This window comes from Perca flavescens, chromosome 3, assembly GCF_004354835.1.
Source record: "Perca flavescens isolate YP-PL-M2 chromosome 3, PFLA_1.0, whole genome shotgun sequence".
NCBI lineage: Eukaryota > Metazoa > Chordata > Actinopteri > Perciformes > Percidae > Perca > Perca flavescens.
This window is the reverse complement of record NC_041333.1, coordinates 13073097-13183548: the sequence shown is the minus strand read 5'-3', so window position 1 is coordinate 13183548 and position 110452 is coordinate 13073097. Positions and strand designations below refer to the sequence as shown.

The following is a 110452-nucleotide window of genomic DNA, read 5'->3' as shown; positions in this document are numbered from 1 at the left end:
GTACGTCAGTTTACTGTACATCAGAGAGAGGATGGCTTTATCCAGTCCAGTCCTACCGTTTCATCTATTTGGCTTTGATTTAGCTTATATTAGAATTAAGCCTAACAAATGCGAACCTTCAATTCCATTTTAAAAAATGCAGATACAGAAATAATTTTTAAAAGAAAATTATTTTATAATAAATGAAAGTTTATCTTTTGAATTTAGACTTAATTTATTCACTTCATTTTTAATATTTTCAGCGCATGATGAAAGAATATTTATAAAATACAAAATCAACATTAAAAGGACATTCACAATATGAAAATTAAGAAAATATTCAATGCAAAAATCTATTTTAGACAACAAGGTGAAGACTTTCTTGGATGCAAATATACACAGTATTAGTCCGAAACTGGAGGCCAGAATGGCAAATATCTCCATAGCCACAGTAAATTTCCCAGGAGAGCTGACATATGCGGGAATAAAGGTGATCCAGACTGCCCAGAATATCAACATGCTGAAGGTGGTGAGCTTGGCCTCCTCAAAATTATCAGGTAATTTCCGAGCTAGGACAGTTTTAGGACCAAGCAGAGGGTTAATCACTAATTTTAACCAAAAATGGCTCAGATTGAGCTGACTGCAGAGACAAGGGACACAGGGAAGGCAAGACAAAGGATCTTGGCCTACATATGAATCCCATAGCTGGTTTCACCAAACTCCTACAGGCCGCCACTTCGCAAAATGGAGTATCTACGTTCAACACGAGGAGAACAAGGCAGACTGGTGGTGAGACAAAGAACTGCTTCACACCTGTGACAAAGTTGCATGTTTCCCATTGGCCGTCTCTAAAAAAAAATTATTTTTGAAAATTAATTTTTCTGCAACCTGCCAAGCATACATTCAGTTGTGGTCTGTGAATTTTTCAGTGTGTACATTGGTTAGTAGACAACAACATGTTCACGCTCTACTTGAACCCTTGACAGTAACGGCTATTACTCACCTGAGGTGTCCGGGCCTCTACGGCCACCTGACAGGATCGGGTTGGTGGTAAATGGTAGTAATTAGCTTAGTTAGCAGTCAAGAATTTCATGCTCTACTCGATCTTAAAGTTATTAATACTAACACTCAGATTTTTGACAGTAACAGCTATCACCTGAGGTGGTGCGACCACCTGATGGAATTGGGTTGGTGGTAAATGGTAGTAATAAGCTTAATTAGCAGTCAACACTTAAAACTAAAGGAACTACAGGTTAAGCCTTTCACCTGCTCCTTGAATGAACTTGTTCACAGTTAATTTTCCTTTGTCACCACAAAGGAATTGAGCCCTGGTAGCAATCTGTTTACTAGAGGTAAAATGAGTTGCTTCGAGTACAAGAGGCTGGAGGCGAAAGCTTCCAACGAGCCGACCGACACAGTCCTGCAGAATGTGGTCGCTTGTCTCATCCTAGACTCTGAAGAGAATAACCGTGATGGTTATGAAACTACATGCGATGAAATACTCCAGGAACTATTGGCTTACAGGGCACAGCTGTCTTGGATGCTAAAAGCTAGCATACAAGGTTTGCTTGGCCAATTGGTGCTCATCTATCAGAGCCGAACCCATCGGCAACGCGCTGTCCTCCAAGCATAGCTCGCACAGCTGCAAGACAGCTATGAAGCTGAGCAGCGCAAAACAGCCTGGCTTAGACAGAGAGTCCAAGCCAGGCGTGATGAGGTCTCCCGGTTAGAGGAGAGCCGTGAGGACCTCTCGGCACAGCCCCGGCGTGCCAAGCAAAGAACAGCGTTCTATTCTCCTCCTCCTTGGTCTCCTCACAGTCAGAGACACCATTTTTCTTCGCCACCTCGGCGAAAAACCCACTTGTCTTCTTCCCAGAGAAGAGACCGTTCTTGTTCATCTTCTTCTCGTCCTCCTACTCGGAAAGACCGATCTTGTTCATCTCCGCTACCTTGGCGGAGAAAACCCTCTTCCTCACCTTCCCGGAGGAGGGACCCTTCTTCTTCTTCATCTCCTCCCCCTCGGAGGAGAGATTACCACTCCCCTGCCAAAAGGGGGAGGAATGTCTTGCAACATCAGAGGAACACAGGTAGAATCAGAGCTTCCGTCCACTGACAAACGGTGCGAGCCACAAAGCTCGCCATCCCGCTTTGATCAGACTCTATCCCCACTGCCAAAGGGGAGGAGCCGTCCTCAACTGAGTGACAATGATTCTCATGATGTTCTGAACGACCCCCGCCGGCTCCAGAGACGTGATCTGATCGAGCCTTGGCTGCATGATACTCTCCCATTACGACAGAGTGACCGGTGTGACCCAACGGAACGGGTAAGTATGCTGACCCCTTCGCACATCCAAGAATCACGTGATTCTGCCTTTGACCCTGAGCCTGACCCTCCTACCACATTCAACGGTCCAGCTGACCTGGATGAACCTACTTGGCTCCCCTCGGAGCCTCCAGTCACTTCGGTCTACTCAGAGACCACGGCTAGCAGCCTGGTGAACTCCAGTAGGGAGGTGTCAGAGTTAGTCATAGGTGAGAGTTATCAAGAGCCTCTATCGGGCCGTTTGCTGGAAACTGGTGCTCCACTCCTCAAGGAGACACCCCAGCTAATTTCTGATTGCAACATCCTGCTTCCTGAAGAAACCATAACTTCTCCACTCGTTAAAGAGGAAGAAAACCTCCAAACCTTGTGCGGTAAAAGTGGATCAAAACTTTCACCCACTGCAATGGATACTTTGTGTAGCTCAAAGCCACACTCTGCCTGGACTCCACCCCCACGAAAGGGGGAGGGAACACCCAATGACTCGGACAACACGCGTCCATCCCCAAAACAAGGTCTGTATCCAGCAGAACTGTCAAACTCCTCAAAGGGGCCTGACACCGATTCGTCATCAGCCGAACTAGACCAGGGATGTAACCTAAAGGAGCCCAGAGTGCTCCCTGAAACCACGACGCCTAGTGCTTCACAAACCCCTCCCCTGATGTCCTGGGGAGACCCTGCCCACGGTACAGATACCGCAGCAGGGGAAAAAGGGGGTGTGAGCATCCTAGCCCTGCTGGATTGCGTCTCCAGAATAAGTCAGACACAGTCTAACACTTCTGCAGAAATCATTAAAACAATGCTTCCCCTCAGTACACCAGTATTAGGCGTAGCATTCAGTGGTAGCATTCCCAGCTACCTGCCTGATAAACCACCCATCACAAAACCTGTTTTGGTCAATATCACACCCCAGAGGATGACTCTGGTGCATCCTAGTCTCATCTGTGTGAGTGACACAGAAGACTTGGGCAGCGGTCACAACCAACTGAGGCCGGGCCCGCTCGCTGACAGCCACCGGGGACACAGTCAGGCCCAGGTCAACACCCTGAGGTCACCTGATCCTGCAGGCAGTCTGCCAGCCCCAGACAGACAAGTCACCGTCATTCATGAGCAAATGGCCATGATTCTTCTAGAGCCTGATCCTGGCTCTGACTTGTCCTTGTCGCCGGCGAGAATACAGCCGCCACAGTCTGGCAGCCTCGACTTTTCCAACCCTCACAGGTATTTCCTTTGCTCGCTGAACAACAGCGATGCACTGTGCCACACCTGTATGGTTAAAGGTTCACCCCTTTATGGCGCCACGCCAACAGACGTGCCCATATCACTTTGGCCAAAGAATCTTGCCATCAGGCCAGACTGGCACCATTACTTGCGCCTACCTGACCCGCATCCAGCTTTTGCACAGAAAAAACAATGCCTTTCTTCAGAGTCCCTGCAGACTCTCTTCAAGGTGGCTGGAGCAGGCGCCTTCTCTGAACTCCAGGGAAAGGGGGTCATACACTTATGGCTCCACCTCCAGGTAAACTTGATCGGCCCAGTTACCAGAACTGGGCGAGGTATCCAGTACCTCCTCATTGTCACGGGCAGCCTCAACATGTGGGTTGAATGCCTTTCAGCACCCAACTGCATAGCCGTGACAACCACGGTCCTGCTCCTGAACCACACGTTCAGTCAGAACAACTCCACATGCGGTCCTCACTCCCAGGAGAAGAGCAGCTTCTGCACCTGGAAAGGGGGAGGGAGGCTTTCCCCCCCAAGAGGATAAGACTCAATCCAGTTGAGTCATAGGGATAGCTGCATGCCTCACGTCACTCTGTTGACATGCACTTCCATCCTAAACTTTTCAAACAGTAATCAAACTACCTCAGAGCTTCGGTAGTAAAATTCTTTTCAGGATACCATTTACTGTTAGTTCCATTCTGTTCCTCAAGAACCCAGTGCATGCTTTAGACTGTCAGGTGTCACAGAAAACACAACCAGGTGCTAGTAGCGAGAGATTTAATGCGAAGCATCGGTAGAGAAGGAATCTCTTCGGTCAACAAACTCAAGCCTTGTTATAGACCCATAAATCTGCTACTAACCGTATTGTGCTATCTTCACAGGTACATCTGACATATAGTCTTGGCAGTGCAATTCCAAATTTATGTAGCTCATAAGAATAAGAGATAGGACTCGTTTTTGTTTGGCCATTTCCACATGTCGTACTTTAACGAACTCCTTCTAGAGATTTCATCCGATCAACTTCAAACTCGGTCTGTACCATCTTAAAAAATTAAAGATAAAAAGTTGTTAAAAGAAAAACCTTTTGTCATAGGGCGTGGCCGTGGCGGGGCGGCCATTTTGTGCGTTTCGCCGCCGAAACAGGAAGTGGGTGTAACTCGAGTGTACGATTACCTCGAAACTTTTCAGGATTCATAAGAGTCCAACCCTGAGGACAAATAAAAGCCGATATTTACTTAAAGTCATAGCGCCCCGTAGTGACAACAGGAAGTAGGCCTAAAAGTCAAGGTGCTATACTTTAACGAACTCCTCCTAGAGATTTCATCCGATGGACTTCAAACTTGGTCTGTACCATCCCAACAACTTAACGATGAAAAGGTATTAAAAAAAAAACTTTTCGTGAGACGGTGTGGGCGTGGCGGCCATTTTGAGTGTTTAGCGATGAACAAAGAAGTTGTTGTAACTTGAGTGTACTTAGTGAGTGTCGTATCCCACCGAAATTTCTCACGATTGACAAGGGTCGTGGCCTGAGGACAACTACAGGCTAAAATTCAATTTTGGTCATAGCGCCCCCTGCTGGCAACATGAAATGCGCCTTGTTTGACAAACATCATCCGATTTACATAAAACTCAGAATGTGTGGTCTACATGTGATACTGAGCCGCCCCCTATAATATGACCACGCCCACTTACTCAAGCCACGCCCCCTTTCATAACATTTGAACCGTTTAAGGTATACCCTTGTGTGAGGTGTCATTGAACTCAGCACAGACTTCCTTTTTAATTTTTGATGGTTTGACCCGCCCCCTGTGCTTAAGCCACGCCCCCTTTTATAACTAGTGACCCGATTGATGTAAACCCTTGTGTGAGATATCATTGAACTTAGCAGAGACTTCCTTCTTCATTGGTGATGGTTTGGCCCGCCCCCCTGTGCTTTGGCCACGCCCCCTTTCACAGCTAATGAACCGCATGATGTAGAATCTTGTGTGAGGTATCGTTGTACTCGGTGGGAAGTTCCCTTTTCATTGTTGACGATTTGCGGCGTCTGAGTGCGCAGTCGCAAGGAGCGGCGTCCGCCGGTAACCCCGACGCGCGCAGAGGCGCGAGGGCCCGTCCATCGCTGCTCGCAGCTTTAATTTGTTTTTGTTTTTGTTTCAATATATGTTGGGTTAATGTCATATGTAAACAGCTACAATGGTTGTACAAGTGATAATTCATTGCTTACCTATTATGTTAAGGATTGTGTTTTGTTTAAACATTTGGTGTTTAGCTAAAGTTAGAATTTTGTCTGCCCAGACACTGCCTCATTTGTCTGCCCAGACACTGTAGCCTCAGTCAACATATGAACATTATGAACTTGTGAACTGCCTCTCATTCCCAGGAAGGCATGGACTATGTTGATATCAGTTTAACCTTCTCTCCCATGAACTGTATGGACCAACCGCCCTTCAGAGCAAAAATGGAGTATCTACGTTCAACACGAGGAGAACAAGGCAGACTGGTGGTGAGACAAAGAACTGCTTCACAACCACTGAAAACTGTCAAAAAATCGAACCCAAAGTCCTATTATTATGGACGTTATCTGACGTTAAGCGTTTCTGTTTCACATTTTCAGCAGGGCAGAGCGGCTGTGGGTTGACTCCCAACGGTTCTCATGGGCTGTATAAGTCCTATAACGTGAAAAAGCTTAACATGGTTTAATGTAACTAAACAACGATCAATGATCGCCAAATTTCTGTCCCCTATTGCTCCTCATAACCTATTAAAGCTGACCCAAAGTCATATTATTGTGGACGTTATCTGACATTAAGCGTTTCTGCTTCATTGAGGCTATTGTAGGAAAAAGCTTAACGTGGTTTAATGTACCTAAACAACAATCAACGACCCCCAAATTTATCTCTTATATTGCTCATCATAACCACCGAAAACTGTCAAAAAATCTAACCCAAAGTCGTATTATTGTGGACGTTATCTGACATTAAGCATTTCTGCTTCATTGAGGCTATATTGTAGGAAAAAGCTTAACGTGGTTTAATGTACCTAAACAACGATCAACGACCCCCAAATTTCTCTCTTATATTGCTCCTCATAACCACCGAAGACTGTCAAAAAATCTAAGCCAAAGACATATTATTGTGGACGTTATCTGACGTTAAAGGAACACGCCGACTTATTGGGAATTTAGCTTATTCACCGTAACCCCCAGAGTTAAACAAGTTGATACATATCCTTCTCATCTCCGTGCGTGCTGTAATGCTGTCTGACGGCTCCAGCGGCATCAGGCCAGCACAGAACATGCAGGTAATGGTTCCAGTAATCCTACTGCTCCGAATAAGTGACAAAATAACGCCAACATGTTCCTATTTACATGTTGTGATTTATAGAGTCAGAGCGTGTACAAAAAACAACGTAACATCAGACACAGCCGTCTTCTAACTGTAAACAAACCGGGAACTATATTCTCAGGCGGAAGAATATAGTACTTGGGCGGAGTGATATGCTCGCAGCTAGCCTGTCTGAGAATATAGTTCCCGGTTTGTTTACTGTTAGAAGATGGCTGTGTCTCATGTTACGTTGTTTTTTGTACACGCTGTGACTATACAAATCACAACATGTAAATAGGAACCTGTTGGCGTTATTTTGTCATTTTTGTCACAATTTGGAGCAGTAGGCTAGTTGGAACCAGTTACCTGCAGGATCTGTGCTGGGCTAAGCTAATGCTGGAACCGTCAGACAGCGTTACAGCACGCACGGAGATGAGAAGGATATGTAGGGGTATGCTTAATGTGGTTTAATGTACCGGTACCTATAAACAACGATCAGTGATCACCAAATTTCTGGTTAGATTTTTTTTACAGTTTTCACTGGTTACAATAGGAGCAATATGAGAGAGAAATTTGGTAATCATTGATCGTTGTTTAGGTAGAATTAAACCAAGTTAAGCTTTTATCATTTTTGTCCCTTGTTGGAGACCAAGAAGCTGGTTAAACAGTGATTTGGCTCAGATTGAGTTGACTGGTGAGACACAGGGGAGGCAGGACAAAGGATCTTGGCCTACATGTGAATCCCAAAGCCAGTTTCACCAAACTCCTACAAGCCGCCACTTCGCAAGATGGAGAAAGTGCATTCAACACGAGGACGGCAAGGCAGACTGGTGGTGAGACAAAGAACTGCTTCACACCTGTGACCAGGTTGCAGTTCTCCGATTGGTCGTCGGGTCCTTGAATGCACCACCCCGCCACTAGGAGGCGGAGGAAGGATAAAAGCTGTCGGCACTGCGTGCTTCTTCGCTTTCACGGTAACCCCCGGTTGCTGAAAGGAGGCACTAGTCCGGACTAGCTAGCTAGCATCACCTCGCTGGTCGAGTTTTGAGCTGCGACAACTTTATATCGGTCTGATATACAAAGGGGATCCGAGGAAATACTGGCCGAAGTATTCCCTCATCTGCAGCGGGTTTAATCAGCCTGGATTCAAGAAAAGGACGGCGTTCTGTTTCTTGTTTGGTCGACCTGGATTACGTCTTGTCCCCTCTGCTTCGGGACGAAACGGATCGTTAAGCTCTGGCAAGAAGTTTTAACTGACAAATAACGCACCGTAAGGAGGCTTTACACAGTTCTGGGCAGATATTAGAACTAGTGCGTTTTGTTTTGTTATTAATGAGCAAAGGGTTCGCTACCATTGTTGCCATTAATGTGATCTGATTTAATCATGTACTGGTCCATATGTGATTATTAATCTTGTCTGTGAATGTATAATAGATCAATTATACCGTTGATTTATGTGGTGTTAAGTAGCTTGGTATAACTGTAATCGCTACCTGCTTAAATCACTCCTTTCAGGAGTTTAGTTACTGTCTGCGATAGAATCGCGAAAATCAGCTGTTAGTCACTGAACTGGTTATAGTGACGTTTTCCTCAGCAAAACCAAAAGTCTCAGTCTGTCCTAAACTGCACGTTAGCCCAGACCTGAGTGGCTGAGGGGAACTGGGTCATTATCGATAACTAAAGATCAGAGTGCCTTTTTTCTTTACTCTTCTTCTCTTTCTTCTCTCTCTCTAACACACACACACACACACGACACAGGCTAGCCGCGTAGCTACCGAGCTAACGCTGTAGAATAGCTTCACACCTGGAATCGGCTTACGTTCGTACAGAGCTAACACAGGAACTAGCTACCATACCGGCTAAGCGTGCGCGTTGCCTAGCAACCCCCGGCTTCTTCAGCCCTGCCCGTGCACCCAGCACCACTACCACCCTCTTGAGGCTAAATAGTTTGTGCAGCTCACAGGAGTAGCCATTTTTGGAGTTGTTTTATGTGTTAGAACCACACTTCGACACCGCCCCCTCCTTTTTCACTCACTCTCTCTCTCACACACACTCATACACACAGAGACACAGACGTGTCCATGCTGCTTTGTTTTTTGCTTTGTTTTTGGTTGTGATATTGTAAAAGGGTATATAAGTTTATTATTGAAGGATTATTGATTAGCTACTGATAATTGTGACGTTAATAAATCTTATTATACTTAATTAGCAGTTGCTTGTGATTATTTGTGTACTTGTTGTAATAATTGCTGGTCGATCAGGTCCGTGCTTGGATTCACCCCTTCTTTTATTTCCTTTTTAGAGGATTACCACAGAAATGAGACTGTTCCACAGTTTGATTATTGGTCCCTGACTTGCAGGGTGGTGCCCCGTTTTGATTGTTTGTCGATTTGATACAGTTATTAATAACCATATTCATAACTTTATTAATATTGATAAAACATCTTTGATAATTTGCCAATGATCAAATCTGTACCTTAAGGGAATCCAACAATCGTGAGGACAGGATATTATCATATAGGTCTGATATCTCGAAGCTGGCCCCGAGTGCCGTAATGCCTGCCGTTTTGGACATATTATTAATATAGGTAGTCTATAGATCAGGTTTCCCTACACTGTGCGAGAACAGGCCAAAATTATAATTCAATTTGCAGCAATTTCCGAGCGTCTGAGAAGTTTTTTTGCTTTTTCCCAGTCGTCATGTAACGAAAGAACAACTGCCAGGGTCATTAACATACTGATTAGCTTTCATGGTTTGTGCTTTGCATTAACTTTTTATGGTTAAAAATGGGGATGTACAGGGCGGGATAAGAGGCTGATTCACGTATGCACACTTGTGGGTTAGTTGTGATTTATAAAGGGAACATTGCTTACAGATGTGAGTATGCACGGTTTTATAGCCTGCTTTTCCATTCTTTCAGTTATATTGCACATATTTGTTATAGTTATATCTGTTTACATATTTTTATCTTAATAAATCTGTGTTTATATTCTTAACTGCAGCAGTCCTTTGCCTTAATGTTTTTTTTTTCTTTTTAATGGCAGAAGGGCAGGGGGTAAGTATAGTTCCAACAGTAACCAGCTCCTTAATTTGATCTGGAAATCAAACCGGGAGGATGGGGAAAGGGGGCAAAGGGGGAATAGGGAGGTGGTTAAGGAGGTCCATCCGCAATGGAATTGGCTTTGGTAAGGAGGTAGCGAGGGGTTGAAGAGGGGTTGAGAGTCCTTGTCTCTGCTCCAAGGTATCCTATGGTCATGGCTGTCCTCAGGTGGAGGCTGAGATGGATTTCAGCTGTGCTGTTAGGTCCTCTTCTTGTTTAGATTTATCTCAACTCCTCTTCTGACTTGCAGTAGATGACCACTTATAAATCCAATCCAATCCAACTTTATTTATAAAGCACATTTAAAACAACCAGGTTGACCAAAGAGCTGGACATTGACATGATTTCGGACAGAGTATAAACACACGAGTAACAAAATGAACATTTAAAACAAGTAACAAACTGGAAAATGCAGAATAGAAATCTCAAGCAGGTTTAAAGGCCAATGAATAAAAGTGAGTTTTAAGTTGTGATTTAAAAATGTGAAGGCTGGGGGCCAATCTGACATGCAGAGGCAGTTCATTCCACAGCTTTAGGGCCACGACTGAAAATGCTCGATCTCCCCTATTTTTTAGCTGTGTTCTAGGGACAACAAAGACTAGCTGGTCAGCAGACCTTAATGACCTCAGAGGAGCGTGTGGCTTCAGTAGTTCAGTGATATAAACTGGGGCTTGACCATAAAGAGCTGTAAAAATGAACAACAGAATCTTAACATGTATTCTAAAGCAAAGCGGTAGCCAATGAAGGGAGGCAAGAACAGGTGTAATGTGAGCTTGTTTACGAGTTCCGGTAAGGAGTCGAGCAGCCGTCTGTGTAGACCGGCGGAGCACACCGGAGTGGTTATAATGAACGTCCCCTTAGTCAGACAAATTCTCAGAGTCTGCCCTAATTTCACGTTAGTGACTGAGAGGGCTGGTCATTATCGATCACTAAGATCTAAGTGTGTCTCTTTCTTTCCCCTTTCTTCTTTCACTAACCACACACACACACACACACACACACACACACACAAAACACTAGTGTGTTCTTTGGTCTGTAAGATGTTAGCCTGAAAGCTAACCGGCTTGCTCTAGCCACACAGCGCTGCACCAACCACCACTACCGTCCTCTTGAGGCTAAATAGTTTTGTGCAGCTCACAGGAGTAGCCATTTTTGTAGTCTTTGGGCTAGACTACATTTCGACACCCCCTCCTCGCACTCTCTCACACACACTCACACAGACACAGACATGTCTCCCCACATGCTGGTTTGTTTTTTGGTTTGTTGTAGTTTAAAAAAGGATATATTGGGTTTTAATTGATCGAAGGATTATTGATCGGCCATTGATAATTTTGAAGTTAATAAATTCTACTATATTTTAAATAGCGGTTGCCTGTGATTATTTGTGTATTTATTGTAATAAGTTGGTCAAACAGGTCGTTGCTCGAATTCACCCTTCCTTTTGTTTAAAGGTCCCATGACATGGTGCTCTTTGGATGCTTTTATATAGACCTTAGTGGTCCCCTAAAACTGTATCTGAAGTCTCTTTCCCGAAATTCAGCCTTGGTGCAGAATTACAGCCACTAGAGCCAATCCCACAATGAGCTTTCCTTATATGCCATTTCTGTCTGTAGCTATTGAGGAGGAGAGAGGGGGGCAAGGTGGAGGGTGGGGGTGTGGCCTTGACCAACTGCCACTTTGCTCGTTTGAAAGAAATGATGTCTCTCTCTCATGGATGGGCCAAATTCTCTGGGCGGGCAAAGCAGAGAAAGGGGAGGTAACCTTGCTCCTTATGACCTCATAAGGAGCAGATTCCAGATCAGCCCATCTGAGCTTTCATTTTCTCAAAGGCAGAGCAGGACACCCAGGGCTCGGTTTACACCTATCACCACTTCTAGCCACTGGGGGACCATAGGCAGGCTGGGGGAATGCATATTAATGTTAAAAAACCTCTTTACCACCTTTACATGCCATGGGATCTTTAAAGAATACCAGATAAATTACCCAATTTAAGATCTGTATTTTAAAGCGAACACCACCTAATGAGACTGTTTCACAGTTTGATTATTGGTCCCTGATGTTTCAGGGTGGTGCCCCATTTTGATTGTTTGTTGATTTGATAAAGTTATTAATAACCATATTCATAACTTTATTAATATTGATAAACATCTTTGATAATTTGCCAATAATTAAATCTGTACTGTACTGCCTCGATGACAATGAAGGCAAGCTGGTCATATCACAACTGTCAGGGTGCTGTGCTCTGCTTGTTACTCGTCCTCCCATTTCCCAGGGTTTACTCTTAGGCTTTGCTGTTAGGCCTTACACCAAGAGAGTTCCAGGGAGGACTACCACTTTTTAACCACTACCACACATGTATTACCCAGTACACAGACTCTTTGCAGTGTTGTTGGTGCTACCTAGCCATGTGTTATTCTTTAAAATTAATTTTATATTGTATGATGCTATAACTGAGCTTACTCATTCTAAATCAAACTTAGATTTGAGTGAACTTGTTTAATCCTACAAAAATATTAAAATAGTAATGATTTAATCAAAATGTTGAGACAAAACTCAGTACCACACGTTTGTCATGCATTTTGACTTTATTTATTTACATTGTTTGATATTTTCAGTTAAATGATGAAAGACTATTTCTAAAATTAGACATATTTAAAGGACATTCACAAAATGACATTACAGTTAGGAAAATATTTAATGTAAAAAAAAACTTGTGAATATAAATATGTAAATCCACAAGGTAAAGACTATGCACAGCATAAGTTGTATAATGTATGTTGCGATCTTAACTATTTCCAAACTTCCAGAATTTTAGGATACATTTTTGTTCATTAAATGTTTCTTGGTGTTCTTCTCGGGCTTAAACAATATAATGAAACACTTTGGCGCAAATATACACAGTATTAGTCCAAAACTGGAGGCCAGAATGGCAAATATCTCCACAGCCACAGTAAATTTCCCAGGAGAGCTGAGATATGCAGGAATAAAGGTGATCCAGACTGCACAGAATATCAGCATGCTGAAGGTGATGAGCTTGGCCTCATTAAAATTATCAGGTAATTTCCGAGCTAGGACAGCTAACACAAAGCAGAAGACAGCCAGTAGACCTATGTACCCGAGCACAGCCCAGAACCCAATAGCTGAGCCTAATGCACACTCCAGGATGATTCTCTCTTTGTATATGGTTAGGTTTTTCATTGGAAAAGGGGGACTAAGAACTAACCAAATAGTACATATTAGGACTTGAAAAAACGTGAAAGACACTACAGTCATTCTTTGCTGTGGAGGACCAAACCATTTCATCACATTACTACCTGGGAGTGTAGCTTTGAAGGCCATTAACACTACTATTGTTTTTCCAAGAACACAAGACATACAGAGGACGAAGGTGATTCCAAACGCTGTGTGGCGCAGCATGCAGGACCACTCAGAGGGTGCTCCAATGAAAGTTAATGAACATAAGAAACATAGAGTCAGGGAGAAGAGCAGCAGGAAGCTCAGCTCAGAGTTGTTGGCCCTGACAATCGGTGATGTCCTGTTACGATAGAACACAGCCGCTGTTATAATGGCCAGACAGGCACCACCAACTGAGAATGTAGCCAGGATGATTCCTAGGACCTCGTTGTAGGAAAGAAACTCTACAGGTTTGGGGAGACAAGTGTCTCTCTCTGCATTAGGCCAGAACTCCTTGGGGCAAGGGAAACAATCAGGGGAATCTGAAAAAAATAAAACAAAAAGGCCTTCTAACAGTTGTACTGTATTTTGATCTTGTACAGTACATGGGCTACGGATTAGGAGAAAAACAAATACCTGTAGCATTACTAATCTCTCCCTCAGGACACAGTATACAATCATAACAGCAGATGGGTTTTCCTTTCTGCAGCAATTTACGAGTTCCAGGAGGACAGCTGTCAGTGCACACTGACACAGGAACCTGGTACATAGAGAGAAACAAACTCATACATATTCATGTATGCCTTGAAGCTCTGAGGATTAAAGAAAGGTATTTATTTATTGAACTATATTGACACATTTATATATTTATTTTACATTTATTTATACATTTATCGCCTCATTTATTGATTTTAGGATGTATTCTGTAGCCATATTTATTTATTTATGTATTTATTAATTTATTTAATATTGAATAAACTGCCATTCTAAAGTAGATTACATTTTCAGTAGCCTACTGGTTACAAGCAGGCTCGGTAGTGATTGGAGGAACAATTACAGTGAACAAAAATTATTTCAATGTACACATATCAGACCCTACAAGATCACCATATTTATGTAAAAGTATTGCTTTTCATTTCTTACTTGTGTGCCACCATCCACCCAGGTGAGGTTTCTGTTTATTTTGAACTTCTGGCCCACCGGCAGTGATTCATCGTATTGCCCTACTGTCACCAACTTAATGCTGCCACTCTCACTTTTTTGCCAGTTAACCAGTTCATATCGGGCCACAGGATCACCGTTGGCATCAAACGACACATCATAACCATTTTGGGAAAAATTTACTTTCTTCAGCTGAGTAAGAACCTGCAAAGATGAAATAAAGGTAAACAGTGAGGGGGAGCAAGGAAATAACATCAAATAAAACAAATATTTTATGTCAGAAAAGGTACATTATGGAAAAAGAGAGAATTGGCGTTTTCACTTATTTTAAACTGACCTCTTTGGATTCTATCCTGGTGAATTTGTCACACTGAGTTGTAGAATTTGTTTCCTGACACACTGCTTTATGAATGGCATGAGCTATTGCATAAACAGCCTTGTATACCATGTTAGTGATCCGGAGCTGAGATGTGTCAGTGTACGGGCTCTGGAGTGTCTTTATGTCTTCAGTTCCGTCACATAATCTCTCATCTGTGGCTGCACCTAAAACACATGACAAAGGCCTTGACAATAATATGTGATATTACATTATTATTCTTCCCTATGTGTTTATTATTTGTCTACCTCCGGCAGGAGGGTTACGTTTTGGGTTTGGTTTGTTTGTCTGTTTGTCCACAGGAGTACGGAAAATAACAGGCCTGCTTTTCATGAAACTTAGTAGAAGGTTGTATCATGGGCCGGGGAAAACCCCATTAAATTGTTGATCAGATCCGAATCACAGGGCAGATACGCTAATTAGTTTTCACTTTCGTTAATATTGTCAGTGACCTTCTAATTGTCTTTGATTTATTTTTGTTTTTTTAAACTGCAAAATGTGCCTTGCAGAAATCCATATATCTACATTGTTCTAATTTATTAGTAAAAAATATTTTACAATACACACAATACATTACAAAGCACTGTTTTGCAGATATGCCTTTTTTAATTTTTGCTGTTTCAGTTTGTATCTGGACACATTTTAGTTTTTTTTTAAATCTTTATTTATGCTAGCTCACATCAACACAAATCAGTCATCAAACAATTAAAAAAGGCAACAAATTAATTAAATACTGACATGATCAGCCTAAAGTGGACACAATTGTGGGTGCCTCTCTTATGTTAAACATAAATACAAATATCTCACTTTTTCCCAGCCTGCAGTTGAATGCATCCTCCCAGAACTCAGTAAGCATTGGAGAGGCAGCCACTTTAGAAGGAGAGAGATCCAGCAAGAAGTCTCTCAGACCTGGGATGACAGATTTCTGAATGCCAAATCCGATGGTTCCAGCACAGAAGCTGAACTTCAGCAGGTCTGGGGCGGTTACCCATTCACTGCCTATCCACTGGCGAGGTGGAGAAGGCTCAAGTGACAGCTCTTCCAGCAGGAACCTCAGGTCTACAGGGGATGTAAATGCCACAACAACCATAGCTGTCGACCTGGAGAGACATTTAAAATAAATACAGTATACGTTTTAAAATATAATAATATCAAGAAAGTAAACACAAACAAAAATGAGATAGCCTACATGACGCTTTAGCAGGCTGTTTGGCTGACTGACCATTTTTATAACAATATCAGTGATGCATAAACCTGACGAAAAAAAAGAAACATTTCCAATTTGCTACTGAACATGAAAAAACTCATGTATCTTACATTTACAGAACATTTTTGTTGTGCTTTTGTGTGTAGGTCAGTGTCAACACAGGGAACATCAAACCTGCGGATAACGTCAGCTACTTTCTGGATCCTGCTACGTGGGTAGGTCCGATAGAAAGATTCAGAGTATTCCACACAGATCCCCTCTTTGCGTGCTGCGTCCAGAAAAGACGCCATTCCATTATTGCCATAGTCTGAATCAGACCGGACAGCACCTATCCAAGTCCAGCCAAAGTGTTTTACCAACTTGGCCAGCGCTTCAGCCCGGAACTGATCACTAGGGATTGTTCTGAAGAAATTTGGGTACTGCTGCTTATCGGACAGACATGCACAAACGGCAAAGTAGCTCACCTGAAGGAAAATAACAGGGTAAATGTTAACGGGAGACACGAAAAAATAAGCACTGTATGGTCTCTATTCCAGTTATTTTCCCAGAAGTTCCGAATATTTACTTGAGGAATGTTAAAGGGCCCGATGATGCGCGAGATGCTGATGGACGACGTGGACTCAGACTCACCAACGACAGCCATCACCATACCAGATTTTGAGCAATTGTCGCCGGTGTAAAACACCGGGTCCAGGGCATTTGAAAGCTGGAATGCCACATGCACCGCCACGGGCACCGAGCCGCACGCATCATAGATGTGATAACCGAGTTTGATTCCCGGCAGCAGCTCCGTGCTGTTGTTTATCTCCTCGATGGCGAAGATCATTGCGCGTGAGAAGCGCAGTTCACGGGTGTTAATGCTGCACACAGACACTCAAGTCTCTTAATCAAGGACGTTCACAAATTAAAGAGGAATAGTTGTAATAATGAAAGGAAATTGCAATTCATAGTTATTGACAATGACTGATAGCTGCCCATATGTGAACAAAATATTGTACAGGCATCAAAGAGTGCCTTAACACCAAAATTCAAAAGATTAAATATGAGTCCAAAATGTACAAGAATCCTATTGCATGGTTAAAACATAGTTATAGTCAATAGTCTTAATTTGTTTGTATCTTCTTAAATATATATGTCAGTTGTTATACAAATACATTTTCAGTTAATATTCAAAAATGGTTTTTTTCATATCAAACTCAAATTTGTAAATGTGTGAATATAATACCTGCAATATACAGTACAGGCCAAAAGTTTGGACACACCTTCTCATTCAATGCATTTCCTTTTATTTTCATGACTATTTACATTGTAGATTCTCACTGAAGGCATCAAAACTATGAATGAACACACAAATGATGTACTTAACAAAAAAGTGTGAAATAACTGAAAACATGTCTTATATTTTAGATTCTTCAAAGTAGCCACCCTTTGCTTTTTTATTAATAAGGGAAAAAATTCCACTAATTAACCCTGACAAAGCACACCTGTGACGTGAAAACCATTTCAGGTGACTACCTCATGAAGCTCATTAAGAGAACACCAAGGGTTTGCAGAGTTATCAAAAAAAGCAAAGGGTGACTACTTTGAAGAATATAAAATATAAGACATGTTTTCAGTTATTTCACACTTTTTTGTTAAGTACATACTTCCATATGTGTTCATTCATAGTTTGATGCCTTCAGTGAGAATCTACGATGCAAATAGTCATGAAAATAAAGGAAACGCATTGAATGAGAAGGTGTGTAAAAACTTTTGGCCTGTACTGTATATGACTAAATACTGAATTGGCACTTTATGTGAAATATATTTCTTTTTTTTATCAGTCCAACACAAAACCTGCAACCCAATTGTAAGCACATGATACAAATCACAATAATTATATCGCCACACAGTCTAACATCCTCTTATCCCCCACTTCACCCTCTTACTAACCTTCCTGTACATCTTAGTGGCTCAGGCATGGTGGCGTAGTCATGCTTCACTGTGGGCATGTAGTAGTGTATGGACAAAACACCCCCAATAACGTAGTCACCATCCATTGAGAACACAGGGAGACGAGTGGTACCCTGGAGCTTACATCTCACAGATGAAGTCTGAGTGCTGACCCCAGCACCAGTCCTATCCTCTGTAAGCCCAGCCCTTTGTTTAACATCATCCTCAGAACCAGTCAAGGCAAGAGCTGAGTTCAGATCACACAAGCCCAGAGACAGGATCAGGCCAATATAGAGAGCAGAGAGCTCCATCCCTCAACTATCTGGATGTGGGCCTACTGCATGTGTTTTATAGATGTTCAGACAAAGCTTCCCTCCTTCCACTGTACGTCAGTTTACTTTACATCAGAGAGAGGATGGCCTTATCCAGTCCAGTCCTACCGTTTCATTTATTTCGCTTTGATTTAGCTTATATTAGAATTAAGCCTAACAAATGCACACCTCCAATCCCATTTAAAAAAATGCAGATACAGACATATTTTTTAAAAGAAAATTATTTTATAATAAATGAAAGTTTATGTTGTGAATTTAGACTTAATTTATTCACTTAATTTTTAAGAATATTTATAAAATACAACATCAACATTAAAAGGACATTCACAATATGACAATTAAGAAAATATTAAATGCAAAAATAATCTACAACAAGGTGAAGACTTTCTTGGATGTGCACAGCTCACATGCTGCATGTTGCCATCTTAACTATTTCCAAACCTCAGTTGTCTTAGGATTGATTTTTGTTCATTAAATGTTTCTTGGTGTTCTTCTCTGGCTTAACCAATATGATAAAACACTTTGGAGCAAATATACACAGTATGAGTCCAAAACTGGAGGCCAGAATGGCAAATATCTCCACAGCCACAGTAAATTTCCCGGGAGAGCTGACATATGCAGGGATAAAGGTGATCCAGACTGCACAGAATATCAGCATGCTGAAGGTGATGAGCTTGGCTTCATTAAAATTATCAGGTAATTTCCGAGCTAGGACAGCTAACACAAAGCAAAAGACAGCCAGTAAGCCTATGTACCCAAGCACAGCCCAGAACCCAATAGCTGAGCCTAATGCACACTCCAGGATGATTCTCTCTTTGTATATGGTTAGGTTTTTCATTGGAAAAGGGGGACTAAGAACCAACCAAATAGTACATATTAAAACTTGAATAAGCGTAAAAGAAACTACAGTCATTCTTTGCTGTGGAGGACCAAACCATTTCATCACATTACTACCTGGGAGTGTAGCTTTGAAGGCCATTAACACTACTATTGTTTTTCCAAGAACACAAGACATACAGAGGACGAAGGTGATTCCAAACGCTGTGTGGCGCAGCATGCAGGACCACTCAGAGGGTGCTCCAATGAAAGTTAATGAACATAAGAAACATAGAGTCAGGGAGAAGAGCAGCAGGAAGCTCAGCTCAGAGTTGTTGGCCCTGACAATCGGGGATGTCCTGTGACGATAGAAAACAGCCGCTGTTATAATGGCAAGACAGGCACCACCAACTGAGAATGTAGCCAGGATGATTCCTAGGACCTCGTTGTAGGAAAGAAACTCTACAGGCTTGGGGAGACAAGTGTCTCTCTCTGCATTAGGCCAAAACTCCTTGGGGCAAGGGAAACAATCAGAGGAATCTGAAAAAATAAAACATAAAGGGCTTTTAGTAGTTTAATAATAATAATAATAATAATAATAATAACTGTTTTTGTATAGGACCTTTAAAGACAATAGTTTACAAACTGCTTTGACAGGAGAAATAAAAGCACATACAAAATCAATTAACGATAGTTACGTATTGTAACTCCATATTCTATGTGTATAGGCATAGCCCTCTAAGAGCTGTTGCTATTGGGTTTATCCTTTCGAGCATGCGCAGTTGTGAAGATTTCTTTCGCGTCCTTGTGCCCTGCACGGGCCTCTCTTACGTCTGCAGTTACTGTATATAATGTACAGTTGCGCGACCATATAAATGCTCCCAACATCAGCATTTTTCTTCAGCCAATGTTGGTGAAGCAGGTGGCCTGAATATTAGAGGGCTATGCCTATAGTCATAGAATCTGGAGTTACAATACGTAACTATCGTTCTATTTCGTATAGGCTGAAGCTGATGTAGTGAATGCCACCTGCAACACAAGGTCCACAAGCAGAACATAGACTAATACTTATTCCTATTTGGACTGAATAAGTTTTAATGTATCAAACAATACATTATTTTGATAAAAACACAATACATTATTTTGTTAAAAACCTATTACCAATTGTATGGCCCATGTCATGATTGTGAAAGTGCTTTATAATGGTAAAAATTAATAACTTGATTAATAACTGCAAGCACCCCCATTCCTCACAGCCACTCAAGGGCAGTAGGGATGGAGACAGTAGCAAAAACACATCCAGCAGCACATCATTTTGAGTGTTGATAGGACCGAGTGCGTCATCGAGGATTCGGACACATCACACAGATAAAGACGGATGAAAGGGCACGGAGATGCCCAGGAAGTAGCTGCGCAGATGTCAGCAACCATCATGTCTCTGAGGGCCGCGGATGCTGATGGCACTCACGTAGAATGTGCCCGTATGCCCTGAGGGGCTTCCACTCCCTCCATGCTATAGGCTTGGGTGATAGCTTCACACAGCCAGTGAGACAGCCGCTGCTTTGAAAGGGCCACACCTTGGAAGCGCTTTCTGTAACAGCTGCTGTGTTCGTCTGATGTGTACTGCGCGTAAAACATACTGAGATAACGCGCGCACCGGGCAAAATCAGTCAGACACCTCCTCTGCGACGTTGTTGTGAGGCGGAGGGAAAAAAACCCAGAGGGAGAACATCCTCGACCGTAAAGAGTTGGTTAAAACCTTTGGCGTAAATTAAGGATTTGGCTGTAAAGCAGCCATGCTCCCGTCCCCTCTAATGGAGAGGCAGGACGAAGAAACCGACAGCGTGCATAAATCACTCACCCTCTTAGCCGACGTCAAGGCGAGGAGGACCACTGTTTTTCAGTGACAGCATCCTGAGAGAAACTTGTGCTAGAGGCTCAAAAGGAGGATTCCCTAGAGCTCGGATCACCAGGGTTAAATCCCATTGAGGTGTGAGAGTGCGCACAACAGGGTCGTCTAACCCCCGACAGAGCCAAATCATTATCCACCAATGTTTGGAGGTAAGTCAACACGAGGGGCAGAGGACACTGTGGGTTCTGCGCCTTTCTCTACACACCAGCGCCGGAAAGCGGACCATCATCCAGTGTAACATGCCATAGTAGAGGGGGCTCTCACACCCCGGATAATGCACAAAATGGCAGGGGGCAAACCTAGCCTCTCCAAGCGTTGCCACTTAGCGGCCAGGCCCATAGCCGCATGCTTATTACTGGGGGGGTGGGATATCGCACCGTTCAGCTGCGACAGTGCGTCCCCATGCCACAGCAGTTGCCACGGGGACCCTGCCAGTAGTTGAACCAGGGTCGGGAACCATGATGCGCTCGTGTGAATAAGAGGGACCGGGAGAAAAGCATATAGGAGGGCTCTGGGCCATGGTCGGTGAGAAAAAGCATCGACCCCGAGAGGTGGATTGTCCCGTGTGTTTATAGAAAACTACAGTGCGCACTGTGCTTTTTCTCATGAGGCGAACAGATCCACTTTCGCTCTCCCGAACCTGCTCCATAGCATCTGCACGAGAGTGGGGTTCAATTTCTCGTTCTCGTTGTGAGAGAGAATGTACATCGCTCTGAGTGACAGCAGGTGTCTGTGTGCCCACAGCAGCAGGCTCCTGGCTATTTCTAACAGCCAAGCCAAGCGCGCGCCACCCTGACGGTTTATGTATGCCGCTGCTGTCATGTTGTCTGTCCTTACGACTACATATCTCCCTGTCACCACTCAGGCGAAATGCTTCAACACTTTCAGCACCGTGGACAGCTCCAGGCAATTTATTTGAGGAAGTGGAGAATCTGGCCATCTCCCTCCCACCACCGGTGAGAGACACGTCTGTGTACACCATTATGTGTGACGTCACTCTCCCCAGGGGAAAACCGGATGACAGGGTCTAGGGGTTTCCCCAATATGTCAGGTCCAACTGTAAAGAGAGAGGGATGGTCAGCACGCACCTCCTGTGCCGTGCCAGGTCGAGGTGTAGGTGACCGAACCATCTCTGAATTTCTCTCATGTGGAGGAGACCCAGAGGAACCACCACGTGACTCGCAGATCTCATTCCCAGGAGACGCATCACAGACAGCGCCGACACTGGTATGTGAGGCGTGATGCGTGACAGCAGAGAGCTTAGTGCGTCTAGCCATGGCGCTGAGAGTTTGTCTCCTTGAGCCGACATCTCGTTGCCATTATTGTGGCCCAATTGCTGCTCTCCAGGAGGTGTGTTTCCGCATCTCCTCAACACTACCTACAGCTTGTGGCTGCCCCAGCCTTAGCGGGGTACAGCCAAAGCTTAACTATCAGCAGAGCAGCAGAGCGATGTTGTTCTGTGCCGCAGTCACCCAGGCAGTACACAGGTACGCGCGGTCAGTGGAACAAGCATGGACCTGGTTCGGGGAAACAGCAGTGTGGGCTCCCGTTGGCCAAAAAAAGGGGCCGTTGGAGACAGGATGGAGGCCAAGCTCTACCACAGTGACGGGACCGCTAGGAGCTTCATTTTCATGTTGCCTTGAGCCGTGGTGAACGGTGCTTAGCGAGACAACGAAGCCACCCATCTCCTGGAATCGGGGAATGCTACTCAGCATTTACACAGGTTGAGAACAAGAGAAAAGCCACTAGTGCTGTGCTCCCCTACTGGAAAAGAAAAAGGAGAACGCTGAGTGGCGGGCTCCGTAATCCTCTGCTCTTTCGAGCTCAAGTTCTCCCAACAGGGGAAGAGGGAGAGCTGGCAAGATAATCATCTCCAGGGGTATTGAGTCAGTGGATTCGTGCCCACCAAAGAGGTCTCTTCCGGGATGTCCGGGTGTCGCCGCTGGTGGTAACCTTACATTACCCAACTGTCCGACTGGCTGCCATCGTCTGCCGCTTCGGTTCCTGTTGGCGGCCAGCCCGGGGAACGGGGCCAAGGTCCGCCTTGCAGCTCGGGTGGAGAGCTGGCGGCCGGATGTAGCCGGTCCATGAGTTGGGTACGCCGGCGGACAGCACTGGTCTTCAAGTCTTCAAGTTGCTTGTCGCTGAAGAAAAATAGGGAGCAGTTCGATGGTCGCGCAACTGTAATATACAGTAACTGCGGACATAATAGAGGCCCATGCTGGGCGTAAAAAGAAATCTTTACGACTGCGCATGCGCGAAGGGATAAACCCAATAGCAACAGCAGGGCGAAGCCTATACGAACTTACGCATCATTGTAATGTGAGAATAGAAGATGGGGCAGCTTTAAAGGACAGAAAGACAACAATTAAATAAATAAAATGGAAGGTGATGATAAAAAAGACGAACATGTTTTGTGATTTTGGAGATGGTTCTGATATGGAGAAAACAGGACTAAACAGCTTTATTGATGTGTGGGATGAAGGTGAAGTCTGAGTCAAAAATGACACCTAAATTGCTGGCGGTTGGCTTGACGTTACTAGATAGTGGACCCAAGGCTGTTGGGACTGGTGATGGTGTTGGGCGAATAGTATTATTTCAGATTTAGACAGTTCAGTTGGGCCATCCAGTGGTTTACAGCTTTAAGGCAGCTTGAGACAGCATCCAGGCTTCAAATTCAAAAGGCAAATTGTTGTAATGTATATTTGATGTTGTACTGTAGATATTTGGAGAAAAACAAATACCTGTAGCATTGCTAATCTCTCCTTCAGGACACGGTATACAATCATAACAGCAGATGGGTTTTCCTTTCTGCAGTACTTTACGAGTTCCTGAATGACAGCTGTCAGTGCACACTGACATAGGAACCTGGCACACAAAGACAAACAAACACACATATTAACGTGTGCTACAAAACTCTATTAATCGATAGGTTCACATTTTTTTTCAAGTCTGTCTGAAAACAATAAGATGTGTCCTGAAAATGTTAATCATCACTGTAACCAAACTGTAACTGAAAAAGACCACCACTTTGAGCAGACTGGATCGGCTATAGTGATACAGTGTCTCTAATCTCTCTCCCTGTCAGCATTAGCTTGCTCTACCTGGACTAATAACGTATAAGCATGCAGTAAGGTCTCTGCTCCTAGGCTTGGCTTGGACACAGCGGCATTGAGCGAGAAAGGCGATAACCTGAACCCTCTCAGACTTTCTGTTGGGTTTTTTTGCGATGTTGCCTGCTCCCCAAATTCTGCTAGGTAGCTTGGATTAAGATCACCATTTTAATGTTAAATTATTGCTTTGGGCTACTTACTTGTGTCCCACCGTCCACCCAGGTGAGGTTCCTGTTGATACAGAACTTCTGGCCCACCGGCAGTGATGCATCGTAGTGCCCTACTGTCACCAACTTAATACTGCCACTCTCACTATTTTGCCAGTTAACCAGTTCGTATCTGGCCACAGGATCCCCATTGTCATCAAATGACACATCATAACCATTTTGGGAAAAATGTACTTCCTTCAGCTGAGTAAGAACCTGTGAGGATGAAGTAAAGGCAGACAGTGAAGGAGGGAATTGAAATAATATAAGATAAAATTAATATTTAATTTCATAAAAAGGTACATTATATCAAAAAAGGGCATTGGGGTTTTCACTTATTTGTTTCGACTGACCTCTTTGGACTCTATCCTGGTGAATTTGTCACACTGTGTTGTAAAATGTGTTTTCTGACACACTGTTTTATGAATGGCATGAGCTATTGCATAAACAGCCTTGTATACCATGTTAGTGATCCGGAGCTGAGATGTGTCAGTGTACGGGCTCTGGAGCGTCTTTATGTCTTCAGTTCCATCACATAATCTCTTGTCTGCGGCTGTACCTAAATACACATGAAAGAGGCTGTGACAATGATATTACATTATTTATCCGTATGTGTTGGTTATTAACTCCACCACAGCAGTTATGATTTTGGTTTGTCTGTTTGCCAGCAGGAGTACAGAAAACAACAGGCCTATTTTCATTAACCTTGGTGGAAGGTTGTTCCAGGTAAAAACATATTCAATTTGGAAGCCGATCAGAATTACAGGGCGGATACACAAATTATCTGTCACTTTTGTTAACATTGCGAGATAGGTTGGAGGTTTGTGTTCTCCAAGTGCCTTTCTAGTTCTTTTTTGTTTTGTTAATTAATTAAATTAATTTATTAGTAAAATATTATTTTACATTACATTTCAAAGCACTGTTTTGCAGATATGTCTTTAGTTGACTTTAGTTTTTTTTAACCTTTATATATTCCAGCTCACAGTGACACAAATCAGTCTTCAGACAATAAGTAACATTTTTATAAGTCAAAAAAATATGTTGCTTTAATGAAATACTCACATGATCTGTTATAATGTTTTTTTTAGATAAATTACTAATCTGAAATCAGTATAATAGCCTAATTAGAACTACATACATACTTCCATAGCCTATATAGTTTAAATTAAGACTGCCTAATTTGGGAAGTTTGGTAATGAATAGAAAACATACATTTTGTGCAGCTAAAAATTATTTAATCTTAGTTTTTCGACAATATAAAGCACAGCGGTGGTAAACTTTGCTATTAAATTACATACGCAGTTAAGTTTTTATCTACGAAGAATTACAAGAATTACGGTTCTTCAACATCAACGTTTACTCTTGGCCCGTGGCCTTCCATCCAGATACATTTTGGCCCTTCATCTGAAAGATTTTTGTCTCCTCTGCTGTAAATGATCCATGCTGGCAAGTACAATTTGTTTTATCTTTATTTAGCTTGGTGGCCTGTCTAAACTGTGTTCTTGTCTTCAGCATAAACATGTTGACATTGTGAAACAATTATCAGCCAAGTTCATACAAACAACAGAAAGCATCATATTAAGTGAAATTATTCACAGAGATGCACCATATACCAATGAAATGTCTTTTGTTCAATATCAATACATCTCCCTGTTAACCTGGGGTTTGGCCTAAAAGCAGCGGTGGACATTTTAACACAGGAAGCTCCACTCAGACAGACAATCAAAAAAAAAACGTGAGTGTCTATCCTCTGGTAAACATAAGAAAAACTTTCTCACTTTTTTCCAGCCTGCAGTTGAATGCATCCTCCCAGAACTCAGTAAGCACTGGAGAGGCAGCCACTTTAGAAGGAGAGAGATCCAGCAAGAAGTCTCTCAGACCTGGGATACCAGATTTCTGAATGCCAAATCCGATGGCTCCAGCACAGAAACTAAACCTCAGCATGTCTGGGTCTGTTACCCAGGCTTCGCTGCCTATCCACTGGCGAGGTGGAAAAGGCTTTAGCGACAGCTCCTCCAGCAGAATCCTCAGGTCTCCAGGGGATGTAAATGCCACAACAACCATAGCTGTCGACCTGTAGATAAATTATAATGTATTGTATTATATTAGTAGACCTATTAATAAAATATTTATGGTTTTAAATATTTCAAAACTATACTTTACTTTTTGTGGTGTTTTAACATGAATGTGAATGTACAGTATTGGTCTCACTAATTCAAATTTAAATAAACAATATCAATAAAAATAAATGCGATGGAAAAAAAGGTACATTTCCAAATTGTCACTGAGAGAATAAAACAACCATCCATCTTATATTCAACTACACATTTATGTGGTTTTGTGTGCAGAAGGTCAGTGTAAGCACAAGGAATATCAGACCTGCGGATAACGTCAGCTACTCTCTGGATCCTGCTGCGTGGGTGGTTCCGAAAGAAAGATTCAGAGTATTCCACACAGATCCCCTCTCTGTGTGCTGCGTCCAGAAAAGATGCCATACCATTATTGCCATAGTCCGAATCTGACCGGACAGCACCTATCCAAGTCCAGCCGAAGTGTTTTACCAACTTGGCCAGCGCGTCAGCCTGGAACTGATCACTAGGGACAGTTCTGAAGAAATTTGGGTACTGCTGCTTATCGGACAGACATGCACAAGTGGCAAAGTGGCTCACCTAAAGGAAAACAAAAGTGTAGTTATTCAACAGGACTTTCAAGAAAAATAGCACTGGTTTATTTTAAACCCAGTTTCAAAGAAAATTAAACATATTTAGCTTAGCCTACTTGAGGGATGTTAAAGGGCCCAGTGATGCGTGAGATGCTGATGGATGGCGAGGACCCAGACTCACCAACGACAGCCATCACCATACCAGATTGTGAGCAGTTGTCACCAGTGTAAAACACCGGGTCCAGGCCATTTGAAAGCTGGAATGCCACATGCACCGCTACGGGCACCGAGCCGCATGAGTCGTAGATCTGATAACCGAGTTTGATTCCCGGCAGCAGCTCCGTGCTGTTGTTTATCTCCTCGATGGCGAAGATCATTGCGCGTGAGAAGCGCAGTTCACGGGAGTCAATGCTGCACACAGACACTCATGTCACTGTTTGAATTCAGACAAGGACAATTCACAATTTTAACTGCAATTCATAGTTATTGACAATAACTTATAGATGCACATCTGTGAACCAAATACAGTATACTCAACAGTATACAATCAAAGAGTTGGAAAACCAAAAACACAGGATTAGATATCAGTCAATAATTCTTAAGAATCTCAATGCATGGATTATTAATAATCAACTAAAGTTTTAATTTGTTTTTAGGTCTCTTAAATATGTAGGCTATGAATCAATTGTTAAAACATCTTTCAGTTAATAAACAAAAATGCTTAATTTTGATACAGTCAAATTTATATTTTTGTGAATATAATACCTGCGATATATATATATAGCTAAATACTGACTTGGCACTCAATGTGAAATAATAATTTTTTTTTTACGTTTTCAGTCCAACACAAAACCTGCAACACAATTGTAAGCACATCATATACATCAAAACAATTATATTGCCACACAGTCTAACATCCTCTTATCCCCCACTTCTCCCTCTTACTAACCTTCCTGTGCATCTTAGTGGCTCAGGCATGGTGGTGTAGTTATGCTTCACTGTGTACATGTAGTAGTGTATGGACAAAACACCACCGATAATGAAATCACCATTCATTGCGAATGCAGGAAGACGAGTGGTACCCTGGAGCTTACATTTCACAGATGAAGTTGGAGTGCTGACCCCAGCACCAGTCCTATCCTCTGTAAGCCCAGCCCTTTGTTTAACATCATCCTCAGAATCATTCAAGGCAAGAGCTGAGTTCAGCCCACACAAACCCAGAGACAGGATCAGGCCAATACAGAGAGCAGAGATCTCCATCCCTCGACTGTCAGCATGTGGGCATACTGTATGTGTGCTTTATATATTTTCTGACAAAAGCTTCCCTCCCTCTACTGGACCTCAGTTACTGTACTTCAGAGAGAGGATGGCCTTATCCAATGGCCTTTGATTAACTCTCTAAGTCTTTTTTGAGGGCTGCATTTACAATGTAATGTATATTTAGTGTATATGTCTCTTTTCAACAATTGTAAAGTTATCATGGTAAACACATATCTTCCTACACATATATTCCTAATGCTGTTCAACCCTTACACCTTTTCCTGCTTTGTTTTAGCTCATATTACAGTTAATTTTGTTATTTATCAACCTCAACCCTATCTTCCCATGCATTTGTGTCTAACTTATGTGTGTTTTGCTTTGTTTTATCTTAGGTTACAGTTAAGCCTAACACATGTACACCTTTAATCCAATATTGATTATTTTGGATATAGAATATTATTAAAATACAAATTACTTTATAAAAGAAAAGAACCACAACTTTATGTTATGAATTATTTACTTTATTTATCAACCTAATTTTATATTTATATCCTATGATAAAAGAATATTTGTATGTAAGACAATGACATTTCAAAAGGTCATTCACAAAATGACAATTAAAGAAAATGTTGAATGTAAAAAGAAAAACAATTTATGTTGGATGTGCACAGCATACATATTGTATGTTGCCATCTTATCTATTTCCGACCCTGAGATGTCTTAGGATTGATTTTTGTTCATTAAATGTTTCTTAGTGTTCTTCTCTGGCTTAACCAATATGATAAAACACTTTGGAACAAATATACACAGTATTAGTCCAAAACTAGAGGCCAGAATGGCAAATATCTCCACAGCAACAGTAAATTTCCCAGGAGAGCTGAGATATGCAGGAATAAAGGTGATCCAGACTGCACAGAATATCAGCATGCTGAAGGTGATGAGCTTGGCCTCATTAAAATTATCAGGTAATTTCCGAGCTAGGACAGCTAACACAAAGCAAAAGACAGCCAGTAGGCCTATATACCCGAGCACAGCCCAGAACCCAATAGCTGAGCCTAATGCACACTCCAGAATGATTCTCTCTTTGTATATGGTTAGGTTTTTCATTGGAAAGGGGGGACTAAGAACCAACCAAATAGTACATATTAAAACTTGAATAAGCGTAAAAGACACTACAGTCATTCTTTGCTGTGGAGGACCAAACCATTTCATCACATTACTACCTGGGAGTGTAGCTTTGAAGGCCATTAACACTACTATTGTTTTTCCAAGAACACAAGACATACAGAGGACGAAAGTGATTCCAAACGCTGTGTGGCGCAGCATGCAGGACCACTCAGAGGGTGCTCCAATGAAAGTTAATGAACATAAGAAACATAGAGTCAGGGAGAAGAGCAGCAGGAAGCTCAGCTCAGAGTTGTTGGCCCTGACAATCGGGGATGTCCTGTGACGATAGAAAACAGCCGCTGTTATAATGGCCAGACAGGCACCACCAACTGAGAATGTAGCCAGGATGATTCCTAGGACCTCGTTGTAGGAAAGAAACTCTACAGATTTGGGGAGACAAGTGTCTCTCTCTGCATTAGGCCAGAACTCCTTGGGGCAAGGGAAACAATCAGGGGAATCTGAAAAATGAAATAAAAAGGGATTTTAGCAATCGTAATGGATATTTAATGTTGTACAGTACATTGGCTTTGTATAGGAGAAAAACAAATACCTGTAGCATTATTAATCTCTCCCTCAGGACACAGTATACAATCATAACAGCAGGTAGGTTTTCCTTTCTGCAGCATTTTACGAGTTCCTGGATGACAGCTGTCAGTGCACACTGACACAGGAACCTGGTACATATAGACAAACAAACCCACACACATTCAGGTGTGCTCCAATAATAATTTATAGGTTCACATTTTCGCATCTGTGTTCTTAGGATTTTTTTTTATTTTTTTTTTTTCATCCCATGGGCCCACCACCTGTGGGAGGAACCGTTGGGGTCGGGTGCGATGCCACATGGGTGGCAGTGAAGGTCAGGGGCCTCGACGGACCAGACCCGGGCAGCAGACGCTGGCTCTGGGGACGTGGAACGTCACCTCTCTGGGGGGAAGGAGCCGGAACTGGTGGGGAGGTGGAGCGCTACCGGTTAGATCTGGTGGGGCTTACCTCTCACGCACAGTCTTGGTTCTGGAACCATACTCCTGGATAGGGGTTGGACTCTTTTCTTCTCCGGAGTTGCCCAGGGTGTGAGGCGCCGGGCGGGTGTGGAGATACTCACAAGCCCCCGGCTGAGCGCCGCTGTGTTGGAGTTTACCCCGGTGGACGAGAGGGTCGCCTCCCTACGCCTGCGGGTTGTGGGGGGGAAAACTCTGACTGTTGTTTGTGCATATGCACCAAACAGGAGTTCGGAGTATTCGGCCTTCTTGGAGACCTTGACTGGAGTCCTGTATGGGGCTCCAGTGGGGGACTCCATTGTTCTGCTGGGGGACTTCAACGCACGTGGGCAATGATGGAGACACCTGGAGGCGCGTGATTGGGAGGAACGGCCTCCCTGATCTAAACCAGAGTGGTTGTTTGTTGTTGGACTTCTGTGCTAGTCATGGATTGTCTATAACGAACACCATGTTCGAACATAGGGATGCTCATAAGTGTACCTGGTACCAGAGCACCCTAGGCCGAAGGTCAATGATCGATTTCATAATCGTTTCATCTGATCTGAGGCCGTATGTTTTGGACACTCGGGTGAAGAGAGGGGCAGAGCTGTCAACCGATCACCATCTGGTGGTGAGTTGGGTCAGAGGGTGGGGGAAGACTCTGGACAGACCTGGTAAGCCCAAACCTGTAGTGCGGGTAAATTGGGAACGTCTGGAGGAGGCCCCTGTCCAACAGACTTTCAACTCACACCTCCGGCGGAGCTTTTCGTGCATCCCTGTGGAGGCTGGGGGCATTGAACCCGAGTGGACAATGTTCAAAGTTTCCATTGCTGAAGCTGCGGCGAGGAGCTGTGGTTTTAGGGTCTTAGGTGCCTCAAGGGGCGGTAACCCACGAACACCGTGGTGGACACCGGTGGTCAGGGAAGCCGTCCGACTGAAGAAGGAGTCTTTCCGGGATATGTTATCCCGGAGGACTCCGGAGGCAGTTGCAGGGTACCGAAGGGCCCGAAGGGCTGCAGCCTCTGCCGTGAAAGAGGAAAAGCAGCGGGTGTGGGAGAAGTTTGGAGAAGACATGGAGAAGGACTTTCGGTCGGCACCAAAGTGCTTCTGGAAAACTGTTCGCCACCTCAGGAGGGGAAGGGGAACCATCCAAGCTGTGTACAGTAAGGATGGGACACTGTTGACCTCAACTGAGGAGGTAATAGGGCGGTGGAAGGAGCACTTTGAGGAACTCCTGAATCCGACTAATACGCCTCTATGTTAGAGGCAGAGCTGGAGGATAATGGGGGATTGTCGCCGATTTCCCAGGCGGAAGTCACTGATGTAGTCAAACAACTACACAGTGGCAAAGCCCCGGGGATTGATGAGATCCGTCCAGAAATGCTCAAGGCTCTGGGTGTGGAGGGGCTGTCCTGGTTGACACGCCTTTTCAACATTGCGTGGAAGTCTGGGACGGTGCCAAAGGAGTGGCAGACTGGGGTGGTGGTTCCCCTTTTTAAAAAGGGGGACCAGAGGGTGTGTGCCAATTATAGGGGTATCACACTTCTCAGCCTCCCTGGTAAAGTCTACTCCAAGGTGCTGGAAAGGAGGGTTCGCCAATAGTCGAACCTCGGGTTGAGGAGGAACAATGCGGTTCCGTCCTGGTCGTGGAACAACGGACCAGCTCTTCACTCTCAAGGATCCTGGAGGGAGCCTGGGAGTATGCCCAACCGGTCTACATGTGTTTTGTGGATTTGGAGAAGGCGTATGACCGGGTCCCCCGGAGATACTGTGGGAGGTGCTGCGGGAGTATGGGGTGAGGGGGGTCTCTTCTCAGGGCCATCCAATCTCTGTACAACCAAAGCGAGAGCTGTGTCCGGTTCTCGGTAGTAAGTCGGACTCGTTTCAGGTGAGGGTTGGCCTCCGCCAGGGCTGCGCTTTGTCACCAATCCTGTTTGTAGTATTTATGGACAGGATATCGAGGCGTAGTCGGGGTGGGGAGGGGTTGCAGTTTGGTGGGCTGGGGATCTCATCGCTGCTCTTTGCAGATGATGTGGTCCTGATGGCATCATCGGCCTGCGACCTTCAGCACTCACTGGATCGGTTCGCAAACCGAGTGTGAAGCGGTTGGGATGAGGATCAGCACCTCTAAATCTGAGGCCATGGTTCTCAGCAGGAAACCGATGGAATGCCTTCTCCAGGTAGGGAATGAGTCCTTACCCCAAGTGAAGGAGTTCAAGTACCTTGGGGTTGTGTTCGCGAGTGAGGGACAATGGAGCGGGAGATTGGTCGGAGAATCGGGCGCAGCGGGTGCGGTATTGCATTCAATCTATCGCACCGTTGTGATTTAAAAGAGAGCTTAGCCAGAAGGCAAAGCTCTCGATATACCGGTCAGTTTTCGTTCCTACCCTCACCTATGGTCATGAAGGCTGGGTCATGACCGAAAGAACGAGATCCAGGGTACAAGCGGCTGAAATGGGTTTCCTCAGGAGGGTGGCTGGCGTCTCCCTTAGAGATAGGGTGAGAAGCTCAGTCATCCGTGAGGAGCTCGGAGTAGAGCCGCTGCTCCTTTGCGTCGAAAGGAGCCAGTTGAGGTGGTTCGGGCATCTGGTAAGGATGCCCCTGGGCGCCCCCTAGGGAGGTGTTCCAGGCACGTCCAGCTGGGAGGAGGCCTCGGGAAGACCCAGGACTAGGTGGAGGGATTATATCTCCAACCTGGCCTGGGAACGCCTCGGGATCCCCCAGTCGGAGCTGGTTAATGTTGCTCGGGAAAGGGAAGTTTGGGGTCCCCTGCTGGAGCTGCTCCCCCCGCGACCCGACACCGGATAAGCGGACGAAGATGGATGGAGGTTCACATTTTTTTCAAGTCTGTTCGAAAATAATACTCATATGTCAGCATATGTACAAAAATGTTACATTGTCACTGTAACCAAGCTGTAAGCCCTCTTAAAGCCATTTCAATGTAATTGCTGGGGGACAAAATATACAGTCTTCTGTGTAAACATCCAGCAATCCAGTTAGTTCTTTTAGCAAAAAATACTTCTTTATGTTATTATCTCTCTGTTTCAGGGGGGAATTTCTTAGTAAAATGTCCTAATAAAAATACCCTTACATCATTTCTGACATTGAAATTGTATTAAGATTAGATCTTTCCACAGCCATTATGGACAGGAGGAACAATGGGCCTCATTCACCAATATCTTCCTAAGTTTTCTCTTAAATATGTTCTTAAGAAGGTTCCTAAGAAAAGTCTACGTCGGATTCATGACGTGTTCTTAAACAACAGATTTGTTCGCATCTGTGTTCTTAGGATTGATGAATCCCACATCTTCGTAACTGAAAGTGCGTGCCAGTTGTTCCTAATTAGCATAAGAAAACGCCCCGCAAATTCCCATATAAGGACATGACACTTCCCGTGCACCTCCTGGGAGACAGGTTTTCGGAGATTGTCGGAGCCGCGGTGGAGGAAGTACTGAATCTCAGTACTTAAATAAAAGTAAAAATATCCAGAGACATATTTACTTTAGTAAAAGTAGAAGATGTCCACTACCACAAACAAAGCGTGGCTTTTAAAAAAAGTTCCTATCCTAACCAGCATAAAACGGAAATGTGTTGTTAGAATCAGAATGCGGTTGGTTTTATTCATGGATGTATTTTATTTTCTTTAACTATGCAAGTAAGCAAATACTTCTGTGTGAAGCAGCGCAAATGGGGAGATGTGAAGAGGTCCAGCCAAATAAATAACATATGAACGCGTCTTACGCAGCATGGCGGAGGAGTAAACGACGCTGTGGTGAGAAATAGATGGCAACTATGATTTAAAAACGGGAATAATAAAAACAAACGTTTTCATTTTCACTTTTACCGGAGGTTGTATTACCGAGGGTCAGTGGCGCTGCGCCTGGGTTCTGCAGCACCAGGATCAGCGGTGCCCCATACAGTATCTACGGCAACCAAACTTCACTGGTGAGACAAACGTGTGACGGTCAGGAAGACGTTTTGGCAGGGGGGAAACTGATCAGAAAATGTAACGTGACATTGTAGAAATGTATTGGAGTAGAAAGAATAGATAATTGCTGCAAAATGTAACAAAGTAAAAGTCAAAAGTAGGCTATGCACTATTGATTCTACTTAAGTAAAGTACAGATACGTGAAAAATTTACTTAAGTACAGTTACGAAGAATTTGTACTTTGTTACATATTACCACTGCATTTTGGCCCTATAAATAGCGATCAACAAATGATCAGAAATACATTACAGTACAATATTATCATTGTAAATGGCTGTAGAATTGAATAAAATGCAGTAACCAATCATTTGGAGCAAATTGTCATCACTCAAATGTGTGTAAGAGTGCTTTTCAGTGTTCGTAGATTTTGTTCTTAGCTAAGAACAAATCCAAGTTAAGAAAACATTAGTGAATGTAAAAAGTGCGTAAGAAGGGTTTAAGAACACATTTCTTCGTAAGAACGGTTGGTGAATGAGGCCCAATATTAGTAGCTGTCAATATTCAAATATCATACTATTTCACTAGAAAGGACTACACCATCACAACTACATTTGAACAATTTATCAATAAAAGATTATTCGTTTGCAAAGCGTGATGCTGCTACTTCCGTTTGCTGACGTGTTGTGGGGAAGCTTCGGTAGGGAATCTACGGAGAGGAGAAATTTGATGAAGAAAGAAACAGCATAGGAGGGAGGGGTACAGAATGTGAGAGTAATCGAGAGAAGAGGGTTAGGTGGGTATTTACAAGAATGCCGGAAGAGGCACGGTTAAGCTGTGGCCCTGCTCCCAAAATTCTGCTAAGGTAGCTTCAATTCACTAGATCTTTGTGATCTGAACAAATGTAGCAGTGAAATGATGGGGGATCAACTGTTCATGATTTTTATTATAGTTAGTGCTTTGGGATGCCACTGCTGGAAACCGAGGTAGTGGCTCCAATCCTGAAGGAGTGTCCAGAGGAATGTCAGAATGGAGAAATGCCAGACAACGACACTGGTGGAACCAGAATCAAGTAACAACTTGTGCAGACTCAGAGATGAAGAGAGGATCTGTAACCATTATGCTCTGGAGTAGCTGGTAGTTTGCAAGAGTCTCGAAAGGATTTAATGATGATAGGACTTTGGGTAAAGGCGAGTATAAGCTGACCGGATTGATTGGCTTAGTATAAACATATCACGGAATGGGCGTGGAAACAGTAATGGTGACAAGATCAAACAACAGAAAGGTTAAATTGTACTGGTCATAAAAGTAGCAGAAGCACTGTCATGCTAATCAGTGAGACAAGAGGGTTGAAGGTAATAAGCTACTAGTGATTTAGTTCTGGGAGTCAAAGATCAGGCACAATGGGCAAGATTTTCATGTTGAAAGTCAGTGTCAAATATGGAGGAACTGGTGTTGGGTGAGTGTCTGCAAGAAGGGACGAGATTCTGAACTTGCCAGCTCAGGTGTTCGTTATGCTGGTAACCATCTTCCATTGTAGAACCCCCCCAAAACTGGCAGAAAGAGCTGCATTTGTGTGCAGATGGATGTTGTGTGGGTGAGTCAGTTACAGTTTGTTTGTCATATAAGAAGTTGTTGCGTTCCACATGGTAGGTAAGAAAGCTGAGCCTGAAGGTTAGTCTGGATCAACAGAAGTACATTTCCAGGATAACGCGCTGCATGTCCCTCACTTTCTGCTCTGTGTGTTGCCATTCTCAAACTCTGTTCCCTTCAGGAAACAACAACAAACTCAGAGCTAGCAAGCTACAGGCTAAAAATGGCATGTTTTAGAGAAAATGTGGCTCGTGTAACAAGGCAGGCCTGCTTGGTTCTAGGAAAGATTGTAAAGATTTACAAACAACATGTTGATGGCATTAAGTTTCTAACTGGGATGTTTTGGGACCGATTGGTGGGGATTGCTATGGACAAAATATTGTCACGGCATAACTACAACCCTGGGAAAAATTGATAGTATTGTTACATCTAGGGGCTTCTATGCGGACAAAACATTAACACAACTTGATAGGGAAAAATAAATCTTCGTCAGGAAGCACATCTCTCATCCAAACTCCGACTGTTTCAGTCTCTCAGTCCGTCTTTTACCAACTGCTCTCAATCTTTCTCTTAATCACTCCTGTGCTACCCCCACAGGTAAGCCACATTCACCTCAGCCTGGCAACCAATAGGAAAGATGGTGGTACAGATGCAGTGACAGTACACATGGCTATATACTAGTAAGAGCAAATTACGTTTAACCATGTATCCAGCTAATTTAAATAGCTCACGTTAATTTACTGTGTGAACAGTTAATTTAATATTTTATGTAGCGTTTTCTTTTGTGGCAAGAGCAAGCTGCTGCAATCACTGGAAGTAAGCACAGGGGGGCGGTGAGACACGAATGCCAGGAGCCCCGACTGGAACCAGCTGCTGGAAAGGCTAAGCCACACAAAGCAAGTGTCATAAGAAAATCAATACAAGGGTTGATATTAAAGGGTGATAAAAAAAAAATCTCAAGCTCAAAACATCATTGTGGAGCAGTGAAGTTGACAAGTCGAATAGTTGCAATCCCTAGTCTGTGGTGATTGTAAACAACCAGAGAAATCATTACAATTTCAATCATGGTGGGAGCTATGGTTATTTGTCGCCACCTGCTGGCTTTATTGAAGTACTGACACTAATGAGCCAAATATCATTCCTTCCTCTGATTCAGAAGAATATTAAGTCAGTACAATCAAAGCACAAAGGAATGGCATATTCTGAAGCTGTTAAAAGAATGGAGAGGTAACGACGAAATGGCAGCAGTACAAGAGGAACTGGAGCAGAGAAGAAATGGAGATGGTCAGAATCTGCATAGACGAGAGGATTTTTGGCTTGTGTTGTGCGTTCAATAGCTGATTTATTGATAGTCTTGCCTGACATTGTAAGGAAAGATGAACTTGACCAAGGAAGAGACTTGTGGCATGCTGTACTGGAGATGGAGGTGGCAGAGAAGTTTTCGACTTCTGTTGCTGGGACTGCCTAGCGTTTCGTCCGAATAGACCATCATCTGAGGGGGATCATGAAGTCTGTACTTAAGATGAGGTGAATGGATGGATGATATTGCTTGTAAGATTGAAGCAGTATGCTTTTATGAGCGAGGCGATGCATGGTCTGCTGGCACGTTGAGTTGTGGCACCTGCTTCCGAAAATTCTGCTAGGTAACGTCAGTTAAGATCACCACATTTGTTGTTAAATAATTGCTTTTGGGCTGCTTACATGTGTGCCACCATCCACCCAGGTGATGTTCCTGTTGATACGGAACTTCTGGCCCACTGGCAGTGATGCATCGTATTGCCCTACTGTCACCAACGTGATGCTGCCACTTTCACTTTTTTGCCAGTTAACCAGGTCATATCTGGCCACAGGATCACCGTTGGCATCAAATGACACATCATAACCATTTTTGGAAAAATTCACTTTCTTCAGCTGAATAAGAACCTGTGAAGATGAAATAAAGGAAAACAGTGAGGGAGAGAAATTAAATTATAATTTTAAATAAAATGAATATTAAATGTCATAAAATGTACATTATAGGAAAAAAGTACATTGGGGATTTCACTAATGTTCAACTGACCTCTTTGGATTCTATCCTGGTGAATTTGTCACACTGAGTTGTAGAATTTGTTTCCTGACACACTGCTTTATGAATGGCATGAGCTATTGCATAAACAGCCTTGTATACCATGTTAGTGATCCGGAGCTGAGATGTGTCAGTGTACGGGCTCTGGAGCGTCTTTATGTCTTCAGTTCCGTCACATAATCTCTTGTCTATGGCTGCACCTAAAAACACAACAGAGGCTTTGACAATGATATTACATTGTTGTTCATGCATATGTTTATCATTACCTGCGCCAAGAAGGTTATGTTTTTGGTTCAGTTTGTCTGTTTGTCAGCAGGAGTACGGAAAACTAATGGCCTGCTTTTAATGAAACTTGGTGAAAGGTTGAAACATAGGCCAGGAAAGAACCCATTAAATTCTGGAGTGGATCAGAATCATGAGGCGGATACACAAGTTATTCATCACTTTCATTCACATTGCAAGATAGGGTGAAGATCTATGCTCTCCGAGTGCCCTTTTAGTTCTTTTGCCAAATGCGCCTTTCAGAAACTCATATCTACATTGTTCTAATGTATTAGTAAAACATTATTTTATATTGCATTTCAAAGCACTTTTTGCAAATATACCTTTTCTGTTTTTTGTTTTAAAATAGTTGCTGTTTCAGTTTTCATCTGGACATATTTTAGTTTTTTTTTTTAAACCCTTTAAGTATTCCATCTTATGTTAACACAAATAAGTTATCAGAAAATAAGCCACATTTATGAAAGGCAAAACAATGTATATTTTCCTTTAGTTAAATACTGACAGATTTTTTGTGTGATTAATGTGATTAAAATGAATGATCTGAAATCACTGTCAGTACCGTATAATAGCCTGATTAGAACTACATACTTACTTACATAGCCTATATACTGTAAATGATACATGCTGCAAGTATACATTTTAATCTTTATTTAGCTTGGTGGCCTAATATCATACAAACCACAAACATCCTGATATCAAGTGACAGTCTTTGTTCAATATCAATACATCTCCTGTTAATCTGGGGTTTCGCCTAAAAACAGCTGTAGACATTTTAACACAGGAAGTTCCTTTCAGACAGACAATCAAAAACACAACACAACTGAGTGCCTCTCCTATGTTAAACATGAACAACTTTCTCACTTTTTCTCAGCCTGCAGTTGAATGCATCCTCCCAGAACTCAGTAAGCACTGGAGAGGCAGCCACTTTAGAAGGAGAGAGATCCAGCAAGAAGTCTCTCACACCTGGGATAACAGATTTCTGAATGCCAAATCCGATGGCTCCAGCACAGAAACTGAACCTCCGCATGTCTGTGTCTGTTACCCAGGCTTCACTGCCTATCCACTGACGAGGTGGAGAAGGCTCAAGTGACAGCTCCTCCAGCAGAATCCTCAGGTCTCCAGGGGATGTAAAAGCCACAACAACCATAGCTGTCGACCTGGAGAGAAATTATAGTGCACTGCATTATGTTAGTATAAATACAAAATTTACATTTTAAATAGGAATCAAGAAACTTAACACAAACATGAGATACTTTACTTTTTGTGGTGTGTTGAATATACAGTATTGGTGTCACAAATTCTATTTTTTTCAAATTCTAGTCAATAAAAAAAGTGAAAAGATACAGTACATTTCCAATTTGTCACTGAGATAATAAAATAATCTACCATCTTATATTCAAGTTAACATTTGTGTGGTTTTGTGCACTGAATTTCAGTGTCAGCACATGGAACAAAAGCACAATCAGTGAAGTAGAAACCTGCGGATAACGTCAGCTACTCTGTTGATCTTGCTGCGTGGGTGGTTCCAATAGAAAGATTCAGAGTATTCCACACAGATCCCCTCTTTGTTTGCTGCGTCAAGGAAAGACGCCATACCATTATTGCCATAGTCCGAATCAGACCGGACAGCACCTATCCAAGTCCAGCCAAAGTGTTTTACCAGCTTGGCCAGCGCTTCAGCCTGGAACTTATCACTAGGGATTGTTCTGAAGAAACTCGGGTACTGCTGCTTGTCGGACAGACATGCACAAGTGGCAAAGTGGCTCACCTAAAGGAAACAACAGTGTTACTATTTAACGGGAGAGACAAGCAAAAACAGCACTAGTTTATTAAACACAGTTTAACAGAAATCCCAAATATTTACTTGAGGAATGTTAAAGGGCCCGATAATGCGCGACATGCTGATGGATGGCGAGGACCCAGTCTCACCAACGACAGCCATCACCATACCAGATTGTGAGCAATTGTCACCGGTGTAAAACACCGGGTCCAGGCCATTTGAAAGCTGGAATGCCACATGGACCGCCACGGGCACCGAGGCGCACGAGTCGTAGATGTGATAACCGAGTTTGATTCCCGGCAGCAGCTCCGTGCTGTTGTTTATCTCCTTGATGGCGAAGATCATTGCACGTGAGAAGCGCAGTTCACGGGAGTCAATGCTGCACACAGACACTCGTGTCACTGTTTGAATTTTGACAATTCACAATTTTAACAGAAATACATAATAAAGGAGAACTGCAATTCATAGTTGTCAATTCAAGTTATAGCTGCACATCTGTGAACCAAGTACCGTATAGACCTTTATCACACAGGTACAACACAAAAATTCAAAACACAGGATTAGATATCAGTCAAAAATTCACAATAATCTTAATGCACAGATTATCAATCAACTCAAACGTCTTAATTTGTCTTTATCCTCTTAAATATGTATACTGGACATCACTGCTTTTACCACCTATATGTTTTGTTAATAAATAAAAATGTTTATTTTTCATATATATATATATATGGCTTAATATTGTGTCCAACACAAAAACTTTGCAATGCAATTGTAAGTACTGTACATCATACAGATGTCTATCCTGACAAAATGTAACATCCTCTTATCCCCCACTTCTCCCTCTTACTAACCTTCCTGTGCATCTTGGTACCTCAGGCATGGTGGTGTAGTTATGGTTCACTGTGTGCATGTAGTAATGTATGGAGAAAACACCCCCAATAACGTAGTCGCCATCCATTGAGAACACAGGGAGACGAGTGGTACCCTGGAGCTTACATTTCACAGATGAAGTCTGAGTGCTGACCCCAGCACCAGTCCTATCCTCTGTAAGCCCAGTCCTTTGTTTAACATCATCCTCAGAACCATTCAATGCAACATCTGAGTTCAGTCCACACAAACCCAGAGACAGGATCAGACCAATACAGAGAGCAGAGATCTCCATCCCTCTGTATGTCTGTCTGTATGTGGGCATACTGTATGTGTGTTTTATAGATTTTCAGACAGAAGCTTCCCTCCTCCCACTCTACGTCAGTTAAATTTACATCAGAGAGGATGCGCTTATTCAGTGGTCTTTGATTAACTCACGTCTGTCTTTTTTGTGGGCTGCATGTAAAATATAATCTGCATTCATGTCTCTTTTCTCCACTCATTATTATTGTAAACACTAGATGTCTTCATAATTCTTTTCTACCCTTACGCATTTTTTTGCCTTGTTTTAGGTCATATAACAGTTAAAGGGTAATTTTGAAATTTATCAACCTCAACCCTTTTTTCACATTCATTTGTGTCTAACTAATGTGTGTTTTGCTTTGTTTTATCTTATATTACAGTGTCAAGTACAACACGTGCACATTTAATCCAATATTAAAAGAACCACACATTTATGTTGTGAATTGTTTTACTGTATTTTATTAACCTAATTATACATTTACATCACATTGAAACATGATCAAATAATTTTTTTACAGCAAGACAACATTTAAAAAGGACATTCTCAAGATGACAAAGAAAATGTATGTAAAAAGATAACAATTTGAATCAGCAAGGTGAAGACTGTTGGATGTGCACAGCATACATACGTATGTTGCCATCTTAACTATTTCCAATCTTCAGATTTGTTAAGATAGATTTTTGTTCATTAAATGTTTCTTGGTGTTCTTCTCTGGCTTTAACAATATGATGAAACACTTTGGAGCAAATATACACAGTATTAGTCCAAAACTAGAGGCCAGAATGGCAAATATCTCCACAGCAACAGTAAATTTCCCAGGAGAGCTGAGATATGCAGGAATAAAGGTGATCCAGACTGCACAGAATATCAGCATGCTGAAGGTGATAAGCTTGGCTTCATTAAAATTATCAGGTAATTTCCGAGCTAGGACAGCTAACACAAAGCAAAAGACAGCCAGTAGGCCTATGTACCCGAGTACAGCCCAGAACCCAATAGCTGAGCCTAATGCACACTCCAGAATGATTCTCTCTTTGTATATGGTTAGGTTTTTCATTGGAAAAGGGGGACTAAGAACCAACCAAATAGTACATATTAAAACTTGAATAAACGTAAAAGACACTACAGTCATTCTTTGCTGTGGAGGACCAAACCATTTCATCACATTACTACCTGGGAGTGTAGCTTTGAAGGCCATTAACACTACTATTGTTTTTCCAAGAACACAAGACATACAGAGGACGAAAGTGATTCCAAACGCTGTGTGGCGCAGCATGCAGGACCACTCAGAGGGTGCTCCAATGAAAGTTAATGAACATAAGAAACATAGAGTCAGGGAGAAGAGCAGCAGGAAGCTCAGCTCAGAGTTGTTGGCCCTGACAATCGGTGATGTCCTGTGACGATAGAACACAGCCGCTGTTATAATGGCCAGACAGGCACCACCAACTGAAAATGCAGCCAGGATGATTCCTAGGACCTCGTTGTAGGAAAGAAACTCTACAGGCTTGGGGAGACAAGTGTCTCTCTCTGCATTAGGCCAGAACTCCTTGGGGCAAGGAAAACAATCAGGGGAATCTGGAAAAATAAAACAAAAAGGGCTTTTAGCAGCTGCATATTTTATGTCGTAGATGTGCCTTAGAAAAAGAAAAAGAAAATACCTGTTGCATTGCTAATCTCTCCCTCAGGACATGGTATACAATCATAACAGCAGATGGGTTTTCCTTTCTGTAGCACTTTACGAGTTCCTGGAGGACAGCTGTCAGTGCACACTGACACAGGAACCTGGCACATAAAGACAAATAAACTCACATATATCCATGTGTGCTTTGAAGTTTTGAGGATTAAGGGATATAGCTTCACATTTTTTCCAGTCTCTCCTAAAACAATACTCACATGTCAATATGTGTACTGAAAGTGTTATTGGTCACTGTCCCTAAACTATAAACTATAAATTCCACCGGATGCATGTCTTTTTGCCAATGTTCTTTTCCTTCCGCTTTCTTTGTGTTGGAATTTTAAACTCCAGTGGATTTATGAGGACTATGGTTAGGTGCTCCTCAGATCTCTGCAGGGTAAATTGAGACAACTAGCTAGACTATGATGATTGTGATTGGTTTAAAGACATGCCAATAGACCAGAGCATGTTTTTCTCCCATCCTGGAATGCTGTGTGGACTCGCCAGACCCTCCTTTGCTGCGCTGTGGAGGAAGGTCTGGCAATGCGAGATTAGTCTAAACTGGACAAATCATGTGATTAATTCTGAGTTACAGTCTGTTAAAAATTCACTTTTTATGGCGTCAGGATTATGTGATATCATGCGGGCATGATAAAACATGCAATGTATAATATTATTATGACGTGGTATATGATATAACAATAGACATAATGTGTGGTTCCATTCTACCAACATGTTAAACATGCCAAAAAATAATAGTATTTGGTTAGTTGGCTTTAAATTTCTGTAATGTAATTTCTGTAAATCATACTGGCTGTCTAGGCTAACAACAGTCATGTTAGCTAAGGCTAGCTCTAATGTTAGGGATAAGGAAATATTGCATAGGATATACAGATTTCAAAAGCAGCATACATATCCCAACAAATGAACGGATAAGAGACACTTAGACATTACTTGATTTATGGCGCTATCTTGTGCTACATTACTAAGAAAGACTATTTGTAGAAGTTATTTGGCTGGTTCACCAACTCAGGGCTTGCAGAACGATAGCTGTCGATCAAGGTCAACTAACGAAGTCTGTATGGGTGAAATCACCTTGGAAGTGACCAATCATAGGAGGGCTAGTGCTTCCCTTGGTTTCCGCCCCTCACTCACGGGCATGTTGTACAGTTGGTGGCTGACTAAATACTTTTTTGCCCCACTGTAACTGCTCTGTGTGTGTGCCGTTTAGTTTTATATATGCAGGTGCCATTCTTCGCCTCTCCCTATGTTTTGTTTCACACTCGCAGCTGCCTGTACAACTCTCGATTGTTGAATTGGTGAGCGAAGAGTAATATCAGCGTCTGTGAAATTATATGATTTGCTTTTGAGCATGTTTTTTTGTGGTTGCAAATTTTCTCTAACTAACCCTATGATGCAGCTCAGCAAGGGAACACTTTATAAAAAGAATATAAAGGGGTACTGTCATACTAAAAATACTGTAACTTTGGACTGATCTCTAGCCTGTATGGATAGTAGGAGCATAGACCAAAAACACATATCGCAAGGTTAATATGTGCTGGGAATAATCCACTGTTGTCAGGTACATGGATACTTATTTAAGACACCCCAGCTTGCCTGGCCATGCCTTACGGTTATCAATAATGCACCTGTGCTGGATTTGAATCACTGATAATCTGATCGGAACCATCTCTGAGCAGCCTAAAAGATGAAGACATAGTCTCTTTACTCAGAAAACCAAGGTTACAACATAACCAAGCTTTCTTTGTCATATTGAGGCTATTTCTCCACCGTTACATAATCTGTATGTACAGGGAACTCTTTATGTGAGGTGACAGTACATCCCAAGCCCAGTTAGTGAAACAACAAGTAATACACAGACTAAATGTATGCTATTGTCTCCCTCCATGTTGTATGAGAGCCTCTGAGGGTGAAGGCAGGGTTTTCGCAGAGTGTGAAAGATGCAAACACAGGCACTGATTTATGGAAGAAAAGGGTTATGTAACGCAACATCAAACTATATTGATAACGGTATTGTCTTATCCCATTTCTTGTTTGAAATTATATAAATATACCTTAAAAAGTCAATATACCACCCATCCTTACACTATTTACACAAAAATAAAATCTACGCCCCACAAGCTGGGGGTAGTCGGCAGGATGCAAGACTGAGTCATGGATCACCTAGAGACCCACAAGATGCAAGGCCAAACCTAAGAATGGACTGGCTACTCAGGTCAGCCTGTAACACACTAAGCTGACCAGGGAGACAACAAACCAGTGAAATGAGCATGTAGCCCACAAGGCTTAGTCATTTATTGATGAGACAACCCACCACTTGCAACACCACAGGTTGAGTGCACCCAGACCCCGGACAGGACAAGCACACCCAAAACTACATACGCCTGCTGAACAGTGTCCACCACCCAGTTGACAGTCTTGGCTTTGACAAAGCCCTGCTCAGATGAACTGATCAGTCTTCCTACCTGAAATCTCATGCACTCAGTGGTGACTTTCCTGTGCCTGCTGTAACAGCTTACCTAAATCCAGTCCAAACATAGCTGAAGATTCCACTGGCAGTTTCAATAAACAGTCCCAGTCCACTTGTTGGAGCTGGGACTGTTTATTGAAACATCCAAAGATGGCGCCTTGCAAACCAAAAGGATGCTAAGGCTCTGCCTGCAGCTTCTGCTTGTTCCTTAATAAAGGAGGAAATGTATGAAGAAGCCATATGAAGCTCTCCCACAAGGCTGGAATCTTCAGAACCTTCCAGCACCTGGCAAGCCAGTCACTTGTTTTCCCTGGGCATGTTAGCCGACAACGCCAACAATATGCTATAGAACTTCAGCGTCTAGCAATAGGCTATGCCAGAAAAGGGAGACACAAAGTCGCCATAACTGGGAGACAACCAGAAACAGCTAAACTGTTTTTGCTTTGTTTTTGGAACAAGGTAACCGCAATCCAAGGAGGATGCATGCAGTCAGGCTCTACACTACTGTACAGGAAAGCTTGTTCTCTCTGTTTGGATTTACTGCTGTGACACACTTTCAGAATCAGAATCAGAATCAGCTTAATTGGCCAGGTTTGCGTAAACAAACAAGGAATTTGACTCCGGCAATCTTTGCTCTCAAAGTACAACACTCGCTTAACATATAAAGAATAAAAACAGAAAGGACAGTAGGAAATATAAGAAAAATACTGTTAAGTATGCAGTATAACAATACAATAGAATTTACAAATTTACAAAAAAAAAATACAATAACGATTGAATAGAGGGAAGGAATAGCACAATGTCAGTATAGTCTGAGATTTAAGATTTAAATATAAATATAGTGCAAGGCAGTTCAGTGCAATGGTAATATATTAATAACAATATTGTAAATGTAGGATTGAAAATATACATGAGGTAGCCCTAATTGTCTGTTGCAGTCTACCCCTGTCCTGTTTGGTGGCTGACCCAAATCAGACAGTGATGGATGTGCAGATGACAGACTGAATAATGGCTGAGTAGAAAGTTGTCAGCAGCTTCTTAGGCAGATTAAACTTCCTTAGCTGTCGCAGGAAGTATAACCGCTGCCTTTTTCTGGACAGAGTCAATGTGGGGTGACCATTTTAGGTCCTGCAAAATGGTTGATCACAGGAACCTAAAGGAATCCACAGTGGAAACTGTGTCGTTCTGGATGGTGAGGGGGTGTGTGTGTGTGTGTGTGTGTGTGGGGGGGGGATTCTCCACAGTCTTCTTGGGGTTTAACTCCAGGTGGTTCTGACTGGACCAGCTGTTCCACTTCCTGTCTGTAAGCAGACTCATCACCATGCTGGATCAAACCAATGATGGTAGTATCATCTGCAAACTTCAGGAGTTTTACAGACGGGTTCTTTGAGGTGCAGTCATTAGAGTAGAGGGAGAAGAGCAGCGGGGAGAGGACACACCCCTGTGGGGCACTAGTGCCGATGGACCGGGTTTTGGATAATATGCTCCCCAGTCTGACATGCAGCTGCCTGTCAATCAGGAAGCTGATGATCCACTGACAGGTGGTGGCAGGCATTGAGAACTGGGTAAGCTTCTGATATAGGAGTTCATGGGTGATGGTGTTGAACGCTGAGCTGAAGTCCACAGAGAAGATCCTGGCATATGTCCCTGGGGAGTTGAGGTGGTGCAGGACGTATTGCAGTCCCATATTGACAGCATCATCCACCGACCTGTTTGCCCTGTAGGCAAACTGCATGGAGTCCAGCAGGGGTCCTGTTATGTCCTTCAGGTGGCTCAACATCAGTCTTTCAAAGATTTCATTCACAGGGCGACAGGCCTCTAGTCATTTAATTCTGTGATGGAGGTTTTTTGGGGGACTGGGATGATGGTGGAGCATTTGCAGGAGAGCACTTCACACAACTCCAGATCTGCGTGAAGATTGGCGCCAGCTGTTCAACACAGACTCGCTGACAGGGGGGACATACCATGAGGTCCTGGGGCCTTCTTGATCTTCTTTTCCAGCACTGTAGCATCTGTACACCAACCTTCATTTAAGTAGAAGCAGATTGGAGCAGCAGCTCATCCATCCTGTGTGCCAGGGACCGGACGTTTGCCAGTTGAATGGCTGGAAAGCGAGGTGCGTAGTCCCCACTTCCTTAATTTCACCAGCACTCCTCCTCGTTTCCCACGCCTGCGTCTCCGGCAGATTCCATGGAGAACCGCAGCGCCTCCAACCAGAATTTCAGCAAACTTGCTGGGTTTGTGAAAACCGGAGAAAAAGTTCCTGTAGAGGTTTGCCTGATGTTTAATTCCTCTCTGGTAAAAGTTATGGGTGAAAGACCGCAGAAAGCGTAATAAACGCACAAAAACAAAGTACTAGAGAGCGAAGTACCGAGGCTGTCATCCGCGGTGCCATCTTGTATCACTTCTCTATCTTTAAAGGGATACTTCACTGATTTAGCATTAAGCTTTGTATCAGCAGAAACATGGTAGTATTTTTGAATAACTGTGATCCCCTCCCTCATGTCCCCCTGGTCCCAGCTAACTGCTGGTGGAGTTTGTGAAATGCCAACCATAATACATTCCACGCAAATTTACGGCTGTTTGTACTCAGTGTTTACACCAAGCGCTAATGCTAGTAGCTATGTGTTAGCTGAACTTTACGGAGCATATAATGTGTGTGCATTAAATGTAGCCTGTTTTGTATGTTGTTTATATAAGGTTGTTTTTATATATTTTAAATGTGTAACACCACTTGAGCCACTGTGAAACGGTGTTTCGTGTATATGGTTGAAATGACAATAAAACACACTTGTTGAGTTCATCGTCTCACTGTCTGTCTAAAAAGGGTAGGCATGGCTTGGGAGTAGACGCTAAATCAGTGAAGCAAGTGCATTCTGGGATTTGGTGTCTTTCATCCCCATGAGCCAAAACTCTAACGCACTGCACACTGACTCAGGTCAAGATCAAGCAATCCAGACACACTGGCTTGCCAGTGTCTTACCTGTGCGGATTGTTTGATGTAAAGATGTATCCACAAAAATACAAAGATGTATCCACGTACCTGACCTCAAGGTTACCATTCCCTGTACATATGGAATATGTAATAGTGAGGAAATAGTCTCAATACGATAAAGACTTCAAGATCGCAAAATTTGAACATGTAAAATTATTGCTTTTAGGCTCCTTACTTGTGTGCCACCGTCCACCCAGGTGAGGTTCTTGTTGATACGGAAGTTCTGGCCCACCGGCAGTGATGCATCGTATTGTCCTACTGTCACCAACTTAATACTGCCACTTTCACTTTTTTGCCAGTTAACCAGCTCATATCTGGCCACAGGATCCCCGTTGGCATCAAATGACACATCATAACCATTTTGGGAAAAATGTACTTTCTTCAGCTGAGTAAGAACCTGTGAGGATAAAGTAAAATTAAATTAAATTAAATCAATACTTAATTTCATAAAAGGTACATTATAGCAAAAAAGAGCATTAGGTTTTTCACTTACAGTCTATGTTTCAACTGACCTTTTTTGATTCTATCCTCGGGAGTTTGTCACACCGAGTTGTAGAATTTGTTTTCTGGCACATTGCTTTATGTATAGCATGTGCTATTGCATAAACAGCCTTGTATACCATGTTAGTGATCCGGAGCTGAGATGTGTCAGTGTACGGGCTCTGGAGCGTCTTTATGTCTTCAGTTCCATCACACACACGCTTGTCTGTGGCATCTAAAAACACAGATATTTTTTGTATTTGTTTATGTAATCCGCCAAACATGTCTTGCAGAAACTCATATACCTATATTGTTGTAATTTATTTATAAAACATACTAATTTTGCATTACATTTCAAAGCACTGTTGTCTTTATTTATTGTTAATAGTTGCTTTTTCAGTTTGTCAGTCCTTTTTTAACCTTTATGAATACCAGCTGCCATTACACCACGAATTGGTCATCAGACAAGGCAAAACATTTATTTTCCTTTAAGTAAGAATCACAGTTCTCTTTATTGGTCAAATATGCGAACATACACAAGGAATTTGACTACGGTTTCCATTGCTATCAATACACCTTTCCATTAAATTAACAATGTAACAGGTTGCTTTGTATACGTAGATATAACAGTAGATACAGCATGCTTAGATTTATATTGGCAGTGATATATGTAGACCTACAGGTTAAAAACATTGTGTACTTAAAGTATAGAAATATATGATTTATATACTGACTTGACCTGTTTTAACGTGTTTCAAAATAAATAAATAATCTGAAATCACCATCAGGTTGATAGCCTAATTAGAATTACATACATACTTTTACATGCAACTGATACATGCTGGCAAGTATTTATTTATTAATCTTTATTTAGCCTATATTAAAAATCAGCCAAACTGTCTCACTTTTTCCCAGCCTGCAGTTGAATGCATCCTCCCAGAACTCTGTAAGCACTGGAGAGGCAGAAACTTTAGAAGGAGAGAGATCCAGCAAGAAGTCTCTCAGACCTGGGATGACAGATTTCTGAATGCCAAATCCGATGGCTCCGGCACAGAAGCTGAACCTCAGCATGTCTGGGTCTGTTACCCAGGCTTCACTGCCTATCCACTGGCGAGGTGGAAAAGGCTCAAGTGACAGCTCTTTTAGCAGGATCCTAATGTCTCCAGGGGATGTAAATGCCACAACAACCATAGCTGTTGACCTGGAGAGAAATTAAAGTGAATTTTATTACATCAATGTAAACATAAAATTAAGGTTTTTAAATATGTATAGAGATAGTTTTTTTTATAACAATATCAGTGATAAATATGAGAGTAATAAATATGATGAAAAAAAATACATTTATAATTTGACGCTACGATAATAAAACAATCTTCCATCTTATATTTGATTAAACATTGTTGTGGTTTTGTGTGCAGAACGTCAGTGTCAACACAGGGAACATCAAACCTGCGGATAACGTCAGCTACTCTCTGGATCCAGCTGCGTGGGTGGTTCCAATCGAAAGATATAGAGTATTCCACACAGATCCCCTCTCTGTGTGCTGCGTCCAGGAAAGACGCCATACCATTATTGCCATAGTCAGAATCTGACCGGACAGCACCTATCCAAGTCCAGCCAAAGTGTTTTACCAGCTTGGCCAGCGCGTCAGCCTGGAAGTGATCACTAGGAATTGTTCTGAAGAAATTTGGGTACTGCTGCTTATCGGACAGGCATGCACAAGTGGCAAAGTGGCTCACCTAAAGGGAAATAACAGTGTAGGCTAATCATTTAATAGGACATACTGTACATAAAATAAGGTCAATATTAAACACATAGTTTGTCAGAAATTCAAAATATTTACTTGAGGAATGTTAAAGGGCCCGATAATGCGTGACATGCTGATGGATGGCGAGGACGCAGACTCACCAACGACAGCCATCACCATACCAGATTGTGAGCAATTGTTGCCGGTGTAAAACACCGGGTCCAGGGCATTTGAAAGCTGGAATGCCACATGCACCGTCGCGGGCACAGAGGCGCACGAGTCGTAGATGTGATAACCAAGCTTGATTCCCGGAAGCAGCTCCGTGCTGTTGTTTATCTCCTCAATGGCGAAGATCATTGCACGTGAGAAGCGTAGTTCACGGGGGATAACACTGCATACAGACACTCTTAAACTTACATATGGCGAGGACAATTCACAATTTTAGCAAAGACACACAATAAAGAAGAATTGCAATTCATAGTTATGGACAGTAACTGATAGCTATACAACATCTGTGAACGAAATATAGTATACATTAAAGAGTTGCCTAAGCAGCAAAGATCAAAACACAGAATTAGAAAATTCACAGGAAAGTTAATGCACAACTTAACAGTAGTCAATAATATATAAATGTAAATACTATAGAAATTAACTAAGTATAAATCAGTTGTTAAACACATCTATATTTTCAGTTAATAAATGACCAAATAATAAATGACCAAAATATGGCCAAATACTGAATTTGCACCTAATGTGAAATAATAGTTATTCTTTGTTTTAAAGTTCCCAATACTACAGTACAAAAAAGCATTGCAACATGATCGTAAGCACATCATTCAAAGAAAAACATTTCTATCCCCCACTTCTACCTCTTACTAACCTCCTGGAGCATCTTAGTGGCTCAGGCATGGTGGTGTAGTTATGCTTCACTGTGTGCATGTATTGGTGTATGGCAAAAACACCACCAATGACATAGTCACCATCCATTGAGAATGCAGGTAGACGAGTGGTACCCTGGAGCATACACTTAACAGATGAAGTCTCACTATCCTCTGTAAGCCCAGCCTTTTGTTTTACATCATCCTCAGAACCATTCAGGGCAAGAGCTAAGTTAGGCTTACACAAAAACCACGACAGGATCAGGCCAATAAAGAGAGCGGAGATCTCCATCCCTGAACTGTCTGCAGAATGTGTTTTCACTGGTTTATATAGATTTTCAGGGAAAAAAAGCGTCCTTCATTCTACTGTACGTCTCCTTTCTGCACATCAGAGACAAGATGCACTTTCTCGGTGGTCATTAAGACAAATTAGAGCCCATGACCAGATTATATCACAGTAAGACTTCTTAAGCATTGTTCAGAACAATGTTCTTTTACATATTTAGTAAGTCTCTGGAGAAGCGAAGGGTTCCAAAGTTATGGAAGGAGTCCATTGTTCCTGCCCAGTTCGCCCAAAAGTATCGGCTCGCCAGTAGTTATGGGGACCGTGGCGAGCCGAACCACTCCCCATTCCCGTCCCCTGCTGGACGCCGCCATTACCTGGCAGGAGGTAACTCTCCCCCTGGGGACGCTAATCGATTCTGGGGCAGACAAGAACTTTTTAGCCCTTGAGATCGCCAAACAGCTCTCTATTCCGTGCGTTCCCCTCGACACGTTCCTTCGTGCCACCGGTCTCGACGGCCAGCCCTGCCTACTATAACTCACCGCACTCCCCCGCTCCGTCTCCTCACCTCTGGTAACCATTATGAGTCTATTTCTTTCAACCTCATCCCCTCTCCTGCTAACCCTGTTGTTCTTGGTCTCCCATGGCTCATTACTCACGACCCCAACGTGGAGTGGGCGTGGGGGAAGATCAGGAATTGGAGCAATCACTGTCATGCGTCCTGCCTGTTGTCAGCGCCTGCCCCCATTAAGCCCACCCAATCCATCGTTCCCCCGGTTTCCCCAGATCTGACTCTAGTTCCTTCCGAGTATCATAACCTAGCCCGCGTCCGGAGAGAGAGGCCATGGAGCAGTACATCAAAGACTCCCAAGCTGCCAGTATCATTCGTCCCTCCTCGTCCCTTCTAGGCGCTGGTTTCTTTTTTGTGGCTAAAAAAGCCAAGACCCTCTGCCCGTGCATCGATTACCGGGGGCTTAACGCCATAACCATTAAAAAGAAGTACCAATTTTTACCGTTGCTTCATTCGTGGTTACAGTTCCCTGGACGCCCCTCTCACCCGCCTCACCTCCCCTTTGGTCCCCTTTATCTGGTCTCCGGAAGCCGCTACAGCCTTCTCCCTCCTCAAGACCCGGTTCGCCTCCGCCCCTATCCTCACCAACCCTGACCCCTCCCTTCAGTTCGTGGTGGAGGTGGATGACTCGGACGTGGGCATTGGGGCCACCCTGTCCCAATGCTCGCCCTCTGACCACAAGCTCCATCCCTGCGCCTTCTTCTCCCGCCACCTGACTCCCACTGAGAGTAATTACAACGTGGGGGACTGGGAGCTGCTAGCTGTCAAACTGGCCCTTGAGGAGTGGAGGCACTGGTTGGAGGGCACCAAATACCCCTTCCTAGTCTGGACCGACCATAAGAACCTGTCATACATTCAAACTGCCCAGAGACTCAATTCCCGCCAGGCTAGTTGGGCCCTGTTCTTTAACCCGTTTCATTTCACCCTATCCTACCACCCTGGGTCCAGCAACACCAAACCCGATGCCCTGTCCCGCCTCCATTCCCCGGATGATCCGGTTGTTCAGCCAGACACCATCCTTCCCCATTCCGGCCTTGTCGCCTCCCTGGTATGGGAGGTGGAATCCACCGTGCCCAGTCCATGGACCCAGGCCCTGGTACTGGCCCTCCCAACCACCTTGATGTCCCTCCGAGTGTTCGCTCCCGGGTCCTTCAGTGGGGGCACGCCTCCAAATTCAGCTGCCATCCAGGAACGGCCAGAACCCTGTTCCTGCTCCGACAACGACCCAAGCTGCCTACATCCATGGAGACCGCCCGCCTACTGGTTCACCACGTCTTCCGTCTCCACGATAAGATATCGTCTCCGACCGGGGGCCCCAGTTGACGTCGCGTCTGGAAGTCTGGAAGTCCTTCTGCCAAGCCCTCAGTGCCACAGTCAGCTTGTCGTCAGGCTACCACCCTCAGACCAATGGACAGACCGAGCGGGTGAATCAGGACCTGGGGGAGGCCCTTAGGTGTGTGGCGTACCGTAACTCCTCCTCGTGGAGTTCCCACCTCCCTTGGATCGAGTACGCACACAACTCCCTCGTCAGCGCTGCCACTGAGATATCACCATTCATGGGCTTCCAACCTCCACTCTTCCCGTCCCTGGAAGAAGAGGTGGCGGTCCCTTCTGTCCAGACTCACCTGCGGCGCTGTCGACAAGTGTGGCGGTAGGCCAGGGCAGCCCTTCAGCGCACTGCTTCACGGAACAAACGCCTGGCAGACCGCCACCGGACATCAGCCCCTAAACTGCATTACATTGTCTCAATACCTGCACATTTGTAGCCTATATTTACACAAATTGTCAGTGATAAGGAGGGAACAAACAGAAGAAGCTGTCACAGAGTTAAGATGGCTTGGCAAGTTGATGTACCTAAAAGTGACACATGACCATGTAGGGGAATCATTGTTTGACTGTTTATGGTATCAACACTGGGAATAGACATGAAAAAACCTTAAATGTTCTAGATACGTGTGTCAGCCTGTGTTTGGTAACTTGTATGATGATACACCATCAAGGAGTCAATGGACGGTCTTTCATACAGAGGCCCAAACAATCAGAAGTAATCGCTAATGCAGTATTCTACATCCACGACGTTCCACTTCTGGGTTTGCTCCGTTGCCACCGTAAAATCTGCAGGATTTCACTCTTTTCGGCCGGATGTCCGGTACCTTCAGCTTTCTTTGTGTTGGAATTTTAAACCCCGGTGGATTTATGAGGACTATGGTTAACTGCTCTTCAGATCTCTACAGGGTAAATCCAGACAGCTAGCTAGGCTATCTGTCCAATCTAAGTTTTCTGTTGCACGCCTAAAACAACTTTTAAACGTAGGCCTACACATGTTCCACCAAAACAAGTTCCTTCGCGAGGCTATTTTGCAGCGGCACCGTGGCTTCACTCGGCGCTTAGCATCACCCATGACGATTGTGATTGGTTTAAAGAAATGCCAATAAACCACAGCACGTTTTTCTCCCATCCCGGAATGCTGTGTGTGTAATTTATTTATTGACTTCAGGATGTATTTCATAGGCATATTTATTTATGTTTATTTATTTATTTAATTTTGAAGAAAATGGTATTCCATGCTTTCAGAAATGATAATATTAACTCTTTTTGTGCCATGGTTGTAAGATGGTAAGAACACAGTGTGGCTGCAGGAAACAACTGAACACACTTGGTGGGCACAGGCCGAGAGGCCCAAGAAATAATGGAATCCTTAAACCAGAGCTTCAGTGATAAGAGTATTTTTTTTGAATTTTCAGTACATTATTACAACTGAACACAGTCACCTCAATTTGTGAGTGATATATGAAAAAAAAAGGGAAAACATAAAAATAAAATCATAACAGGTCCTGTGGGGAAACGTGATGATAGCCACAAAAATAGAAATAAAATGTATACATTTCAAGTCGCTGCTTTATCCAGTAATGAGTCCAAGCTGTGAACCAATGTCCTTATGTTTTATTTAAGTAAGATGTCCACTTCTGCCATCTTTTGGCATATAAACCTTCTCTCAAACCTAGCACAAAAGTCAGCCTTTCCATTGCCCTTATTTCATGTATGACCTCAAACCATTGTTGCCGTATAGGACAATCGGGCTTATACCAGTTTCTGGTTATGACTTTCCTCGCAGCCGTGAGGAGTATCTTCACCAGGTACCTGTCCCTCTGTACCGTTACAAGTGAAATATGACCCAAGTACAAGACATACGAAGTGCATACGAAAGGAATCTTATAGCCAAGTACGTTACTCAAAACTAAATGTACATCCTCCCAAAATGACTTCAATTTTTCACAACTCCAAAAAACATGTGTGTGATGAGCTTCTAAGCAACCACATTGTCTCCAACAGGGCTGGTGTGTTGAAGATGTTTTACTACTAAATTCTTCCAGTTAAACACCCTCAATTGTTGTGAACTTGTGGAAGTATGTTGGGTTTCACACATATCGTACCATACATCTGATGAAATTTCCACTTTCAGTTCCTATTCCCACCTTGATTTCAAATATAATGTTGAGTTGCCCCTACATTCCATAATTCTTTCATAAAACATAGAAATGATTTTAACGCAGTTACTATTCGGTCTATAAGCATTCATAATATATCTTATAATTTAATTAAATTCTTGTGAGTTCTCCATTTTCAGTTCTTTGTTGTAGTAATCTCTAAATTGTATATACCTAAATAAATCCCTATTGTGAAGGGAAAATTTTTCTTTTAATGTTTGGAAAGTCTGTAATTCCTTGTTCTCTATTATCGTACACACTGCCTTAACACCTTTTACTGCCCAATCTTTGAATGTGGCATCATTAATTCCTGGCTTAAACTCGGTGTCAAAGGCTATCCATCTAAGCACTCTCTGGTCTCTCCTTAGTTTTAGTTGCCTCACAAAGTTAAACCAGAACTCTAGAGCACTAGAAGTTATAGAGTCTATTTTATCTTTGACTAATGAGGGGATTTCTTCTGATAACCTTCTACGTACGTCTCGATTTCCTTCCATCTAGCAAAATAGTTGTCATTACACCAAAGAAATAGGGGGCGGAACTGAGCTGCATAAAAATAATCTTTAAGATTTGGGAGCGCCATCCCTCCTTTATGTTTGGCCAACTGAAGTGTTGCATATTTTACTCTAGGCTTCTTTCCATCCCAGATAAATCTAGAAAAAAGCATGTCTCAGGCTAAGAACTGATGTTGAGGGACCTCTACTGGCAAGGCCTGGAATAGAAATAGCAATCTAGGCAAAATGTTCATCTTAATTACACTAATCTTACTACTAAAATCCAACGGGTGGGTAGACCATCTTTCAATATCTTTTTTAATATTTTAGTTAATTCAATTATAGTTTACCTATAATTTGTTTAGATTTTTGATTATGTTCACCCCTAAGTACTTTATTGATTCTATATCCCATCTTACATCATATCTACATCTTATTTCCTTTGAAGGAGTATAGTTGAATGACAAAAGTTGTGTCTTTGTAATATTTATTTTATAACCAGCATAATAACTAAAATCCTCAAGGATTTCCATCAGTATTGGTAAGGAGGTCTCAGGGTCGATCAAATGAACCAAAATATCATCCGCAAATAAACTAATTAAGTGATCTTTGTGTCCAATTTTAATGCCTCGTATTTTACCATGTTGGCGAATTACCTGGGCCAGGGGTTCAATATAAAACGCAAATAGTGTGGGACTAAGACAGCAACCTTGTCTAGTGCCCCTCTCCAATGTGAAAAATTGAGACAATGATCCATTGACTTTTATTCTTGCTGTCGGTTGTTGATAAAGTGTTCTAATTATCCCTACTGATTGTTCGCTAAAGCCAAATCTTTTCAATGTTTGATATAGGAAACACCAATTAACCCTATCAAAAGCCTTTTCGGCATCAAGGCTTAGTAATATCTCAGTTTTATTTTCCTTTTCTATTCTATCTATGAAATGTAACGTCCTGATATTGTCATGCGTTTGCCGGTTTTTAACAAACCCAGTTTGGTCTTCGTCAATTAATTCTGGGAGAAGGTTCTCAAGTCTTTTTGCAATAATCGCTGTGTACAATTTATAATCCACGTTGAGAATTGAAATAGGTCTATAGTTACTGCAATATTCCCTGTCTTTTCCCTCCTTTGGGAGTGTGATAAGAATATTTTAACCTCAATATATTTCTGAAGTGTTAAAACGTTCTCATTATTCCATGAACTTCCTAATTCCTTACCTGATTATTATTATGATTCTAATGGCATGTCCTGCCCACACTGCTGGCTGTGTCCTGATAGGTGGTGTGAAAGATTAAACAATGATGAAATGGACTTGAAGAGGGTTTCATAAACCTGCATATAAAGTAAAGTAACCATGCATCAAGATTAGAGACAGGGGTGAAGGGAGGAGAGAAGTTATGGGGGCATTTTATGACATATTATTCTTTAGAGTCTATCCGATCTTGCTTTTGTTCTTTACTTCTTTTTTCTTCTCTATGTCTTCCACTCTTTCCTCATCTTGTAAATTACGGAGACAGTTTCACCTGAATGGGTTGCAGAAGGCTGGCGACGTGGTTCTGGGTGGGCTCTTTGAGGTCCACTACACCTCAATCTTCCCTGAGTGGACATTCACTTCAGAGCCAGAACAGCCTACCTGCAAAGGGTGAGTTTCACACACATGCAGGAGACATGCAGATATGTGTAATGCATTTTAATATGGTTAATCAAATGTTGAGATGTATTAAGTTTAAAATGCAGCTTTAAAAAGGACATATTAATACAGTATGTTTTGGTAATGTGGATATGATGGTTGTATACTTGTGTTCTCACAATATTTATAGTGGTTAATAGAGACATTTTGTCTTTTAGCTTTGACACTCAAGGGTTTAGGCATACCATGACGATGGTCTTTGCTGTTGATGAGATCAACAGCAACTCCAATCTCCTACGCAATTTGACTCTGGGATACAGTGTTTATGATAACTGTGGTGCACTTGTTATTGGATTTCGTGCTGCTTTGGCACTCGCCAGTGGTCAAGAAGAGCAGTTTCTGCTTCAGGAGAACTGTTTTGGGACCCCTCCAGTCCTCGGGATTGTGGGTGATTCCTACTCAACATTTACTATTGCCACCTCCAATGTGCTAGGTTTATTCAGATTGCCCATGGTGAGCTTATATTTATTCTGTGCTTAAGAATTTGTGGTGTTGTTAAGATGGGTCAAATATTTGAAATGGGTCTATTGACTTGATTTAGATACTGTACACTGCCTGTGCGCATGTTGTCTGTCTTGTTTCAGGTGAGTCATTTTGCCACATGTTCCTGTCTGAGTGATCGGCAACGGTTTCCATCCTTCTTTAGAACAATCCCAAGTGATGCTTTCCAGGTGAAATTATTAGCAAAAATAATAACTAATGTTTTAAAGGGAGTACAGCAAACTTGAAAATATGATGATGAAGATGATGATGAATAATTTTATTTCAGTTAACATACATGAAAGAAACAATTATTTCCCACAAGTTGCCATGGTAGCTAAACGAAAAAGGAATAGGCTGAAGCCAAAGCTTATTTTTTCCAATCCTATAATCCCCATAGAATCACCCAGAAATCCAACAAAACTAAATAAAACTGAATACTTGAATACAATCCTAGTAATTTTACACTTTAATCAAATTACTTCATAACCCATAATAAAGCTTTTTTGAAACTCAACAGAGACGTATACATTTTCAACTCATCATTAATTCCATTCCATAATTTAACCCTCAAAACTGAAACACATCTATATTTTACATTAGTCCTCACTTTACCAGTTTCGAAGATAGAGAACCATCTTAAATCCTAATTAACTTCTCTTAAATAAAAAAATAAAATGAATACAGACAGGAAGGCCATTGTTCACAACTCCAAAAAGTATTTCCATTTTTTTTAAATATACAACATCTGGAAATGTTAAGCTCCTGGAACTTATATTAATAAAAAAATGATTAGTTGATTCATAATAAAAAGCTTTATGTATTATTCTAATTGCTCTCTTCTGAAGTTTAATTAGGATCTATATTTGTTTTCATATGCATGTTCCTATATTTCTGCACAGTATGTCATATATGGCATTACAAGTGAACAATACAATTTATGCAGACATCTCTTACTCAACAAATCCCTTACTTTATGAAGAACAGCAATAGATTTAGATCATTTCCTTTTAATATTATCTATATGTGGCTTCCAACAGAGTTTATAATCTATAATCAAAATAAATCTCCACAATAAAACAAAGTCCCATATTGGGCCATAAGGAAATGCATGCTTTGTGCATAGTTAATGAACAAGATGATAATGCAGAATATTCTTTTATCTACTCAGGTGCGTGCTATGATTCAGATTTTAAAACACTTTGGCTGGACTTGGGTTGGCCTTCTGGTCAGTGATGATGACTATGGACTACATGTGGCTCGATCCTTCCAATCTGACCTAGTTCAGTTTGGTGGAGGTTGTTTGGCCTACGCAGAGGTTTTGCCCTGGGGCAGTGACCCAGCAGAACTTAGGAGGATTGTGGATGTGATGAAGAAATCAACAGCTCGCGTGGTCATGGTGTTTGCACATGAGATCCACATTTATAAACTCATGGAGGAGGTTGGGTTCAAAATTCAAAGTCATTAATGAATCTATGTTTTTACTGTAAACTAAGAAATGTTGGTTAGAACATAGCAGGTCCTTAGACAAATAGCATAAAACATGAAAAATTAATAGGTACACCTTTACAAAAGGCATTAATTCCTTTTTTTCTCCCTGCTGCTGTAGAAAAAGTAAAGGAAAATGAAGTAAATAATTGTATATATTATCACAGCATTATTGTACACACTTAAGTGCATGCCACAAAGATTATATTTGTTTTTTTAGATGTCTGAAAGAAATTTGTTTTAAAATGCAATACACAGGTGGTGAGGCAGAATGTGACAGGCTTACAATGGATGGCCAGTGAAGCTTGGGCATCAGTTGATGTACTCCAGACGCCTGACTTCATGCCGTACCTGGGTGGCACACTGGGCATTGCCATCCGTCGAGGAGAAATAGCAGGGTTCAAGGACTTCCTTTTAAGAATACACCCTAATCAATACCATAACAACTACGGAAATAGTTTAGTGAGGGTTTATTCTTACAATCTGACCAGAAATTGCAGCAGTACATATTGTCATTATTTCTGTTAACACTCAATTTTCTTTACACATTTCAGGTAAATCAGTTTTGGGAAGACATATTTCCGTGTAAATTTGCACCACCTCCAGCCGGTTGGGTGGAGGCTGGGGGAGCACTATGCACTGGACAGGAGGTTCTACATAATGTGGAGAGTGAGTTGTTTGATGTTTCAAACCTGAGGCCAGAGTACAATGTTTACAAGGCTGTCTATGCCCTGGCGTATGCCCTCGATGACATGCTGCACTGTGTGCCAGGGAGAGGCCCTTTCAGCGGACACAGCTGTGCTACTTTGCAAAGACTGGAGCCATGGCAGGTGGGATATCAGTTTATACTCCACCTGTTTGTTTCCAAATACAGCTGCTGCACCTGAATGTAGTTTTTCAGTAGGAATATTATTAAAAACAAATAAGTACTGGTTGCAGTGAAGTACATGTGGACTCCAGGACCCTGTGACATCACTAACCACACCCAACAGTGATGCTGGGTGTGGTCAGAGGTGAAACAAACTTAAAACTTTCAACCAGAGAGGCAAGCAAAACACAGATGTTCATCCTGGTGTTAGGTTACACTTTAAACTTGATAATTGCAGCAAAGCTAGAATAAAGAATCTTTTATAATTGATAGCTATTTCTGATCTGATATATATATGGATGAAGTTTGTTAAATCTTTGTTACGTCTGTTTTATTTCTCTCAAATATTTGAAGCTGGTGTATTATTTGGATAAAGTTAATTTCACCACACCGTTTGGTGATCAAGTGACATTTGATGAGAATGGTGATGCCTTACCAATTTATGATGTCATGAACTGGCTGTGGCTCCCTGATGGAAAAGCAAAGATACAGAATGTGGGTGAGGTTAAAGAGTCAGCCAAAGGAAAAGAACTCACACTTGATGAAGCTAAAATCTTCTGGAACTTTGAATCCAAACAGGTTACTTATTATTGTTGATTTTGTTGACTTTTGTCCAATAACAACTCAAATAACAGCATCAAATTGTAGATCAGTGATAACTCTTTCCCATACAGCCACCCAGGTCAGTGTGCAGCGAGAGCTGTCCTCCAGGTACCCGCATGGCCAGAAAGAAAGGGGAACCCGAGTGCTGTTTTGACTGCATCCCTTGTTCTGAGGGAAAAATCAGCAACAAAACAGGTTGGTATTTATTTTAAAATACCCAAGGTAACTAAGTTAATTTACTCAAGTACTGTACTGAAGTACACATTTGAAGTGCTTGTATTTTACTTGAGTCTTTTCCCTTTGATGCCACTTTCTACTCCTACTCCACTACATTTCAGAGAGAAATATTGTACTTTTTACTCCACTACATTAATCTGACAGCTTTAGTTACTAGTTACTTTACAAGTTAAGATTTTTGCACACAAAACACATGTAGTTAATAAAATGCGATGTTTTAATATAAATGTAACTACCCAACAATATAAAGGCCTACAAGTACAGCTGAAATGATTAACCGATTAAACACATAGCTGATGAACAGAAATGTTTTAATCATTTCCAGTTTCTAAAATGTAAGGATTTTTCTGCATTGAGTACTTTTACTTTATACTAATAGGTACACTTTTTCCGATGATACTTACATACTTTTACTTAAGTAACCTTTTCAATGCAGGACTTTTACTTGTAACTAACTAACTTGGTATTAGTACTTAAAGGGATATTTCACTGCTGGAAAGCTGAATATATCTTTAAATTGGGTCAGTTATTTAGTATAAATGTGAAAAGAAAATTTAAATTGGTGCCTTCTAGGCCAAGAAAAGCCAGAAAATGTGTTTTTGGCTCATGTGGATGAAAGATACCAAATCCCAGAATGCACTTGCTTCGCTGCTCTGAGTCCACTCCCAAGCCACACCTACCGTTTACAGACATAGACAGACAGTTAGGCAGTCAACTCAATTCAAGTGTGTTTTATTGTCATTTCAACCATATACACAAAACAACGTTTCACCGTGGCTCAAGTGGTGTTACACATTTAAAATATTTAAAAACGACATTATATAAAAACGACATACGTGCTACATTTAGTGCACACACATAGGTTCCGTAAAGTTCAGCTAACGCATACTAGCATTAGCGCTTGGTGGGCTGTAAACACTGAGTATAAACACAGCCGTAAATTTGCGTGGAATGTAGAATGGTCGGCATCGAACAGTCACAAACTCCACCAGCAGTTAGTTTGATACAAGCAACCCATTTCTGCAACAGTCCGTGTTAACACAGCCCACCTCAACGAGTCTTACCCGGCGACAGAGCAGCATCCAGGCTAGCAGGCCTGGTAGCTGGATAGCGGAGTCCGGTACACTGTTGTTCAGCCATGTTTCTACAAAAACACAGCAGTCTCTGAACTTGCATTGGGAGTTTCGTTGAAGTTGGATGTAGTCCAGTTTGTTGTCCAATAAGCGGACATTTGCAAGCAGGATGGATGGGACAGGTGGCCGCTAGCGTTAGCTTTCCACCTAGCTCAAACTACTGCCCTCGTTCCGCGTTTCCGCTTTCTTGCACATCGCTTTCGATGTCCCCTTCCCCGGCTAGCGGCATTGAGCGACACCGCAGGCTGAGGTGCTGGTGCCATTTCTGCACCAGTCTGTGTTAACACAGCCCACCTCCACTAGTCCCGGCGACAGAGCAGCAGGCTTGGTAGCTGGATAGGCCGGTGCACTGTTGTTCAGCCATGTTTCCACTAAAACAAAAACACAGCAGTCTCTGAACTCGCATTGGGAGTTTAGTTGAAGTTGGATGTAGTCCAGTTTTTTGTCTAATGAGCGGACACTTGCAAGCAGGATTGATGGAACAGGTGGTCGGCTAGCGTTAGCTTTCCACCAGCTCTAACTTCTGCACACCGCTGTCGAGGTCCCTTTCCTCGGCTAGCAGCATTGGGCAACACCGGAGGCGAGTGCTGGTCTCCGTAGATGGCGAAGAGTAGTGTGTTGAGTATTCCGTCTGTAATAAAGTTTCCTGCATATTCTCCAATCTGTACCAATGTATCCCGGTGGTACACATGTGCGGTAGTTTGAATGCACATAATTGTTGTAAAGTTTTCTGCTGAAAAGACCATAGGAAAAGACGGAGCCAGTTTAGCAAGACTTCAAGATCGCTGACACACGTTTTGCTTCGGGAACCATTGGGTAAAGACAACAGTCCAACCCCCTATGGGCGGGTTGAAAACATGCAACACTACTTTCTGTAGTCCATTGCCTCTGGGCAAAAAATCTTCCGATGCAAAAATCGGAGATCTCTCGTCTCAGGAGGACATGAGGGAGGGAAGCACAGTCATTCGTAAATACTACTGTGTTTCTACTGATACAAAGCTTAATGCTAAATCGGTGAAGTATCCCTTTAAGTAAAGTATCCAAATACTTCTTCCACCACTGCCTAGGTTTCCCTATATATATATATATATATATATATATATATATATATATATATATATATATATATATTCATATAATGTAGATATTTATCTTAATAGTTGTTCTCTTCTTGTCAGACTCCATGGAGTGCACCAGTTGTCCAGAGGATTTCTGGTCCAGCCCCCAGCGTGATCACTGTGTTCCTAAGAAAACTGAATTCCTCTCCTATCAAGAGCCTCTGGGTATCTGCTTGACAACCACCTCATTGCTGGGCACATTTATCTGTGCTGTTGTCCTGGTAATATTCATCTATCATCGCAGTACACCCATGGTACGCGCCAACAATTCAGAACTGAGTTTCCTGCTTTTGGTATCACTTAAGCTATGTTTCCTGTGTTCACTGCTGTTTATCGGCCGTCCAAGTCAGTGGACTTGCCAGCTGAGACATGCAGCATTTGGAATCAGCTTTGTACTTTGTGTGTCATGCATCCTGGTTAAAACCATGGTGGTTTTGGCTGTGTTCAAGGCCTCCCAGCCAGGAGGAGGAGCCAGTCTGAAGTGGTTTGGTGCTGTGCAGCAGAGAGGGACAGTTCTGGTTCTTACTTCTATTCAAGCAACAATCTGCACTGCCTGGCTTGTCTCCTTCTCACCAGTGCCTCATAAAAACACGCAATATTACAATGATAAGATAGTGTATGAATGTGTAGTCGGGTCTACAATTGGTTTTGCAGTGTTATTGGGTTACATTAGTTTACTTGCTATCCTCAGCTTCCTGTTAGCATTTCTGGCGAGGAATCTTCCAGACAACTTCAATGAGGCCAAGCTCATCACTTTTAGCATGTTGATCTTCTGTGCTGTGTGGGTTGCCTTTGTTCCTGCTTATGTCAATTCTCCGGGCAAATATGCAGATGCAGTGGAGGTATTTGCCATCCTGGCCTCCAGTTTTGGCCTTTTAGTGGCACTTTTTGGACCCAAATGTTACATAATCTTGCTGAGACCAGAAAGAAACACAAAGAAAGCTATCATGGGTCGAGGTACCACAAAGTCATAAAGCAGCACTTATGATACTATCTGTACTTTACATTCCTTTAAGAGTGATCTACTTATTATTGTTCTTTGAATTTCAGCAACTTAGGAACGTTTTTTTGACATGAAAGAAACAAGCAGAATGTAATGTAAAGAAATAAAGTCTTCCATAATTATTGACTTTTTGCCTGATTATTTACTCTTTCCTGGGATTCTAAAAAGAAACAAAAAATGTGTTCAACTAGGTAGCTGTACTATTGTCTGTCGACATAAAAATACTTTTATTCCACGTGGTCTGGCACCAGTATTTAACTTTTTGATTACTGTAAATTTTACTGTTGAGAACTTAAACCAGCTGGGTTGTAATTAAAAGCAGTGTTAGTTCTCTCCTTGTTACACTAATGAAATTATGTTGTTGTTTCCCATAGTTTCCATTAGTTCCCTCTTATTAGAGGATAATTTCGGGATATCTACAGGGTATGCAGGCTGTTCTCTAAAGCAGTGTTAGTTTCCCCTTTGTAACACTTAATCACAAGATAACTACAGGGTATGAAGCCTATCATCTGAAGCAGTGTTAGTCCTTCCTGGAAACACTTCATTAAAGGATAACTACACAGGCTATCAGCTAAAGCAGTGTTAGTTCCCCCTTTGTTACAGGATAACTACAGGGTATGCATTCTCATGAACAGGTTTGTAAGATATCATACAAAAATGTATGCACATATAAACCATGAATCCAGCCAATTAATATAGCTCACGTTACTGTATTGTAAGTTACTGGGTTAACAGTTAACTTCATTTAATGGTATATGTTTTTTATATATTCCATTTTGAAGAGCCACACTCGCTGCATAGACAATATAAAATGACAAAGGCCCACCTTAAAAATAAAGTACTGTATTTATAGTCAATTAAATAGAAATATACATTTTATGTAAACTGGTTGGGTGTGCAGCTTTATAAGACCATCCGATACATATCTAGACACATACAATACGGTTCAGGTACAATACATTTTCATATGGAACACTTCAGTGCGATTCGATTAGTTGTTGAAACGACTTGTTGCGATTCGATGAGATATGATTCCACCTAATAGAGTTAATATTTGTTTAACTGTATATTTTTTCCCTGATTGCATAGACTTGAGAGAACAATTTTTAAAAGCCAAAAGTCTTGTTCATTATTTTTGTTCTGTATGATTTCAATACATTTCCGTGATATTTAGTTTTTTCTTTTGTCTTTATAGACATACAACAATTTATACATTCATGTGACATCCCTGCATAGTTGGGCTTCTGTGATTGGTCATGCCGGAGAGCACTTCCAATAGTAAGGCACACTATATGCAGCTTCACCTGATCTAAAGTTTAAACAAGAAGATAAAAGTGCAATATGATTTAAGGGTCACTGTTGGTAGTCTATTGCTGCATTTGTAACTTATTTTTTAGACCTTTAGATTGTATTTTCCACTCTGAAATTAGGTTTATTATGGCAAATATAAATTTCCCACTAAACACACATCAAAACATACACAGAAGACTAACCTGATATTGTCACAGCTTCAGGAATTATACTCATAGTGTGACCATACAGTAATTATCTTTTGCTGTATTGCTTTGTTTGGGTTTATCTTTCATCTCCACAGTGCATTCAGTGTCTATTTGAGGTAAAAGACGATTCATGTAATTTCATTTAGCATCATACTTTGTGTTTGACAGACAGAAACTCAAGATGAGCTCCAAATTCACAATAACAAAAGAATTTAGACTTTTAACATTAAAGCAATTAACATAAAATATAACATATAAGGGGCTCTTTTTATTATTTGTTGAGGGGAGGGTCACCCAACATTTTTGTGTGTGTGTGTGTGTGTGTGTGTGGGGGGGAGGGTCACACCCAACTTTTGTATTCCATGTAGCTCTCAGTCTCGGCCCCTCATCAGCACCCTAGCAGATGGGTCTGACCGCATACGCGGAGTTTGCTGGGGGCAGGAGGAGCACTTCCCCCCTGGTGGCTGAAACGGGTAATTGCATTGTTAAAAAATTAGTGTAATAATTACGTCCGGCATGACCAGATATTTCATAAATATTTTTAAATAACACAAAACAACTAAATTGTGGTAGGTAATACATCTGATTTCATACTGCTTTAGTCAAAAAAATATTACCTGGCTGACAATAGGAGCAGCAGGATGCAAAAAAACGAAAATTACTGTTGCACTATCTGGACATCTTGCCATGCCAACGTTGCAATAAAGGTTTCCTAAATGCCATGTATATACATTTTATGTCAGCTTACAAAGATTGCACATTTTGTGTAGATTTTGACTTTTATACGTTTATTCCACTGTGTTTAAACGGCGAAGTGGAGAGGTCTCGTTCACCTGTTTGCAGCTGGCTGCTGAATGTGACACGCGTCGTGTCATTGGATTACGGCAAAATACGGATCTTTTTTGTTAAAGGTGCAATATGTAATACTGACAGCTAGTGTTATAGTTACTGCAGTACAAATTCAAAATACTGGAGAGAGTCGTCTCCCCTGCCTCCTCCTCCCCAGACTTGAAGTTCACGTTTGTTGCCAGGCTGAGATCGGAGCATCCACAACAATGTTGCTAGACGCTTGTCTCAGATAGCCAGACATTACTCCACAGCTCAGCTGAGTAGCTAACGTTAGATGTTGGCTATATTGACAGTCATAAAAGCCTATGCTCACACGGGGCTCTCCACACACTAGACAGACACACTTCCTCGGCTTAGAATTACGATTACGAACCGCTAACAATACCACTACCTTGCCGTCCTTTTCCACCCGACTGAACACACTTTATTGGCTTAGAATTATGGCAACAATCGCTAAACACACTGCAAACTCAAGGTCCTCTCTTCCCGATTTACAGCGCCCCTCTCTTGGCTTCTGTAGGATACTCGTAGGGTACAGATTTGATCATTGGCAAATTATCAAAGATGTTTTATCAATATTAATAAAGTTATAAATATGGTTGTTAATAACTTTATCAAATCGACAGACAATCAAAACGGGGCACCACCCTGCAAGTCAGGGACCAATAATCAAACTGTGGAACAGTCTCATTTCTGTGGTAATCCTTTAAAAGGAAACAAAGGAAGGGGTGATTTCGAGCACGGACCTGTTCAGCCAGCAATTATTACAATAAGTACACAAATAATCACAAGCAACTGCTATTTAAGTATAATAGAATTTATTAACGTCACAATTATCAGTAGTCAATCAATAATCCTTCACTAATAAACTTATATACCTTTTTACGATATCACAACCAAAACAAGCAAAAACAAAGCAGCATGTGTCATGGACACGTCTGTGACTGTGTGTGTGTGTGTGTGAGAGTGAGTGAAAGTGGAGGGGGCAGTGTCGAAATGTAGTCTAACACAAAACTACAAAAATGGCTACTCCTGTGAGATGCACATAACTATTTAGCTTCAAGAGGGTAAAGTTAGCATTTAGCAGGGTTAGCAGGGTTAGCAGGGTTAGCATGGTGGCGTTAGCCAGGACCAGTCGGGATCACTTCACTGGCTATGTCTCAATTGTTTTTGCGAGTAACCAACTTGGGTACTCTAGCTATATAATTCAATGTGAGTAGCTACACACAGTAGAATGTTGAAATGACATAAAATGCCCGTCCCTAGTAGCTGTGATAAATTAGCCTGAAGCTAATGCTTACCTGTTCAGGAGGAAGTTTGCCAACTTGGCGTCCTTTGGGGCTCTAAGCTGTCTCCATCTTTCAAATATCTATTTACCCAACGGGTTTGTTACGTCTCCGGTCACGCAATTGTTAGAAACATGCCGTTTTTTTTTGTCAGGTAGAATCTATCTCTGTTGATCCTGTTTGTTTGTTTGCTGCTTTCATGGCTGTACTAACGTTACAGCTGTAGCGCACTGGGTTTACGTTTTTACAGTTATATCTGGCAACCCGGCCTGGCTGACAAACTGGGCAGTTGATAACACATAGGCCAAAACACAAACAGAAATTCTGTCACGGAACAGAAATTTTAAAAGGAGAAAATACTGGCATTAGCATTGTTGTCAGAAAAGATAGTTTTTCAACTTAGCATGTTTCCTTAATATCTGATGACGCATTGGGGTCATTTTTGGATTTATTACAGTAAATATATTACATATTGGACCTTTAACGTGTCGTAATGTTTTATGGTGTGATTGCGCTTGGTTTCTGCGTCTCAATAGACTGTAGGTCGAACACTGATTGTTGACTGTTACATTTTAGTTGAATTATTCCGCCACTGTCTGTCTATTGCGTTCCAAGACAGCCGTGCCGCGATTGGCAATTGATTATTACCCAGTGTGCATTGCTGAATGGTCTCAATGTTTTATTGTTTTATTTCATGTGAATACTAGATCACTAGAGGAGTAACTTAGTATTTGGAGTAATGCAGTAATGCAGGAAGTGTGCATTTAGTTTCCATGCTTATTGTGTTTCCACAACAATGTTAGTGAGTAAATCTACTGAAATGGCCACCACACCATAACAGTGGAGTGTGATGTGTAAGATGAGAAAGCAGAGATTAAGTATCATCTCTCAAAGCTGTAAAAATATAATGGTTTTCTCTATATGTTGCTAAGTGCAAACCAGTACAGAAGGCTTCTATAAATTGTTGGGGAGGCTCATGCATATTTTTCTAATCATTTTGGAGGGTCATGGAAAGCTTATTGCTGTCGAAGGGAGGGTCACGTCTATTTTGATAAAAGATCCCAAAACTCCTCCGGTGGCCCCTTAAATAAATAAGGAACAGTCCCTAAATGATGTAATCGTGACATAGAGTTAATTTGATATGTGTTTGCACCGCCCCCACATGACTGATCATACCATAGGAGTGCCTGGGGGGTGTGAAACTATGACGAAAACCACCAAAGGAGATGACATAGCTCTGCATATAAAATTAAGTCACCGTGCATGAAGCTCAGAAAGAGTGTCGGAAAGAGGGCAGTTATGGGTGCATTTCTAGATACATTTTTGTTCTTGTATGGCTACCTGATCTTAATTTTATTCTCTACCCCCTTTTTCTTGTCAGAGTCTTCCTCTCTCATCTCATCTTGTAAATTAAGAAGGCAGTTTTATCATAATGGGATGCACAAGCCTGGTGATGTTATTCTGGGTGGGCTGTTTGAGGTCCACTACACCTCTGTCTTCCCTGAGCTGACATTCACCTCAGAACCAAATCAGCTCAACTGCCAAGGGTAAGTTTCACACACATGTAGCAGACATTGTGCGCAGATGATCATAAATAATGTATTGCTTTTTAGTGGTTGATTAAGACATTTTATGTGTTAGCTTTGACCCTCCAGGGTTCAGGCATGCCATGACCATGGCCTTTGCTATTGATGAGATTAACAAAAACTCCAACCTGCTACCTAATGTGACTCTGGGATACAGTCTTTATGACAACTGTGCTACACTCGTAATTGGATTAAGTGCTGCATTGTCATTAGCCAGTGGTCAAGAAGAGCAGTTTCCGCCTCAGGAGAACTGTTTGGGGACCCCACCAGTCCTGGGAATTGTGGGTGATTCCTTCTCAACATTTTCTATCGCCACCTCTGATGTGATAGGTTTATTCAAATTGCCCATTGTGAGTTTACTTTCTTCAATACTGCTGTTTTTAATGTGCCAACTGAAGGTTGAAGGTATTTTACATTTTTTAAATTAAAATGAGGATAGGACATATACATTAAAGCTTAGCTCCAGCTTCTCCAACAAACCTTTATTTGGTAAGAAGTAATCTTTATATATTAGATTTTATAATGGTGGATTTTTAAATAGAGTAAATTATTTGAATGTTTCAACTGATTGGCATGAGATCATGAAAATCTGTTTGTAAACGGTATGTTTCTTTATAGGTGAGTTACTTTGCTACATGTTCCTGCCTCAGTGATAGGCGAAGGTTTCCATCCTTCTTCAGAACAATCCCAAGTGATGCTTTCCAGGTAAAACTCTGTTTTAGAAATAACAAATCCAAAACATGGTTTACAGGGAGTTTATTGAGATGTCCTGAAAGTCCCTCAAGCAAACACATATTTTGCTTGTACTGTACTTGATTTGTGCATCATTGATGCAAATATATGGATTTAGAAGAACGAGCATAATGGGTTCAAGTAATTGTAATTTTAATGTGAGACATGAATAGCTATTTTTTCACTGAAAGGTTATTCCAACCTGTGCACTAATCCCTCTGCTCTCTATGCAATTAGGTGCTGGCTATGATTCAGATTCTAAAACGCTTTGGCTGGACTTGGACAGGTCTGCTGGTCAGTGATGATGACTACGGACGTTATGTTGCCCGATCCTTTCAATCTGACCTGGCTCAGTCTGGAGGAGGTTGTCTGGCCTACTTAGAGATATTGCCCTGGGGTGACAACCCAGCTGAACTAAGGAGGATTGTGGAGGTGATGAAGAAATCCACAGCACGTGTGGTCATTGTGTTTGCACATCAGATCCACATGATTCAACTCATGGAAGAGGTATCTATCTATCTATCTATCTATCTATCTATCTATCTATCTATCTATCTATCTATCTATCTATCTATCTATCTATTCATATTTTTGTGTTATATTGTACTGATTCAGTGGTACAAAGTAGACTAAATTATTCTACAGTATGTCAGTCTGAAATAAATATATTAAATAAAATGCAATGAACAGGTGGTGAGGCAGAATGTGACAGGCCTGCAGTGGATGGCCAGTGAAGCCTGGACATCAGCTGCTGTGCTGCAGACCCCCCATCTCATGCCATACCTGGGTGGCACTCTGGGTATTGCCATCCGCCGCGGAGAAATACCAGGGTTAAGGGAGTTTCTGTTAAGAATACTGCCTGACCTACATGATGAAATTCATGAAAATAGCATGGTAAAGATTGTAACATTACATTCAGATCAGTAATTGCAATTTATAATATTGATATTTCTGTTAAGACTTTTAAATACATTTCAGGTGAGGCAGTTTTGGGAATACACATTTCAGTGTAGATTTGCACCACCTCCACTAGGTTGGGTGGAGGCTGGGGGAGCACTATGCACTGGACTGGAAGATCTAGAGAATGTGGAGACTGAGTTTTTGGATGTTTCTAATCTCAGGCCTGAGTACAATATTTACAAGGCTGTGTATGCGCTGGCGTATGCCCTCGATGAGATGCTGCGCTGTGTGCCAGAGAGAGGGCCTTTCAGCGGGCACAGCTGTGCTACTTTGCAAAGACTGGAGCCATGGCAGGTGTGATATCAGTTTACACTCCATCTGCTTAGTTTTTGAAAACAGCTGCTGCATCTTGAGGTTTGAAAATTCCTGTATATCTTTGAGTAAATGACAAAATGCTTAATCCTAGAAGCTGAAAGAGAACACAAAATTAATTTCTTGTGACAAACAATTAATTAATGGCAACAATGTTTGATCGAATTTAGAGAGCTCACATTTCATGTGTTTAGAGCGCTATATTTAAAATACTTGCATGACTAAATCAACAATTTGTGACAAAGAACATATGAAAGCATGCACACAATCAAGAACAAGGAATTGTTTTGAGTCTATGATATAATCTATTTTGTACCCCTATGTAGCTAATGTATTACTTGGAAAAGGTTAACTTCACCACACCATTTGGGGATCAAGTGTCATTTGATGAGAATGGTGATGCCTTACCAATATATGATATCATGAACTGGCTCTGGCTCCCTGATGGAAGAACTAAAGTTCAGAGAGTGGGGATTGTTAAAAAGTCAGCCACCAAAGGTGAAGAACTCACACTTGATGAAAACAAAATCTTCTGGAACTTTGACTCCAAACAGGTTACTTCTTTTTATTGTTGTATTTACCTCAGTACTGTATTACACAAAAAGCAGAATCAAAAAGTGTAGAATACCTGTTATATAACTCTTATTATCTCTTCAGTCACCACAGTCGGTGTGCAGTGAGAGCTGTCCGCCAGGTACCCGCATGGCCAGAAAAAAAGGGCAGCCTGTATGCTGTTTTGATTGTGTCCCTTGCTCTGATGGAAAGTTCAGCAATGAAACTGGTTGGTATCATTATAAAATGTTGAACTGTGGGATATGAATTTGTTTTCAGGAACTTTCCCCTTCTTGGTGCCCATGATGTGGACAAAAAAAAAACATTCCTGCCACTACAGACACCACAAGTGCAATTCCTGGCATTGGTGGCCCATCAAACATTACTGTCAATGTTCACAGGTGAGAGGGACAATATCCTTGATGCTCTGTTCTCCTATTTCCATAGACTCCATGGAGTGCACCAGTTGTCCAGAGGACTTCTGGTCCAATGCCCAGCGTGACCACTGTGTTCCTAAAATAACAGAGTTCCTGTCCTACCATGAGCCTCTGGGTATCTGCTTGGCCACCGCCTCGTTGATAGGCACATTTATCTGTGCTGTTGTCCTGGGCATCTTCATCTATCATCGCAGTACACCCATGGTACGCGCCAACAATTCAGAACTGAGTTTCCTGCTTTTGGTGTCACTTAAACTATGTTTCCTGTGTTCACTGCTGTTTATCGGCCATCCCAGGCTGTGGATATGCCAACTGAGACATGCAGCATTTGGGATCAGCTTTGTACTTTGTGTGTCATGCATCCTGGTTAAAACCATGGTGGTTCTGGCAGTGTTCAAGGCCTCCCAGCCAGGAGGAGGAGCCAGTCTGAAGTGGTTTGGTGTTTTGCAGCAGAGAGGGACAGTTCTGTTTCTTACTTCTATTCAGGCCGCAATCTGCACTGCCTGGCTTGTCTCTTCCTCACCAGCTCCTCATAAAAACACTCAATACCACAATGATAAGATAGTGTATGAATGTGTAGTTGGGTCCACAGTGGGATTTGCAGTGTTACTGGGTTACATTGGCTTACTGGCTATCCTTAGCTTCCTATTAGCATTTCTGGCGAGGAATCTTCCAGACAACTTCAATGAGGCCAAGCTTATCACTTTCAGCATGTTGATCTTCTGTGCTGTTTGGGTTGCCTTTGTTCCTGCTTATGTCAACTCTCCAGGTAAATATGCAGATGCAGTTGAGGTATTTGCCATCCTGGCCTCCAGTTTTGGCCTCTTGGTGGCACTGTTTGGACCCAAATGTTACATAATCCTGTTGAGACCTGAGATGAACACTAAGAAAGCCATAATGGGTCGAGGCACCACTAAGACATAAAAACTAACTCTAGTAAATAAATGAAAAATAATTCAGTCTGTATTTTAAATGTATTCAACAATGATCTGCTCATGAAATGACACAAAATAAGTAAAACTTTCTTTACATAGAGGAATAATGCCAGAAGATACTCCAATATATAAATAAATGTTAATTAAAAACATAGTTTTCTATTGTTTCTATAATTTCAATCATTGGCTGTTTTGCCGATTGTATTTCCTTGGAATTGAAATACTAAAAAATATGTTGAACTGTCTGAACAATATGTCTGTGAATGAGTCAATCATACAATACACTACAGCTCATAACCATCAAAGATGTAAAAAGAAATCTGCTTATCTGTGACTCTTGTAGCTGCTGCAAGTTCACAAGTTGCTCACAAGTTGGAAATTAGTCTATACATTGTGTATTTCAATGCCTTAAATATTAAACTACTACCAAAAAAGAAATGTAAATATTGGAGAACCTTGATGTATGACATTTTTAACTGCTTACTGCTTTAAATACTTTTAGAAGTTCAAGAACAACATGAGAGGGATACTACTAAATATATATTTGTAATCAATAAACCCTATAACAACAATGCAGATATTATTTCAGTTATGGCAACCTTCATGAAACAGCATTGAGACTAATTCATAATTTAACAATTATTTCTCAAAAAACATGTATGATTTGGGAACTGAATTAGTGAAGATGGGAGTAACTCATTATTCACTGCCTCCTGAAATACAGCAAGTAGTTTTTTCCTGTACAAGCCATTATACGTTATTATTTTAGATCCCCCCACTTTTACCAAGTTGAAAATCTGAAATTTCCCAAGGAAATAGAAATCGCTAGTGTTTCTGTTTGCGTTCAGGATGTAAATTTAAAACTCGGACTTTCTCTATTTTTAGCGATACCAAATGTCATGTCATGTTTTCATCACAACTTCATATATTTACTAAGTTCATATTTTTAAGATTTTATTGCTAAATTACTTTGTGATAAGACATAGTTTCGACAACATACAATTGGTTCATAGATTCTGAAATCTAATATTTTCAAAACAGTATAACATCCATATGTTCTCTAAATAGACAATTATGAAAAAGCGATTTATTTTTAATTACACCGTGGGTTGCCCTGGTACCACAGGCTCTGGGCTTCAAGAGGTTAACAGAAACGGCAGTTGTATGCAAGCATAAAAAGATCCTCAAGTTTAAATAAGCAATGAGTTGTTATTGTTAAATAAGGCTCTAAATTAGTAATTGAATCAATTTATTTACTTTTAGCTTTTTAAATCCTTCAACTGTGTAATCTGGGGGTAACCACTTCCTCTGGAGTACAATATATGTATTATATTCATAGTTTTTTTCTAGTATAGAACAGTTAAAAGTATCAAACCACCTATTGAAAGGCAACAGAATACAGGAAAGTATCTACTGTGTTCAAAATGTTCTTTTTTTAAATTTTCTCAAAAGACTCAAAATTGTTTTTTGATTCTTAAAGCAAAATATCTGACCATGTGGCATAGATTAATGGGAACAATTCCATACCGTCCCAGACTGTGGACTTGCCAGCTGAGACTGGTAGCATTTGGAATTAGCTTTGTGTTTTTGTCTCATGTATTCTTGTAAACAACATGGTGGTTTTGGCTGGGGGTGGAGACAGTCTCAAGGGGTTTGATGCTGTGCAGCAGAGAAGAAAAGTTGTTGCTCTTACCTGCATTCAGGCAGCAATCAAAAGAATAAAAGTATAATAATAATTAAATAAAAATAACAGTAACAGTAAAATTATCTAATATGTTGCTATATGAAATAATATAAATAAGTGTGTATTTATAAATGGTTTTACTTCTAATTCTAGAAGCAATAAAGAAATGCTTGTGTAAAAAGCATTTTTGCCTGATCACATTCCCTAGGACTTTGAAAGTTTTTCTATGTTTCCACCTGACTAAACCTCAGAGATGGAATAAACAAAAAAAAAAAAAAAAGAGTCCTGTAGTTGTTTAAATAGGTTACCCATGAATGATGGGTATCCTTCTTTCTACAAAGTAAGACAAGCAGCTGTGGGCAGCATCAGAATCAGCTTATTATTAAATATTGATATTTAGTTTAGTCGTACACGTTTAGGAAAACGTTTAAATATACCTAAGACAATAATTAAAAGACATCTTGTATTGAGATGCAAAAGTCTAAGCCAATAAGCATGTCTCATCCATATTTCTCTCATATTACCACCTGAAAAAGCAAGTAAAACATTTTTTTTATCTTTACAACAGTAAAGAGTTTTTGTATTTTAGACAAACCGAAAATATTATCTGCATTTAATGCAATTTTGTGACTTTGTATTCCCATATTGATACCTTTTGATGAATTGATATCATTTTGAGTTCTAGCTTGTCAGTAAGTGGCTTATTTGAATGAGCAAACAGTAATGGCCTTGGTGGGTTACTCTTTCCATTGGGAAACTTGAAGAATAGAAAAGTACCTAATAATAAAATCATCTGATGCTGAAACTTGGTAAGCATTTTATATTTGGTATGTATTTCCACTCACTTTCAAATGTTTTTAACGTAAATAGAAATGAGATTTCTTTTGACAGGGCACGTCTAGCTTGTACAGTATGATCCTTGATTCACCATTAAGCATCACAAAAGGCATTGTCAAACTCCTACACAAACATATGGTACATACATAGTTCTATTGACAAAATCAAATTATTGGATGTGTAATACCAAGTTAATGAAAGTAAAAGTGAATAAATAGAAGAAGAAAAATTATATTGCTCACATGAGAAAAAGGGATGATAAGAATTGACTCCTAATAAATGTTCTCTAGTTGATTACAATCCCCAGACATTTCAGAAATGTATTTACATCACAAAAAAAGGGGCTTAATTTTCCGATAGAAAAACAAAAGAAGTAGCCTAAACATTAAAGTAATTTAAAAATGTATAATTTGGTCCAGGACTTGTTAAAACACTTGCAGATATGGCATAGCATCACGTTTAACAGGTTATATTAAAATAATTAATTTGCTATGTGTAGTATGTCCTGCCCACATAACCTGAACCCTGATGGGTGGTGTTAAAAGTTAAACAATGACGTAAAGCATGCAAAGGGAATGTCATAGCCCTGTATATAAAATGAAGTAACCTTGTATGAAGAATAGAAACTGTGTGAGGGGAGGATGGCAGTTATGGGGGCATTTCTTGACACATATATGCTCTTGTGTGTCTACCTTATCTTGTTTTCTTTCTCTTCATCTCTTCCCTCATCTTGTAAATTACGGAGAAAGTTCCATCTTAATGAAATGCACAAGCCTGGCGATGTGGTTCTGGGTGGGATGTTTGAGGTCCACTACACCTCTGTCTTCCCTGAGCGGACATTTATCTCAGAGCCAGAACAGCCCAGATGCGAAGGGTAAGTCTCATACACATGCAGCAGACAGCATGGGTCTGCGCAGAGTATTCATGATAATGGAGAGTGAGTAAAATCATTTTTAGTGATACTTAAAAATAGTATCCAGATACAGCTGTGACAAGTATAATATGACAACAGTGTAATATTTTATTAACATAGATTTAGATTTTTATTGTAAATATCTACCCAGTTCTCAGAGTGACATTACTTTGTAGTGGTTAATAGTGATTTTGTTTGTTAGCTTTGACATTCTAGGGTTCAGGCATGCAATGACCATGGCCTTTGCTATTGATGAGATCAACAAGAACTCCAACCTGCTACCTAATGTGACTCTGGGATACAGTCTTTATGATAACTGCGGGGCACTTGCTGTTGGATTCAGTGGTTCATTATCATTAGCGAGTGGTCGAGAGGAGCAGTTTCTGCTTGAGGAGAACTGTTTAGGGACCCCTCCAGTCCTTGGGATTGTGGGTGATTCTGCCTCAACATATACTATTGCCATCTCCAATGTGCTAGGTTTATACAGAATGCCCATTGTAAGTTCCCTATCCTGTCATTTGTATTCATTTAAATGTTATATACTGTATTACAATTGATGTCATCTTTAAAAGTGATACATTGTTGAAATGAAAATATTTAGAGTGGCTCTGACTTGCATGAGATGTGTAACTTGAGTTTTTGCTGTATGTTTCTTTACAGGTAAGTTATTTTTCCACATGTTCCTGCCTGAGTGATCGGAAACGGTTTCCATCTTTCTTTAGAACAATCCCAAGTGATGCTTTCCAGGTGAAACACTATTAGCAAGTTGAGAACTGCAAACTACATCTGTTTCTGGGAATACAGCAAGCTTGTAGAAATTGTCCCACATGAAATAAACCTTTGCTTTTATCCCAATTAACTGTGCTTCAATTGGGAAACCTATATAAATATGTAATTTATAAGTTCCACTAAAGGAAGTTAGTTGTGATGTAATTTTAATAGAATGCTAGTCTGTGCACTAATCCCTTCGCAACAATATATCCACTTAGGTGCGTGCTATGATTCAGATTCTAAAACACTTTGGCTGGTCTTGGGTCGGCCTTCTGGTCAGTGATGATGACTATGGACTCCATGTTGCCCGATCCTTTCAATCTGACCTGACTCAGTCTGGTGGAGGTTGTCTTGCCTACTCAGAGGTTTTGCCTTGGGACAGTGACCCAAGTGAACTCAGGAGGATTGTGCATTTGATAAAGACATCAACAGCTCATGTAGTCATGGTGTTTGCACATGAGTTTCACATGATTCATCTAATGGAAGAGGTTTGAATTAAAATATAATTTAATGTTGAAGTCCATTGTTTTTTTTTTTAAATGTAATACGATTCATTATTTACATTGTTTATTTGAAATTCACTGACCGAAATACTGTCAATTACCATCAAATCAAATCTATGTTTCAATGAAACACAATTATAAAACAGCTAATTTCACTTCCATTTGGATTCTATGGACCTTTTTCACAGCAGACATTTTTGACCTGTCATAGTAGGTAAAGCACAGCTGAAATTGATAACCTTAACAATGGCTCAGTTCCATCAAGTGTCCCAGTAAGTTGTTTCAGTGAGTCAGCATGCACAATACCAGGCCTCTCCTAAGTAGAATGCAGCCATCATTAATGGTTTTGAATACATCTGTGCTTTTCCTACTATGACATGTCAACATGAGTGCCGTGAAAAAGATCTATTCAGGTCAAACTGTTTGATAATGTTACCTGTTTCCATGCCAAATAATTCATCATGTGGAAGATTCAGCTCAACAAAACATTGCTTGAAATATTGAAATATCTTTGTCAGTTTCGATTAAGGTGTGAAAGGTCAACTCCCTAACAGTGAAAGTGAAGCTAATGAAAAAATGAAATCTAGTTTTAAACTTCAGTTATGCATTTTGAGACAGCTCAAATCACCCATTATGCATGACAAAACAGAGTGTATTTAAATCCCTTAATAATTACTGTTTGAAACACGTTTCATATAATGCAATACACAGGTGGTTCAGCAAAATGTGACAGGCCGACAGTGGATAGCAAGTGAAGCCTGGACAGGAAGTACTGTGCTCCACACACCCCTCCTTATGCCATACCTGAGTGGCACACTAGGAATTGCTATTCGTCATGGAGAAATACCAGGGCTCAAAGACTTCCTCTTACAAATACATCCTGGCCAATATGACGAAATCTATGGAAATAACATGGTATGAGTTGAATGTTATAAATTGGTCCTACATAAATAATAATAACTAATAAATAATATATTGTAATTTCTGTTACTAATAACTTTTTAATATGTTTCAGGTGACACAGTATTGGGAATACACCTTTCAGTGCAAATTTGTTCCAGCAGGTTGGGTTGAAGCAGGGGGAGCACTATGCACTGGACAGGAAGATATTGAACATGTTGAGACTGAGTTTTTAGATCTATCTAACCTCAGGCCTGAGTACAACATATACAAGGCTGTGTATGCCCTAGCGTATGCCCTCGATGAGATGCTGCGCTGTGTGCCAGGGAGAGGGCCTTTCAGTGGGCACAGCTGTGCTACTTTGCAAAGACTGGAGCCATGGCAGGTGTGATATCAGTTTACACTCCACCTGTTTATGTTTCCAAATACAGCTGCTACACCTTAAGGTACTTACTGAATGTGATTTTGTGAGTATAGAATAATAGAATATATGAAAAAAAGACACATTATATGACTGAGTTTGGTACACTGGCTATTATTGTCATTTGTTTCTTTTGCATGTAAAATATGTATTACTAGACATTGCAGGATAAAACACATTCTCATTTTTCTATTGGCAGTAATGACTGACTAATGCTATTAATCCAGTAGAAAAAACTATGGCCTGGCCTTCAGGTGTGTCTCAAAATTTTATGAAAAATGAATTTGCTGGAAATTATTTGAGTATGATTCACTTTTGCACTTTTATGTTTTTTTTTGTTTGTTTTCTGCAGCTTGTAAATTATTTGCAAAAAGTCAACTTCATGACACCGTTTGGTGATCAAGTGTCATTTGATGAGAATGGTGATGTCTTACCAATATATGATATCATGAATTGGCTGTGGCTCCCTGATGGAAGAACTAAAGTTCAGAATGTGGGTGCAGTTAAAGGGTCAGCCAATGGAGAAGAACTCACAATTGATGAAGACAATATCTTCTGGAACTTTGAATCCAAACAGGTTACTTCTGATTTTTCAGTGACCTATTTTGTGTTTTATGGGTAAGTCATTATAGTAGTGGAAAGTAGTGTAAAATAAAAGATATTTGTTTTTCGGCCTACAGCCACCCCAGTCTGTTTGCAGCGAGAGCTGTCCTCCAGGTACCCGCATGGCCAGAAAGAAGGGGAAACCAGAGTGCTGTTTCGACTGCATCCCTTGTTCTGAGGGAAAGATCAGCAATAAGACCGGTTGGTATTCAGTTTTAAAGTGCTCATATGACCCTTTTTGGCTTTTTCCCTTACCTTTATTGTGTTATATATCTTTTTTGTGCATGTTGTAGGTTTACAAAGTGAAAAAGTCCAAAGTCCACCCCAAAGGGACTTACCATCTCCAACAGAAAACACTGTTCACAAACTGCTCCAAACAGCTCTATTGTAGTCCCGCCTTTACTTCCGTAACGAACGGATGCTCGCCTAGCTGTTAGTGTGGCATGCCCTCATACTCTGCTTCTGACTAGCTTGTAGTGCTGACCTAGGTACTGCGCCGGTGTGACTCTGAAGAAAGATGGAATAGAAGTGTGATGCCTCACTCTGTAGCTAAAACAGAGAGCTCCACACTCGGTGTGAAAAGAGGAGCAGTACAACAAAAATATGGTGTTTTAAAAAAAAATGTAACCATGTAAACCTATTCTGATATAATCTCTAAATACAATTATTAACCTGAAAATTGGCATAATATGAGCACTTTCAATTTTGTAGTTTGGAGATAAACATGTACCTCAATACTTTTCCTATTTTCTTAGACTCCATGGAGTGCACCAGTTGTCCAGAGGACTTCTGGTCCAGCCCCCAGGGTGACCACTGTATTCCTAAGAAAATAGAGTTCCTCTCCTATCAAGAGCCTCTGGGTATCTGCTTGACAACCACCTCGTTGCTGGGCACATTTATCTGTGCTGTTGTCCTGGTAATATTCATCTATCATCGCAATACACCCATGGTACGCGCTAACAATTCAGAACTCAGTTTCCTAATCTTAGCATCACTTAAGCTATGTTTCCTGTGTTCACTGCTATTTATCGGTCGTCCCAGGCTGTGGACTTGCCAGCTAAGACATGCAGCATTTGGGATCAGCTTTGTACTTTGTGTCTCATGCATCCTAGTAAAAACCATTGTGGTTTTGGCTGTGTTCAAGGCCTCCAAGCCAGGGGGAGGAGCCAGTCTCAAGTGGTTTGGTGCTGTTCAGCAGAGAGGGACAGTTCTGGTTCTTACTTCTATTCAGGCAGCAATCTGCACTGCCTGGCTTGTTTCTTCTTCACCAGTGCCTTATAAAAACACTAAATACCACAATGACAAAATAGTGTATGAATGTGTAGTCGGGTCCACAGTTGGTTTTGCAGTGTTACTGGGCTATATTGGCTTACTGGCTATTCTCAGCTTCCTGTTAGCATTTCTGGCAAGGAATCTTCCAGACAACTTCAATGAGGCCAAGCTGATCACTTTCAGCATGTTGATCTTCTGTGCCGTGTGGGTGGCTTTTGTCCCTGCCTATGTCAACTCTCCAGGCAAATATGCAGATGCAGTGGAGGTATTTGCTATCCTGGCCTCCAGTTTTGGCCTCTTGGTGGCACTCTTTGGACCCAAATGTTACATAATAGTGCTCAAACCAGAGAGGAACACAAAAAAAGCAATCATGGGTCGAGGCACCACCAAGTCATAAAAGTAGCAGTTACAGGAAAATGAACAATTGGTCTGAACCAATACGTATTTGCATACATTCAGGAGTGATCGGCCCTTGATACGGCCAACGTATAACAAATGAGTAAGCTTGTTTTATTGTAATGACTCAATTTAAAGGAAACTGGAAACAATAAAGAAATGTTTGTGTGAAAAAGATAATTTTCCTTTTTTGCTTCATCCTGTTCCCTAGTATTTGAGAGACTTTAAAAACCTTTGTCTCAATATCCACCTGACTAAGATTCAAAGATCAAATCAAACCACTGTACATGTGACTTGTAGTTGTTCTAGTTGGTAACCCACATAGTATTATTAAAATTTGGACGAAGCTACTTTTCTAAAAGTAATCAAAACAGCAAAGATCATCAACACAACTTGAATCATACAGTACATAATACAAATACATAAAAATATGTATTTTTTTTAATTTTATTTATTGTTATTTTTATTGTAAAAAATCTACATACACACACATCAATATTTTGTTATGTATATTGAAGTGATATTGGTGGTACAGAGCTGCCTGATATATATATATATATATATGGAAAAAGCTAGGCAGAGATGGAGTGACCCTGCCCGGAGGAAGCCCGGGGCCCCCGTGTGGAGCCAGGCCCAGACGGCGGGCTCGTCGGCGAGCACCTGGTGGCCGGGTTTGCCACGGAGCCCGGCCGGGCACAGCCCGAACAAGCTACGTGGCTCCCATCTTTCCAGCCCATGGGCCCACCACCTGTGGGAGGAACCGTTGGGGTCGGGTGCGATGCCACATGGGTGGCAGTGAAGGTCAGGGGCCTCGACGGACCAGACCCGGGCGGCAGACGCTGGCTCTGGGGACGTGGAACGTCACCTCTCTGTGGGGGAAGGAGCCGGAACTGGTGCAGGAGGTGGAGCGCTACCGGTTAGATCTGGTGGGGCTTACCTCTACGCACAGTCTTGGTTCTGGAACCATACTCCTGGATAGGGGTTGGACTCTTTTCTTCTCCGGAGTTGCCCAGGGTGTGAGGCGCCGGGCGGGTGTGGGGATACTCACAAGCCCCGGCTGAGCGCCGCTTTGTGTTGGGTTTACCCGGTGGGACGAGAGGGTCGCCTCCCTACGCCTGCGGGTTGTGGGGGGGAAAACTCTGACTGTTGTTTGTGCATATGCACCAAACAGGAGTTCGGAGTATTCGGCCTTCTTGGAGACCTTGACTGGAGTCCTGTATGGGGCTCCAGTGGGGGACTCCATTGTTCTGCTGGGGGACTTCAACGCACACGTGGGCAATGATGGAGACACCAGACATCTAAACCAGAGTGGTTGTTTGTTGTTGGACTTCTGTGCTAGTCATGGATTGTCTATAACAAACACCATGTTCGAACATAGGGATGCTCATAAGTGTACCTGGTACCAGAGCACCCTAGGCCGAAGGTCAATGATCGATTTCATAATCGTTTCATCTGATCTGAGGCCGTATGTTTTGGACACTCGGGTGAAGAGAGGGGCAGAGCTGTCAACCGATCACCATCTGGTGGTGAGTTGGGTCAGAGGGTGGGGGAAGACTCTGGACAGACCTGGTAAGCCCAAACGTGTAGTGCGGGTAAATTGGGAACGTCTTGAGGAGGCCCCTGTCCAACAGACTTTCAACTCACACCTCCGGCGGAGCTTTTCGTGCATCCCTGTGGAGGCTGGGGGCATTGAACCCGAGTGGACAATGTTCAAAGTTTCCATTGCTGAAGCTGCGGCGAGGAGCTGTGGTCTTAGGGTCTTAGGTGCCTCAAGGGGCGGTAACCCACGAACACCGTGGTGGACACCGGTGGTCAGGGAAGCCGTCCGACTGATGAAGGAGTCTTTCCGGGATATGTTATCCCAGACGACTCCGGAGGCAGTTGCAGGGTACCGAAGGGCCCGAAGGGCTGCAGCCTCTGCCGTGAAAGAGGCAAAGCAGCGGGTGTGGGAGAAGTTTGGAGAAGACATGGAGAAGGACTTTCGGTCGGCACCAAAGTGCTTCTGGAAAACTGTTCGCCACCTCAGGAGGGGAAGGGGGAACCATCCAAGCTGTGTACAGTAAGGATGGGACACTGTTGACCTCAACTGAGGAGGTAATAGGGCGGTGGAAGGAGCACTTTGAGCAACTCCTGAATCCGACTAATACGCCCTCTATGTTAGAGGCAGAGCTGGAGGATAATGGGGGATTGTCGTCGATTTCCCAGGCGGAAGTCACTGATGTAATCAAACAACTACACAGTGGCAAAGCCCCGGGATTGATGAGATCCGTCCAGAAATGCTCAAGGCTCTGGGTGTGGAGGGGTTGTCCTGGTTGACACGCCTCTTCAACATTGCGTGGAAGTCTGGGACGGTGCCAAAGGAGTGGCAGACTGGGGTGGTGGTTCCCCTTTTTAAAGGGGGACCAGAGGGTGTGTGCCAATTATAGGGGTATCACACTTCTCAGCCTCCCTGGTAAAGTCTACTCCAAGGTGCTGGAAAGGAGGGTTCGGCCGATAGTCGAACCTCGGGTTGAGGAGGAACAATGCGGATTCCGTCCTGGTCGTGGAACAACGGACCAGCTCTTCACTCGCAAGGATCCTGGAGGGAGCCTGGGAGTATGCCCAACCGGTCTACATGTGTTTTGTGGATTTGGAGAAGGCGTATGACCGGGTCCCCGGGAGATACTGTGGGAGGTGCTGCGGGAGTATGGGGTGAGGGGTCTCTACCAGGGCCATCCAATCTCTGTATGACCAAAGTGAGAGCTGTGTCCGGGTTCTCGGTAGTAAGTCGGACTCGTTTCAGGTGAGGGTTGGCCTCCGCCAGGGCTGCGCTTTGTCACCAATCCTGTTTGTAATATTTATGGACAGGATATCGAGGCGTAGTCGGGGTGGGGAGGGGTTGCAGTTTGGTGGGCTGGGGATCTCATCGCTGCTCTTTGCAGATGATGTGTTCCTGATGGCATCATCGGCCTGTGACCTTCAGCACTCACTGGATCGGTTCGCAACCGAGTGTGAAGCGGTTGGGATGAGGATCAGCACCTCTAAATCTGAGGCCATGGTTCTCAGCAGGAAACCGATGGAATGCCTTCTCCAGGTAGGGAATGAGTCCTTACCCCAAGTGAAGGAGTTCAAGTACCTTGGGGTTTTGTTCGCAAGTGAGGGGACAATGGAGCGGGAGATTGGTCGGAGAATCGGCGCAGCGGGTGCGGTATTGCATTCAATCTATCGCACCGTTGTGACGAAAAGAGAGCTTAGCCAGAAGGCAAAGCTCTCGATCTACCGGTCAGTTTTCGTTCCTACCCTCACCTATGGTCATGAAGGCTGGGTCATGACCGAAAGAACGAGATCCAGGGTACAAGCGGCTGAAATGGGTTTCCTCAGGAGGGTGGCTGGCGTCTCCCTTAGAGATAGGGTGAGAAGCTCAGTCATCTGTGAGGAGCTCGGAGAGCCGCTGCTCCTTTGCGTCGAAAGGAGCCAGTTGAGGTGGTTCGGGCATCTGGTAAGGATGCCCCTGGGCGCCCCCTAGGGAGGTGTTCCAGGCACGTCCCAGCTGGGAGGAGGCCTCGGGAAGACCCAGGACTAGGTGGAGGGATTATATCTCCAACCTGGCCTGGGAACGCTTTTGGGATCCCCAGTCGGAGCTGGTTAATGTTGCTCGGGAAAGGGAAGTTTGGGGTCCCCTGCTGGAGCTGCTCCCCCCGCGACCCGACACCGGATAAGCGGACGAAGATGGATGGATGGATGGATATATATATATATATCCCAAATGGACATTTGTTTCTCAAAACTGTGGTAGAATGTACCTGACGATATACTGTATGTCGAAAAAAGTGATGAAAATGTAATAGTATGTTTAAAAAAGTGATAAAAAAGCAATAGTATAGTATGTCGAAAAAAGTCACAGTACAGTATGTTGAAAAAAGTGAGTCATAGTATAGTGTGTCTGAAAAAGTGATGAAAAAAGTCATAGTAAAGTATATTGACAAAAGCCATAGTATTGTATGTCGAAAAAAGTGATAAAAAAGCCAGAGTAAAGAATGGCAAAAAAAGTCATAGTATAGTATTTTTAAAAAGTCATAGTATAGTATGTTGAAAAAAAACATAAAAAAGTCATAGTATGTCAAAAAAACTCTTTAAAAAATCATAGTAGAGCATGTTGGAAAAAATTGGATGTCACAAGAATAGCATGTCAAAAAAAGTCATAGTATAGTATGTTGAAAAAAGTCATATATAATATGTTGAAAAAATCATTAAAAAAGCCATAGTATAACATGTTGAAAAAAGTTTATAGCAGTTTGTATGTCTTGCATGTATTGTATGTCAAAAAAAGTCATAGTATAATATGTCAAAAAAGGTCATATTATAGTTTGTCGAAAAAAGTCATAGTATAATATGTCGAAAAAAGTCAAAAGAAGTAATAGTAAAGAATGTCGAAAAACAAAAAGTATGTCAAAAAAGTCATAATATATAGTATGTTGAAATAGGTCAGAGTATAGTATGTCAAAAAAATAGTATTGTATGTCGAAAAAAGTCGTAGTATAGTATGTCGAAAAAAAGTATAAAAATGAAATAGTATAGTATGTCGAAAAAAGTCAAAAGAAGTCATAGTATAGAATGTCAATTCAATTCAATTTCAATTCAATTTTATTTATAGTATGAAATCATAAAAAGAGTTGATCTTGAGACACTTTACAGATAGAGTAGATCTAGATCACACTATAATTTACAAAGCCCCAACAATTCTAATAATTCCCCCAAGAGGAAGCAGTGCGACAGTGGCGAGGAAAAACTCCCTATTAGGAATAAACCTCGGACAGACCCAGGCTTTTGGTAGGCGGTGTCTGACGGTGCCGGTTGGGGATGTGATGAACAGTGGCAATAATAGTCACATTAAAGATAATGGAACAGTGACTTCAAATGGTAGTCGTAGTAGTTCATCAGTGCGCTGCAGGGTGTTATAGGATGTAGCGTGGCCCAGCAGAGCATGGATGGACGTAGCAGGAAGTAGCAGGGTTCAGCAGGACGCAGCATGACATTGCAGGGCACCGCAGAGCTTAGCAGGGAGTGCAGCAGGACCACGGCGACAGCTGCAGCCAAGATCTTGGTGCCAACGTACTCCAAGGAAATATGCTGGGTGAAAAAAAACATAAGGACTCTGGGGAGTGAACTCCTTAGAGCTAAGTTAGTAACAAGCATTTCTGGGACGGGATGCACACAAATGGAAAGGGAGAGGAGAGAGCAGCTCAGTGTGTCAAAGGAAAATGTCGAAAAAAGTCACAGTACAGTATGTTGAAAAAAGTGAGTCATAGTATAGTGTGTCTGAAAAAGAGATGGAAAAAGTCATATTGTATATTGACAAAAGCCATAGTATTGTATGTCGAAAAAAGTGATAAAAAAGCCATAGTATAGCATGTCAAAATAACAATATATAGTATGTCAGAAAAAAAGCCATAGTATAGTATGTTGAAAAAAGTGATAAAAAAGCCATAGTATAGTGTAACCCACACCCGCTGCTTTGCCTCTAAATGATGAAAAAAGTCATAGTATATAGAATGTCCATAACAGCCAGACATACTATAGACATACTATAGTATGTCGAAAAAAGCCATAGTATTGTATGTCAGAAAAAGTGATGAAAAAAGCCATAGTATAGAATGTCGAAAAAAGCCATAGTATAGCATGTCAAAAAAGTGATAAAAAAGCCATAGTATAGTAAGTCGAAAAAGTGATAAAAAAGACATAGTACGGTATGTTGAAAAAAAGTGATAAAAAAGACATAGTATAGTATGTCGAAAAAAGTCTGGAAGAACATGCAAACTCCACAAAAAAAAAAAAAAAAAACAGCCAGCCCAAACTAGGAATCAAACCTGTGTCACAGTCTACAGCAGTGATGCCACGTAACGCGTTACTTGTAACGCGTTACTTTAATCTGACCACTTTTTTCAGTAACGAGTAATCTAACGTGTTACTATTTCCAAACCAGTAATCAGATTAAAGTTACTTATCCAAGTCACTGTGCGTTACTATTTTTGTCATTTTCCTTAGTAAAAATATATATTTTTGCTGTCTTCTTGCGTCTCGGGGAGTGAAGTCCCATATGCGACAAGTCACGTTTTCAGCATGCGGACAGTTCACGTGTACCACGAAGCGATACAAACGTAAACAACAATGGAGGGAAGAGAGAGATGCGCGCTTCTAGCTGGAAATACAGTCACTATTTAGAGTTTGTGTCCGCTAAAGATGGCAATATTAACGTTCGTTGTACACTCTGTGCTGTTGGCGACAAAGTGCTATCTAGCTACAAAAACACTACGTCAAATCTGAAGAACCATTTGGAGTCGCAGCACTGCAGTCAAACTTACAGAGCAAGTCCCAGCAGGTGGAGCGAAGCAGAGAGAAGGAGGCCCCCCACCACCCAAACAACAAAAGCTGGACTTCGGTGCAAAACCAGTAAGTGGAGAGTTGAAGAAGTTGGTCGGGCAGTAGGCCTACGTTGAAGCGGAAATGCTGTCCTTAAACACGGCTGACTGGCTCTCTTTCGTGCCATAATAAACCAGATCCTACTACTGGCAATGCTGAGCTGCCTCACAGTAAACCGGTTGTCATTTTTATGTTGAGGCTGCGGGGGGGTTGTCGGCAGTTGCTGAATGTAACTAATAAAGTAACTTGTAATCTAACTTCGTTACTTTTAAAATCAAGTAATCTGTAAAGTAACTAAGTTACTTTTAAAATCAAGTAATCTGTAAAGTAACTAAGTTACTTTTTCAAAGTAACTGTGGCAACACTGGTCTACAGTGTCTACTTGCTGATGTTAACAGTGCAGCACAAACCACTGAGCCACTGTGCTGCCAAATAAAATGTGTTGAAAACAGTTATACCATTGTATGTTGAAAACGTGATGAAAAAAGCCATAGTATAGAATGTCGAAAAAAGACATAGTATAGTATGTCAGAAAAAGTCTGAAAAAAAGTCATAGCATAGTATATTGACAAAAGTCATAGTATAGGATGTTGAAAAAAGCAATAAAAAAGCCATAGTAGCCATCTTGAAAACAGTCATAGCATAATACTTTTTTAAAAGTGATAAGAAAGTCATAGTATAGTATGTCGATAAAAGTCATAGAATAGTATGTTGAAAAAAATCATAGTATAGTATGTTGAAAAACAGTGATAAAAAAGCCATAGTATAGTATGTCGAAAAAGGTCATGGTATATATAGTATGTCGAAAAAAGGGATAAAATAAGACATAGTATAGTATGTTGCAAAAAAAGTGTCGAAAAAAAGTGATAAAAAAAGCCATATACTATGTTGAAAAATGTCATAGTATAGTATGTCGAAAAAAAGTGATGAACAAAGCCATAATATAGAATGTCAAAAAAGGAAATAGTATAGTATGTCGAAAAAAGTGATAAAAAGCAATCACATATAATGCTGAATAAGACATTGTATAGGCACAGTCATGAACAATTTGACATGTGGGTGGAAAAGCCTGGGATTGAACCACCATCCTTGCAGTTATGAAATAAACATTACAACCCCCAACTATGAACCACAGATTGTGGGGTATGGAAAAAAGTCATAGTAGAGTATGTCGAAAAAAATGATGAAAAAAGCCAGAGGATATTTTGTCGAAAAAAGGGAAGGAAATAGCCATAGTATAGCATGTCGAAAAAAGTGATAAAAAAAGCCATAGTATAGAATGTCAAAAAAAGTCATAGTATTGTATGTTGAAAAAATTTATAAAAAGCAATTACATGGAATGTTGAATAAGACATAGTATATGCATAGTTATGAACAATTTGAGATGTGGGTGGAGAAGCCTGGGATTGAACCACCATCCTTGTGGTTATGAAACAACAAATAAAGTCATAGTCTAGTATGTCGAAAAAAGTGATGAAAAAACCCATAGTATAGTATGTCGAAAAAGTGATAAAAATGCCATAGTATAGCATGTCGAAAAAAGTGACACTATGCCATAGTATAGCAGTGTATGTATTTATTAGCATGTTGAAAAAAGTGATTCATAATTCATACTATATTATGTCAAAAAAAGTCATAGCATAGTATGTCAAAGAAAGTGTGGAAGACCATGCAAACTCCACTAAAAAAAATGCCACCCCTGACTGTGACTCAAACATGACACAGAGTCTGCAGTGGCTACTTGCTGGTGCTAGCAGGAGCAGTGCAAACCACTGAGCCAGTGCACACACCTGTTGAAGTATGTTGAAAACAGTTATAGCATTGTATTTAAAAAAAAAAAATGGCATTAAAAAGTCATAGTATAGTATGTTAACGGAAGTGATAAAAAGTCATAGTATAGTATGTCGACAAAAGTCACAATATAGTATGTCAAAGAAAGTCTGGAGAACATGTAAACTCTGGACCCGAACCTGGGTCAGAGTCTATGGTGTTTACTTGCTGGTGCTAGTTGAAGCAATGCAAACCACTGAGCCTTCAAACTGAGTGTGTAGTATAGCATGTGGAAATAGGTAATTTTGATAGAAGTCATAGTATTGCATGTTAAAAATGTGGAAAAAGTGATGAAAAAGTCCTGTTATATAAATGCCGGAAAAAAAGTGATAAAAAAGTCATTGTATAGTATGTCCAAAATTGTCACAGTATATTATATCGAAAAAGTAATTAAAAAGTCAAATAGTATGCCAGAGAAAGTCTGGAAGAACCTGCAAACTCCACAAAAAACACCCACACTGGGAATCGAATCTGGGTGAGATCCTGCAGTTCTTACTTTCTGGTGCCAGCCACCATGCCACCAAATAACTCAGGTTGAAAACAGTCATAGTCATTGCTCCATTGACTTACAAAGTAAAAAGAAAAAAATCTTAATATTTTAAAAGTATAAATGGTGGAGAAAAGTATGCAGAATTAGTAGGGGACTGAAAATTATACGGAAGAATCAGATAACAATACTGCAATTGCTGCTAAATTAGCATTTAAAAAAATAAATAAAATAAACTAAAGTGATTTCAAAAATATATATATTTTGGTTCATGGCTTATATTTTCTGAAACACTTGCTGATTTTGCATAGCATTTACATTATGTTTAACATGTTATATTAACATGATTAAGTTGATCTGTTATGTCCTGTCCCCATAGCCCTGATGGGTGTTGTTAAAGATTAAACAGTGACGTAAGGCATGCAAGGTGGATGACACAGCCCTCGATATAATTTTAAGCAACCTCGTACAAAGAATAGAAACAGGTGTGAAGGGAAGAGGGTAGTTATGGGGGCTTTTCTTAACATATATTTGCTCTTGTGTATCTATCTTTTCATGCTTTTTATCTCTTCCTCCGCTTTATGCTCCATGTCTTCCTCTCTTCCCTCATCTTGTAAATTACGGAGAAAGTTTCATCTTAATGCAATGCACAAGCCTGGCGATGTGGTCCTGGGTGGGCTGTTTGAGGTCCACTACACCTCTGTCTTCCCTGAGCAGACATTTACGTCACAGCCAAATCAGCCCAGCTGCCAAGGGTAAGTCTCACAAACATGTAGCAGACAAGATGCATGGATGATTATAAATAATGTATTATATTTTAGTAATTAATATGATGTGTTGTGTGCTAGCTTTGATCCTCCAGGGTTCAGGCATGCTGTGACCATGGCCTTTGCCATTGATGAGATCAACAAAAACTCCACTCTGCTACCTAATGTGACTCTGGGATACAGTCTTTATGACAACTGTGCTACACTTGCTATTGGTTTCAGTGCTGCAATGTCATTGGCAAGTGGTCGAGAAGAGCAGTTTTTGCTTCAGGAGAACTGTTTAGGGGCCCCTCCAGTCCTGGGGATTGTGGGCGATCCCTTTTCAACTTTTTCTATTGCAATCTCCAATGTTCTAGGTTTATTTAAACTGCCAATTGTAAGTGTTTTTGTATTTAAGTTATTGTGTCCTTTTGACGTGCTGTATTTGAATTAACAAAAAATTGTTATAATGAGTAAAATGTTTTGAATGTGTCTACGAACTTGCACGAGATGCACAACCTGTGTGCCTTATGTGTGTTTCGTTATAGGTGAGTTATTTTGCCACATGTTCCTGCCTGAGTGATCGGCGAAGGTTTCCATCCTTCTTTAGAATGATCCCAAGTGATGCTTTCCAGGTAAAACACTATTAGCAAAATAAGAACTGCATACATGTCTCAAGTACGGTATAGCAAACTTGAAAATAAGCCTTGCCAATTAAGCAAATCTTGTGTGCATAAAATATGTGCTCTGTGCATAAAAAAGACTACATGTAAAAAGGTGAAAAAGCTAAATTTCCACTAAAGAAATATTCCAGCATATACACTATCCCTCCATTTTGTATTCACTCAGGTGCGTGCAATGATTCAGATTCTAAAACGCTTTGGCTGGACTTGGGCAGGTCTGCTGGTCAGTGATGATGACTATGGACTCCACGCTGCCCGCTCCTTTCAATCTGACCTGGCACGGTCCGGTGGAGGTTGTCTGGCCTACTCAGAGGTTTTGCCCTGGGGTGACAACCCAGCTGAACTAAAGAGGATTGTGGAAGTGATGACAAAATCCACAGCTCGTGTCGTCATCGTGTTTGCACATCAGATCCACATGATTCAACTCATGGAAGAGGTTGGGGGATGAAAATACATTGATATTTATGAATCCATAGCATAAATATTTTATGGAGTCCCATAAAATATTTTTTATTTTCCTGTTAACGTTAATTCACCTGTTTACACCTGATTCTGTGGTTCATTATTTGTAAAAAAAAATGTAATTAATAAAATTAGCATTAGAAAACAGGGAATCATTTGGAATTGAGATTTAAGAACTTTGGAGGGGCATAATTATGGATTCTTGCCCATTGCAAAATACGGCAACATTTGTGCAGATATTTAGGCTAGTCTGCATACCTATTTTATACATTTACTAATTCTATATGCTATGGACGGTTTCCTTCATTGACTGTAAATATCAAAATTAGCAGACCGTGATTTAAATAAATCACCTTGCTTTGAACAATGTAATTACATCTGTACTTTTATTATGAAAGGAAACTTTACCAGAGATTACTTGTGTAGTTTTGGTTGTAATTTATTAAATGTTTGGAAATAGACTGTAATTGTTTCACAGAAATCTAGAAAAGGTTAGTTTTATGCAATGCACAGGTGGTGAGGCAGAATGTGACAACTCTTCAGTGGATTGCCAGTGAAGCTTGGGCATTGCTTGACGGACTCCATACACCGGCTTTCATGCCATACCTGCGTGGCACACTGGGCATCGCTATCCGTCGTGGCAAAATACCAGGACTCAGGGACTTCCTTTTAAGGATTAATCATGTCCAACACCTCAACAACAGCTATGATAATAGCATGGTGATAGTTTAACCTTACAATCTGATGAGGAACTTCAAGAATTATATATTGATATTATTTCTGTTAACATATGTTTTCTTAATGCATTTTAGGTGAAGCAGTTTTGGGAATACACATTTCAGTGTAGATTTGCACCACTTCCAGCAGGTTGGGTGGAGGCTGGGGGAGAACTATGCACTGGACTGGAAGATCTAGAGAATGTGGAGACTGAGGTTTTGGATGTTTCTAATCTCAGGCCTGAGTACAATATTTACAAGGCTGTGTATGCGCTGGCGTATGCCCTCGATGACATGCTGCGCTGTGTGCCAGGGAGAGGGCCTTTCAATGGGCACAGCTGTGCTACTTTGCAAAGACTGGAGCCATGGCAGGTGTGATATCAGTTTACACTCCACCTGTTTATCTTTTGAAAACAGCTGCTACACCTTGAGGTACTTACTGAACACACTTTTGTGAGAGCAGAATATAATACATTTTGCTAAATCAATATCAGTGTGCCAGCTATTAACCTACATGATTTGTTTTTGAAAATGAAAGGACATATTGAATCCCAGTAGGGAAAATAGTTTTTGTTTCTTTTAACAATGTTAATTAACCTGTGTTTATATATACATACTAAAATTCATGGTGCTTCAATACTTACTGTAGATTAAATATAGAAAGTTTATTTGTCATGTTTTTCATACATTAACACACTTCATCCAATCAAGAACAGTGTACATCATAAGCATGTCATTAAATGTATCTCTCTCTGATTTGTAGCTTGTGTATTATTTGGAAAAGGTCAACTTCACCACAACATTTGGTGATCAAGTGTCATTTGATGAAAATGGTGATGCCTTACCAATATATGATATCATGAACTGGCTGTGGCTCCCTGATGGAAGAACAAAAGTTCAGAGTGTAGGAGTTGTTAAAATGTCGGCCTCTAAAGGTGAAGAACTCACACTTGATGAAGACAAAATCTTCTGGAACTTTGAATCCAAAGAGGTTGATTCTCCTTATTGTTGTGTTGCCTTTAGTATCACATACAATACCAGCATCACATTGTCTAGAAAAACAGTGATTTCACTCTTCTTTTCCTGTAGCCACCCAGGTCAGTGTGCAGTGAGAGCTGCTCCCCAGGTACCCGTATGGCCAGGAAGAGGGGAATGCCTGTGTGCTGTTTTGACTGCATCCCTTGTTCTGAGGGAATGATCAGCAATGGAACGGGTTGGTATTCATTTTAAAGTGTATGATTTGTTATGGAGTATTAATTTGCATTCAGGAAAGCATCCCCTTACGGGTGCCCAGTTAGTGTTGAGGGAAAATCACTACAGAAACCTAGGTTCTGTCCCCGGTAGCTCCCCACTAACCCCCAGGGTACAGGACTGTTCATCTTTTACTTTGGAAATATTGACTTTGAATTTTTTTTCCCCGGTAGTGGTGCCCATCAATAACTGCGTTCTCAGGTAATAGGGATAATGTCCTATATGTTGCAATAGTGATCCGTACTAGTTGAAATTGAGAATAAGTTTTTGGCAAAAGCAGAAAATAATTTGAATCTTCCCCTTTTTTTCAGATTCTATGGAGTGCACCAGTTGTCCAGAGGACTATTGGTCCAACCCCCAGCGTGACCACTGTATTCCTAAGAAGATGGAATTCCTCTCTTACTATGAGCCTCTGGGTATCTGTTTGACAACGGCATCATTGCTGGGCACATTTATCTGTGCTGTTGTCCTGGGCATCTTCACCTATCATCGCAGTACACCCATGGTACGCGCCAACAATTCAGAACTGAGTTTCCTGCTTTTGGTGTCACTAAAGCTATGTTTCCTGTGTTCCCTGCTATTTATTGGCCGTCCCAAACTGTGGACTTGCCAACTGAGACATGCAGCATTTGGGATCAGCTTTGTACTTTGTGTGTCATGCATCCTGGTAAAAACCATGGTGGTTCTGGCAGTATTCAAGGCATCCAAGCCAGGAGGTGGAGACAGTCTGAAGTGGTTTGGTGTTTTGCAGCAGAGAGGGACAGTTATGGTTCTGACTTCTATTCAGGCAGCAATCTGCACTGCATGGCTTGCCTCTGCTTCACCAGCTCCTTATAAAAACACTCAATACCACAATGACATGATAGTTTATGAGTGTGTAGTTGGTTCCACAGTTGGTTTTGCAGTGTTACTGGGCTATATTGGCTTACTGGCTATCCTTAGCTTCCTCTTAGCCTTCCTGGCAAGGAATCTTCCAGACAATTTCAATGAGGCCAAGCTGATCACTTTCAGTATGTTGATCTTCTGTGCTGTGTGGGTGGCCTTTGTCCCTGCCTATGTCAACTCTCCAGGCAAATATGCAGATGCAGTTGAGGTATTTGCCATCCTGGCCTCCAGTTTTGGTCTCTTGGTGGCACTGTTTGGACCCAAATGTTACATAATACTGCTGAGACCAGAGAGGAACACAAAAAAAGCAATCATGGGTCGAGGCACTACCAAGTCATAAAAGTAGCAATTATGGTTAAATGATTAACTAGTCTGAACCGGTATGTATTTTGCATTCCCTCAGTAGTGATGTGCCCTTGATATGGCCAATGTATAACAAATAACGACGCTTGTCTTACTGTAAAGAATACATTTAGAGGAAACTTGAAGCAATAAAGAATGTTTTTCTGAGATTAGATTATTCATTATTGCCCTTTTTTGCTTCTTCTTGTTCCCTAGCATTTGATGGACTTTGATAGGCTTTGCCTCAGTTTCCAACTGACTAAGATTCAAAGATGAAATCAAACCACTTTTTATGTGACTGTTGTAATTGCTCTAGTAGATAACCCACAAAGGATTATTTAACATTTTGGGAAGCTACTTTTCTCAAAGTAAGCGAAACAGCAGCGGTCATCAACAAAACCAATGCTTCAAGCTAAATATCATCTCCATACACTGTGATTTTGTGAGTTTTGGTTCCCAGTATATATAGAACAAAAAATCAAAACAATTAATGAATGAAATATCCCACCATCCCAGTGAACCAAGACAAAAGGAATTAAAAGAACTTAGAATACAACTTGACGATACTGTACAGAAAAAAAACACAATTTCAAATCCAGCAACTGAAATATAATGGTTTTCAATACAGTAATAAAGTAAACATGTAAATATTTAGCAAATCTACTCAAACACAAGAAAGAGAAATCAATCATCCCAGCCATCTTGGACTCTACAGGAAACATTAATCAAATCCCACAGGATATAAACAACATATTTCGGAATTTCTACAGCAACCACTATTCCACCACTCATCAACCTACACAATCAGAAATCGATTCCTTCTTAAACAGTGTGACATTACCAAAATGAACTGCAGAACAAACATTCTAGACGAACCTCTTAGCCTCAATGAACTTACCAAAGCCCTCAATAAAATTCCTAGTAACAAATCTCCTGGACCAGATGGAATGCCAGCCGAATTCTACAAACACTTGTGGGACATATTATCACCATTATTCAAGAGTAATTATCCTCCACCATACCCACACACATGAATACAGCAGCCATGACATTACTGTTAAAACCCAACAAGACCCATCTCACCCCTCTAGCTACCGACCTCTCTCACTATTGATACTGACTTGAAAATTATTACCAAAGCACTAGCATCCAGAATAGAAACAGTCACTTCCACACTCATTCATCCAGATCAGACAGGCTTCATAAAGATAGACACGCTACAGATAATGTACGCAGACTTTTCAACCTATTCAATATATCACAAGAAACACAACAGAAAACCATTATCATCTCACTTGATGCAGAAAAAGCTTTCAATAAAGTAAACTGGTCATTTTTATTCAATACACTTCACAGGTTTGGGTTTGGAGAGTCGTTCATCCACTGGATTAAAACACTGTACAAATCACCCAGGGCCACCATTACCACTAACGGAATCACGTCACAGAGCTTCACATTGCATCAGAGCACCAGACAGGGATGCCTTCTCTCACCTTCCCTCTTTGCCATTTTCATTGAACCTCTCGCAGCAGCAATACAACAAAACAGCATAATCAAAGGAATTCAGGTAGCCAACGTACAACACAAAATGAGTTTATATGCTGATGATCTTTTACTTTATTTACAGAACCCACAGGTATCACTTAAAGAAACTTTCAATATCATCAACAGATTATCCCATGTCTCGCATTACACTATCAACTGGAACAAATCAATCTTACTACCCCTCTCAGATGACGCATGGGATTTTGGAGCTCAGGACACTTCCCTCCACCTTCACACAGGCAACATCAAGTACCTAGGGATTCAGATTTCCCCCAAGCTGTCAGAACTTTTCACCCTCAACTATACTCCCCTTCTCAAGAAAATCGAAGACGAATATACATATACATCTAAACAGACACTCACACTCATTGGAAGAATAGCTGCAGTCAAAATAAAAACCCTACCCCAGATTAACTACCTTTTTTCTATGATCCCCATCACTCCTACAGACAAATGGTTCAAAACTCTCAATTCATTAACAACACAATTTTATTGGAAAAAGAAAAAACCCAGAATATCACTCAACAAAATAAAAAAATCACATGGTGGGCTTGAGGCACCAAACTTCCATCATTACTTCCTGGCAAATCAATTACAGTACATGGTCAAATGGATTAATATACATAAGCACAATTACCCGTGGTTGGAACTGGAACAAAACCAATGTACAAGCATCCCAATTGCAGATCCCCCCTTCCTCTCCACAATCAATCAAGAAATCCAACCTCCTTCCAACACATTACCATCTATTCAACTCCGACAGGCTGGTGGACAATGACCCAAATCACAAAATCATCACTAGAATTAAACAAGTTCACCCCACTCTGGCACAATCATGTTACAGAACAAACCTTTTTACTTCTCCACATGGGCACAAAAATTAATCACACACCTTCACCACCTATTTGAGAACAACCATTTCATGTCATTTAACACACTCACAGAGAAATATGGGGTTGGGAGAGAACAGTTCCTTCAATATCAACAACTTAGACTTAAAATCAAAGATAAAATCTGAATCACCAATAACACGTTACAACCCTCTCAGCTCATAGAAGAACTTATGAAAATTAATAACTTCAAAAAACTAACCTCCCGGCTATATACAATAGGCTCGTTCGAGATGAGCCAGATCTGCGCAGAATCAATCACCGGCGATCGCCGCCGAATGCATGCCGGTTAGATTCTTGTCCGACTTGATCCCGACTTGCTCTGACGTCATGCACACGTGGGCAACGATAATCTCACGAGACCAAGGCGGCCGCAGTTCTGAGACGCAGGTAGCGCAGTTGCTTTTCACCAACTGCAAGAGCCAGTCCTGTTCATCCTGAATGCTGCTGGAATCAGCTGGAAAACTGTCCGACTTGAGAGCGGACTTTTGTCACCGCCCCCCGCGCCTCTACTTTACAGGCGAGGCGCAGTTCATCTCGAACGAGCCTATTGATTTCCAACCTAAACACACTTGGTGATATCTCCGAAATCCACATCCCGCAAAAATTCAGGAATCCGTTTTTCATTTCTCTAGGTGTCGCTAAGAAAGTAGTCCTCCAAAACTGGAAATCAAAGAATTCTTGCCACATCAATCACCGGACAAATTTAATCTCAGAATACATCTCAATGGAAAAACACAATGCACACAGAAAGAAGCAAATGTCAGCCTTTGAAGACACCTGGTCCCCATTTCTAACATTTCTAAATTCAACAAAAATATAACTACAAGGCGTGTACATTACCAGACATATACCTCCCTCCTCCATTATGTAATACCCCGCCCTCCCCTAGTTCTTTTACATTATTTATATCATTTAATTATTCTAATTTCCCCTTGTTTATTATTTCTCCCTTACAGTTATCACTTTACTCATACACACGTACACACACTATCAAAACTATCCACACTTATTCATAACATGTTTTTCCAACTCCCTTCAAACACGAAAACTGTGATCACCCAATATGAATCATAGATCATTCTACCAAATTACTAATAATACATCCTTGTGTTTGTCAACTGTCCTGTCCAGTCCTGTCTTGTCAGTTCTGTTATTTTCCCGTCTCACTTCCCTCTGTTGTTCTGTTTGTCACCTTGTCGTGTTTTATTTGTTATGTGTTACACTTCGTACGTGGTACTTTAAATCCGCACTGCCCTTGTATGGATCCAGGGTCTCACTAAAACAGGGTGAATGGTCACGGTGTTGCAACCGTTAATGCACTGAATGTAATTCTAAATCTGAATGTAACATACTGTGTATATAAAAAATATTGCTCTATAATAAAATTAAGTTGTCCTCCAAAGAGGGTGGGTGGTGGTAGGGGAAAAAAAGAAAAACTTGAAGTGTGATTTCATGACCAGAGCTCAGGAAATGTACTGTATGTTGTAAAATGCAAGACTCAAAAAATCTCCTGTCCTGAGGACAGCAACTGTTGTGCTTTTGATGACTTGAAGATACTGGATTGTATATAAGAGGAGTTACTCTGAAGAGAGGGGGGAGAACACTTTCAGGTCTTCTACAGTGCGCACGTATTACACACGAATTTGATTCATCCCACCAGCGACTCTGTACTTTTTAGGAGAACAAGAAGAATTTCCATGACAGATGTAAAATCTGCAGAAGATGGGAGGAGCTTCGTCCAGGTATAATGTCAGAAGAACACCATTCCTGCCTATAACATGGTTAAGTAAGATAGTTATGGAATGTAATTCCAGATTCTATGAGTATAGGCATAGCCCTCTAAGAGCTGTTGCTATTGGGTTTATCCCTCGCGCATGAGCAGTTGTGAAGATTTCTTTCACACCCTTGTGTCCTGCACAGGCCTCTCTTACGTCCGCAGTTACTGTATATTACAGCTGCGAGACCAGAGATCTGCACCCAACATCAGCATTTTTCTTCAGCCAATGTTAGTGGAGCAGTTGGCCTGGATCTTAGGGAGTTTTCACACCGACAGCCTTTAGTTCAGTTGAATCACACTGGAGTTTGTTTGTCCCGCTGGTGCGGTTCGTCAGGGCAGGTGAGCACACGGCATACATCCTTGTGTTTGTCAACACAAATAGGTGCGCACCAAAAGCGGACCAAACAAGCGTACCAAGACCTGCTTGAAGAGGTGGTTTCGGTACGGTTTCAATCGAACTCTGGAGCGGTTCATTTGTGGTGAGAACATGATCCGTATTAGAATCGCACCAACTATACATAGCCTATTCCGCAAGTCTGAGCTAATGTCTCCTGTAGTCAGGTGTGTTTAGCAATCTGCGATGCAGCAGAGCAGCAGACTGTAGCAGCTTGCAGTGTTTTTATCACAGAAATAGACTGCGGTCAAGCTTGCCGTCCGTCACTTGCATCTCCATGGTCAAACCAGCGGCCAATAAAATTGGAGACAGACACCGGCAGAGCAGAGCGAAGTCTCGGTGACCAGAGCAGACATCTCTCGCGAAAAAATGTCTGATCATTTTAATGAAATGAGCTGGTTTGACTATAGAGATGCAAGAAATATGCACTAGTCCAGAACACAGGACCTTCTTCCTGTATTTACTTTCATGCTCCCGCCCCCAGACGCATCCAACCAATAAGAGGAGTGGGCGTTCTTGCGTGATTTGTAATGATGCATTTTGGTACGCTTAGATTTTTCCAGGTGTGAAACCAAACCAAACCAAAGCAAGGGCAAATCGCTCCAAGTTTACAAACTCACCAACTAATTCGGACCAAAGCAAACAAACTACAGGTGTGAAAACGCCCATAGAGGGCTATGCCTATACTCATAGAATCTGGAGTTACAAAATAGTTTGTTTTGACTTTCGAAATGAATGAAGGATTTGCTGTAAAGTAGCTGTGCTCCCGTCCTCTCTAATAGAAAAGCAGGGCGGTGAGACCGACAGTACCGATAAGTCACTCACTCTCCTAGCCGACGTCAAGGCTATGAGGAGCGCTGTTGTCAGGAACAACATTCTGAGAGAGATTTGTGCCAGAGGCTCAAAAGGGGAACCCCCGAGCCTGGAGCACTGGGATTAAATCCCATAAAGGTGCTAGAGAAAGCACAACAGGTTTCTGTCGTCTGATCCCCTTCAACAAACACTTCAGTAAGTGATGCGCAAAACCCCCATCTCTCTCTGTAAGGTTTAGCCCCATGGTGGAAGGAGGAGACATGGACTCAGGAGTTCTTCACCGGTTGCTTTGATTTATTTCTCCCCCATTCACGGGGAAAGTGCGGTAGTGCCTGGATGAATTATTACAAAAATATATCAAGAATAGCAAAAACAAGGAAACTAAGTACAAACTATTTAAATTATCATACTAAACAAATATAATAATAAACAATATAAAAGCCTAAATCAGGCCCGGACTATTGGACTATTGGACTATTGGACTATTGGATTATAGCACCTGCACCTGCACCTGCACCTGTACCTGCACCTGCACCTGCACCCTTCCAGGCCAAAACTGTTCTGTCCCGAGGAGCCTCTGCCTCCTTCCTTTATACCTGAAGCCCCTTCTACAAGACAAACCAAAGTTAATTGGAAATCAATCAACCCCATCATGTTACCTCAACATTCCAAAACATTTCTGGCTACATCAATACACAAGATACCAACTATAAAACCAGAAATTAAATGTTACATGCTGAACAAGCTTCTCAAAAACAGAAAACTTTAGACACTCCAGTACAGAGGGTGGGGGGGGGTACTGGCTTACACTTGGACTGTTCGAGGTCCTCCCCCCCTATAAATTACTTCGGACTCTGTCTATTCCTGTTTGCCGCTTCGACCCAGCTCCCTGCTTGAAAATGAGAACAGGTGAATGAGACATTTTGATGACTTGGGTAAATCCATTAACCTAAAATAAATGACTTGAAATTAACTGTGTATGTGTCGTATTTATCAAATCATGCTTTCTACTCTTTCAACTAGTACTTCAATACATTGAAAGGAAATAACATGAATTGACAAGCCATGTGTCCATTGATGCTAGCCCACATGCTAATGGTAATGCTAATGCTACCAGTCATATGCTAATGCTCATGCTAGGGTTAGCTTAGCATGAGGACCAATGCTACCACTGTCTTAAATGAAGGCATGGGGTAACCCCATGACACTCTCCACAGTCCTTGTGGCACGATAAAAAAAGGCCACAACATACGCTTTAAAAACTTAGCCAAATCATTATCCAGCAGTGTCTGAGGGTAGGTTACCACAAGGTGGTGTCCGAGCTTTCCTCCACACACCATCGCTGGAAAGTGAACTGGCGTCAAGCGTAACACGCTGAATGAATAAGGCCGCTAGTCATTTCGTGACTTAAGATATGTGTATTCACATACAGCATATTGGCCCACACAGTGGGCTCTGCTGCTACAGATCAACATACCCGATTCAACCACAGGGTGGAGCTGTTGCCTAAGTAGCGCAAAGAAACACCCTAACCTCTCTAAGCGCTCCTGTTCAGCGGCCAGGGCAACAACCATTGGCTTATCACTGTGGCGTGGGAGATCGCACAGTCCAGCTGCGACAGTGCGTCCCTGTGCCATATGGCAGCTGTCATGAGGATGACGTCCCTCCGGGTCAGGAACCATGGTGCCCTTGTGTGTTCTAGTGTCACAGGAACGACAGCCAGGCTCTCTTCCTGAAATCGAGCCAGGAGACGAGGAGTCAGGGGGACAGGGGTAAAAGCGAGACCAGTCTCGCGCCTTCATAGAGAACCACATTGCACACTGTGCATTCTCTGGTGAGGCGAACACATCCACTTTCGCCCTCCCAACCTGTTCCACAGCATCTGAACAACCATGGGATCTAATTTCCGCTTGTTCTGAGAGGGACTCCCCGTGACATCAGGTCTGCCGCTGTCATGTTGTCTGTTCTTATCGACATGTCTACCTGAAAGACTCAGGGCAAAATGTTTCCGCACTTATGGAGAGATGGAGCATTTCCCCATCTCCCCCCAGAACCTGGGACACAGGTGTGTCACAGTGTTTGTAGATGTTGCACAGCCTCCACTATGTGGAGTGCAGCTCTCCCTGAGGGTGTCATAAGGATTAGGTTGTCCAACAGAACCATGATCCCCTCTGTGTAATGGCTGAAAAAACGCCTTGATACATTTGGAGGGTGTACGATGGGCTAGAGAGTAGCCGAATGTCTATTGAACTCCCAGGAAGGAGAAGCACAGGAATTGTGTTTGGGGATGACCGGAATGTGAACGTGCCCTCAGTTCGATGGAGGTGAACCAATCACTGGGCGCACACACTGCGATATGGAAAAAACGCAGTGAGAATTCTGACGAATTATGACCCTTTTGGCTTTCCATACCATGTATGTGCATGTACGACACTCAGCATGTGGAACGATTGCTCCAGGATGCACTGGTTGGACAAAGACAGGTCCATCGGTCTCAACCCTCCCGTTTGCTCCTGTTTGAGGAAATAACGGGAGTAAAAACCTTTCATTTTCCTCCTCTGGAGAGACAAGGGAGATTAGGCTATAGCATATTTTTCCAGCAGCTCCGCCAGCTCTGACATCAGAGCTGTTATCTGAACTTGAGCTGGCGAACTGAAGCTTATAGCCATTTGTGATTGGCTTCAACATCAATGTGTTCATCATGGGTAACATGCTTTTCCACACAGCACAGCATTTTGAGAGCGGACACGCGCATGTCTGTGTGTTGTTTGTTTACATAGAGCAGTGAGTATTGTGCCCTCCCAGCCGCTGTGTGAAGCAATTTGTTTGTTTCTCACAAGCCATGGTAGGGTGGCTCCAAGAACGGCGTTTAAAACGCCCTGAGAATTGTGACGTATTATGACCCTTTTGGCTTTCCTTACACAGAGTTGAAAATGCGACTGCTGTCAAACTACCACACAAAGACATAATGCTGGGGATATATGGCGGGGTCAGCAAACGAAATGTGTATTCGGATCAGAGTACCGATAACAAGGCCTGCTAAGGCGGGGGGGGACTCAGGACTCTCTTAGTCTTAGGCTTAGCGGTCACGCCGTTCTAAGCCATGGCGTGGTGTTTTGCGCTGCGGTCACCTATTCGTCAGTGAAGTGAGCATGGAACTGGTATCAGGGAGATGGCAGTGTGGGCTTCCGTCGGCCTTCGGAAGCAAGATGGAGGCCAGGCTTTGCCGCAAGATGGAGGCCAGGCTTTGCCGCAAGATGGAGGCCAGGCTTTGCCGCAGTGGCGGGGCCGCTGGGAACTACGTGTCCGTGTCGCCTTGGACCCTGGTGAATGGTGCATAGCTACACATTGTCCCCTTAGGGAAATTTGTCTGGGACTCAAAAGCTGCACACATAAATGAATGACTAAACAACTAAGTTGTATTGACGAAATCAAATCATGGGATGTGTATTTGCAAAATGTATTTACATAATAAGCAAGATGGACTTTAATTTTGCAATAATAAAACAAAAACAAAAGGCAAACATTGAACATTTTGATCATTAACATTATGTTTAACATTACATAATGTCCTGCTTGTCACGTTTCCTAAAGTCGCTTTCTTTTTTAACCGTCCCATTATTCCCACGTGTCACGGAAGCGTAAGCCCACCCACGACCTTTTCCTAAACCCAACCGTCCCGTTCTTCCCGCGTGTCACAGAAATGTAAGCCCACCCACGACCTTTTCCTTAACATAACTGCAAAAGGGACGGCAATAGTCCTGACCAAGCACGTTTAGTTAAAGCACGTTATATGACGCTAAAGGAGACTTTTAGCATCAAAAACAACGACAAAGGCACCTGACCTAGCATCCATATTTTACAAGATGGGAGTGAGAACCTGTTGTATATTAACATAATTCAATTGATGTATGTTATGTCCTCTCTTCCTTCATCTTGTAAATTACGGAGAAAGTTTCATCTTAATGAAATGCACAAGCCTGGAGATGTGGTTCTTGGTGGGCTGTTTGAGGTCCACTACACCTCTGTCTTCCCTGAGCGGACATTTATCTCAGAGCCAGAACAGCCCAGATGTAAAGGGTAAGTTTCACACACATGCAGCAGACAGCATGGGTCTGTCCAAACTACACTCTGTTCAAGCTGCTTTGTGTATTTATGGTAAGTGGTGAGTGATACACATTTGTATGACAGTTTTAGTGATACTTTTGAAACATCAAGATGCAGCTGTAAAAAGTATATTATTACAACACAGATTTAGATTTTTTTTTTTTGCAAATATATATCCAGTTCTCAGGGTGACATATTTCTTTTTAGTGGTTAACAGTGACATTTTGTGTGTTAGCTTTGACACTCTAGGGTTCAGGCATGCCATGACCATGGCCTTTGCTATTGATGAGATCAACAAGAACTCCAACCTGCTACCTAATGTGACTCTGGGATACAGTCTTTACGATAACTGCGGGGCACTTATTGTTGGATTCAGAGGTGCATTATTACTGGCAAGTGGTCGAGAGGAGCAGTTTCTTCTTGAGGAGAACTGTTTAGGGACCCCTCCAGTTCTGGGGATTGTGGGTGACCACTATTCAACATTTTCTATTGCCATCTCTAATGTGCTAGGTTTATACAGAATGCCCATTGTAAGTTCCCTATCCCGTAATTTGTATTTATTCTGTAATTGAATTGATGCAATTTTTAAAAGTGCCACATTGTTGATATATGAAAACATTTAAACTGGGTCTGACTTTTAAGAGATGGGTAACTTGAGTTAATCTGTATGTTTCTTTACAGGTAAGTTATTTTGCGACATGTTCCTGTCTGAGTGATCGGCAACGTTTTCCATCCTTCTTTAGAACAATCCCAAGTGATGCTTTCCAGGTGAAACTCCATTAGCAAGATTAAGAACTGCAAAAATATGTTTTAAAAGCAGTACAGAAAGCTTGTGAAAGCTTGTGGAAATTAGTTAAAGACTTACCTTTTAAACAAGCTTTTAGTTGACCTGTCTGCACTTTTTTCTTTATGTATTACTTTGTAATTTTAATGGTGTATTGTGTTTTTAACGTGTATCATCTTGTATGTTTTATGTAAAGCACTTTGTGATTTCTATATGTGATAAACGCTGTATAAATACATTTTACTTATTTACTTTCTTACTTAAGATTAAATGTGATTACATTGTGAAACTCAAATAAATAATACAATGAGTTACATTAACTAAAGTTAGTTGTGTATTTTATGTTAAAGTGCTCATATTATGCGTTTTGGCTTTTTCCCTTTCCTTTATTGTGTTATATATCTTTTTTGTGCACGTTATAGGTTTACAAAGTGGAAAAGCCCAAAGTCTACCCCAAAGGGACTTACCATCTCCAACAGAAAACACTGTTCACAAACTGCTCCAAACAGCTCTATTGACAGCTCTATTAACACACGTTATAATGCTTGCCTAGCTGCTAGCGTGGCACACCCTCATACTCTGCTTCTGACTGGCTTGTAGTGCTGACCTAGGTACTGCGCATGTGCGACTCCCAACAAAGACGGAATAGAAGTGTGATGCCTCAGTACCTGAAACGGAGAGCACAACACACAGGGTGAAAAGAGGAGCTGCAAAAAGTGCAGTACAACAAAAATATGGTGTTTTTTGAAAATTAAACCATGTAAACTTATTCTGATATAACCTCTAAATACAATTATGAACCTGAAAATTAGCATAATATGAGCACTTTAAAACAATATATTAGTCTGTCCTCTAATCCCTCTCATTCCATATATCCATTCAGGTGCGTGCTATGATTCAGATTCTAAAACACTTTGGCTGGACTTGGGTTGGCCTTCTAGTCAGTGATGATGACTATGGACGTCATGTTGCCCGATCCTTTCAATCTGACCTGGCTCAGTCTGGTGAAGGTTGTCTGGCCTACTTAGAGGTTTTGCCCTGGGACAGTGACCCGAATGAACTCATGAGGATTGTACATTTAATAAAGACATCAACAGCTCGTGTGGTCATAGTGTTTGCTCACGAGATCCACATGATTCAACTAATGGAAGAGGTTCAGATCAATTTTACATGTCTTACATTTGTGCTTATTGTTCTCATATTGCTGTAGAAAAAATACTATTTGCTTCAAAATGCAATATATTTAACAGAAGTCTAATATATACACATTTATATATAAATATGGTATATTTTCACATAATGCAATGCACAGGTGGCGAGGCAGAATGTGACAGGCCGGCAGTGGATGGCAAGTGAAACATGGACAACAGCTTCTGTACTCCAGACCCCCCATCTAATGCCTTACTTGAGCAGCACACTGGGCATTGCTATCCGTCGAGGAGAAATACCAGGGCTCAGGGACTACCTTTTACGAATAGATCCTGACCAACATGACGACAACATCTATGGAAATAACATGGTATGAGTTTAATCTTACAAATTCTTCTAAAGTTGCAAGAGTAATATATTGTAATTTTTTTAAGAATACATTTTTATACATTTCAGGTGAGACAATTTTGGGAATATACATTTCAATGTAGATTTGCACCACCTCCAGCAGGTTGGGTTGAAGCTGGGGGAGAAGTATGCACTGGACAGGAAGATATTGAACATGTGGAGACTGAGTTTTTAGATCTATCTAACCTCAGGCCTGAGTACAATGTTTACAAGGCTGTCTATGCCCTGGCGTATGCCCTCGATGAGATGCTGCGTTGTGTGCCAGGGAGAGGGCCTTTCAGCGGGCACAGCTGTGCTACTTTGCAAAGACTGGAGCCATGGCAGGTGTGATATCAGTTTACACTCCACCTGTTTATGTTTTGAAAACAGCTGCTACACCTTGAGGTACTTACGTAATGTAGGTTTGTGAGTATAGAATATAATGAAAAAAAAATGCAATCATTACATTGGTAAGCTGCGTATTTATTCTTTCTAAAGTAAAATATTTTATACAAGACATAGGAGAAAACACATTCCCATTTTGTTTTGTGCCAGCGATGTGCAAAAAAGTTAAAAATAAACAGCCTGATTTTCAGATAGTATTTAGAAACATAAAAATGTTGAGATTGTATTGCAAATTATTTGAATACTAGGATAAAGACCTTTTTTTTTTCCAGCTTGTACATTATGTGCAAAATGTCAACTTCACGACACCATTTGGTGATCAAGTGTCATTTGATGAGAATGGTGATGTCTTACCAATATATGATATCATGAACTGGCTGTGGCTCCCTGATGGAAGAATTAAAGTTCAGAATGTGGGTGAGGTTAAAGAGTCTGCTAAAGGTGAAGAACTCACACTTGATGAAGACAAAATATTCTGGAGCTTTGAATCCAGAGAGGTCATTTCTCCTTTACTGGCATTTTTTTTCTTATTTTGACTGTACATTTCAGCAGTGTTTAATGATATAGGATGACAGATTTATTTTTTCTCCCTACAGCCACAGCAGTCAGTGTGCAGCGAGAGCTGTCCTCCAGGTACCCGTATGGCCAGAAAGAAGGGGGAACCCAAGTGCTGTTTCGACTGCATCCCTTGTTCTGAGGGAAAGATAAGCAACAAGACTGGTTGGTATTCAGATTTACACATTGTATTTTGGAGACATGAAATTAATACAGTGGTATGCAAAAGTTTGGGCACCCCTGTAAATTTTGCTGATTTTCCTTTATAAATCATTGGTTGTCTGGATAAGAAATTTCAGTTAAATATATTATATAGGAGACAAAGTGAAATAAAGTTTATATGATTTATGGAAAGTGTGCAAGAATTATTTAAACTAAATTAAGCATGTGCATAAATTTAGGCACCACAAAAGAATAATTAACTCAATATTTTGTGCATCCTCCTTTTGTATAAATAACAGCCTCTAAACGCTTTCTATAGCTTCCAATTAGAGTCTGGATTAGGGCGGAAGGTATTTTGGACCATTCTTCTTTACAAAACATCTCCAGTTCAGTCAGGTTTGATGGTTTCCGAGCATGGACAGCCCGCTTTAAAATCACACCACAAATTTTCAATAATATTCAGGTCTGGGGACTGAGATGGCCATTCCAGAACGTTGTACTTGTTCCTCTGCATGAATGGCTTAGTAGAATTTGAGCAGTGTTTAGGGTCGTTGTCTTGTTGAAATATCCAGCCCCGGCGCAACTTCAACTTTGTCACTGATTCCTGGACATTGTTCTCCGGAATCTGCTAATATTGAGTGGAATCCATGCGACCCTCAACTTTAACAAGATTCCCAGTCCCTGCATTGGCCACACAGCCCCACAGCATGATTGAACCACCACCACATTTTTCTGTAGGTAGCAAGTGATTTTCTTGGAATGCTGTGTTCTTTTTCCGCCATGCATAACGCCCCTTGTTTTGCCCAAATAACTATTTTAGTTTCATCAGTCCACAGCACCTTATTCCAAAATGAAGCTGGCTTGTCCATATGTGCTTTAGCATACCTCAAGCAACACCGTTTGTGGCGTGTGAAGAGAAAAGGCTTTTTCCGCATTACTCGTCCATGCAGCATCGCAGTTGAACGATGCACAGTGACAACATCTGCAGCAAGATGATGTTGTAGGTCTTTGGAGCTGGTCTGTGGGTTGACTGTGTTCTCACCATCCTGCACCTCTGCTTATCTGAGATTTTTCTTGGTCTGCCACTTCGGGCCTTAACTAGAACTGTGCCTCTGGTCTTCCAATTCCTCACAATGTTCCTCACATTTGAAACTGAGAGCTTAAATCTCTGAGACAGCTTTCTGTATCCTTCCCCTAAACCATGATGTTGAACAATCTTTGTTTTCAGGTCATCTGAGAGTTGTTTTGAGGCTCCCATGTTGCCACTCTTCAGAGAAGATGCAAAGAGGAGAAATACTTACAATTGGCCTCCTTAAATACCCTTTCTCATGATTGGATTCACCTGTGTATGGAGGTCAAGGGTCGCTGAGGTTACCAAACCAATTTTGAGTTCTAATAATTAGTGCTAAAGGTATTGAAATCAATAAAATGACAAGGGTGCCTAAATTTATGCACA

At 41.6% G+C, this 110452-nt stretch overlaps 9 protein-coding genes across 9 annotated transcripts in view; 5 read left to right on the top strand and 4 right to left on the bottom strand.

The window, feature by feature from the left end:
* Window positions 1–12657: 12657 nt before the first annotated feature.
* On the bottom strand, window positions 12658–17892 carry LOC114553379 (extracellular calcium-sensing receptor-like). Its single transcript, XM_028574654.1, has 8 exons — window positions 17795–17892; window positions 16428–16722; window positions 16037–16326; window positions 15463–15755; window positions 14617–14822; window positions 14262–14483; window positions 13755–13878; window positions 12658–13660 (listed from the first exon to the last, which is right to left on the bottom strand). Exons 1-8 carry the CDS (start codon window positions 17851–17853, stop codon window positions 12756–12758), a joined length of 2394 nt encoding a protein of 797 aa, XP_028430455.1. The 5' UTR covers window positions 17854–17892; the 3' UTR covers window positions 12658–12755.
* Window positions 17893–18577: 685 nt separating this feature from the next.
* LOC114552266 (extracellular calcium-sensing receptor) lies at window positions 18578–27906 on the bottom strand. Its single transcript, XM_028572932.1, has 8 exons — window positions 27785–27906; window positions 26952–27246; window positions 26553–26842; window positions 25952–26247; window positions 24527–24732; window positions 24168–24389; window positions 23599–23722; window positions 18578–19482 (listed from the first exon to the last, which is right to left on the bottom strand). Exons 1-8 carry the CDS (start codon window positions 27889–27891, stop codon window positions 18578–18580), a joined length of 2445 nt encoding a protein of 814 aa, XP_028428733.1. The 5' UTR covers window positions 27892–27906.
* Window positions 27907–28815: 909 nt separating this feature from the next.
* LOC114552265 (extracellular calcium-sensing receptor) lies at window positions 28816–40786 on the bottom strand. Its single transcript, XM_028572931.1, has 8 exons — window positions 40743–40786; window positions 39973–40267; window positions 39587–39876; window positions 38970–39265; window positions 37821–38026; window positions 37463–37684; window positions 29813–29936; window positions 28816–29720 (listed from the first exon to the last, which is right to left on the bottom strand). The coding sequence occupies exons 1-8, from the start codon at window positions 40769–40771 to the stop codon at window positions 28816–28818; spliced, it is 2367 nt and encodes a 788-aa protein (XP_028428732.1). The 5' UTR covers window positions 40772–40786.
* An 881-nt stretch (window positions 40787–41667) lies between these two features.
* Window positions 41668–51449, bottom strand: LOC114553380 (extracellular calcium-sensing receptor). Its single transcript, XM_028574655.1, has 8 exons — window positions 51328–51449; window positions 50544–50838; window positions 50150–50439; window positions 49606–49901; window positions 48733–48935; window positions 48396–48617; window positions 42718–42841; window positions 41668–42634 (listed from the first exon to the last, which is right to left on the bottom strand). The coding sequence occupies exons 1-8, from the start codon at window positions 51432–51434 to the stop codon at window positions 41730–41732; spliced, it is 2442 nt and encodes an 813-aa protein (XP_028430456.1). The 5' UTR covers window positions 51435–51449; the 3' UTR covers window positions 41668–41729.
* A 6161-nt stretch (window positions 51450–57610) lies between these two features.
* Window positions 57611–64747, top strand: LOC114552260 (extracellular calcium-sensing receptor-like). The gene is made up of 9 exons (XM_028572926.1): window positions 57611–57798; window positions 58005–58299; window positions 58431–58517; window positions 59498–59767; window positions 60073–60276; window positions 60369–60644; window positions 61037–61261; window positions 61357–61480; window positions 63834–64747. Exons 1-9 carry the CDS (start codon window positions 57632–57634, stop codon window positions 64745–64747), a joined length of 2562 nt encoding a protein of 853 aa, XP_028428727.1. The 5' UTR covers window positions 57611–57631.
* A 5085-nt stretch (window positions 64748–69832) lies between these two features.
* On the top strand, window positions 69833–77240 carry LOC114553381 (extracellular calcium-sensing receptor). Its single transcript, XM_028574656.1, has 10 exons — window positions 69833–69957; window positions 70052–70346; window positions 70615–70701; window positions 70966–71235; window positions 71419–71631; window positions 71716–71982; window positions 72327–72554; window positions 72658–72781; window positions 73000–73758; window positions 77195–77240. Exons 1-10 carry the CDS (start codon window positions 69848–69850, stop codon window positions 77203–77205), a joined length of 2364 nt encoding a protein of 787 aa, XP_028430457.1. The 5' UTR covers window positions 69833–69847; the 3' UTR covers window positions 77206–77240.
* A 354-nt stretch (window positions 77241–77594) lies between these two features.
* LOC114552259 (extracellular calcium-sensing receptor) lies at window positions 77595–82225 on the top strand. Its single transcript, XM_028572925.1, has 4 exons — window positions 77595–77855; window positions 80306–80530; window positions 80634–80757; window positions 81312–82225. Exons 1-4 carry the CDS (start codon window positions 77595–77597, stop codon window positions 82223–82225), a joined length of 1524 nt encoding a protein of 507 aa, XP_028428726.1.
* A 9303-nt stretch (window positions 82226–91528) lies between these two features.
* On the top strand, window positions 91529–96023 carry LOC114553375 (extracellular calcium-sensing receptor). Its single transcript, XM_028574649.1, has 9 exons — window positions 91529–91695; window positions 91789–92083; window positions 92235–92321; window positions 92536–92805; window positions 93345–93551; window positions 93644–93919; window positions 94311–94488; window positions 94638–94760; window positions 95110–96023. Exons 1-9 carry the CDS (start codon window positions 91529–91531, stop codon window positions 96021–96023), a joined length of 2517 nt encoding a protein of 838 aa, XP_028430450.1.
* A 9379-nt stretch (window positions 96024–105402) lies between these two features.
* Window positions 105403–110452, top strand: part of LOC114553378 (extracellular calcium-sensing receptor) — a 6184-nt gene continuing 1134 nt past the window's right edge. Inside the window, exons 1-8 of the mRNA XM_028574653.1 lie at window positions 105403–105527; window positions 105790–106084; window positions 106236–106322; window positions 107222–107491; window positions 107651–107857; window positions 107944–108219; window positions 108552–108776; window positions 108876–108999. Coding sequence (XP_028430454.1) covers window positions 105418–105527; window positions 105790–106084; window positions 106236–106322; window positions 107222–107491; window positions 107651–107857; window positions 107944–108219; window positions 108552–108776; window positions 108876–108999 — 1594 coding nt within the window. The 5' untranslated portion in view covers window positions 105403–105417. The remainder of the gene's footprint in view (window positions 105528–105789; window positions 106085–106235; window positions 106323–107221; window positions 107492–107650; window positions 107858–107943; window positions 108220–108551; window positions 108777–108875; window positions 109000–110452) is intronic.

Excerpts from the sequence above, each read along its gene's own strand:
- LOC114553379 (XM_028574654.1), bottom strand. The coding sequence starts at position 17,853 with ATGCCCACAGTGAAGCATGACTACGCCACCATGCCTGAGCCACTAAGA. Across the intron at positions 13,879-14,261 it reads GGGTGGATGGTGGCACACAA|GTTCCTGTGTCAGTGTGCAC; the intron begins GTAAGAAATGAA and ends TCTATGTACCAG. Across the intron at positions 13,661-13,754 it reads AGAGATTAGTAATGCTACAG|ATTCCCCTGATTGTTTCCCT; the intron begins GTATTTGTTTTT and ends TATTTTTTTCAG.
- LOC114552259 (XM_028572925.1), top strand. The coding sequence starts at position 77,595 with ATGGCCTTTGCTATTGATGAGATCAACAAGAACTCCAACCTGCTACCT. Across the intron at positions 80,531-80,633 it reads GGAACTTTGAATCCAAACAG|CCACCCCAGTCTGTTTGCAG; the intron begins GTTACTTCTGAT and ends TTCGGCCTACAG. Across the intron at positions 80,758-81,311 it reads AAAGATCAGCAATAAGACCG|ACTCCATGGAGTGCACCAGT; the intron begins GTTGGTATTCAG and ends CTATTTTCTTAG.
- LOC114553380 (XM_028574655.1), bottom strand. The coding sequence starts at position 51,434 with ATGGATGGTGACTATGTCATTGGTGGTGTTTTTGCCATACACCAATAC. Across the intron at positions 50,839-51,327 it reads CCACTAAGATGCTCCAGGAG|TGTTATCCCCCGTGAACTAC; the intron begins GTTAGTAAGAGG and ends GTCTGTATGCAG. Across the intron at positions 42,635-42,717 it reads AGAGATTAGCAATGCAACAG|ATTCCCCTGATTGTTTTCCT; the intron begins GTATTTTCTTTT and ends TTATTTTTCCAG.
- LOC114552266 (XM_028572932.1), bottom strand. The coding sequence starts at position 27,891 with ATGAATGGTGATTTCATTATCGGTGGTGTTTTGTCCATACACTACTAC. Across the intron at positions 26,248-26,552 it reads GTAGCTGACGTTATCCGCAG|GTCGACAGCTATGGTTGTTG; the intron begins GTCTGATATTCC and ends ATTTATCTACAG. Across the intron at positions 24,390-24,526 it reads CCAGGATAGAGTCCAAAGAG|GTTCTTACTCAGCTGAAGGA; the intron begins GTCAGTCGAAAC and ends TCATCCTCACAG.
- LOC114553381 (XM_028574656.1), top strand. The coding sequence starts at position 69,848 with ATGCACAAGCCTGGTGATGTTATTCTGGGTGGGCTGTTTGAGGTCCAC. Across the intron at positions 70,347-70,614 it reads GTTTATTCAAATTGCCCATT|GTGAGTTACTTTGCTACATG; the intron begins GTGAGTTTACTT and ends GTTTCTTTATAG. Across the intron at positions 71,983-72,326 it reads AAAGACTGGAGCCATGGCAG|CTAATGTATTACTTGGAAAA; the intron begins GTGTGATATCAG and ends ACCCCTATGTAG.
- LOC114553375 (XM_028574649.1), top strand. The coding sequence starts at position 91,529 with ATGTCTTCCTCTCTTCCCTCATCTTGTAAATTACGGAGAAAGTTTCAT. Across the intron at positions 91,696-91,788 it reads AATCAGCCCAGCTGCCAAGG|CTTTGATCCTCCAGGGTTCA; the intron begins GTAAGTCTCACA and ends GTTGTGTGCTAG. Across the intron at positions 93,920-94,310 it reads AAAGACTGGAGCCATGGCAG|CTTGTGTATTATTTGGAAAA; the intron begins GTGTGATATCAG and ends TCTGATTTGTAG.
- LOC114552265 (XM_028572931.1), bottom strand. The coding sequence starts at position 40,771 with ATGCCTGAGGTACCAAGATGCACAGGAAG. Across the intron at positions 39,877-39,972 it reads GGCCCTTTAACATTCCTCAA|GTGAGCCACTTTGCCACTTG; the intron begins GTAAATATTTGG and ends TGTTTCCTTTAG. Across the intron at positions 29,937-37,462 it reads GGGTGGATGGTGGCACACAT|GTTCCTGTGTCAGTGTGCAC; the intron begins GTAAGCAGCCCA and ends TATATGTACCAG.
- LOC114552260 (XM_028572926.1), top strand. The coding sequence starts at position 57,632 with ATGTCTTCCACTCTTTCCTCATCTTGTAAATTACGGAGACAGTTTCAC. Across the intron at positions 58,300-58,430 it reads GTTTATTCAGATTGCCCATG|GTGAGTCATTTTGCCACATG; the intron begins GTGAGCTTATAT and ends GTCTTGTTTCAG. Across the intron at positions 60,645-61,036 it reads AAAGACTGGAGCCATGGCAG|CTGGTGTATTATTTGGATAA; the intron begins GTGGGATATCAG and ends AAATATTTGAAG.